The 133,929-nt window shown below is 41.2% G+C and overlaps 1 protein-coding gene across 5 annotated transcripts; it reads right to left on the bottom strand.

Annotated features, from left to right (window-relative positions):
• Positions 1-16,178: 16,178 nt before the first annotated feature.
• CDH6 (cadherin 6) lies at positions 16,179-127,754 on the bottom strand. Of its 5 annotated transcripts, XM_054816044.1 has the most exons (14): positions 127,169-127,754; positions 82,044-82,262; positions 80,051-80,154; positions 74,331-74,686; positions 49,368-49,662; positions 47,745-47,864; positions 45,535-45,702; positions 43,804-43,991; positions 42,086-42,339; positions 33,039-33,175; positions 28,339-28,460; positions 27,428-27,545; positions 27,089-27,340; positions 16,179-23,491 (listed from the first exon to the last, which is right to left on the bottom strand). In XM_054816044.1, exons 4-14 carry the CDS (start codon positions 74,556-74,558, stop codon positions 23,001-23,003), a joined length of 2,373 nt encoding a protein of 790 aa, XP_054672019.1. In that variant the 5' UTR covers positions 74,559-74,686; positions 80,051-80,154; positions 82,044-82,262; positions 127,169-127,754; the 3' UTR covers positions 16,179-23,000. The 5 variants fall into 5 exon arrangements, with proteins under 5 accessions (XP_054672019.1, XP_054672018.1, XP_054672020.1 ...); XM_054816043.1 differs by lacking the exon at positions 82,044-82,262; XM_054816045.1 differs by lacking the exon at positions 82,044-82,262 and having other exon boundaries at positions 80,051-80,115.
• Positions 127,755-133,929: the final 6,175 nt, after the last annotated feature.

Here is a 133,929-nt window from a genome sequence, read left to right as displayed (position 1 = left end):
CTGCCAACCTTATAAGCCCTCAAAACTTTCAGAGAACTCAATAGCTTTCCCAGCAACTCGTTTTCAAGACTTCACGTTCCTTTTGCTCCTGTTGCTATCAATTTTTTTTTTTTCATTTTTCAATGTTTTCATTGTTTAATTGGTTTTTAATGTGATCCATAGCACAACTGTCTCCTATTTCAAAGTTCCCTGATCCTTCCTTTCTGTTAGCAGATACAGCATTGATTCCTTGCCCACTGTGAGAAAAGAAAATAAATGACCTTGCAAGTCATACCTCAACATTGATATCAGAAATCAAGTGCCAACAGCAAGAACAAAAGCCTCACTGCGCACCCATGCAAATAAAATACTGAATCTTTCCAGTATAATTTGGGGGTGGGTGGGGGGGATTCTGTCGGACATTTTAGGAGAGGATGTGAAGTTTTCAGGCATGTAGTGATGTACTTTTTGCAGCTTACGTTGCAAATTTATGCAATTGGGTAAACTTTGGCATCTATTTCAGCTGGCAGTTTATAAATGGACATTTATACATGGAAGCGAGGAGAGGTAAAAAAAGCAGAATGGTTACCTAAAACACTAGAAAAAGGCCTATTTCAACAGTGACTGCTGAGAAGCAGATTGATTTGGATAGAAAAATATGTTAACCACTTTCAAATATCTACTGAAAAATATGGAATTTCATTGTAACATAAATACAATTCTGTGCCATGTGCTCAAGATAATGATGCCTTTAAAAAAAAAATCCACTAAGAGCTGAGTTTTATGCGAAGCTGGAGTGTAAATCCTAAAGATAGGGTATAGCAAATCAATACTTTTTATTAGAACTAGAAGTGAGGTGATAAAGCTTTAATATCTTAAGATACAGAGGTGGGAAATAATCCAGCAAAGCTGTAATACGTATCTGGAGTTTAATTCAGAATATATTTGAATAAATGTGTTTAGGGCAAATGCAGATATATATGCATAAATTTATTTATTTATTTATGAAACATCTGAAGTTGTCACTCATTGCAACATGATACTTTTTTACCAAGGGAGAAAAAAAAAGTCTCCTCTGTGTTCATTGTTTGTTTACCAGGTATTTAAATCTTGTTTGTATTGTAGTAGTATCCAAAGATCTTCAGTAGCACTGGGGCTTTTCATGCCCGCCACTATATGAACACAAAATGACAGGCAGTCCTTGACCCAGAAAGAAATGGAAAGAAAGCAAAGACTTACTCAAAGTCACCAAACAGGTCAAGGGTAGCAATAAGAACAAAACCTGAGTCTGTCAAGTCCCAGCTGAGATTCGTCCTCTCTTCATACCGCATAGCTACTTATTTATAGCATTTAGCTTTAGATAGAGCAGCTGTTTTATTTCTGCATTAATGTGGGCATTTTAAATTTCATGCACAGCAGACTAGAATGTGGTTTTATGTAATCTCGTTCATACCGAAAGCTTATAAAGGTAATTTAGAAAAGTGAAAGAAAATTCAAGTGGCTGGTGCTGCGTGGTGGGAGTCTTTCTCCGCAGCCAGCGTGTCCACATTTGCCCGCCTTTGCTGTTGAGCTCCTGCTGTGGCAGCTCGGGCTTGTAGCTCCAAGGTCCACTGCTCAGCACGTCGTGACGGTGCGTGTGACAAGTGTCACTCGGGTAGTAACAAGCAGCGTTGTCGTGCTGCGGCAGAGCTGGCGTTGGCTCCGTTGTGCACGCACAGGTCAAGGCAGGTCTCTCTTCTGTATTCACAGCCAGGCATTACGGCTGTTGTGGGGTTTTTTTATTGTATCCCCACCAAACCCATTAGAGGTTAGTATGGCTCCAAGCACATGTATTATACATCCAGCATGGTTACCAAAGAAAACAAGCATACGAACAGCTGCGTTCTGGTTTGTGCAAAGTACTTGATTTTGCAGTGCCCAAGCAATTTCCTCATCTCCTTGAAAAGAAATTGTCTGAGAACTGTTTGCCTTCCAGTAATGGCCACAGACAGGTAGGCAGGACCATGGGTTAACATCTTTAAAAGAGAAGAGCATCCCCTCTTTTTAGTCATGTGCTGCCATGGGTACGTGCTCCCGCAGGAGGATTAGCGGTTGCCAGCCCCCATGGCAGGAACAGGAGGTGGAGGAGGGGGAGGGCCCCTCGACACACGCTCGAGCAGAGTCTGCGGGCTGGCAGCATCGGGCGCCAGTGCTAGGGCAGGCTCGTGGGGATGCACCCGCTGCGTTCTCAGCCGGTAAGAAGGCAGGTGGAGGAAGAAGCATGGGGTTCAGGCCAGCTTTGACTGGCCAAAATTGGTGAGACAGGAGTGAGAGCTGAAGGCAGAAGCAGGACCTCTCTCTTCCCAAGCTGTGGTTGATCTCTGACCGAAGTAGTGCTTCCTGCGGGGAGGAAGACTGGGGGTCCGGAGGACAGCACACGTGCGGAAGAGTTCAGGTCGATCAGCTGTTGCTTCCGTACTGTTTGCTAACGGCTTATCCCTCAGCTTCCCACTTTTTGGGGGGATTTTTGCGTGGTCCCACGTGTGCGTGCATTGTACAGACATACATACACATGCATGCCTATGGAGTTAAACAGACAAGAACGTGTGTGTGTGTCTGTAAAGAAGTTTAGGAGTGTGCAAGGGTGGGAGTGAAGGAGGCCCAGAGAGACAGCTGCATGACTCCTTCGCCTCCCAGGCAGATCTGTCATCTCTGGCTACAGGATTGGTTTGTTCATTCCGTTTAATGATACTGACCTTTGTGTTGAATAGGTTGGCCTGTTGCAAAGCTAGGATTTGTGGCCTTTTGGGACTTTGGTTGTTTGGAAGACTGAGGATATTTTTTACTACATTGGGTCCAAGGAGAATGACTTCTGATGACCCAGCTGCCCTCATAACTCATTTGCCCTTTACCTTTTGACAGACAAAGTGACTTTAGATTTAGTCATATGTTAGAGACTTTAAACCTGAAGAACGTTCTGGTAATAAATGATGTTTTATGGCAATGAGAAATTAAAAGTGGTTTTGAAAATTCCTATTTTTATTATGTACTTCCTTGGGGGAAACGAATTTGTACTGTGAGTTTTAGAAAGGACTTACCTTGAAAAGTAGAAAAAAAATAATAATTTGGATACATCTGAGGGTGTACTGCCTTAAACTGTATTGTCTTCCCCAAAAGATCTTACACCAATGTTACTTTATGTGTCTCTGAAAGAGCAAATAGTTTCTCTCTTAAAATCTAAGAAATTGTCCCCAAATCTTATTTTATTTTTGGGATCCCCAATCTGATTCCACAATCTGTTTTAGCTCAGGATTGGCGCAGAAGGGTTCACACCTGAGATGTTTTGCAGCACATCAACAAATAGCCCCGTTTGGCTTTTAGTCCCTAGACTTGTAGTGGCCCTGATCCTGCAGCGCTTACGCCTAAGATTAATTTTAAGCACGTAACTGTTGAGTTGAGCACGTCAGCTAGGACTGGGAACTCGTGTTGTTTTGACTTGCACGTCATCAGCGGCAACACACTTTGCAAGCTCTGCTTGTACGTACAGCCCTCCGCTGTCCGCGGTGGGAGTGCAACGGTGGTCACCGGCCAGAGTGGCCCCGCGGTTCAGTTAACCATCCCGTAAATACATGAGCCCAAAATCCCGTCCTGTTTGCTTCCCCTCAGCTGTATTGGTTCTGCTGGGTGGAAAGCAAGGAAGGGGGAGAAAAAAAAAAAAAGAAAAAAAAAAAGTGGTACTTTTTATGGTAAGTTAAGCAGCACTCTTTCTGAGTTCACACAGGAAAGGAATCTGCTGAGTAAGAAAGTGCTAATTTCACATTGTTGTTTTTCGCAGTAGAGCTACACTGTAAGTACCAAGCCCGAGAGGAATGAGAGCATAGTCAAATTAATGAAAAATAGGTTATGATGATAAATTATTCAAGTGGATAAAATTACTTTGGATTCGGAAGACACTGAAACTTAAGGGCCAGATCTTTTTCGAGTATAAAAAGGTTCAGCTTCATCACGTTCAGGGAAACAGTGGGAACTTATATCATTCAGTTGAGAATCTGACTGTGATTGGCAGCATAAGCAATCATTTAAAACTCGGTGGCATATATTTCATCTACTTTGGGTGACAGCCATAAGGTGAATGTTTTAAATTCTGACACGGCATAGCCTTTCTTTTGAGATCTGTGGTGTGATTTTAAAGGAGATGAGATAAAAGCCGTGCCTCTCCAAAGGCACCTTTTCTCTGATGTTAAAGGAAACAATGTAAAAATATGCCCACTAAATAAATCATCAGGGACTTTCAGAATAGATCACATCCTTCTGTCTTAAAACTTGTAATACAACTCAAGATGTTCACCTTAACTCAGTTTCTTTTGTTCAGCAATTTTTCCGTACAAGGAGGCGTATGTAGAGAAGGCAAGTCTGGAGGACCCCATCAGAAGAGGTTCCAGTGAACAGAGATAGGAAGCTCCTCTTTTGGCTTCTGGCTCGGCACTTTCAGAAGTTTAATCCTCATTGATCCCTCTCACGTTGCCAAGGAGGGGATAGTGGAGGAAAGACTGAGGGCTGTTGTTACGTGAACATACCTGGCTCTGCAGAATAGCTTCTGTTTTTTGAAGTACCTTAGCCAACATAGTGGAGGAAGGATGCTGATTTGGCTTCTGCTGCTCTAGGATCAATTTTCGGTAACGTTTGTCTTCAGCTTGCACGCACGTAAGCACACAGAGTGGTGGAGGGAAGTGTAGACTGGTACAACAGGCTTTTAAGGACCATGTCTGAAGTTAGAGCTTGCAGCAAGTTGCATCTATAGAAAAAGAAAATACCACCAGCTCAAGAACTCCTGGCAAGTCGATTTAGCGTACTGAAGCCTAAGGTTGAAACGCATCCTACCAAATGGCTATGGCCCCTAGGCCCCTGCTGTGATAAGCGGAAAGAAAAAGCAACACCTCCAGAGACTAGTTCATGGCTTAGGCAGGATGCATCACCCACTCTTGTCTGAGAACTGAAGGGTGACAGCTCTTTTATATTTCTGATTAGTCCAATGCCCATAGTTAGATGAGTTGAATCTAGGCTTTAAATGTTTGTGGCATGTAGCTGTAATAAGACACAAGTGCTCAAATTGAGCCAGTATGGCATAGCCTCCTTAACACTTCGCAGAGCCACTGCTGCGAGGAGGACGCTTCTTTATCCCCAGATGACTCCTTCAACCATCCCCTTATGTGCAGATGTGAGGAGGAATGATGGTTTCTCCAAAGTGAGAGTATTTCCAAATGTCAAGAAGCTTTATTTTTTAATGTGTTAAACCATATAAAATCCCCGGATAATATACCTCATAAATGAAATGAGACTAATTAGTAGGAAAGTAATGAGAGAGCATTTACAGAGGTTACATCCCAAGGTCCGGTCACCGCTATGGAAAGCGTGGGAGAGGGGTAAAAACTGCAGTCTGCTTTGTTCCTCTAGCACTGGCATGCATAGTTGTTAATTAACCCCAGCAAGGGCAATTTTAGAGTGGCAAAATGAGGAGAAAAATATTAAGGGAGCATGAACTTTGTCTTTCCTATCTCTCCCCTTTGCCATCAGTGTCCCTGGGCTGGCATGAGCCAGTACTGCTACACCAGCCTGCCCTTGCATCCGCAGCAGTGCCGTGGCTCCATCCAGCTTTCCCTGCGTTACAGCCACACGCTGGGAAAGTCGCGTTCAAGTCCTCTTTCCAGGAAAAGCTTGAGGGCTACTGGGACACCACACAGAAGTCCTTTTGGCGTAGGTCATCAAGGTTGTGTAGGTGCCCAACTCCTTTGTAACTGAGAGTCAATTGCCCATCTGCAAAAGCAGAAAATAGCACTTCTGGACCTTATAGAATTAAAAGCGTAAGTCTATTATTGGTTTTTGAGCACTTGCATACAAAGGTATGGAGAGCTGTGTGAGGGCTTAAAAGAGACCGTTGGATTAGAATACCGTCTGTGATAGCAGGAGTGGAAGCTATTGTACTGACTGCACAGTAGAGGATCCAAATGGCAAATTTATGTTCTGGGTTACTTAAGCTTGAATAGAAGTATAAGGTCTCATTCTAAACTCATCTGAGTTGATAGGGTCCTTCCCTTGACTTTAATAAGCATCTGTATTGAGCTGAAAGTTGAACCTTGAAATGAAACATTGGCATGCGAATAACTGAGAATTTAAAAGCATGGATTTACAGTTTGTCAAAATATCAAGGAGATACTGCCGATGAAACAACATCTATGCTGTGTACTAAATCATAATGTACATAGTGAAACACAGATGTCTCTTGAAAGAAAAGACCTATTGAAAACCAGCCCCATGTTGAACAAAGGTCATCCATTTGCACAGCTTTTAACAGTCGCCACTTACACCTGAATAGCTACGGGCTCTCTTGGAACATGACAATCTAAAATGCTTGAGGCAAATGCAACTGAAGGAACATACAGTCAAATCAGTGCTCACTGCAAAAGAAGCATCTGTGTCTGTATACTGATTGAAGGAGCTGGATGGAAAGGGAACAAAATGATGAGCTGAGGAGATGCGGTGGCTGAAGTATAACTAATGAGAAGTCAAATAAAAAAAAAAAAGAATGGCACTGATGTCAGCTGTCACAAAAGAAAAAAAATGAACAAGCAGGTGTAATGAGAAAATAGGTATGTTGCAAGTAACAGAATTTGAACACTGTGCCAATCTGAAGTTGATCAGACCATTGTGGAGAAAAATCATAGACAGGGTGCCAGGGAAGACTTTCTTCTTTGTTTCCTCTCAAAACTTAAATTTTAAAGATCTGCTCTCTCTATCATTTTATTCTTGGTCCAGTGTTCTTAAATATGTGCATTAATTGGACCTAGCTACCTTTGAATTTTTCACTAGCCTAATTACTCTCAGATTTTTGCTCATGTTTAGCCTAAACTTTTCCTTCCTTTGCTTATGGCCATTACTTCTTTTTCTGTTTTCTTCTGAGACTTGGTGTAATTTCCTTCCTTCATTTACATTGTTACCTTGAAGGTATTTACAGGCTATGTTCATTTTCCTCCTGAGGTTTATCTTTTCCCCGGTGTTGCTCTTTACAGTTCCTTTCTTTTTTCTTCTCTTTCCCTAATTTGTATGCTCCCCATTTCTGTTTATCACCGGTCCAGCTAAGCATTTTAACTAATTTTACATGTGATCTTTTTCTCATGTTTAAGACTAATAGTTAAGTAGCAGAACTGGCCTTAAAATGCTGAGAGGGACATTTCCACAACAATGCTGCATAATATTCTCTCTTTTATCACACTGTTCCATGCTTTTAACGTCCATCAGCAGCAAACTTCTGCATTCCTAAGCCAGCTATGGCAGTTATGAAAAAAAAAAAAAAAAAAAAGAAAAAAAGAAGCCTTCATTTTTTTCAGGTAGGACTTTATATTCCCATTGCTCTAATTTCTCACTGGTGCATATCTTATTTGCAAGCTGCCCAGACTTGCATAGGTTCTGCATAACTTGCGGTACCTATGTGACTCTGGGCCATGCATTTGAACAAGCAGGCAGAGCCTGTGCTCCGCAATTAAAACGCAAGAGTGGCATTCAGGGTGCATGTCCTGTTTTGGATGCTTTTCCATTTAAGAAACACCAGGCCAGGTTTACAGCGACATTTAAGCACATTGACCTGCATTGTAGATGTCTAATGGGATTTTCACAAGTGACTAGGCAGACTGAGTTCCTAATCTTTAATTTCCTGATTTTACCGGTTTACACCTGAATCCCTTTGGATATCTGCTGCCTGTTCTTGGTAAGTTTGCTGGAGTGGGAGCTGCTATTTTCTCCACGCAGTGCTGAGAAGAGCAGAGCCCTGCCCTTGCCAGTTCCTCAGCAGTAACAACCTGAAAATGCCTAACAGCAGCAAAACAGAACCAGAGTGATGCCAAGAGGCCATGCAGTGGGATTTAATATGAAGTAGAAGGAGCCAAGCAAAAAGACACCATCAGTTCATCTGATGATGAGAGAGTGAAGAACTGATGATCAGAAACATCGTGCTTAGTAATTCAAGATGAGGCATTGTCTGTCTGTTCTTTGCAAACAGACTGATTAAAAATATCCCCAAATAAAGAAATAGGTTGGATGTATAAAAAGTGCAAGAACGTACTTTTCCTTGCAATCTCTGGCCTCATATTTGTTCATAAAGACTGTCTAATAGAGGCACAGCTGCGATCTGAGAATGTGCCTGCACTGGCAATGCAGTGCCGGGGAATGGGAATCTCAAGTCTGTCAGAAAAATGGTAGAGTGGTTTGGGTGGGAAGGGACCTCAAATATCACCTAGTTCCAACCCCCCTGCCATGGGCAGGCACACCCTCCACTAGACCAGGTTGCCCAAAGCCCCATCCAACCTGGCCTTGAACACTTCCAGGGAGGGGGCATCCACAGCTTCTCTGGGCAACCTGTTTCAGTGCCTCACCACCCTCACAGTAAAGAATTTCTTCCTTATATCTAATCTAAATCGACCCTCCTTCGGCTTAAGGCCATTACCCCTTGTCCTATCACTCCATGTCCTTGTAACCAGTCCCTCTCCAGCTTTCCTGTAGGCCCCTTCAGGTACTGGAAGGCTGCTGTAAGGTCTCCCTGGGCCTTCTCTTCTCCAGGCTGAACAACCCCAACTCTCTCAGCCTGTCCTCACGGGAGAGGTGCTTCTCTCCTCCTATGAAGAAATGGTATAGCAACCCACGAGCTCGAGAAGCTACAGCTCCTTTGTCAACCGGAGGGTTTGGTTTCAATGTTGTTAGAAACCTTAGGCAATCTCACACAATGCAAGTGAGAAAACGACAGCCTTCTGATGATGCAGCCAGTTTTCCTCATCAGCGTGATTGTATGAGAGCGCTGTACTTAGTTATATCGATTTGTCTCTGAGAGCTCTTTCTGCCACATAAATCTCATCGAAAATCTTTAAAGATCTTGCCCCAGAAGGCCACTATGTTTTCTTTCTCAGTAAAAAGAAGCAGAGCCAGGAATTCATTTCTCAAAGTTTTAACTAGAACGGTCCATTTATGAGGCAGGTCTGAATGCATCTCTGTTTTACATTTTGAAACATTTAAAAAGAGCGCTGCACTTTAAGATTAACCTTCATATCTAAGCAGTACTACAAAGAGCTGTATCTATCTCCTTTCCCTTTCTTTCTTAGTTCTAGAGGCTTGAATAAAGAAAATCACCTTTCTTTTAGATGGGGGAATTTGAAGGACCATTGTGCTTATTGTAGCTCAAGCCTTAAGTACAATAGGCACCACATTATAAAGATACTATTTGTGCAACTCTAGTTAAAAAGACTTGATAGTGGTTCCCCAATGAAATTTTTCTTTTAGAGTAACTAAAATTATTTAAAAAATAAATACATATTTTAAATTAAGAATCAAGTCTTTCAACGCAGCCGGAGCTAAGAAATCTCAAAATACAAATTCATACTAATTCTCCATAGAATTATCAGCAAGTCTGAGTCACAAAGTGTGTCTTTATGCCTGGCAGACTCATTTCTTTTAGCATATATAGAGGTAAATACAAGAAAACACAAGAAGTTTGACCTTTTTTTTTTCCCCTGACAAAAATACTTTTTTGAATAAAGTGATTATTGAGTCTGAATTATCTGTAACACAGAAAGAACCTCTCTGTGTGAGTTTTAGGCTTTTCAGGTACAGAATAGCTTGTATGATGGGGCTATAAATGTTTCAGTAACACTAAATGTTTTCCTCTGTAATGGCCTGGTAAACTGTTCCTTGGCTTGCTCTGTCACCCTGCACAGATGCAGTGGTCTGTCCACACACTGTAATAGGAGACTGGGGACTTCATTTCCTTCTCCTCTCTTTTTTTTTTTTCTTCTCAACAAACTAACTGCAGGACCTTTCACAGCGAATATATGCCAAAGTGTCATTTATTCATTTAAACTATGCAGCCCAGTGCAACTTAAATATAATTACCGTGCAGCAGAACAAAGCTAACTTCATAAAACCAGGACGTGGCAAGCAACATCTGATTAGACTAGCATCCTCCTACAGGTGCAGAACCATTGGCAACAAAGGAGGGCGTTGCATTAATCCAGGACGTAATAGGAAATTAAACAGACCATAATTTTGTCATTTACTGCAGAGGGATACACCAGTACATTTGTATGGAGCCAATTGCAAAGAAGTGAGCGCTGTAGCCATCCCCTCAAATGGAGCAAGTTTGTGAATATGGCATTAACTGTGCTAATGAACCTTGGCCTAGAGTACATTCACGTGTTTGTGAGTTCTCTCCAAAGCTTTGTCTAAGTATTCTTATTCCGACTTTATGGTAAATGACTTGAAGTTGCTACTGCAAATGGATGAGAAATCTAATGCAGAGTTTTCGAGGAATGGAACGGACAGTGCCTAACAGTACATGTAATAATTTTGTCACAAGTATAAACTCTCATACGTGCAGCATATCAGCATGTCTTCACAAGTGTGGAAGTGTTTTTTCAAATAACAGTTCAGAGTGATTGGAGTTTGAATCCTTGTCCCAGACTTGAAGATAGTAAGGCACCAATCTTGCCCAGATTTATGCGTATTTTTCATTTTGTGCACCAGGACTAGTTCTTTTAGTTTCAGTGAATTGGCAGACTAAGTAATAGTCTTTATTTCATAAATACCAGAAAAGTCAAAGTCAGTTTCTGAGCCTCCATCAGGTTCTAGAAACCAAATCCATTTTTTTTGGAGCAGTCTTTGAATTCCTGAGTTCCCCTTGATCGGTTCTTCTGTGCCTGCAATATTAATGGTTCAGGCTTATGGGAGAGATGTAAATTACTCTTTATGACAGTCCAAGCTATATTTCCGTTAGGAACAACATTTCTCCAGCAGACCCTCAGCACTCATTTACACTTCCTGCAGCGTCAAACCCTTTTGCCCTTAGGTGAGACAGACACAGACAGACTCTTGTCTCCCTTCTCCACGGCTGGAGTGGTAGGAAGACACTAGCTGGCCACTGTTTCCATAGGAAAAAGGGTTTCCCAAAGGTACTTTCTGGGTCTTCCTTTCAGTGTTGGTGGAATGATATTTGTGTCTCCCTTTCCTGTACTCAACATCCCTCACACCAAATAAAAAATGTGCCTTATTTGCTAAGGGAGCCTAGAAAGTGTTCTGGTGGCCTTTAACTCGCTGCTGTCCCGAAGAGACTGGGCAGTGGTAAGGCAGTCCAAGTGGAAAGTGTTTCCCCTTCAGTAATCAGAATGTCTTCTGGAGTTTGCATTTTCTCACTTTGTCACAACACTAGTCCCAGCGATGACAGGAATAACTCGTGTGCTGGCAGTAGTGCACATACAGAAAAGGTCTTTTGGACTTTACCAACGACTAAAGGTACCTAGTGAGTGCCCAGAGCTATGTGCATCAGTGACGTGTGAGTAGTCCATTTACACTTGTAGGGATAAACCAGAGGGTGGGCTACCTACCCGGCAGGGTTTCAAAAGGCAAGATGGACTGAGAAGATAAGACTGAGTAATCACTAGCATAACAGCTTTATATGTGTATAGTTCATTAGCATAACAGCTTTATATGTGTACAGTTAATATATAGCGTAAATGTTTATGAATGTATGGAGGCTATCCAGAGGATAAAAGAAAGAAGATGCAAGAACAAGGGCTGGATGAGACAAAAGTTTGCAGTTCAGCTTTGGTCCAGTTGGCCTAGAGGCTGGGTGTGCAGGGGGGTGGCCAGAGCTGGCACAAAGCAAGCGCTGCCTGCAGCAGGGACGTACGTGACCTTCCAGTGGAGACGGATTGAGAGAGAGAAGGGAGAGAGCTGATGAGATTTGATGGTGCCTCAGCTGACATTCAGTGAGGGGTGGTTTTTTTTGGTTTTGCAAGGTAATTGTTAATGGGCAATAAAATGAAATGCCGCAGTCTTGGCACAATGTTTTATATATTAAGATCCTCTTGGCAGAGGTCTTTGTTCGCATGTGGTTCTTTTATTTCACAGTCCTCAGGAGCGACATCTATCATCTGAGTCCCTTTGTCCTCTGCTGCACTTCATGCTGGTCATCAAGCAGTTAACCTGTATTGTCTTTCAGGAGTCCCATTTCACTCCTGCCAGAATCAATGATAAAATTCTGACTGTGCAAGCGAGCAAGCCCGTGGGCCAGATGGATATTTGGTATCAAAACCTTTGAATGGCTCTTTCTGCAATAAAGAGCTATATGAAGTATTTGCTCTGAAGACAAGTACCAATCTCTTGTCTCTAGGGCATTTGTAATCGATACTATATTACAGGTTGATTAAATACCAAGATATTAGAACGGTGAATCTCAAAGTGTAGTTTTCACTTTTCTTTGTTACTCAAAAACAACTGTAAAAATTGTTTAGAGAAATGTTGACAATAGCAGAAAACAACAAAATCAAAATAGCATCATAGGTACTATTTCTGAATGTTCAAATTTGGCAACAGGGAAACATTCATCACTGGATTGGTACCTGGCAGATGCTGAGGTAGGCAGAATATTATAACCTTGTGGGTTAAATATTTTGCCCGTTGTGCTGGTTTTGGCTGGGATAGGGTTAATTTTCTTCATAGCAGCTAGTATGAGACTATGTTTTGGATTTATGATGAAAACAGTGTTGATAATATAGAGATGTTTTCATTATTGCCGAGCAGTGCTTACACAGACCAAGGCCTTTTCTGCTCCTCACCCCACCCCACCAGTGAGGAGGCTGGGGGTGCACAAGAAGTTGGGAGGGGACACACCCGGGACAGCTGACCCCAACTGACCGCAGGGATATTCCATACCATATGATGTCATGCTCAGCATATAAAACTGGGGGAAGAAGAAGGAAGGGGGGGATGTTTGGAGTGATGCTGTTTGTCTTCCTGAGTCACCGTTACACGTGACGGAGCCCTGCTGTCCTGGAGATGGCTGAACACCTGCCTGCCCGTGGGAAGTGGTGAATGAACTCCTTGGTTTGCTTTGCTTGTGCGTGCGGCTTTTGCTTTACCTATTGAACTGCCTTTATCTCAACCCACGAGTTTTCTCACTTTTATTCTTCTGATTCTCTCCCCCATCCTGATGTGGGGGGAGTGAGCGAGTGGCTGCGGGGGGCTCAGCTGCCGGCTGGGGTTAAACCCACGACGGCTGTTTATCCTGTGCTCTGTGCAAGTGGATAGTAGAACATGTAGAATAACTACGACGCATAGCTTCCTAGAGTAGTATCGAGCGTGTGCACAAAAGGTGGGTGCCTCTCAAAAAGCTGGTGGCACCCACAGAAAACCAAATGGAAAGGTTGAAATCTGCTGTCTTCACAGGTGTGTAATAAGGGGTGTGTGTGAGCAGACTTGTAGGAATGCCGTGTCCGAGGCTGACCAGTTGGACCCCCACTTTCTCCTTCTGTCCCTATACCGTGTACCTCACTCTTTCACTTACCAGAGCTCTTTCGTTCAGTTCTCTTTTCAATGTCTTGTTACCAAAGTTTAGGTTTGATCTTTGGGGGCATTTTTGGTTTTATTTTATTAAAGGAGGTTTGAGAGTTTGCTTGTTCTAATAAGCTGGAACTGTAATTGGGAAATGGGTTCAGCTTGCTTCCAATTAAGATAATTGATGTGAAATACCCCATTGCATCCTGAGAGAGAGAGAGAAATAAGTTCCCCAGCTGAGTTGTAGAAGAGAGCAGCTTTGCCTAACAATGTAAGTAGAAGCAGATGTTTAGAAAAACATGTAAAAGCAATCAGGAGGGGATTTATTCATTTGTTTATTAATTAAGATGCATCCATGAACAGACAGCCAGCAAAGTTCCAAGTTAAGAAAAGCAAAGTTCCAGCAGGGGGTACAAGGAAAGCTGTATACAGGTGATTCTTGGTTTTTTGGTGGTTTGTTTTGTTTGGGGTTTGGTTTTTTTTTTTTTGGTGTATGTGTGTGTTTGGGTTTTTTTTGTTGTTTGTTTGTTTGTTTTCTTTTTATTAAAGGAGAAACCACCCCAAACCTTTTGGAAGATTCAGGTCAGCATGTTCCCTAGCATACAGTCTTCCTGACTCTGTTTCTAGTAAGTTTTTTCTCTTTTGCTTAAATAAAGATAGATAATATGGTCCTATCAGGCTATGGGTCTCTCCACAGCTAGTAAAAATATACATGGTTTTGTGCATTCTGTTGTTTGCTAAGGTTAAAAAATGCATAATGATTACCAGACTGATCCTGAAATAGTGAGCGGCTGAGGACTTCTGACACTGCTCATGCTTGCTTTCTAATTTGTGGGGAATAAGGAAAGTGGAATCAGCTTTTCTGATTAGAGGGACAGAGATGCTCAGGGATCTGATGTGGGGGCAGACAGCTGCTCAGAACCTGTTAGTTGGGGCGGTCAGTTTGGAGAATAGAAAATGTAGAGGGCAGGTGGTTGCTAGATAGCCAGCTGTGCTAAAACCAGGGAAAGATGTACTAGTGCTGATAAGAAAGAGGAAAGGCTTCAAAGGCTTTGGATAAGAACATGTACTTTTTTTTTTATGTCTGTCCATTATCCAACAAACTTGGATTTCATTTATAGTATTAAAAGTAACATTGAGATTAAAATTGGAAGGACCAACACTGAATTCACTTGGCTGGTCATGTAAGTGATCGTTCCAGCAATTTTTATGCAAGTATTAAAGCATCAGTGAAGTGTATTGCTCTTTTCTTTGGTTTCCTTGTTTGAACTGTCCTTGAAATTTAACAAGGACTGGTTAAACTTTTTTAAAGTAAGAGACTGCAGGCTTTAATTGCTTGTCTGGCTAACTTGTCTCTGTGTTGACTTTGGTAGTTTAAAGGAAAGATGAATATTAGGTGGTTTGTGTGTTGCTTGTTGGGGGAGAGATATTTTACATAGATAAACCTGGTAAATTAATGTCTTAGAACTTAATATGTTTTCTGGCTGAATTACTAGCCTGTAGTTGACTTTTTTTTGTGACTGAGATGCTCTTTGATATAGTAAATCAAATAAGAAGATAAGAAATATGGCAGATTCGTCTTTCATGTAAATAAAAGAGGTAAGGTCCTTCTGTTCTGCTCCTGGCACCCAGAGCCTCAGTACCCGCGGAGAGTTGCAGAGCCTGGCCCGCCGCTCAGCGGGCGGACAACTGGGATTCCTGCTGCTGCTCTCTTCTTGAGCTTTTCATCTTCTAAACGCTGATGTTTTGTGCAGTCTCGTAGGGCTGCTCTGACACAAACAGTGACGGGGCTGAGAGATGGCGTAACTGCTGCCTCTCTCCGCTTGCACCTGCAAGCGTGTCCTCACCGGAGCGTGTGGAGGGGCAGTGGAGATGTCCTCCATGGACAGTGCGGTGCTTAGGTTCTGTGATTTGGTGTTCAGATAATGAGATAGTAATTAAAAGTGTTTATTTTTAACTATGTAGACCTATGTATTTATAGGCTTATGATCTACTAATGAGGTCTAAAAAAGCTGATTGCTTGGGCTATTCATACAGAAGTTTTCTTCTGGAGGTCCACCAAGGGTTGCAGGTGGATGTTTAGGCTAATTCTTCTCATCGGTTACAAAAGTTACTCCTTTCATAAACCTCATATGGCTTTCAGCATTAAACTGGTTGCTTTTTGTGGCTCATTCTAATGCTTTTGATGAACTACTGGTTTGCTGTGACCTTTCCCACTCTTTTATTTGTCCTCGTATGTAGGAAGAAATTTAAACATGATGGAATTTCTGGAGATAGATCTTTTATTAAGGGAGTCTTGTTCTCCTTATGTAAAAAGATATTGCAAACAACAAGTCCACAAGTGAACCTAGCGTCTAAGTCTTTTTTTGGACCTCATTCAATGAAAGGCAGATAACTGAACAGTGCTATTATAAATTATATAATCTTTGTATGCTTCAAGGAAGGTATTCCACATGCTTTTTTTTTTTTTGACAAAGCTCCTGCTGACTTCCTGGGAAACCTTGGCTAGCCAAAATTTGGCTTGTGATTGTAGACTAATATCCTCCGCATAGTAAGCATCACTAAATGATGTCTTTTGAAATTCTGGCACTCTTTTGGGAGGCCGTACTGATCACAGAATAGCGATCCTACTGCTCTTACAGCATGTTGCAAACCAGACACTTACAAATGGCATTTGAAAGACTGTGTCGATTTACTCCTGTGTCTTAAAGTGATTGCAGAATCTTTTCGAAGGCTTATCTTTGTGATAGCGTTGTAAATACAAGCCATGAACTGAGAGAATTAAGAAGAAGAAAAACCAACCAAAGTTAGAAAAAACAATTTATTAAGTAGTATCATATAAATAACTTGTTACAAAAATCAATTTGCAAAAAGGCAAATTCACTCTGTCTGTGAGAAATTGTTGTTCAAATTGGTTTCTCATTAAATCCTTAAATTTAATTTCCCCCTGCCCCCCACCCCCAAAAGAGAAGCCAGTACAGTGAACAGGAAATATAAGGGAGAGAGTGCACACTTGCCATCTGACCATCACAAATTGCCCATCCACTCTGCAGAAGAGATAATCATTCCAGCATGGGTCCCTTTGCAAGACAGGGAAGCTTCTAGGTGTAAATCTCCTGGGTGACAAAAATCTTATCGCCCGCAAACATCCCTCTGTGCTGAGCAGGGACCGGATCCATCTGATGCTGAGGGTCCCTTGGCACAACCAGGGGATGTCATCGTGAGAGACTGCGTGGCTGGAGCATGCCAGCAAGTAAATCTTCCCAGGTGGTGGCATCAGTTTCAATTTATGCTTGGAAGTATTTTTAATTAAAAAAAAAAAAAAATCAATACCGAAAAGCATTTATTTTAAGGGTTCAGAAATCACAAATCGCAATAGGAGTTTGCCAGATTGATTTCGCTCAGTAACACAGTTAAGATGCACATAGCATTTATTATAAGGCCTTTCTTTTAAGTTTAATTTTTCAAAGCAATGAAAGTAATCACAGAATTAAAACAGTACAGTGATTCTGAAGAGTTTTATGTGTCAAAATCCAGAACAATTTTGTGTTTGTAGTGTAGTTTCTTTGTCATGTTCACCTGAATGCTTAATAATTCTATACATTTGTGTCTCTAATAAACACTAAAGTAATAGATCATAGAAAACTAAAAGCTTATAGAAAGTGTCTCCAGGTATATTTACATAAATAGTGCAGTCTCATAGGAAAGGTTAAAAGCCCATGGGAGTGGAAAGGATTTCTCTATATGCTGGACTTATGCCTTGTTTGTCAAATCGCCTTTGTGGAAAGAGAAATTTGAAGTTAGCAGCTCCTTTTTTTTTTTTCTTTTCTTTTTTTTTTTTAAAGAAAGCAAAAGACACATGCAGGAAAAAATATAAGAGCAGGTTCTGTAGAAACTCCTTTGAAATCCGGTAACTCTATGCATATAATATGACAGCTTTGTGGCTTTTAAGTGCCATGGGCCTGCCTTGCATATGACTGATTACCTCCCGCCCCGTGCAATTCACTTTCTGTTCTTCTTCCTGAAACTCCCAGTTCTCTGACTCTTGTACTCCCTGTGACCCCAGCCACGGCTTTTGGATACCTACCGCTGAATTTTATGATCTGTTCAGGAAAGTGTTTAGTGTATGACAAATGCAGGTCTGGTCTGAAAAGTATAATATTGCAAAATGATGGGCAGGATCAAGACTGTTTTAGCTGTGACTAAATAAAACTACTGAGGGGAGAGACTGGTATTAAAACACTATGCTGGCTGCTGTGGATTTTCCCCTCCTCCTGGAGCAATGCGTGAGGCTGTAGATGTTAAATATGCTTTTGTTCCTCTTCTTTAAGTACAGAAACAATCTCTAAGAAAACAAGTCTTTCTGAAGACTAAACTGAAAATAAAAAACATTGTGGCTTTAACATTTATTGGAGGAGGCTGCTGTTTCAGAGGTCTAGAGGGGTTGGAAAAAAATCCCTGCCTTTCTCAACTCACGACATAGTTCATACTCATTGGAAGTAGCGTAATGACTGTTAATTTGTCAGCTCTTATTTGACAAGGGAGCTCGGACTGCAGTGTTAATTGAAACACAATTGGGCAGGTGATGGCAGCATCCAGTTGGGACAGCGGTCTTTTGAAATGCTTCATGCTCCCTATAGCCAAAGGAAACGTGGAGAGGTTTAGAACAGATGGTGGCAGGAAGAGCTAACACGGTGGTGGTCACAAAGAGCTACCTGCTCAGGATAACTGTCTGTGATTCACCCTGCAGAATGCCATCAAGATAGATCTGCTGCAGAAATATAACACGTTTTGCTAATAATCACGACAAAGGGACTGACTTTCCTAGAGATCTGCATGGAAATGGCCTGAATTTAATTTGCTTGGTCTGAAAAAGAAGATATCTTTCTTCCTATCCATGCAAATCTCCCTCTGGCTGCTGTAGGAAACCCGGCAGTGTTAAAAGCGCAGGGCCAACAGTGCACAGTCACAACATGGGTAAATCTGCTTTTGAAACAAGGCCAGCTTCCAATGTCCATTATTTCCCCTCTTTTTATTCATACTGTACATGTGCAGACGTGCATTCCCAAAGCCATTTCTCCCTGCTCTGCTTCTTTATGACTGTTCTGCTTTTTATGGTGCTACAGATATTGAGTTAGTTGTTTTTTGTGGGATTGTTTGTTTGTTTTGTGACAGAGAAATGGAAATGTTGTGCCTTGTAACGTAGCCTGACACTTCCAAAACTGGATCATTTGAAAGTTGCCTCTCCCATTCATATTTAACAGCTAGGAAATACCTGTCTATGGAATAAAGTAAGACCTGACAACTAACAAAATAAAAAATGTCAGAAAAATATATCTTAGGACAAATTTAGAAAATATTGGTATTGGTACAAGTGGAGTGGTGTTCTTCTACTCCATCTTTCCTAGCAATTTTTTTACCACCAATAACTGAAAAAAACAGACAACTTGTTTTTCTCATGGTCAGATGCATCTCCGTCTATGTCAGGATTGGGAATGCATCCCAGTCCTGTGGTACTGTCAGTAGAGCCCTGTGGAAATCCCCAAATTCCCTTGTTCGGAGCTCGCTGCAAGTTTCTGCCTCAGCTCTCTTCCAAGCGCTTGTCTACGCAGAGAGGTGTCCTGGCACAGCTGCATTGCAGGCACGTGCTGTCGTGTCCCCCGTACTGGTGCTGCTCTGGGATAGAATTGGTTTTAACCTGAAGTAATCATTCTTCTGGAGGGAAGGGGGGAAAAAATAAAAATCTGGAATAAAGTGACTGTTTTGGCATCTGGGATGATATAGCTATACAAGAAACCTTATTCCATTTCAAGTGTAGAGATGTTATTGTTCTGCAGCAGCAAGGCTGGAAAAGTCTGCCATGTAAACACGCCCGTCTCATGTTAACTCCACTGAATTCCTTGGTATCTTTTAATAGGTTCCCTGTTGTTAGATCAGATGCTTTTCCAAATTAAAAGTCAACTTCATTGCTCATGTCTCTACCTTGCTTAGCTAAGCTTCCTAATAATATTTCTTCTCAAACAAGTGTGTAAGAAAACCAGGCTTAAAACAGCCTTGAAACCCACTTCATAGCCCATAGTCTAACACTTGTTTATCTATAAATGAGAATTCTAGCATTGTGTGACATCATTGTTAAATACTCGTTTCTATCATCTAGCACGCTGGCATGCAACAAAGTGCAAAGAAATACTACTGCAAAGTTTTGTATTCACTGCAATATGGCACTTTGAATATTTAATATGCAGTACTGATTTTATAAATTGCACTTTGTGGTACTGCCAAGCAAGAAGAAAAGACAGAATTAAACACTTCTTGCTGTGTGAGAGATGCTAAATCTGTCTAATTTGCAGGAAAAAATATACCTTAAAACCTAGATGCATAAATAATAATTTGGATGCAAGTTTGCCTTGAATTTTCTTAGAAGAATCCATTTGCTATTCAGGCACCATATTTGTGGTGACATAACATAATTTTATATATGATATATTTACACAACAGGCACGAGTAGCCATTCTCTATTATTTACTGTGTCACTCAATGTACAAGATAAAACCAGCTTTCAATTAAAAGAAAAAAGAAAAAAAAAAAAAAAACGAAACAAAACCCAAACCTCAAATCTTGCGCTTGGACTGCTACTAACAATCACTAAATCGGACAAAATATCTGTACAAACATAGGGAAGTAGTTACAAGGAGTTGAGTGACCCTGTCGTGTTGCTCCACCCCAACGAGTGACTAAGGCAAGGTGACCTGCAGGGTGGCCCGGCCCTTTCAGGGTGCAAGGTCTGTCTTCCGTCCAGCGACGTGACTCTCTCTTCCCTGTGAGCTGGGGGTGGCTTGCAGGGCCAAACACGTGTGCGGTTCCACAGCCGCCTCTGCCGTCCTCTCCGCACACAAACGTGTTTCCTCGGGGCCCGAGGAGGGGAAGGGACGGTTCACTGGCTCCCTCTGGGCGTCCAGCTGGACTCTGAGCTTGAGGAGATTTGCTGGAGGCAGCTCCACGCAGTGAAGGGTGAGACACAGGTGGGTGTTAGGGAGCCATTTGGGGGAGCCCGCCGAGGGGTATGCTGCCTCCACTGACCGTATGAGGAGAGCAGCCCCAAGTGAGGGACCTGCGGCAGGTGGTGCTGAGCATCTGCTGCTCCTCCACGGATCTGAAATCCAGATAGTCCCTCCTGTGTGCCAGAGCTAGGTTTCGGACAGGTTGCCTCCTGAATGCTCTGATTTCAAGGAAGCCGTGAAGGGCTAGACTTTCAAAGGCTTTTGTCATCTCGAATTACTGACGAGGCCCTCCGGAGAACATAATAAGGGTCTAGTCATGCCATTGCCGTTGTGATGGGCGCGACAGGCTCAGCGATGGAGTTGGGTGCCTTGCTCTACTGGACTGAAGCACCGTGAGAAGCTTCCATCAGGGAGACCAGGGGCTCAGCTCCCTTTGGAACTCTGGGTTCCTCTACTCTGAAAACCCATCTAATCTACCATGCCGGGCATCTGAAAGCCACGAGCTGCCTTGCCCTAAACTTGTAACTGTGCAAAGGTTTCCTTCCCAGTCCCAGCCAGGCACCGCAGCGTGGGTGGCTTGTCCTCTTCACCATTTCGCACCTGAAATTATGTCATCATGCTTGTAAAAGTCCAATACTCAGGAATCTTACTGCTCTCTTTATTTAGTCTCTAGGAGTGATGAATTCCAGGGATTAATTTTTAATCCCTTTTAATTTTCTGTTTATTAACTTTTTTCCCTTCTCTCTCTATTTTTAGAGTAAATTGGAGCTGCTGTTTAGCTTTCAGACTGATTCACTTAAGATTCGGGGGAGGGGGAAAATAGATCCATGCCTGTAATTCTGGTATTAAATACTGTTTCAAAATGAAATAAATGAGATTAGTAATGTATGAGGTATATTTAAAAAAAAAAATTCCATCTTTCCTTGGCACAATGCCATGGGCTCTGTCCCTACTTTGGGATGAAGGGTGGCTTTTTGCTCCTGTAATGGGATGTGTCCCATGGCAGCCCCTTCAGGGTTTTTTCCAGATAGCGTCTCCTAGATGGCTTGATTTAAAGAGCAGGAACTGCATGCATTTGACAAACCAACAGACATATTGAGTGGTGCACAAGCTGTAAAGAAAATTGTTTTGGCCTGAGACTATGGCATCTTCTCCCACCTCTGGACAAAAATTACTTAGCTTGGCAAAGCAGATAAGCACACGCACCCAGAGACTTGTCATTAAAATTTTACCTTTTGGTGATGTCTTTAACAACCCTGGCCGAGTAGTTTATTTAAAAAAAAAAAAAAAAAAAAAAAAAAGAGTTATAGTTATAAACCCTACTTTTCAGGCCACTGGAATGACAATTGATTCTTGCTTACTTGTGCATTCAGGGCTTGAATTGGGGAAAAAACCCAAACAACCCAACCATCCAAAAGCATGAGAAATTACTTCCTCTGACAGAATGCCAGCATCTTCCATCTCTAAAGCATTTTCCAAATGACTTAAATAATTCTTGCAACATCCTGATGAGGTAGGCATTATTTCCACACTTTACAGGTATCAAAACTGGGCAGCGAGTCAGTCAGGAAGCCACCCTGGGCATCCAGGCAGGGAAGGTCAGGATAAAAAAACCACTTTCCTCCTTTGCAGTTGCTCCTTTTGCTCTAATGGGCGGCAGTCACCTTGAGGCTACTACTCCCCTCCTGCCCATGAGAACAGGCAGAAGTAGATGGACGTGAAAAGCCCGACTCCCACCTCCCCAGCGCAGTGGCCATCACTGAACTGATGAGCAGGTGGAGGCCGACCATAGCACGGTTATGATCTGCTGCTTCCTCCATGATCTAATGATCTAATCTGGAGTTGGGTTAGATGATTTTCCCCATATCACAAGGCAAGTCTGGGTTAGAACTGGGAAACCATCTAAGAATTAGATATTGGGGCTACTGACCACACACACATGCACGCACACACATGTCTCCAGCAATGCTAGGTCAGAAGAATATATACATAGCAGTCAATGAACTATATATATGTGTGTGTTAGTATGATTCAGTGCATTGGGGGCAATGGTGTGTTCTAGAAAAACACTTGGGTTTAAATGACCACTAGGCCTTTCTACCCTCCTCATGAGTAAAATGCATGTTTGATGTTTTTTCTCAGCTTACTCTACTTGTATAATAAACCTTCATTCCACCACCACTACTTTTGACTATAATACATAGGGTAAACTAGGGTACCTCATTACATTGGGATGTGCAATACACAATCGACAGAGCAATCGTCTGAGCTGAATAGTCTGAATACAAGTAAAAAGAGCAAGTGAGCTTAAACAGTAATATACTCCAATTTACAATATAAGCAGAACAAGTAAAAATATTGCTCCCCATCTCATCCTTTTTTTTTTTTTCCCCTCCACTACTGCCGTGCCTGTAAGATTGGCTTGGTAAACTGGATGCACTAAAAAATAAGAATTTTGCCTCTTGGAAGCTCATAAAATGATACTAGAAAAAGTTTTCTGACGGCTGATCCACACAGACTGCAGTCATTAGACAATTAGAAGGGGTAGAACAGAGAACCCTTTCACACAGCTGTGGAGAAATAGAAAGAAATAGCCACTTCACATATCTCAATGCTGTTTCTGAAAATGAGGAAGGGAAACAAAAATGAACCAAAAAAAAAGGCAACATATTAAGAGTCTTTGTCACTGTCCATAGTGCCATACATATCTGCCAGCTTTTTAAACCGAGGCCCCCAGTCACTGAGGTAATCGTAGTCCTGATCTCCGTCCGTAGTCACCGACTCCAAGGAGCTGAGGGACTCGGCCACAGAACCATTACCTTCGTACGCGTAGGTTGCTAACGAGTCATACGGGGGTGCCGTTGGATCTGTATCATTTTCCTTTAACCTTTGGTTAATGAAATCTCTGACATCCGTGTTATCTCGCGCTGTTGCAGTCCGCCGTGGCATAAAAAGTGTTTCCGGCACGATATCTCTGCGTAATTTATTATCGTCTATGGCTTCGGGATTCCTCAGTGTGCCGATATCAAACGCCTGGGTGTCTTCCTCTCCACCACCTTCATCATTATAACTGACAATGTTGTCTCTGATGTCTTCTTTGGAAATAATCAAAGGCTCTTTTTTCCGCTGCCGTCTCAGTGCTGCAAACAGCACCACTGTAACTGGAAACAAAAATAACAGGGAGAGAGAAAGGGAAAGGTTAATCCCTAACTCCATTAAAACCCAGAAGAAATGCTGCGCCTCTGCTCGAATTCAAAGTTTTAAAAGATGTTTTGCAAAACTGCACACCTGCACGTCGGGTTTTCAGACTGTGCTTGCTCTGCCTGTGAGTACCTTGGGAGATGAAATGGCGTGGATGTGCACTAGAAGAAAGGAGGTGTTGAGCTTGTAAGAAGCCAAGTGGAGTGTCTTTTTGTCAGTAGGCACATTTTTACCCAGAGTCATACAGCAATTTGGTTGCCTTAAGAACAGAACTAGTTTCCTGAGAGTTGGGAAGGAAGAAACACTTTCTCTAAACTAAGTAACATCAGATGTTATTTACCTTGAACCCCTGGGACAAGATGCAACTTGTGCTATGGACAAGGCCAGGATCTACTGGGCTACGGTAAAAGGCTAGCAGAGATGCATTTCAAGATAAGGAAATCTATCCTCTTCCAGAAAAAAGCTTGGAATATGGAGTGGATTTTCAGCCAGCACAAAGTCCAAGTTTATTAACTTCTCTAGCACGTTTTTACAATGCACATGACCTTAAAAAAGTACATGGCTTAAATCTTAGACAGTTGAGATATGATAATGGTATTATTTAATCTGCCAAAGGCATGAAATTTCTCAAACAGATAATTTTATGGCTTTCATTCTAAAGTGTGTGTATATGTACATATATATTTCATTTTCTTACCAAGGCCCTGATCCAAATTTAAATGTGTTTACTCAATAATCATTCCTGGTACTTTTGGAAAAGTGGGCACAGAGTGTGGGAGGAGATATGTTCAACATGTTATTTCCTTTAGAAGCTAATTTCAGATTTCTAAGCAGGATTCTACCTTAAGGTGGTAAATGGCTGAATATTTACATATGAACAGCAGCAAGGAACCAGGATGTATTGCTACTATCACTGTCGCTTTCATAGTCTGAGGTCCACAGTGTCCAGTATTTCAGTGCTGCTGTGCAAACTCTGAGAAAAGACACATCTTGCTGTCTTTAGAGTTCTTTCATAGCAAAGAAAATCAGAAAATGCCTAAACTCATTGATATGAAATGATAAGGTGGTTCAAAATTATTTTTCATTTCAGCTGTGTTTTGAAAATGGTGTGTGAGTTAAAGCACAGTAACTGTTAAAGACGTTTTTTGGCAGTCCCTTCCTCATTTGTCTGAGGACTAAGGGCATCCCCAAAACAAAATTGTAGCCCATTGAAATGTCTTTCTTAGCTTCCTTTGACAAACAAAAAGCTGATTTTTATTTTTATTTTTAAATTTTAAATTTAAATTATGTGCTGCCCTGCAGGATCGCTTAGGGCAAGATGTTATCTGTAGGTGTGCTCAAGCATGTTGTGGAAGAGTTTCGTACTCTTTCTCTCCATTGACTATAGAGGGATCCCGAGAAGACAGGATACAGTAGGAAAACGCTCTAATTCCTGCTGTGTCTTCCTAGATACCATAGGAGTAGTGTGAGTAAGGGAGAACATCTGTTAATATGAGTTGAAAGGAGATAAGTGAGGTGATGAAACTGAAGGAATTAGGAGGAGGGCTGGTTCAGACGATGAAAGCTTCAGGCTCTCACCCTAATGATGAGGATTTACTTACGGTGTCACATAAGGGTCCTAATCTGAGTGCTGCTGTGCAAAAATGCAGTAAGAGTGAATCCTCTTCCTTTACAGCATAAAGCTGTGACACCGTGTGAGAGGGCTGGGGAAAGGTCTATGTGAGAGAACAGAGATAACTGGAGAAAATTTTGGAGAACTTGAAAAACACAGTGTCGATTTTGAATGGGCTTCTGGAATAGCGACCTGTAGAACGATCTGAGAAAGTGTAGGAATGATAGTTTTTACATGGAAGGGTTGCTGAAGTATCTCATTAACAAAACAGTTGTTACACAGAATATGCAAGGATGAGACTTCAGTAATTATGTCACACCTCTGATACTTGGGTTTTCTTATTTTATGCTGAACTTGCAGCCAAAAAAAACCCCATTAGAAGTTATACGTTAAAGTACATCACCTTTAGTTGCATGTCAGTGTTTAGCAGCATCTGAGGCCTCCTGATAAGCCACTAGACTTACTCAAACTGCATATAAACCTAGCAATTTACAGGCACTTTTTGTTGCTGCTAAATTTTAAGTTGTGGTTCAGGTCTGCCCAGAGTATTGTTTTTCACTCAGTAGTGGTTGCACATACAAACCCTGCAACCAGCCTGAAAATAGAAAATTATATAGCTGAGTTAATTGAAAATCTGCTTATGGTGCATGGTGGCGTGAGCAGTAATTGACATAAAGTGCTGCTTAGCACACAGAATCAATTATTTTCGATTGACATAAAACAGGAAATCGTTTAATGTCAGATTGATATTAATGAGCACAGTTGTACTAACGAGTGCAAGACAATCTGCAGCATTTGATTTCTTTTTCTGGTAAGGAACTTGATACAAAGTGAGCTTGGTCCTTAGAGGCAAGGATACCATGTTTTGAAAAATGAATTTAATGGTGAATTAAGGGTAAGATTGTTATTGTAGGAATCATTTCTGAAAATGGGATAGTGCTTATTTGGGCAAGCCATGACTATATTGTTAAAGTCTGAGAATCGCAACGCAGTCTTTGACTCATCACTGGAGAGGGAAATTTTGTTAATAGTGAAGATCAGGATGATTTTGCAGTGGTGATGAGCATGTCCAAGGAAGTACGATTATGGTAGAAAGAAATGGAATCACTGAGGAAACTTTTTCTCCCTGGCTTGACCCAACAGCTGTAAAATTGGTCTGACTCTCTTCTTTCCTGGCCAGATACTAAAAGTGACTAATAATGTCTCCCTGAGAACTGCCTGTACAGTATTGTACAGTTCTCCCCAGACAAATAGCCTATGGCTAGTGGCCGAGGGACCAGTCATCTCTGCTGTACAAGAGAGGTGGAACCTGAGTGAGAAGAATGTGAGAGATGTTACAAAATGTCCTTATTTTTATAAAAAAAAAAATGTTGACTACCTGTAAGTGCTGTGGCCAGAGATCTGTACATTCTCCACACTCAGAATCCAACCTCTTCATATTCACGGGTGCCTGAAAGGGGCGACTTTGCAGCTTTTGAGAGAGTGCTTTAGTAGCCACCCCATTTCAGTATCCTTTTCCAGCAGAACAGAAGCACTGAGACTTCTTACTCCTCAGTTTAGACATGGGAAGTTAATTGTTTAAAACTAACTTATCTGGCTTCCTTCTGTGGTCAACAGAAAGAGACAGACACCTGCAGAGGGAGATTAGTATGGTCCACCTCAGATACCAATAAGGGGATGGGATGAATGTCTCTTCCATTTACAAGAGGGTGGAGCCCAGCTGTCTCCTCTTGCTTGAACATTACTAACTTTTAGATAACTAAGATTAGATAGGATGTGTTCTATACACCATATCTGTAGCAGCCCTCAGAGGAGGAAATACAATAATATAAATGCAGGATAAGACAAGGATGCCTTTGCTTTGCTCTTGTCCTAGCCTTGGTATAATCACTTGTAGCAATGCAAAATAACCATGAAAGGAACAAAATGCCTCTGAGCTACTTACCAAGTAATATAATGATACAGAGAAGAATGGCAATAAGAGCCCCAGTGCTAAGACCAGTGGGATGAACCAAGGCTTCTGCATTACAGGACAGCATCTTTCCTCGGTGGTCACAAGCACACACTCGAATAGTCACCGTTTCAGTGCTACTCTGGATAGGGTAGTCGTTGTCTGATATTACCACTGGCAAGAAGTAGGTACTCATTTCATGCCGGTTATATCTGGTTTTTCGGGTGAAAATCCCTGCTGTGTTGTCTGGAAACACAAAGCACACATTAAATCTTCATCCGAAGACTGAAAGCAGGGATGAGATAATAAAGAAAAGTCTTGCTAGAAATTCACCTCTGTTGTCCTGTAGTGTAAAGTTTGAGCTGCTGGCTGCCTCGGGAGCTAAGGAGAATGAAAACTGATGTCCACTGTAAGAGTCATCTTTATCAACAGCACTTAATGTTTGTATCAGCTGAAACAATAAGAACAAAATTATCTTCAAAGTCAGTGGACCTTATGCTTATTTATGTACTCTAGGATTGTAAAGGAATCTTATTGTGTTAATTTTTTTCTTCTGCTTTAAGGAAGCTGATGCTGCTATGTTGAGCTTAAGAATAGTGATCCATGTGCTTGCTGTTTAGGATCACCATGCTATTGTATCCCATTCCATCAGCCAGTAACATAATGAATTTGAAAGCTGGCAGGAAAATCATGTTGAATTCAAGAGCAGGCTTGGGTTGATGCCCCTCCAGATGCGTACAAAACCTTTGCACGTGACAAGCAATAGAGATGAAAGGTGAGACAGTCCAAGCTGACTGTGTATTTATCTACTGAAATCTCATGTCACAGGAATTGTTTGGCTGAATCTTCCAAATTATCTGCTACTTTGAACCATTTAGTAATAGGACTGGTAGAGTGAGAATTATCTGGCAGGAAATAGTTCTGTCAGACAGGACCTGTGACAGTTACGGACCTGAAACTGTTTTTAAAGGAGACAGTGGAGATGCCTGAATAAGGCAGAGAATCATAGAATGAAAATGAATCAGGGATAACAAGGTGCAGTACAGAAAACAACAGCGTAAAACATACTGTCACGTTAGCTGCAAGAATACTAAGTGTAATCAGATACTGTGCAGCCACTGTTCAGCTTAATTTTGCAAAACCAACAGTTTGATGCAATGCAAAGTGTACCTCTTGATGAGGTGTTGCAAGTAGCAAAACTCAATTAATTTGGAATGTTTTCGTAGTACAAGCAGACAACACACCTGTTCTGCCTTTGCATTTTCACAGACGAAAGTCTCGTAAAACATGGCAAACTCTGGAGCATTGTCATTTACATCCAAAACCTTAATGAACACTGGGACACGGCTGCTTTGTTTTGGGTTGTCTGAAATGATAAAATCAGAAAGAATAGAGATTTTATTTAGCCCAGTTACTGACTCAGTGCAGGGGAAGAAAAGAACAGGCTTAGGGGCTCATGGCCTTAATTCTTCTCACTCACAACACTCCACTTACATTCTGTTGATTTCTGGGGAATGCATTGTGGGGTGAATTCCACAAAATCGTGCTCTGTTATCATTACTTTGATTCTATGTAAGCTATACAGTTAAGGTTGGATAGGAGTCCAAGATGTACAAATTCTTTTGAACACTCCAAGTATGATTATGAATGTTAGATACATATAGAAATATAATACTGGAATTAAATTAAATCAAATCTATTTATTAAACTCAATGATACAGTATGGTAGCAACAAAGTTTCTAGAACATATTCCCTTCCCTAAGTCTGAAACAGGACAACGGGAGAGTCATGAAGACGGGATTGAGTGGGTTTTTTCCTCCCTTCTGTTATATTTGATATTCTGTGCCCTACAAATCTCATGACACAGTTCCTTAAGCTACCATGATTACCATTATGTTATATAAATAGTAACTGCGGCTGTGATCACAAATACATTCTAATCTGTCATGAATTGATTTGGCTGACATTCTAGAGTTAACACTAAAATGTATCAGCTGAAGAACATAAGCACTATATAGAATCTGCAGATCCCCATATGTAAACCTGTTTTTATCCCTATAAGGACTGTATAGTGCCAAGAGAATGAATTTGACAAGGATATTCCTGAGCATTAAATACTGATGAAAATATTGTCATCTTTCTAGATAAAAATTAAAACATTTGGAAATGCACCACATTGTATAGAACATTCCTTTTCCTGGTGGGAGGAGACAGACTTTAGTCATGAAGACATGCAAAATAAGGAAGAAAGGTAACAGGCAGCAACCTTGCCTAGGAGCCATGAGTGATGAAATAGGCAAGATTCTGAGGCAAAAAGTCACATCATAACAACCATCAACTCCTAAAAGGTACAAGACCTGCCCAGAAACCAACTTGTCATCACCGGTCAAAACAAAACCAAGAGAGATTGATCTGTGTCCTTTGTGCTCCATATCACACACAGCTCACCCAGACATGCCCACCTCAGTGCCTGGGACTCTGTGGGTGTGGGAATGTGCGACAGTGAAATCTATGAAGGAAGGAACGTGACTGAAATTAGTTTCTTTTAAAATAAACACCTTTCCCCTCCCTTTCATGAGGGCTCATACAGAGTTTTGCTACATTAATTTCCTACGTGTGTTAATATAGTTTATTAATGCATTTTAACCTATGATTCAAGTGAAAAAAATAGTGCAATAAAATATAGCAGATCTAAGACTCTGTATGCTTCTACAAGCATTCATTATGGTAGCTTGTTGAGTTAGGCTTTAATACAAGTCCTATTACTGTGTTTATCATACTTTTATAAATTCAAAAATGCCTTCTCCAACATTGGCACTGTATATTTTTATTACAGAGCTCAGTCACTTGGACAAAATATTGTGCTTTAAAGCTCCACAGTCGAATTGAAGTTAATATGATTCCATTAGGCATAAACCGCTTTCTAATATGAATCATTGGGCTAAATTCATTCAGTGTATAAAATAACAGTTTAGGTATAATATAGACTAGGCTGAATTCTGTGCTAAAATACATCAATACAAATGTTGAATTTTTATAATAGGCAGAAATAAAAGGTACTTATTTGAAGTCGCAGGACTATTGGCAAGACTATTTTATAAGGGCATACTTTTCTAACCAATACATGCTAATATATTGGCAAATGTGTTTCTTTTCCTCTCAACGATTGTAATTGTTTTCTTTCCTGTTTTTTGAACCATGAACTACATATTTTCATTTTACTTCTAGGTGCTTAAGAGTCTCACAATTTCAAATGAAACTGTAATAAATAGGAACTTCGCAAAAACTCTATGCTTTATGGACATGGGCCTTTTTTCTGATTTAATGGAAATGTAAGTTGAAATATATGTATACATCTTAAAGTCTTTTTTAATCATCTTTCAAATTATTTTTGCAGATTAATTGGTGCAGGTTAATTTGTTTGCATTTACCCCTCAATTACTGCTGGGCTCCATCTCCAAAAAAAGCTCCACAGACTCAATGAAGTGCTTAAATCTATTCATCTCTGTAGTGGTATGTTCTCTGTTGAGCCAGCAACCAAACTGTTAAAGTTTTGGGGTTTGTTTTTGGGTTTGGTTTGTTGGGTTTTTTTTCTGAATACAGTCTCAAAGTCCTGCCAATGTTTGATTTACCCTTAAGTGTTAAGTAAAGAACATTTTAAAATACTCTGGGAATTCTCTTCGGTAAATCATCTGTAATTCTGCAGCTGTGATTCAGTAGCCCTGTGTACTGAGTTTTATTGCCACTTTGTCTTCTGACCATGGCATATTACTGACCCAGTGTTTCACCAACTATTTGCCTGAAACATTCACAGCATGATTCTCTGGGCTGCTGAGCAACTGCAGCTCATACTGGTGAAAAAGAACAACATTCAAAAATAGAGCTACCTAAACTTACTGACAATTTTAGATGAAGGCAAAACAAATTCCGTATTTTAATTTTTTTTTCTACTGTAAAATGAAATTAAGAACAGTCATCACTGAAAGGTGTTTCTCTTTATGACTTTATCTTTTTTTGTTATTTATTTACCTTTTTTTATATCAAAGGGAGCACCCATCAATCTGAATGAGCATCCTGCCTGTGACTTGATTCAATATTTCTTTTAGATTACTTCAGTGAAATATACCTGGAGTTTGATGTGATGCAATGCCACTGATAGCAATCAGTGATTAGCTGGAATTTAGTGGAATGGGACTTTAGCTAGCCTTGCTAGAAATTACTGGGTTTAACTAGGAGCATTAAGGGGTGCTTTCCAGTCTACTCACTTGAGATTAAAATTAGTGAGGTAGCCTGGATCAGACCAGGGCTTGTTTCAACAGTAGCTGCATTTCAGCCAAGCAAATTGCCTTTGGAAGGCATGGAGCCCAGTTATGCCAAATTTGGTGTAGGCTCAGTGAAGCACAGCCTGAGAAGTGGCTTGTTGCAGCCTGGAAGGACTCAGACTAAAGAGGAATGGTAATTAAGACAGAAGCCTTTGTCAGACACAAAAGGTTTAGTTGAGAGTGTTTGGGCCAGTAGAAGGTCTGTCCTTAGGGGAGGAGGCAAAGAATTAAATGAGTATTTCATATAGATGCTAAGTTGGTTTTCACTTAGTGTACTGTTTTCTATACTGTATATTATTTCATCTCCTCTGGGATCAATACAAGTGTTATTCCTAAATGCTATTGCTATTCTTTACTTTTCAGGTGTTTATTTTTCCCCTCCTCCTCTACCCAGGAGCTCAGTCTGTAGTGTACAACTCTTGACCCTAGATTGCTCCTTCAAGACTTAACAGGAACACAAACACCTGACTAACCGGCAGCCAGAAGTCAGTGTTTGGTATGCTGAAACCACATACCTAGCATTGAAAGGTGAAAGCTTTCACGAGAAGGACAAAACTATTAAGAAACATCATTCCTGTAAGCTTTAGCCCAGTACTCTTTTACATAACCCCACCTGCTTGCCTCAATAGCATTGTTTCACATCAGTTTTAAGCTTTAAAAAGACCTACAGAATAGAGAAAGCTGGAGTCAAGTACTCCTTAGTTATACTCTCCTCACCATTCAGCAGCTGACTGAGCTGTATACACGTACACACAACATAAGAAAGTAGAACTTATATTGTCTCAGATTGTTTAAAAAAAATAAAATAGCCATTTAGCCTTTATGTTGCACAAAGACTTTGTGATGGTCATAGAAGTGGTGTTTATATTAGATCTATCTACCATCCTACCGTGTTTCACAATTGTAGGCACTGTGATGCTGCAAAAGTGAATAGAATTTCATTTGCTGTTACTTGACCATGTCACATGCTTATAGTTAATGTATTAAAATAAAGATGATTGTTTATTAAGGTCACCGTGCATACATGTCCTTATCTAGATCCCTGGCATTTCAGCTCCTAAAATGATCACAACTGGTATCACAAGATTACATCTTCTGAGCAATTCTAAACTAAGTGACAGACTGATTTGTAACTATGGCTCGTAATTTCAAAGGATGGTAAAGAAGTTAAAAATGGAAATCCTTAAACCAGATTAAGATCTGGGTACCTCACTCAGCTCAGCCACCTTAGTCTTACTTGAAAACATCCAGCCTGTGCTATATTCAGTCTGGATCAGACTGAATTCAGCCACGGAATGCAGTTTGGCTTTAAACCATCTTTCTTGCTGCATACCAATTTCAGAATTCAATAATCATGTTCAAAATTAAAAATGGCTATTACTGATTAGAAAACGCAGAGTTGTTACCTTTCCTCCCTGCTCAGCTAAGTTACCTCTTCATGAACTGTGTTCCTAGTAAACATAAAACTGCAGACCACCTCTCACAGAGTTTCCGCTTCTTCATTAGTATTGAGTGGACTATCCATATAACCTGACATCTGTCCAGCCGTGCTTTCCACACGCTCGGCTAGAAGCTAAATTCATTACATCAGGGACAGCAGTGGTATTTAGCTTTGACTTACTGATCTCTGCTGCTATTACTGTAATGTTGTGCCATAGCAGTGTTTCCCGGTCAAGGGTTTTTGAAGTAAATATCGAACCATTTCCTGAATTGATGTTGAATACTCTGTCCATATCAGTGTGTCGATCTACAGAATACCTGCAAATACAGAGACATGGGTTAGGAGAATGCTTTCCTTTTAATTCCTATGTTCTTAAACCATTTTCTAAGAGTAGACATCAAACAGTGGGTAAATGGGGTTGACTTTTGTTTTCAGCACAGGCTTCAGAGTCTTTATACATTCACACAAAGAGCTAGTTCTGAGCTACTGGATAATGACGCATTGGAGGTTTGATTTAGAAGGTGGAGCATTGTCACTGAATAAATGAATTACTGCAGAATTTACATACCTCTGAGAATCATCAAAGCTTTGTTTTTAGTGAGAAATGTGAAGTCTGTGTCCTGAAAGATATGAAGTTTATTTTAAGGCTGAGTTGGCTTTCCCATTACAAACCCCTCTTTTTATGGTTTGATATCTCAACTGTTCCAAATAATTTCTGATATAAAATTTGACAGCTGGGGTGTATGTCTGCCTTTCATTTCCCAGCATTTGAAAAGACTGCCCCCCAAAACCAAGTCATCACGGAACCGAGATTCATTATTCCACGGTAGATATCACATAAAGGTTTGCTGTAATTCATTAAAGCTAACATGCTCAGCTCTGCTTGATGGTATCTAGATGTGAAAATGAACGCTAACAAGCTCTGGAGGAGCTCAGAGTCTAAATAAGGATTCAAATTTTCAGTCTGATCTTTCACCACTTCTGCTGAACTGAATCCAACTTTAAAAGCAGAACTCTCCAGTTCACAGGAGAGGGTGCTACCACCCTGACACAAATGCTGTGACTTGGTTTCATCTCTCATGAAGAGAAAATTCTCGCATAAATTATGGAGGTTTTGATGGAAATATGTGTCTGATGAGCAAGAATACAGTTGCATTATTCTGCTCTTATTTCAAGCCTGAAAGGGTGCTGATGTACAGTGCAGGACAGAGCCTTAGGAAACCCAGCGTGCTCCCTTGGTCCCCTTGCAGGTCACGTCGATGGAGACAAGGCAGCTCCTGCTGTCCCTTGTGTCCAGGCAAGGACAAAGATACGGCTGAGCTGGTATGCAGTCAGATGAAAACTGGGCCAGGAGAATGACTGGCAGAGTTTGCTGCTGCTACAGAACTGAGGGACTTGCAGAGGCTGAAGAAAAATTTCCGTTCCTTGCTCTGCCCTAGGAGCAGCTGTGTGACAAGTCCCTTATTCCGCACAGATTTCCCAGTGCCTGTGCAGTGTCCCTTAACTTCTGAGAAACATCATGCGTGGAAGGAGGAGGGGATAGAAGAGTCCAGTTGAAACATGTGATTCTGACAAAGGTTTAAAACGAACTAATTTGCAACTATCTTGTAACTGCTTTTTTTTTTTTCTTGTTTGCAAGTAAAAAGATGGGATATAATATCCACAGCAAATTAGGCTGCTTTTATTCTAAAATGGGAATTGTAGTGTAGCCTACGTTCCTAAACAAAACTATAGCAAGTACTAATTATTTTCAATATATTGTTTTTCTTTTTCCACATTAAATTCCTCTGGAAACAACCACATGAGATTCAAAGGTACTCGCACAGCTAACTTTTTTTTGGTGGGACTTGCATAGACACACTTTGCTAGTTTTTCAGGAGTTGATTTAGTTTTTATTTGTTGCTGTCATTTGACTAATAGTACCGCAATTTCAGCTGCATGCAGTCAGCTGTGGTGTCACTAGCCTAGTTCCTTTATGCAGCAGCATAACGTTACCATCAGCTTGAAAAGAGTACGTGAGAAGGTATGTAACAGGCAGCGCCGACTGATGGGACAGCTCCAGCAAGCCGTGGTGTTTTGTCCAAATCTAAATAGTACATGTGAATTTGTTGACTTAGCTGAAATGTTTGATGGAAACAAGTTTATACAAACCGGTCTGACTCTCTTATATTTTGACAAAGTAAGTACTTGATATGGTAAACATTTCATTTTAACTTTCATTCATTCAGGCTTTTATATGATATCATGGTGGTATTTTGTGAATTCAATTATTTTTCAGGTATTTTGTAGCTCATTTCCATATCTTTCAGCTGAAATACTTTGGTATTTCCATTTCACAGTAAATCTAGATTCTGCATTCCTATTTGAAATGAAATATCAGGATTTGCCATAGATTAGCTGTTCCAGCCAACTGTGATACTATGTTTCAGGCTCTTATTCAGCAAAATATTTAAGTAAGCAACTAGCTTTAGGCATGAGTTGTCCGATTGTTGGGCTCTTTTTCTTCAATTATGCTTTTACTCATGCTTCACATTATGAATGGACTCAAAATATCTTGCTGCCTTAGCACATTTTAATGCCTTGGCATTAAAATAATCACTATAATTAATTTGTAAGATTTCCCAAATTCAATCTGTGGTACAGTATCTGGAAGAAAAAAAAAAAAGTTCTCACTTTTTCTAATGTTACCAGAGCTGTAACACTGAGGACTTCTTCAAGATATTACGAATTTTAAAATATAAGTCCTTGTAAAACCATATGTATATTCAGTCATTTGTACAGTGGAACGTTAAACTCACAAAAAAAACCCCCAAAAACCAAAAACCAAACCTGAGAACAGCTTCTTAATGAAATGTTAATTTTATTTCTTCATATTCAAAAGAAAATACATACAAGGTCAATACAGTTAAAGTATATTCTGATTATACCATTAACCCCGGTCTAGAAGGATGATTTTAATAAGCTAGACTGTCACTTCTGTTTCTCAGTTTGTATAATTCAGTTTCTTTTGATCAAGGACTGTTAATTATGTTGAACTGGTGGTGATTCTAATTTATGGATCATAACCTAGTAAGAATTAAGCAGACATCATCAAACTCATTTTTGCATTTATTTAATGAAATTACTGGTGCGTATTTGTCAGATTTCAGGACTTCATCCCTTTCAAACCTTGAGGAACTGACAAGCCAGAAAGTTAAAAGGTATCTATGTAGATTCCAGTCTCTCCTTGCACGTAACAGGAAAAAGGGGAGGGTGAAAGAGAGAATCTAACACATGCAAATATGTTGTCAGTAAAATACACAAACAAAATTAAGCCTTACATTTGTTTGCAGATCATTTTCATCTGGGATACTTTAGTAAATCAAATCACAGCAGGGAGACAGTTCCAGTGACTGATGAACTTCATTATGCCTCTGAGGAGTTACTATAGCAAAAAAACTCAACTAGCAATTTAAAAAGATCTGATGTACAATACAGCAGTGCCAGTTGCAGCATTATTTTTTTCAGTATGCAGCGGTTCATATTTCTGTTTAGATCAAGCACAAGCAGACCGCAAAACTTTTTTTTTAAAGCACAGCTGGACAATGGAGTATTACTCAGGAGTTTATTAATGTTGCTACACATGGATGCATATTCAAATACAGCCAAACATCTTTTTGTGTATTTTTATATTTTCTTAATGTCATGTCACAGCAAAGCTTATCTATAAGGGCTGGACTGACGAAATGTAGCTCTACCTACACACAGGTCGTGCACGATTATGCACTCTTACAACCAGGGCAGATATCCACTTCATAGTTTGCTATTGCTTCATTGTCTTCTGACGTTCAGCAGCTTGCTGTCTAATGTAACTGCAAGTCAGGAAGATTTGTGGGTCAGGAAGGGATGTGTGCGTGCATCTTTCATAATGCATTTTCATAATGATATTGTGAAGGTTTCCTTTAATGGAAGATCAAAGGGGCTTTCATCTAACAGAGTTAGGGCTCAGTTTGTTTAAAAAGAGAAATCTTTGCTCAAGTAGAGGAGAAAATGGAAGGTTTTCATTGTAATATCAAGTGTCTAAAAATTTTATTTTTAACCATCAAGAAAAATTGACAAGCAAGTGACAAGTCATATATATACAGTCTAATTGCATCTTCCCCGAAGCTCAGAGTGAAAATTGGATTTAGCATCTCTATTGCACGATGGAAAAAAAAAAAATCACCCTGTCAAAAAGATGCAGACTCAACCCATGCCCCTAAATTCTAGGAGATATTCAAGATATTAGCACCATAAAATTACATTTATTACAAGCTAACATCTCTCAGGCTACTGCTCTCCGCTGAGTTCCTTCCCCTCTTGCTGATTTCATGTTTCTTCTTGCTGTGCTTATTTCTGTTACTCTAACCTCTTCCTCATTTTTCTTTTCCTTCTCCTTTCACCTTGATTGTTTCATGCTATTAGAATCTAAAGGAGACAAGTTTTCTGCTGCACTGCATTCATTTTGACACGTCTGCTAAATTTTGCTCAATAATTTTCTGATACTTCAATATGCAAAGTATACTGTATTAAAGAACTGCCCTTTGAAAGATAGGTAAGTTTTAGCACACACATTCAATTAATAGAAAAGAGTCAGTAGGCAGTACTCAACAATGAACAGCATAATCCCTATCCACTGTAAATCACTTATAATTAGAAGCTGGTGCTGGTGTGAAATGCAAATGGTTGTAGTTATCACCATAGGGAAGCAGAGGGAAGCAGGGAAGCACTCCCCCCACTCTCCAGTGCCATTAGATACAAAAAAGTGAGTTCATATGAAGACTGGAAGGGGCCTGGGTATCACCCCAACCAATTGTGCATCTTCATGCTAGCACACCCATGAAGACAGGCTATAGAAGGGGTTTATTCTGTCCCTGCAGTTCACCGAAGTCAGCAAAACATTATGTTGCTCTTTACATTACTATGCTCTGCTAGTCCAGAATTCCATATAATTGTTGTATATCATGATAGAAATTAAAAAGAAGAGCATCTTCAGTCATAGGCTTGTCAAGCTGGTGAAGAGGGCTTTAAACTAAAGTTGCTGGGGGAGGGGAACCTCAATCCATCCCACTCCTACCAGTTGGATGCCGGTGCCAGCAATAGATGCCCAGAGCCCGGAAGAGGATCACAGGTCAGCAGGAGAGCACCTGAAGTGCCACACAAAGGAATTCCAGCCACTCCAGCCAGTCAGTCACCTTCATCGGGGGCCCAGCTGAAATGCCTCTATGCAAACACACATAGCATGGGGAATAAACAAGAGGAGTTGGAGATGTGTGCATGCCTGCAGGGCTGTGATCTTATTGGCATCATGGACACGTGGTGGGATGGCTCCTATGACTGGAGTGTTGGGATGGAAGGATGCAGGCTCTTTAGGAAGGACAGGCAGGGGAGATGAGGAGGGGGTGTCACCCTCTTGGTCAATGACCAGCTGGAGTGCATGGAGCTCCACCTGGGGATAGGTGAGGAGTTGACCAAAAGCTTATGGGTCAGGATTAAAGGGAGGGCAGAGGCAAGGGACACTATAGTGGGGGTCTGCTACAGGCCACCTAACCAAGAAGACTAAGCGGATGAGGCCCTCTGTAGACGATTAGGAGTAGCCTCACATTCACAGGCCCTGGTCATCATGAGGGGACTTCAATCACCCCGATATCTGTTGGAGGGACAACACAGCAGGGCAGAAGCAATCCAGGAGGTTCCTGGAATGCATGGATGATAACTTCCTTCTCCAAGTGACAGAGGAGCCAATGAGGAGAGGTGCCATGCTGGACCTTGTTCTCACCAACAAGGAGGGGCTGGTGGGGAATGTGAAGGTCAAGGGCAGCCTTGGCTGCAGTGACCATGAAATGGTGGAGTTCAAGATCCTCAGGGCAGCGAGAAGGGTGCACAGCAAGCTCACTGCTCTGGACTTCAGGAGAGCAGACTTTGGTTCTTCGGGGATCTGCTAGGTAGAGTACCATGGGAGAAAGCCCTGGAGGGAAGAGGGGCCCAAGACAGCTGGTTAGTATTCAAGGGATGACCTCCTCCAAGCTCAGGAGCAATGCATCCCAACAAAGAGGAAGTCAGGCAAAAATGCCAGGAGGCCTGCATAGATGAACAAGGAGATCTTGGACAAACTCAAACACAAAAAGGAAGCCTACAGGGGCTGGAAGTAAGGGCAGGTAGCCTGGGAGGAATGCAGAGAACTGGGATCACATCAGGAAAGCTAAAGCCCTGATAGAATTAAATCTGGCCAGGGATGTCAAGGGCAACAAGAAAAGCTTCTGTAGGTATGTCAGTGATAAAAGGAAGATTAGGGAAAATGTGGGCCCTCTTCAGGGGAAAACAGGAGACCTGGTTACCCAGGATACAGAGAAGGCTGAGGTACTCAACAACTTTTTTGCCTCAGTCTTCACCAGCAAGTGCTCTAGCCAGACTGACCAAGTCGCAGAAGGCAAAGGCAGGGACTGGGAGGATGAAGAACCACCCACTGTAGCAGAAGATGAGGTTCGAGAATACCTAAAGAACCCAAAGGTGCCACTGAAGGGACCTGATGGGATGCATCTGTGTGTCCTGAGGGAACTGGCAGATGAAGTTGCTAAGCCACTGTCCATCCTATTTGAGAAGTTGTGGCATTCTGAAGTTCCCCTTAACTGGAAAAGGGGAAACATAACCCCCATTTTTAAAAAGTAAAAAAAAGGAAGACCCAGGGAACTACAGGCTGGTCAGTCTCACCTCTGTGTCCAGCAAGATCATGGAGCAGATCCTCCTGGAGACTATGCTCAGGCACATGGAAAATAAGGAGGTGATTGGTGACAGCCAACATGGCTTCGCTAAGGGCAAATCATGCCTGACAAATTTGGTGGCCTTCTGTGATGGGGTTACAGCATTGGTAGATAAGGGAAGAGTGACTGACATCATCTACCTGGACTTGTGCAAAGCATTTGACACTGTCGTGCACGACATCCTTCTCTCTAAATTGGAGAGACATGGATTTGATGGATGGACCACTTGGTGGATAAGGAATTGGCTGGATGGTCGCACTCAAAGAGTTATGGTCAATGGCTCAATGTGCAAGTGGAGAACAGTGATGAGTGGTGTTCCTCAGGGGTCGGTACTGGGACCGGCACTGTTCAACATCTTTGTTGGCAACATGGACAGTGGGATTGAGTGCACCCTCAGCAAGTTTGCTGATGATGCCAGGCTGTGTGGTGCGGTCAACGTGCTGGAGGGAAGGGATGCCATCCAGAGGGACCTTGGCAGACTTGAGAGGTGGGCCTGTGCAAACTGCATGAAGTTTGACAAGGTCAAGTGCAAGGTCCAGCACATGGGTCAGGGCAATCCCAAGCACAACTACAGGCTGGGCAGAAAATGGATTAAGAGCAGCCCTGAGGAGAAGGACCTGGGGGTGTTGGTTGATGAGAAGCTCAATCTGACGCAGCAAAGTGTGCTTGCAGCCCAGAAAGCCAACCATATCCTGGGCTGCATCAAAAGAGGTGTGACCAGCAGGTCCAGGGAGGTGACTCTCCCCCTCTACTCCGCTCTTGTGAGACCGCACCTGGAGTGCTGTGTTCAGCTCTGGGCCCTCCAACATAAGAAGGACATGGAGCTGTTGGAGTGAGTCCAGAGGAGGGCCACGAAGCTGATCAGAGGGCTGGAGCACCTCTCCTATGAGGACAGGCTGAGAGAGTTGGGGTTGTTCAGCCTGGAGAAGAGAAGGCTCTGAGGAGACCTTATAGCAGCCTTCCAGTACCTGAAGGGACCTACAGGAAAGATGGAGGGGGACTTCTTAGACTGGTTACAAGGGCGTGTAGTGACAGGACAAGGGGTAATGTTTTTAAACTGTGAGAGAGTAGATTTAGACTAGATATAAGGAAGAAATTCTTTCCTGTGAGAGTAGTGAGGCACTGAAACAGGTTGCCCAGAGAAGCTGCGGAGGCCCCCTCCCTGGAAGTGTTCAAGGCCAGGTTGGATGGGGCTTTGGGCAACCTGGTCTAGTGGAAGGTGTTCCTGCCCATGGTAGGGGGGGGTTGGAACTAGGTGATATTTGAGGTCTTTTCCAACCCAAACCATTCTATGATTCTATGGAAGCAAACATTAATTAAAATTAGTCTTGAACAAGAATTCATGTGCAGGACATTGCATGTAAACTGAAGGCAGAGAGGGTTTCTGCCCGAAAAGGTTTTAGATTTAGTTTCTTCATCTAGGAAATTAAGACGATAATATTTACTCCTCTCACAAGATGAGCCGAGAGCTTAAAACTTACTCATGCTTCATAAACATTGTAAGATATCTTGATGAAAGATAGTTGTTTGCAGAAGTGCAAAGTATTGATGGATTGGTTTTTTATTAAACCTGCATTGTTCTATTTTGATCTTAAGACTGCTATTGCATTTCCAAGGTGCCCAACCCAGAGACATGCTGAAAATCGACCTCGATTTAATATTGCTGTATTTTTCATTTCCTCCTCCTACTGCCTTGTCAGTAGCAATGAACTTTAATTAAAGCACACAACTATTTAGAAGTTCTTTTATACTCTATCCAGTATGAGTTAAGTACTCCAGTATGTTTTCAAATGTATTGAAACAATATACCTGTTAACTTACAAAAAAATGAAAGCTTAGGTTTAGTTACTCCGACCTTAACATCTCCTCCACTTCTTCTAAGACTAGTTTATTGATTCACAGCAAGTGTAATTTATGAAGTCCATGAGACCGCTTCTTATTTTACACTGATACAAGTGAGATCAGAGTCTGTGTGTGCACATGAGCTGCTTTTAAGGCATTTCTGCTTGCAGTGTAGAGAAGGTAAATGTGACCTCTGTTAAGCAGGTCTGGATGGATGGGAGAAGAAAGGGCTGCTGAATCATGCCCCTGTCATATAGCCTAGAGAATGTGCCACACTGCACTGGAAAATGTTAAAGGTGGAAGGAGAACACTAAGAACTTCTTAGTGCTCTTTTTCCAGTAAATTCTTCTATGGTAGAAATAACCACAAACATTAGTTACTGAATAGGATAGCATGTAATTCAAGATGCGAGGGCCATGCAAACACGATTACACATACATAGATATGCTCAACTGTGAGTGATCATTTACCATCTACAATACTCCATATTTAAGCATACGTGAACAATTTCATTGTTAAAAGTGATTTGTTTTGTGTGCTGACATGAAAAAAGCAAAATTAAAGCTGTAAAAACTTTATGCACAAGCTGAAATAGTCTATGCTTACTTGACAGGGTTCTTGGCAGCATCTGGATCCTGAGCAGTTACTGTTCCTATTACACTGTTTATTGGAACATCTTCTTTCACTTCCATTATGTATGCTGGTCTGCTGAACACAGGGGGTTCATCTACATCCTCCACCTGAATTCTGACTGTAGCTGAATCCTTGAATGGCCCCAGGTAGAGGAATCGAGGGTCCACGTGAGTATTGCTGGCTTCCACTTTCAGAATATACAGGTTTTTATTTTCAAAATCCAGTGCCTGGGAAGAGAAAAAAAAAAAATTGAGAGGTCTGTGGGGATTGCTGTGGCTTGCAGCCAGATGAGCCAAATGAATGGGGGATGTCATGAAGAGGCTTGTGCTAGCTAACAGGAGACTGAACTGGAATTAAAATGCCAGCAGAAAGGAGAGAGACAGGGCTCTATGTCACCGATGATACAGTATAGGAACCCCCCCACACACTTTTTTGGGGAATTCTATGCCTGGAATTCCAAAACATCAATTAATCTTTCCTTCTCAACGAGTCTTAACTCTTCATGCCTTTTATTCTGTCATTTTTTGCATTTTGATGTTTTCTTGTCTATTCTTTGCCCCTAAGCACCACACACTAAATGGGGGAAGATTTTCTATGAGCTGCTTGTTTAAAGATTGGTATTCCATCACTGAAATGAAACACTGTGACATCTAGTGTCTGGACATCCAGGACCACCCATCAAGGAAAACATGATTTTATGATAGGCTGTGACTATATCACACTCTATTAAAAGCAAGAAGCAGCAGCATTTAGTGACTCTTTGTTACAGTACTTAGAGAAATGTGGGGAAAGAGTAGTCACCCCTTTTTTCCATTATGTTGTAGAAAATTCACAGCTCTGTCAGCAATGGACAGAAATGCAAACAGAGTTAGACTGATATCATAATCAGCCACTGGAAGGCATATCCTAAAAAACAAGTAATGACAGGTGTCGTACTGATATCAATAAGCAAGTGCATATTTGGAAAATCTACACAATGTCTATCTAGTGGTGACTGAACTTGAACTGATGGAGGATGATATCTGTAACCTTATCAAGCTTGCCTGATAACCCACTGTAAACAATATTTCTCAAACCTCTTCTGACAGCCAATGTGCAACCTAGTAGATGATGTCTATTGTGATCCAGCAAGGCGCTGTGATTTTTTTTCTAGAGCAAAAGCATGCTGATGGATTCATTAATTACATTTTTACAAACTGTGAGTCAAAAGAAATTTGTCTATTTACTTAGATACTTTATAGGTATACAATTGAACACCTTCTGATCGTGCAGTATAGGCAAAGTGATACTAATTATTTCTGTGGTCTTAATACAGCACCTTCTAGTAAGTCAGCAAATCCTGTAAGCATCCAGGGATAAAATCACAGTTGGAGGGTGGTGCCTCCTTGAGTTATTCTGTGTATATGTTCAGACTGTAGAATTTTTATTCTCAGTCCTATCCCATTCCCTAGATTATTTACTCTCTCAGGTTCTTCAAAGTATGTGCACTGGTTTAGTAAAGGAGGATATGAGGAAGGACCCCAATTGCTTGTATAAAAGAAATTTTATATAGGTAATGTAGAGATTCCTAATAGATAGCATTCAAATTAATCAACAACACATGTTGCACTAAAAACGGAAAACAAGTATGTGCTAGATAAAGTTTTGATTGATATTTCAGAGGCTGGGATTGAGTATGTTAAGATGTGTACCTTTTTGACAGTTATAATTCCTTCCTGTGTGTCCTTGTCTGTGGTAATTCCAAACATGTCATATCCATCCCCCTCAGTGATGCTGTATTCAATCTCTGCATTTTCATCCACATCAGCATCATTCGCTTTTATCCTGCCAACTGGTGAGTCAGGTGGCGTAGACTCAGGAGCTTTGAATTGGTATGTGCCTGCAGCAGACAGAGAAGGAAATTTTGTCAGTCAGTCTCATGGTACTTTGGACACCACCTCTCAGCCCGCTGTCCATGCTGGGCACGCCCAGATGAATTAGCGAGTCGCTGTATCTTCAGGACTTCAAGGGGCAACAGCCTTCAGCTTCTGCCTTACTTTCATGTGGACAAAAGTAACTTATTTTTCTGTTTTCTAGTACGAAGGATAGGCATTTTGTTTTCCTACACACGTATATCTTTAGCAACATATGTCCCTTTCTAGACATTATCAGGGTCTCTGTTGGCCATATCAAAATTGTATATGAAAAATGTCTTGAGGCCAAAAGACAAATATTAAGAACCGCCCGAGGCCAATGCAGCTTAGTAACAATAAAACCAAATCCAGTCCAAATGCCTATTAATAACGTGCTACATTGAATTCTCCTCTGAAAAAAACTCTATTCGGGGAATGTTGGCATTATGAAGCTGTATCTTTGGCTTTTATATTGAAGACACTTATGTCCAGAGATGTATAATTAACTCATTGGAGGCAGAGTGCTATATTTTCTCTTAAGTTGCTCTAATTTAAATGGAAATGCTTTGCCCACAGCTAAGAACAGACTTTGAACTTAAATGACAAGTTGCTTCCAATAACTTTCCCAGTGACTTAACTGCCAAAGCTTGCTGATTTGTCTGATAGTATCTGCAATTATTTTCTCTAACAGCTGCTCTTGACTTTGACACACACTGACACTGTGATACACACACATCACACACAGAGCAGTGGTTAGACAAAGCAAAAAAGAAGAAAAAGAGGGAGAGAAGGAAGGAAGAAAAGAAAGAAAGAGAGAAGGAAGTAAAGAGAGGGAAAGAGAAGTGGATGAAAGCTGAATTGCTTTGAATCACTTATAGCCATGAATGGTCATTAATAGAAATTACTTTCTAAGAGATCTGGCTCACATGATTCCCTTAAATATCACAGAGATATCTATCAAATGATCTGAGACAGGGGAAGGAGAATCGGCAGAAATATCTGGTAAATTTATGTACATGCTTTTGTTTCTGTATGCAAACAATATAGGAAAATCCATTGAGGCAAATGCTTTCTGGGTGTCAGTATTCATTTTGATAGAATTGCTCTTGGGATCATTTTACATACTTAAATAAATATGTTTCAGAACTTAAATATGTTAGATTAGAACTGATATCTTAAAATGCAGTTAATCACAAAGTCTAATAGAAATAATATTGATCAAGCTATATAGATTATATCAAAGCTATTTAACGGGTAGGAAAAATAATGTTTCTCTACATCAATTCACCTCTCAGACTATCTACTGCAACTAGAGTAAAAATATTAAAGATATGTTTCCCAGTTATTGCAATTAACTTTAGAATGATCCTATTGCTTGCTTGTGTGTTGTCTTTTTCTTTCTTAAAGGAATCTGATACTCAGTAAGTACACAACAGAATAAACAATATCGCAGGTGAAAAAAACCCAAAACAAACCCTATCAATTTCCGTCCATTTTACTGTAAAGACATAGAACATAAATATTCCATACTCTGGGGGAAGCGAGGTGGATTGTCATTTACGTCAGTCAATGTGATGTTCACGGTGGTGGTTCCTGATAATCCGCCCATTTGGCCTCCCATGTCCTTAGCCTGGATGACCACTTGGTATTGCTCCCTGTTTTCACGGTCCATGTTTAGCAAAGCAGTTTTAATAATGCCTGAAAACATGAAAATTGAAGAGGGTGAATTCACAAGTAAGGTACTCACTATGATGGAAATTCTTATTAAAAAAACCCCACAGCCTAAAGAACAAAACAACCTCTGTGTAATAAGTAAACTTTGCCCAGTACAAATATTTACTGTTATGAGATGGCACATTAAATTACAGACTTGTCATATCGTATCTCAGGCTGCTGCCTACGTGACAGACACAGTATTAGTGGCATCCCCAGAAAGATGTTCTACCTATTTGTGAGCAGTGTTATTTTACATAACTATTTACCCCTTTTCAGTTCCATGCTAAAGTCTCTCACTGAACTGGAAAAAGGGTCTTTGTTCATTATAAAGTGCTCCATCTTTTTTCTCCTGTTCAGTCAATATTTTTATTTTGACAGATGTGGTTAAAAAAAAAAAAGAAAAAAGCTAACTTCAGCAAGACATCATTGAAGAGGCAGTACAACAACATTAAATGGGAGAAGAGAAATTAATTAAGAAAATTGTGAGCATCCAAGCATGCCCAAGTATATATATTTCTGTTTATACATTGATTGAAATGATTTTGCCAGTCACTTCCTTCTTCAAAGGCACAAATATCAGTTATGAGGCCAACTCCTATTGAAATTCAATCATTCATATTTACCATGAAGCAAAATGTTTGCATTCTCACTGGGTCTCTTAAGGCTAAGAACTGACTCTTTTGTAGGCAAAAGGGGTGAAATTCAAGTACTGAAATCCATGGCAAAATTCACAGCAGCTTTGACAGAGACTTATTTCACTCTAGGAGTTTTGCAATTGATTTCCATGGCAGGAAGATCAAGCCTGTGGTTTACCTTGCTTCTCCTCTGTGCCCCATACAACCCTCTTGCTAAAAGATTATTACTGGTGAACTCCCAGCTACACTATCCTTATTATAACTCTAGGTAGAAGAGCACACAGTGTACTGTCCAAGTCAGAATGAGTGCATCAGTGCAAAAATCCTTGCTTGTATTATCTAATACCTTATGCTTGAAGGGAATCCCTTTGATTTTGGCTCTTTTCAGAATTCTATACATTTTTTCACTTTAGGATTTTCTTTGAGACATCTAATGCCTCCCTCCTTTTCCCTTCCTGAGTCTCTAAGATTTATTTAAGAAACAATCCTAAAACCTGATTAATTCTCTGGGATAATCCATTCCTTTCCTGTGAGGGTGCTGAGGAGAAACGATTTCTTTAGCTTCCAGCAACCTATCACAGGGGATGTTCCCATTTAAGGAGTTTCTTGAGATCCTTTCTTTCTTGTTGGAGAAGTTTGTTATCAATCTTGAGAAGAGATGATCTATGTAGTCGGATAGTCAATGGTGCAGCAGATTCAGCCAGCGAGAATTCATATATTTTACATGCACAGGTTCTAAAGCTGTCTGTTACTTAGCCCATAAAAAATTCCAGTCACTGTGTATAATTTAAACATCTTCCAAAAACAGAACTCAGAAGTTTGGAATTCTATTTGTGATCTTCTAGTGTGGCGCCACAGACAATTTTACCTCTTCTATCATTATTCTTAATTAAGATTTCTTTCATAAAATTATCATTAAAGTGATATGTTGCAGATGTACAGAAATTATAATTACTTTAAACAAGTTTTGAAGAAGCAGAAGGAGAAAAAACCTCCACCTGAACAAACTCTCAGTCTTAATTTAGCCATTATGAAGATCTATGAGGATTAAGCACTTTTTTCCACACCCACCTGTTTCCTGTTTTCTTCTAAAACCCAACCTATTTGGTTTAATTTAAGCATCCACAGCAGTCTCTACCCACTGCTTGTTAAAAATGATTGAAAACTGGTTCACATCCAGTACTAATTGTATTTATTAGACTTTGCTGATAAGATTAAAATAATGTAGGTGTCATGTTTACAGATGTATTGCCCTATTAAGTTTGTCAGATTTTGCACTGAGTAAGATGTAATCTCTTTGATGTTTTTGTCTAATATGTCCTAGCTTGGCATAGCATGTCATTTTGAATTACAGACATTGGCATAGAATGACAGATAAGGTCCCCCGACCTGTCTCAGATTCAACGGAGAAATATGGTTGTCCCTGCAGAATGCTGTAGACAACTTTAGCACTGTTCCCATACGTAGGATCATCGGCATCAGTTGCGGTGACTTGCACAACAAAGGTACCTGCAATGATTAATTAAAGAAAACAAAAATCCACGGGGTTTTTTCATGACCAAGACAGTTTATGATGTAGAAAAAGCATAGTTCAGGTTCAGGTCAAACTTGTGGCAAAAATTTAGAGATATTCTTATTTTGTGGAAGTTTCTCTCTTCATAAAGGACATAGATACAAACCCAAAATTATAGTTGGCTTATTCTCAGTTCATTAAAATACACAGTTATTGATTGGATATGTAGATCCTTCATCATATTTCTTATGAAGAAACCAGAAATGCACCCTTCCCCAGATATTGAAGGCATTCAGAATTTGAATCTAGGCCAAGAATATACTTTTGCAAATTTACTCAGTCTTGTAAGGTGTTTGACACAGGAATGTAAATCTGGTTTTTCATGTGTCTTCTAGAGAAAGAAATGATGTTGAATCCTAGGCAAAGTGTTAACAAATATAAAAAATGATCTTAGGTTTTGGCATTTAAAACAGATTTGTGAATAAAGTATTCACCTCACATATTAAAATGTGAATATTAGGTTCTCTCTTCACCTGATGAGGTTTCATCCATGTGACAAGTCCCATGAATGATAGGAGAGAGTATGCCCCAAAGTCTTTATTTTTGTATTACTTGAGCTTTATTTTAATCTCATTCTTGATTATGATTAATTAATGCTTTTCTCCCTGGATATTAGTTCAGATTAGAAATGTGCTTCTTGCAGTTCAACTATCCATCGATCTCTGAGAAAGAAATCAAAATAACCTCCCTAAGAATGAGACAAAGAATCAAAACCTGTCAACTTCTCTGGAAAAGATCCAATCTTAAAATCATATTTCAAGGAAGTTCTTTTCTTTTATTGATTGATTCTTACAGCTTGATACATCTTAAATCAATAGAAAGATTTCAGTGGACTTCAATGGACTTTGGACCTCTTTTCTTTTGCATGAAATGAACAACAAAGGTCACAGGAAGTTAATGGCACATCTCCAAATCAGTGATGAGTTGACTCGGGTGACAGCGTTTGCTCCTGAAGTGTGTACAACTACTTCTGAACCTGCCCCCCTTTTTTTTTTTTTTTTTTTACCTTCCTGGACTAAACAGGGGTTGCTGAACAGATCTAAGGGTGATATGGACACGCTTAGGTGACCATGGATTATCATATTACACTACTAATAACTGCGTGTTAACAAAGCATATTAAACACTTTACAGATGTCATGTAACACAGCTTAGCTCGGCTCACTTTCACTGTGAACTAAACTAGATTGTATTAACTTGTATGTTTTTTGTGGTACAACAGCAGGAGTGGGTTTCTCTCAGCTGACACCTCTGATTCCAGCAAAATGTTGTCGCTATTGTTGTGGAATTAGATTTTTTTTTTTTTTTAAACAGCTGAGATGCTTTTACTCCAGACTCAGTGGATGTCTGTATTCAGTGCCTGTAAACTTTGGGCCCCTCAGTAACTCCATGGAAAGAAGTCAGACCAGACACTGAAATCAATTATTAGTTATCACCTACCAACATCTGACATTTCGGGAATGCTGGCATTGTAAACATCCTTTGTAAACATTGGCTCATTGTCATTGATATCATGGATCTTAATGATGAACTCAGATTCTGGTTCCACTGGTCTTCCAGTCCTTCTGTTTATAGCCTGGGCACGGAGTATGTATACAGGCTTTTCTTCCCTGTCTAGTCTCTTTGTGGCCTGGATGTCACCAGTGTTTTCATTGATAATGAAGAGATCTCCCGCTCCATCTCCAGAAAGGATGTACTTAAGTGATCCATCTCCTTTATCCTGGTCTGAATGCAGCTGGTGGTGAAATGGGAATAAAAAAAAGAAAGCAAAATAAATAAATTGGGACACAATTCTAGATACTTTAACTGATATCATGATACATGCTTTACTATTAATAATACCCAGCCCAAAGGCTGTACATTGCTGTTGGGAAATGAGATGATACCACAGTAGAAGCAGTGAATTGATAGAGTTGTGCCTTGATGTCCGAACTGAAATGGTCTGCACTACTGTAAGAAATTGCCTGAGGAAACCCATGAATTGAAGCTGCAGATTGCTTTCCCAAGTGATCAATCAGATCTAAATGCTAGTGGATTAGGTGGGATCCTAGGAATATGTAGGACAGTGAGATCCTACAGTGGAAAAACAGTAGATTCAGAAATTGCAGAAAGCAAAAAAATTAAAAAGTGGCCAGGCCAGCCACTTCTTGAGTTTAAATTCTGGGTGCTCAGTTCTTAAGCCCCTGGACACTATGTAATATACCACACAGTGCACAACATAATAACATACTAGATACATATACAGATAGCAGATAAATACATGCATTCACAGATGTGGCAAACTAAGAGCAGAGGCAGGCAGGCATACTAGACCATTACAACACTGACAATGAAGAGATCAGTTGCCTTATCCAGAGAGACATGGACCAAGCTGAAACATGATGGGGGCAGGGGAAAGAAAAGAATGATGGTAATTAGCATACAAAGCATGAGCTGCCCAAATCATCATCTTTTTTGCCCCAGAGATTTCCACATCTCTTGAAATGCTGCTTAGCACACACACAAGGTATGACTGATTAAACCATACTCTCATGGCTGTTCCTTTGATAAAGGCTTTTTTAACCCCCTGGCCTTAAAATCAAGGCTACTCAACTACAATTTATTTTGTTGTTACATTAGAGAAAATAAAAATAAAAAAACCTGGAACATTAAAATGGCTTCTAAAGTCAGGGCATAGGTGATGAAATTCATGGAAAAAAAAGAATCTATTAGGTAGCAGATTCCTGGAAAATGTTGATTTCATAAAAAAAAGACATGTCTATGAGTCAGGAGAGCTGAACTTGCTCAACCAGCTCTTTGCTTTTCTATTCCTGCATACAAGTTAGAAAAAAAATACCTAGTTGACTGTGTGGCAAAGTATTTAGCATTGCTGGATGGCATGCTTTGTAGAAGAGAAAGATTTGTAGATTGAAAGAATACAGAAAATCTTTGCATAAACTTTACCAATGCCTGGCTATGCCCCTACCATGCTGGAAGGGCATCCTCCAGCATGACCATATGGTCAATATTTTGGGCTTCCTTCAACTTTCTGCCCAGATCAGTGCTATGCTGGCAGCCTACTGACAACCCACTTGGTGGCACAGTGCTCCACCTATGTATGCGCTCATGCCTATGGTCCCTATAGACAGCATGCTCCATGCAACAAGTCTGCCTTTAAGGGCAAAACTCTTTGTCACCATGCATTCCAAAAGTGTCCAATAATACAAAATATCAGAACTGTAGCATGGTTAATCATTAGCAGATGTGCTGAGGCACTCCTTAATTTTTCTTCTTCAGGGAGAAAATGGGCATTCCATGTAATTTTGCACAGAGCCCTTTCTCTTGATAATAAGAATACCAGTAAGAAGCTTGTATGCAGCATTTTTCATAAGCAGATTTCAAAACCCTTCACCAAAGCAGTCAATACCATTTGCTCTGATTTTTTGGATAACAAAGTACAGCAACTTGAAGTTTCCTAGAAGGCTAGTCTTAGAGCCCAGAATAGAGTTCAGGTCTCCTGAGTCCCATTCAGCTGGCCAATACACACGGCCACAGGGCCAAGAGGAATTATATAATTTACTAGATATAACCTCAGCCTCTGATGAATATCTGTTAGACCTGCTTGTTAAGAAATCAGACTAGACGTCAACTGCAGGAAGTAATTTCAATAGGTTATTTGAGTATAATTTTCCTCTAAGGCAACCTGCAACAGAAAAGGCATGAAAAGAATTTTGTCTTTAAAACTGTGTATTTTTTTATGATTATTTCACATCAAAAATTCAACTTTTGTTTGCCTTGAAAGCCTCTTTAACTTTGTATCATATTGGGACAAAAACAGCCCTCAATAACAGACTATCATTAATTCATATGAATCATGGAATAGTGTTGTGAGATTTGTTACAGGCTGAACTCCCAAATGAATTTTTATCATCATTTTAATTAAACCTGGTTTCAATGAACAAGGTAGCAAAAAAGGTCAAGCTAGAAAAGGTGTTGGAACCACTGGGAATCGTCTTCTATAATATTCTTTATCTAGCCCAGACCACCTAAAGAGCTAAAAATGGAAACTTGTGTGTTTTTTTCAAGTCAATTATTTATGAAATTTCCACTCCTCTTCCACAATTAATCCATCTGTGTAAGACTGACAGTGACTTTGCATATCAAGACAAAGTATATCTCAGTGTAATGACTCATCAATATTGACAATGAGATCTTCATCAAAAGTTCAATCTCTAGCCCTTCAGCAAAAGCCCTAACTTTTGAAAATAAACATTCCCTCTGACAACATCCTTTCCAACTTTAATACCTTCAGTTTTACAACTGTCCTAAGACATGCTAGAACAAACTAAGTGCTCAGTTGGCCAGGCATTAAGTGGATTATTTCCTGTAAGAGCAAGACCTGGGGGAGGTCGTGTCCCATGTGCCAGTGTATATTACTTAGAGCTAAGGCTGGCTGAATGCTTGCTCTTCAAACCAACAGTGACCTTACAGCATGTCACCATGTGTGGCCTCAAGACTGTGGTTCACAAAGACTCTCGAAAGGTATGATTACAATCTGTCCGATTTCAGTAAATTAAGACAGTTCTCCATCTGCTTGTCATCAGGGTTTCTATGGGATAAGCCTATATCACAACACCAGCATCAACTGCTTAATAGCTGTGCCAAAAGAGTTTGCATTTTGTCCCCTTCTTTTCAGAAAAAAAATTTGGTTTTATGTATTAGAAAAAATGAGCAGATCTCTAGAAAAGCTTCTCATAGATGACAAATTTGTAGCTTTCACTTGTGACGAAAATATCTGAAAAAACAATTTATTATTTTAGATTACATTATCTGTCATTGACTGTTTGCTTGGTAGAAAAGTTTTATCCAGACAAAGACAATCATCTGTTTTATTTTTTCTTTAAGTGTCAGTTTATCTTAGAAGCAATATTTTGTCTGTGTGACCGATACCAAGGGGGAAATTGCTACTGTAACCAGGTTAAAAAATAAATTGGGAATAAAATTAAAGGAGAAATAAATGGTGCAAGTTGAGGCCAAAAGAAGGTCCGGGAGGCGAGATGCATTTAAAAATACGGTTGATGGTGTTGTATATAAAACTTACCACCATTGTTAGGCTATGAGGATGAAATTAATAGTAATAACCACCCTCCCTTTCCTTCTCAGTTGAAGTTATTTTTCACTACCCAGATACCTCTTGGCAAAGGACATTTGCTGTGATGAGATATGTGTATAAATTATACTGAAGATTCATTTAGCAGGACCAGTCCCAGCCAATACAAGATATTATAGTTTCACTCTGTGTGCTAACCCATGCTGCAAAAGACTGTCCTTTATCCTCTGCATAACGCTGGTGATGGGACAGATAAATGGGCCATGGCAGATAGTCATGGCATAGAATAAAATGTCGTGGGACATAGTGCTCATGTCAGCTGGGCTGTATCGTATCACCACTCCTCAATACAAAGTTACTTCAGCCACAGGTTTTTATGGCTCCACTTAAAGGTAGATTTTTTTTTTATTATTATTTCCTGAGGAATTCAGCATTACTCAATGGCACTAATTTCAGTTGGTGACTGAACTGAGCAATACCCCAAAGGTAAGCAAAATTATGAAGAAGTAAATCTATGCAATAAAAAGTAAATGCATCAGCAATTGCACTATATTAATATTATAGTAAATTGATTCATTCAGAATCTAATCTAGACACTTTTGTGAAATCGTCCATCAATCACTGGCTAAGGCTGAGGACAAATGACAGATTAAAGATTTTTACTATGCCCTAGGCATACTTTTACTCGTTTTACTTTAATACCACTGTTAAGTGAACCATCTGGTTTGCTTTTAATGACTTACAGTCAGATAAAAACTATCCGGCCTTTGTCTTTTTTCTCCCCGAATGTCCTGGCCTGGAAACAGGGAAGGCTTCATGCCTCTGGGAAGAGGCATTTAAAATGCATGTAGGACTGCAGCATTAGCTACCAGTGTTTGACATTCTGCTTGTTGTCACATACATAATTAGTTTAAAAGGAGAGTTTGGGGTTGTTTTTTTTTTTTTTTTTAAATTGTCACAATCTGGAGTAGCCTCGTTCTCTGCAGCATTGCTGGCAGAGCCCTCCAAAGGCACCAAGGGCTGTGGCAATGGGATGTCTTCAGCATGACGAAAAGGAAAAGGCAAGTGAAAACTCTGCTCAAAGTATTTGTACCATGAGCTTTTTTCCTGCCCCCCACCCCGAGTGAATATATTTCCAGCATTTGTGTTCATCTCCAATAGATAGTATTGCTTCACTTTAAAACAACAGTCCAGGAGAATTTTACCAGGACTTTAAAAATTGAATTGGACCCATGCTACACACAGAGGAATTATTTCAGCAAAGGACATGGGAGGAATTTAAGGGCATCTTTCATGTGCTTTTGCAATAAAACTATAAACTGATATGGCATGAAAACTGCAGTTCCAATTGGCATTAAGTTGTACAATTCATTATTGGCTGTTGCTGATATTATAAAGTCATGAACTATAGTCCAAAATGCTGGCAGCACTTAAAAAAGAAGTAGTGTTAGTGTGTTTGAAACGAGCTGAGGGACTGTGGCTCCCTGGGTGCATGATGGCAGGGCCCAGAAGCCATGGCCCGTCCCACCCCCCCAGCCAGGAGCAGGGCAGCTGGGGGCACTGGGGCAGCCCCAGCTCCAGGCATTGGGCACCTCCCTGGGGACGAGGCCAGGCTGAGGCCAGGCCTGGACATGGGTCTGCTGGTGGGCCCAGCTTGGGGGCCCATGGCTGCGCAGGGAAATGCTGTGGGGAACCGAAGACTGGCTCTGCTGTGGTGTTGTTGGGGCAGGGGCTGATGGGCCTTGGGGGCTGACGTGGAATCCCTGGCCATGGGCAGCTGAGGGAAGCCCTGGGGCTGACATGGGGTCCTGGGCCGTGGGCAGGTGGGGGGAGCCATGGGGGGCTGACAGGGACAGTCAGGGCTGGTGGTGCCTCAGGGCCTTCTTCTAACTAACCATGCTAAATTCCCCTTGATACAAAACTGTATGAAACAGCAGTAGCGAAACTGTATTAATGAAAGTGAGATCCCATATATATTAATAGGTTAAGGCTAAGCTCTAACTTTTTTGTGTGTTTAAATGGAATACATTAGAGAGAAGCGGTTTTCTAGCATGCATATTTGTAGCAAGGTTGTACTGAAATGTACTTTTATAGCTGTGGTAATTAAATTAAAAAAAAAATGAAATTGCAGGCTGTGGATATTCTCTAGAATGGAATAACATCCCTCCTCTACCTCACTCTATAACACTGACTTAAACAGCATAGTTAACCTAATTTATGAAGTGGCTTTAGGTTATGCAAGACAGCTGTAACTTGCAGTTTAACTCCCACTAATGTAATTTTGCTGGTTATGATACCTGGCAATTTGGTGGGTAAGATGGTTTTCCATTCACCCTGCAGACCAAGTTCTGTTTCCTGTTGTGAATACAACACCCTACTCACTGAATTGCAGAGCGGTTCCTGAACCTCAGCAAAGATCAAAGTCAATTGACCTTGGGATGTACGCACTGAACCATCAACCTACAATTATCCAGAAATAAGCTGCCTGTTGCATCTTGTTATTTGTTTGTATTTAGAATAGGAACTTGCTATTCTGGGATTGTTGTAGTCACATTTTAGTCTCCCAACACAATTTTGTCTCCTAACACAATAATGAAATAGAGACTAATTATTAAACTAGTAAGTAGACAGTTAGTAGGTAGCTAACAAAGAGAATCATGAGTTTACTCTTGGCAGTATTCATAGTACATGATTTCTCTCCCAATTGAATAGATCCAAACAGCAGAGTCCTCTCTAGTAATGAACAAATTCAACCACATGTATTGCTTGAGGTTACACAGTGCAATGCTACAGCATTCAGAAAAACTAAAGCACTCAAAATGAAATTGCTAATACTATAACATTGCACACAGTTTCTATTTCAGAATAATAACAACCTTGCACTCTTCTGTGTCTCTTCTGGTGCTCTGTACCCCTATAGCATCAACTAACCTCCTCAATTAATATCATAATCAACACCATTAATATCATCAAATAATAAGCACCAAAGTTTTTGCTCCACATGGTGACTCTGTGTTAAAATGCAAATGGCATTGGTTTTGCACATTAGGTAATAGGTATTTATGTATATTTTGCTTAAGTTTAAGTATAGTCTCCTTCCTAATGCACAAAAAATACCCCCAAAACACTATATATGTGTTCCATATACGTACATATGCACATACTGTATCATGTATCATCAGGGCAAATACCTACACAAATAATTTATTTCAAGCCATAAAAGATCCTTTTTTTCTAAAAAGCTATGCCACAAGATCCACAGTGAGATCCAGCATCAGCAGAAATGACAGATTTCCTATAGACATGTGTGCCATGTTCTTATGGTCTCAATTACGCTAAGCTCTGGTTCCTTTCATGGTCCACATAACCTCTCTATCATCTGACTCACCCCTCAGGCAAAGCATCCTGCTCTCTCTCATATCACTTAGCCTACTGCATGGTATTTTCTACTTCCTGCTCCAGCCTGTGTCCTCAAAAGCTCTTGACTGCAAAATGCTGCTACTTCTTCTGGTCCCTAAATACTGGGTGGAGAAGAGACAGCATGGGTTGCCGTTGGTGGTGGCTCATATGTGTATCTATGAAACAGCCAGCTGACCAAACAGGCAGGACATAATGTAGGTTTATTTGCCTTATGCAGCTACGGTTCTTCCAAACTGTATATGAAATTAATGGTTTTGACACCTTTATTCCTCTATATAATTTAACTGAAAGCAGTTAATGGATTTAAAAATTATTTAGAGGTGGCCAATAGAGAGAGAGAGAAGCTAGAGTGCTGAAGCTAGTTATCTGCTTAGGTCAGATATCTGGAAAGTTATGTCAAGACTTAGATACTTACCCTTAGGGACCACTATTTCAAAACTGAAGCTTAAATTTCTGTTAAGAATGGGAGGATAGATGCTAAAAAATAATTTGGAAGACAATGGGAGAAAGATGCTACGGTGCTTCCAACTTTTCTTGGTGTTTAGAGAAACTAGAAGAGGTGATTCCTTTCTATTCTAATATAAAGAATTTTGAAGATTATATGAAGATTTATACTCTACATCCTCAAAAGGGCTGGAGAGACAGAGTTTGAAGTAAGAGTCAAGCACTGTCATTTTCAAAGAATATAAAACAACAACAAAAACATTTTACAAGATTAAAAAAGAAATGCAAACAGACCCAGCCTTACCAAACCACAGCACCATAGAATCATAGAATCTTAAGGTTAGAAAAGACCTCTAAGATCATCAAGTCCAACTGCGACCCACCACCACCATGTCTACTAAACCATGTCCTGAAGTGCCATGTCAACACGTTTTTTGAACACCTCCGGGAATGGTGACTCCACCACTTCCCAGGGCAGCCTGTTCCAATGCCTGACCACTCTTTCGGGGAAGAATTTTTTCCTAATATCTAATCTAAACCTCTCCTGACACAACTTGAGACCACTTCCTCTTGTCCTTTCGCTAGTTACTTGGGAGAAGAGACCAACACCCACCTCACTACAACCTCCTTTTGGGTAGTTGTAGCGATAAGGTCTCCCCTCAGCCTCCTCTTCTCCAGGCTAAACAACCCCAGTTCCCCCAGCCGCTCCTCAGAAGAACTGTGCTCCAGTCCCTTTACCAGCTTCGTTGCCCTTCTCTGGACATGCTCAGATCACCATGATTCCAGATGTACAGTTGTCAAACGCAGCACTTCCACACAAGGGCTGTTAGACTGCTACAACAGGCACCTGAAGTAGATTCTCACTTTTTTGTATCTCCTCACTAACCCAAGATCTGCTGTCCTAAACAATCAGCAGCCTTCATCGTTCATCACTTTCTTGAACTTACAAATGTCACAGTTTATAGAATACTTAGTTAACTATAGAAAGTGATAAGTTTACTATAGTAAGTATATTTACTATGCCATAGTTAATACAGTAAACCTGAATATGGCTCAGTTTGCCTGATTCCTGAGTGTTTCAGTTTGTTAATGCAGTTTCAACTTGCTTGCTTCCCACTATGCCTAGTGAAGAAAAAGGTGCAACAGGTACACAGTTCCTATTTGAAGAAATCACCACTCTGGTGATTAGAAAGAAACTTGTTTTCCACATTAGATGTGCTGTTCTTGTGCCAGCATTGTTTTTCTGTTTTAAGAACCTCTTCCCACATACATACATTCTTCCTCATCCAACATTTATAGATAATAATCCCATATGCTCTCATTATTTTTCTTTGCTAGGCTACCAGCCTATATACAGTCTTTGCTTGCAAAATAGGCACTTCTGAGTCCTCAGCTGGAATGCTGTTTACAACCCAATCTCTCATTTTCAAGTCAAGTGGATTCCAAAAAGAGCCAGTGAAGAAAAGGCCAGATATGAAGGGCTGATGATCCTAGTCATTTTTCTGTAATTGCTGCCTTTCAATTGGCCTTCCTTCTCTATGAATGGACACAGGTCTTTGAACAATGATGTTAATGTTTTCCTATCTCTATTAGAAATGAGTACAAACATTTGCCATTTTCATTGCCATATCAAACTAGCTTCTTCCTGCTGTCCCATGACTAAAACAGTTAAAGTTTTTCTCCTTTTGCTCTTTCTGATTTATGGCCATTCATTGTGTATTGGATTTATTTTTAATAACTCCTATTTCAAGAACATTGTGTTTTTATCCTTTTTCTACTCCTTCCATTTTGAAGAGCATCCTTTTCTTCCTCTGTGGTACTCTGGTCAGCAATTAAGGATAAAATTCAGTACTAAAATCAGGCATGCAACTATTAAATATGTAGTAAATTAATGAAATAGAGCACTGAAGAATTACTGAGGTTATATGAGACTTCCGCATTTTGGGGTGTTGGTTTCTTTGGAGTTACTGGAAAATATACTGTGACCTATTTGCATTGTGCTTACTTTTTTTGGTTTTGTTTATAAGAGGTTGTATAGTAGAACCAGAAATACTTTAAATCCTGGCTTATTCAGCTGTAGAATCCTATTAATATAATAGTACATAACAGACTATGTTTTTATATAAAGTTCATATCAGCAAGCTACTTTTTTTAAGGAAGCCATATCAGACCTGATTGCATGGTATCAGGTATATTAGAAGAAAACCTCAGTAAAAAATAAAAAACGCATTTGTAAATGATACAGGGATCCAACACTTGGACTATTAAAATGCAAATTAAATATTTTATTAGGATAACCACCTCAGAGTACATCAGGGAAAGGGTAAAACAATAATGTCCCCTAAGGGCCTCTTTTAACCTAAGAACTGGTTCTTAGCTCTAACCCTGAGGTTTTTATAAAAAAAAATAAAATCCATGAGATTCAAAACAATGAAAAAAATGCTAAAATTGCACCCACTGCAAATGGGCAAAAAAAGCTACATGTCAGACAGAAGTGTTCAGTAACAGCAGTATCATCTGCAGAAAAGATTGTCCTGATATCAAGAACTATAGGAGGAATAAAAAAAAAAAAAAAAAACAAACAAGAAAAAATACCCACCAGGGTGATGCTATCTTTCTGTTTCTTGAGAATATCAAAATGTCAGTGATCATTCTCATTCACTCTTAAAAGTAGGAGTGCCAGTCTATTCCCTGTAAATGAATGACACTAAGGGAAGCTAAAAAAAGAGTTTTGTGCTGCTGAACAACTTCAGGAAATGAATGGACCAAAAAGCACTAAGAACATTTCAAGATTTAGAAGCAACCAGGTACTCAAAAGGCAAACTGAGAATAAAAGATGGTGGCATCTGATTTCAAAACAAGCAAACAAGACATAGAAAAGGCACTGTAATAAGAGTAAAGGGTACTGGAAAGAAAAAAAAAAAAAAAAAAAAAAGGGAGTCAGAAATAGAGTATGAAGAGCCCTGGAATAAGAATTTGCTGTTTGACCAAGGACAAGAGGCAAAGCACACTCAATTTGGACCTTCCAGTCAGGCTGGAAGGCTCCTGTCATTCTCTTTTTGTGCGGGCTATATGTGAGGCTGCATGGCCCAAGATAGACAGGGACAGCAGTTTGGCAGATGTTGTGATCCTTGGTTTATGGAATAGGCTGCCCAAACAGTAGTTGGGAATCTATTGTTCCATTTTAAACGTATGAAGATAAGAATAAACATCCATACTCTGGTGACTCACACCTTTATTACAAACCCTTCAAAATCACAAATGGGTTTTCTAACCTGAAGTGCAAACATGCAGCCACAGCTAATCAGCTTTGCAAAAAATCAATTGGAAAGTGTCAATCCTTTCAACACTGCCTAGGGCCTATCAACTCTTTTCCCTCTTGGGTTGCCCAACTGCTGCTGCTCTTCATTGTGATTAAATGGGGACAATGCCACAAGAACTTTTGTCCTGCACTGCAATACCTCAGACTAGAAAGGTCCCTTATTCTGTTGGCCCTTCTCTCTAGGGGCAACTCATTATCAGATCTTAATGAATATTTAGCAAAGCCACAAACTAGGTAAAGGTGTCTCCATGTTCTCCTGAGCTGTGTGCTGCTCAGCTCTTCTGTGCTAATGCAGTTTTATTTGTTCCTTTTCTTATTATCTCTAAGCACAATTATAGTAGGAATTTACAAAGTTTGCCTTTACAAAGACAAACAGGTCTTTAATTTATAAGGCATAAGAGACTGTGGTGCCAAGTCTGATCTCCATACATATGGGCCCTTGAATTTCATGTTCTTTTATCAAAGTTCTTGCTTTTCTTTGAACTACTGTATAACAGTAAGAAAGATAGCCAATCTTCCTTTTAGACTCTAAGAAACTCGAACCAATTCTTCCTCTGAGTAATAACCTACCTCTCACTTAAAAAAAAAAAAAATCCTTGTTTGTAAACTAAATTTTCCCCGGTTTTACTTACAGCAGTTGCATTTCATTTTGTCTGAAAGATTAAAGAGCCCTGTCCAGCTAAACAGTAGTGATGGTAACCAAAGACCATTATACAGACTTCTGCAGTTACCCTCACAAAAGCATGGAGATCTGGTTGCTCTCTTAAAGAAGGCCAAGGCAGTTTAAAAAATACTGTTTTCTTTGTCATACTGACCATCATCCCTTTTTGCCAGTCTTTTTAAACTCTGTGGTAGCAACAGTACCTGGTAGACATGAGGAATGGTTTTAGTTGAGGCATCAGCATTCACTTACTCAAAAGCATAAAGGACTTAACCACCCCCAGACTTGTCATACCCTAGCTCAGGTACTAGTAAAACTCCCTTACATGAATATCTGAGCAGAAGATTAGGAGAGAGTAAAAATTATTTTCTTACCTAGTATATACAGTTCAGTGATCAGGAATGAGAATTCAAGCCTTTGAATCCTTGAAAGCCATAAATAGCTGTACAAGTCAGTTTGTTTTGGGAGACAGACTTTCTCATCACTGCAAATTTACCAACATAACTGAATAGTCACTTATTGGATTCAAGTGTGAGTCTTAAATAGTAAATGGGAAAATTAGTTTGAGGCATTACTGATGATTTCCTTGGTATAAAAAAAAAATACAACCAAGGAGTGAAGCAAATTTAAGTGCGCCTCTGACAAAACACAAGATATGCAAGGGAGATAGATAGGCTTGTAGCCACAAATACAGGACTGGCAGGTTTTAATATTGTCTCTGTCACAGTCTTCCTGTCTGATCTTAGACAGATCACTATTTGATGCTTCTACATTCTCCCTGCAGTAAAATGTGGGTTGTTAACAACGTCCAGTTCTGTATGTAATGATTGTAACATGATTTGAGAGCCTTGGGTGTAATTTGCTCTGTGTTAGTTTGTGGAAAGAGTGAGGATTGTTTAACTGGCGTAAAGATTAGCAAGACTGTACCTTTGCCACAGCCTGCTGCATTTAGAGGATGGGGGGGATATCCTATTCCTAATCCAGCTGCAAAGCTAGAAAATCTAATTCCTCTCAGGTGTTTTGTTATTATCCACCAGCCGAAGGTTACACACAGTTTAGCTAAGGGATGGGGTAGATGTCAGAGTTTCTGCACTCTGGGGCTGGCTCTATTAGCTCAAAAAATATTTGAAGGTATCTTAAGACTAAAGACTTGGTGGTAAAGTGAAAAGAAATACATGTGCTTTCACTTCTACCGAGTGAGCTGTGGGGTTAAGGAAAATTAGGTGCCTAACTTGTAATGACTTTCAACGGCAATACAATGAGTCCCCAAAGGGATGCATACCTCCCTGGGAAACCTCTCCCCTAAACCCCCATTTTTCAATAAGAACTGTGCATACAATTCAAAAGCACCTACTTTTGTTATAGCTTTTTTTCCAATCAGAGCAAAATAGTTCCAGTATCCTGCTATCTCTGTGTATCTAAAAGACGGTTATGTGCACAGGAAAAGGTACCTACTGCATAGTTAATGTAGCTCCACTGTTTAAGCTTACTAATTAACATATAAAATATGTCCCGTTTTCCTTTTTGCAAGAAAAGACACTCAGTGAGCCAAAAGTCCCAGATATATATCTCATCTTTTAAAAATTACACAGGGGAAAAAAAAAATCGTATGAGTTTTCTTGTGTACCCAGCCATTTTATGGCAGAATGCTTTTGTGGGTTTGTTCTAAATATTTTTCAGTTAATTTGAAGATCTCCAACTGACTGTAATGGGACTTCTGTCCTGTAGTGCATTACTCAATCAAAAAGGGAACTCACATAGTAGTAGACAGCAGGTATTCTACTGAAATTATGAGAAAATATTTTTTTCAGAAAAAAGTGCATTCAACAAACATGCACTTCTATAATTAATAATTTGTTTTACTATATGTCCCTTAATCTCTAAATTATGTAATGTGTATATTTAGTGAAGTCATTCTGTATTATATGCCCAGCTTTGATTGCCTTTGATTTTTCAGAGAATTTACCCAGGGACAGTTGCTTACTGTTTATCAGTGGTCAGAACTATCCATTTCATCACTGAGAAAATGCTTTCTTTGGACTCATGAACTTTCAAAAATGCTTCAAAATTATACGGTGGGCAAATATAGCACCATAATTAAGGTATATAAACAACTATATTTCTAATTCTGTGAAAACCTCTATTCTCCTGTGGATATAGGGGAGAATATATTTTAAAGATAAACTCAGAAAAAACCAAACCAAACCAAAAAAACCCTTGACCTAATATCCAGAAATGTTTTTACTGGCATATAGTTGAATAAAACATCAGGCTTCTTCAGCAAGAAACAGCTTCTGACTACTCCCTGATGGATGCGCTTGAAAGCAAATGCTCATCCTTTGCTTACTGACAAAGGTGACCCTTTGATATTCTGAGCACTTGATGCTGACAATCAAATCCTGAAATATGTGTATGAATTTTATATGCTATATAAAAGTGTGTGTGGCAGGGAGGAAAGTGGGGGAATGGAGAAGGGAGGATATAGACAAACACTAAAACAAATGAGAACCTACATTCAAATTTAAATGAAGACTTAACAAGAAGGAAATTAATTCATATCCACAGGTTTAGTTGAGTCTTTAATCTGTTGGCATGCCTGGATCATCTAGTTCTACAGTTCAGAAGATGAGGAAAGGAAAAAATATCTCCATGCTCTCATGTTCCCCAACTTTGTTTCTAAACAAAAGTTTGTGTCCTGTAAACAGATAATTAAGGATTTGTGTGAGATAGCAGGTACAGTCTAAAAGGCTGCACATTTAAATCTCAACAGGACTGTCTTGAGGAAGGCTGCCCAACTAGGAATGTGTTTATGGGAAACCTTAGTCAAGGCTGCCATTGAGTAGATTATTCTTTCAAATGAGTATTCCTCAACGTACATTACTCAGGATGTGAACCACATGGCTTGAAAGCTGCAGGAGAAGGATGTAGGCCCTTTAGAAAGGCCAGGCCAGGAAGGCAATGAGGTGGATTAGCAAAAGATCAACTTAGGTAGATGGAGTTTTGCTTTGGAACAGGTGACAAATCAGTCAAGAGCTTGCGGATAAGAGGACAGACCAACACAAGGCATCACAGTAGGCATCAGCTACAGAGTTGAAGAAGATGAAGCCCTCTTTAGACAGATGGAGGAAACCTGATGATTGCAGGCCATAGTACTCATGGGGAACTTTCATCATTCTGGTGTCTGCTGGAGGGGCAATATGTCTGTGTGCAAGCAACCCAGGTTTCTGCAGAATGCCGTAAGACAATTTCTTGACACAGATGATTGATGAGTTCACCAGAGGATGCATTATGTTGGACCCATTACTCATGAATAAAGAACTGCTCAGGGATGTGAAAGTGCAATTTGCCCATAGGCCCCAAAGATCCTTGAGCCTAGCAGAAAATTGTGGTCGAGTATAGCATTATCCACAGCAGATAAAACCAATAAATTAGGAACCTTTTAAGTAAATTGGACAAGCTCAGTTTTGAAGGACAACATTGGATGCATTCAGGGATGGTGACGGAATGTTTTCTTTCTATAATGTCTGAAAAGTCATAGTCATTGGGGAAGGTTCTTAAATTCTGAAAATAGGGAAAGTCACACCCATTCTAAAGAAGAGCAAGAAGAAGGATCTGGGAACTAGACACTGGCCAGCTACACTTCAGTTCCAGGGAAGGTTATGAAGCAAAGCTGCTTGGAAGCTAAATCCAGGCACATGAAGAAGCTGATTTGGAACAACCAACATGGATTTAGTAGTGGAAAATCATGCTTAACTAACCTGATTGCCTTCCATGACAGCATGGATGGCACTGTGGATAAGTAGAGAACAGTGGATATTGCATGACTTTAGTAAGGCCTTTGACACAGTCTCCCATAGTATCCTGACAGTGAGATATGGCCTGGATAAATGTCCAATAAGGTGGGAGGAAAATTGGCTGGATAGCCAAGCTCAGAGGTTGTGATCTGTCGTATGAAGTCTGATTACTAATGATGTTCCTCAGGGGTTGATACCGAGGGTCAATGCTGCTTCATGTCTTTATTAATGACTCAAATGATGGAATGCATCCTCAGCAGTTCTGCAAATCATAAAAAAAATGGAGGTTGGGTAGGTGAAACGCTCTCAATATTGAGAAAGTAGAGCTTCTGTCTGGAGGGACCTCAACAGCCTGGAGAAATGGATTGATGGAAACCTCATGAAGTTCAGCACAGGCAAATGCAAAAAGTCCTGCATCTATGCTGGAATGATCCCTTGCAGCAGTATAGGCTGCATCGATAGCAGTTTTGCAGCGAAGGATCTCGGCATTCTGGTAGACAAAAAGTTGAACATGAATCAGCAGTGTGTCCTTGCCAAAAAGAAAGCCAACTGTTTGCTTTAGCAAAAGCATAGCCCGTTGATTGAAGGCTCCTCCATTCAGAGCTTGTGAGAATACAACTGGAATACTGCATCTAGTTTTGACCCACGTCTATTCAAGAAAGACATTAACATATTGCGGTGAGTTTACACAAGGGTCACCAAGAGGGTTAGGGGGGGCTGGAGCATATGATTAATGAGGAGAGGAGAGAGAAATGGTTTTGTTTAGCTTTAAGAAGAGAAAGCTTGTTGTTGTTTACAGCTACCTAACGTGAGGGTGTAGAGAAGGCAAAGCTAGTGAAGACAGTGATAGGATGGGAGGCAACAGGCACAAGTTGCAATGAGCGAAATTCTGATTAGATATTAGGAGAAAAAGAAGCAAAAGGAGAGCTGGTTAAGCACTGAGAGAAGTGCCCAGAGAAGCTGTGGAATCTCCATCCGTGAAGATACACAAAACTTGACTGGACACAGCCCTGAGCAACCTGCTCTAATTGGACTGACTTTGAGCAGATAGCTTCTAGAGATTTCTTCCAACCTTAATTATTCTCTGATTCTATCTGGCAGGAGTGATATTCAGTCCCAGGCTTCAGGTAATAGTTCAAGATCCAACATTTCCTGTCTAGAAATGTCTAGGGCTCATTTTGACTGGAAAGCCTGGAATTCTTTTGGTGAGAATATTTGTGCTTATGCTATCCAAATTATTTAATACCTAGCATTTGTGGAATAAAAGAATTCTTTCTGAAGCACATATAATTGGTGTGATCCAATCAGTCTAAATAATCTAAAAGGAATCTTTCACAAAATATTTTCTGTAGGTAAAATAATAGGTATTTGCATAAGGTGGGTTTATCAGGGTGAATGATGTAGATTCTGACAGGCTTTATTACTTGGAAGTAGCATGAGGCTAAAGCTAACACCAGTTTACAATTACCATGAATATACATGCAAGAGTTTTCATGCACAGGGCATTAACTCTTGGCCTGCAACCCCCTTGGCAGTTGTTTTTCCCTGTGTACAGGATATTCTGTGAGGAATTTTAGCAGTTGTAAGCAGCATTAACTCTGCTTTAAGCAACTGACCTGAAATGTGTAAAACCACAGAAAGAGCATGGAGTGGAAAGAACCTATGAATGCTCTGACACGTCTGTTTGCATGCCCTTTAAATCCTCTGCCAGTGCCCTGATCAGCCTGATTGCAAGAACTGCTAGGTAGGAGGAAGCATGTCATAGAGCCAAAGGTACAGTTATACCGTTTGGTTCTGTCTTGTAGGGAAATCTTCCATTAATGCTAGCATGATGCTAAACACAGAAGTTATACAAATGACTTGACTTAACTTGATGTTGCCTTCCAACATGAAGATATAGTATGGGCAAAGCTGACAAACATGCTAAAGACAACTACATGATCATTATTTGAGCCTGTGCGGGACAGTAGAACCTTCTTTGTTCCAATAGACACCTAATGGTGATATATCACTTGATGTTTCACAAAGAGACAAAGTAAGAAATAATGCCAGATAGTCAATACCCCTATACAGAGAGGCCATTCCAGATGAACTCATCTGGAGTCCTGCTCTGTATAACATGATATATGCAAGCTGGGGATAGAAGGGCTGCAGTCGTCTTTGGATGATATGACTCCAAAATAAACAACTGTGAAAAGAAAACAGTGGGAAAGATAGTTCCAGCATAAACATTTGCTGATCTTTTTTTCCTCTTCTCCTTTAATGTACATTTTTAACTCCCAGCTCACTGTTTTATTTCTTTACAACCTTTATTGTTCTGAGTTCTTTTGTGGAATTAGAAGAGAGAAAGGATTGATATTTTTCATTTCTCCTTTCCTTCCAGAGGGCGATTCTTCCCTTTCCTTCATCCGCCACCTCAGACTTTCATGATAACGACAAGCTTCACTGAACCCTGAAGTACTTGTAAGTGCACGCTGAGGCTTGTTTCACCCCGTTAATGGTGAAAGCAAGCCACAGTCTGCATTAGCGCATACCGATCAACAGTAGCTATTCACATCACAACACATTTTGAGTTTGTGTTTTGAAATGTTACACTGACTGGCCACAGCTCCCAATCTGCTGCTGCCCCACTGTGAACCTGTGTTCACCAGTGAGGGAAATGGCAGCAAAAGAAAAGGGAGTCACAGACAATATGAGTTTAATTTAATAAGGAGATTTCTCTAAGCTTTATGGTTTAATATTTTAGTGACCAACTGTAAACAACAAATGATGGGATAACAATGGTTCTTTGCCTTGAGCCTGAAAGAGGGATTTTTTTTTTTTTTTGCTGTTGCTAGCCTGCAAGTTCTATATTTATGACATTGCAGCTTTATAGTGAGGACTTTACTGTGGTATACAAACAGATAAGAAAACAGTAATCACAGCTCCAAAGACCAGTGATGTAAGTAACACAAAATAAAGCATGAACTTCGCCTGCAGTCTCTCCTTGGGGAGGAAGATTAATGTGTTCAGCTATTTTAATATAGCCAGAAGGCTAAGGGCACACAATTTTAAAAGACATGCAGATTGCTGACAAAGATGATCTGTGAAAAGATGTGGCCCAAAATCTAAGCACTGGTCTGAGCAGGTCATTAGCATATGGAAAACAAAATTGTTTAGTTCGGGGCACAAAAAAATGAAAAAATAAGAATTAATACAAATATTGGCTTGAGGATCCCAGGATTTGCTTTCTTCTCTGGGTAGAACGGGAAGAAGGGGAGGAGGTTATGTACCGTTACACTGTAAGTACTATCATGTGCCATAATGTAGGAAATGTGCTATGTTTGAAACAGATGGTTGTAAGGCTCTTATATTGTGTAATATATTTGGGTACAAGGATGATGCCAAGTAGATTCACAATTATGATGATCGTCAACATTAACCATGCTATATTTCCTGCCTTTTCATTTTCTGAATAACATTCTTGCCCATCCCACCCATTTCTCATTATCTCCTTTCTTAGCCCCCATATGACAGTTTAAAATCTGCAAGCTGTTTCTGGATTGTCATCCTGGGCCTCTAACCTCTCAACTGTCCCTCATTTCAGAGTTATCTGTATTCCACAGAGACCGACAGTACAGAGAACTTCTATCAGTGCCAGTAAATCTTTCAAAGAGGAATATAAGACAAGTGTGTGTATGTGTGTGCAATTCAATATAGGAATGAAGGGCAGTTGGGAAAGTCAAGTGGTGGAACATAAAATATGAATGATGGATGAGGAATAAAGGAAGTGCAGATGCGCCATGGCATTTGTTCTACCTTTTAAGAGAATGACAAGTATTCAGCCTATTGAAGCGGGAGGCAGGTGACCTAATCATTTAAACAGGGGGGGAGAGAGGGGCTAAGAACTCTGGCTTTTATTTTTTTTTTAAATATCAGTTTAGAAATTTCTGACTTTTAGCTGTGCATAAGGTCATTTAACCTTCCTGTACATCAGTCTCCTCATGTGCAAAAGGCTGGTCTTAATGCTTCTTTCACCACAGAATTAAAAATATCATTGCAATTAACTAATATTGGTACACATAAAGGACCTTGCAACTTTCTTGTCATGAGCAAGGGCAGGAGTGCCATAAATGGCCCACAAAAGCCCTATGCCCTGCTAAGAGAGAAGTTCCTCTGCAGAGAGTGGTGCAGACAGCTGGTAGTGCTCCCCAAGGACTACAACACCCTCACACAGACGGCATGCTGGAGGGAGTGTAAATCTGGAGAGGTGAAAAACTTTAGTCCTCCTCCTTCTGCATGGTAAAGGGTGTGGAGATCCTCTGAGAGGCACAGTGGAAAGTCAAATTTCACGCGCACATTTAGCTGTGAAAGAAGACCATTGAGGGACAAGGGTCCAGCCCAGAGCCTTGTGCACACAACCCTCAGAGCACCTCAGATTGATGGATGCAACCTAGAGACGACTGATAGCTGCCTTCAGTTTTGCTGCGAGCAGCTTCAAGCCCAGGAATTGTTCAGGACTGAGAGGTCATTCAGACACTTAAAGGCTGGCTCTTGGGCTGTGAGTTCTCCGGGAAGCAGAGTGCAGAATCTAGACCTGGAGAAAAGATACTCTGAGCATCAAAATAAATTGAAAACTGTTTTGAGTAGACTCCCTGAATAAATAGAAGTCACAAGTGGAACTGTTAATTTTAGACCTCATAAAGATAACAAATAATCACTGTGTTTGGAACAGGAAACTGAAGGCATCAGGTGTATATCATAGTTCAAGCTACAAGGTAAGGAAAACAAATACTGAGCAAGTGTTTGTCAATAGAACTGCATAAAGGATGTTAAAAGTGCAGTGCAGACGGGAAGAGTCATTTTAGTTTGACTTTTCACATCTTGCTTTTTTGAGGGAATTAAAGTTTTGATGATAAGTACAGAATGCTAGTGTACTAAAGATCTAAAACAAAGCAAAGGTTTCCCTTGCTAGTTATCGTCATCCAACTAAGATATAATACCTTTTAACCATTGGAGTAACATGGTTAAAACATGGTTACCATGGAGTAACATGGTTACCATTACTGCCTCAAATACTGAAAATGCACGGACTGTATTACATGACAATAATTTCCTTGTTTAAATAGCCCCTTTCATGTGCTCATAGCCAGATATTTTTGTCTCAGTTTGTGACTTAGTCCCACTACTTGCAATGGTTTGGAGAGATTCTACCTTTTGTTTGATTTGCTCCTGGTGAAATACACTGCAAGGACAGTTCTGCTTGTCTTCAGAATAGTTGTAGCCAGAAGTAAAATCAGGCAAAAGAAAGGAAAATGGTACTGAGTCTATACTGTGATATCATTAGTTCATCTGCTCCTCCTCCAACATAGGATCAACGGTACCTTTAACCATTCCTGACAGAGGGGAACTTATCTTTCCCAGTGGTTCTTTCAACACCAAACAAAAGGATTCTGGTTTTGCCTAGAGTAATGCAGTATCATTTCTGCTTTGCCTAGCCACATAGCAGCAGGACTTTGACTTTATCTTCCTTGAAAAATGGAGTTGTCAGCAGAGGATGATTGTTCATGATGGGTTGTACAGGTAGTAACATCAGATAGCTTCCAGGCAAGCATACTGCTTGAACTATATGAACATCAATAAGACTCAGCAAAAATGAAAAGTATGTCTGGAAGTTTTCTTTTAGTGCCAGACAGAGAGAGTGTGACAAAACTGTTGTGCCTGTTGTTATCAGGAAAGCTAGTTTCTCCTTTCCACTGCAAGCTGCCAGAAGCTGTTTCTGGGTTAATGAGTAAGATTTAAGACTTGTTCACATCTTTCTTTAGTCTAAAATAAAGAGGCATCCTACCCTTTTATGTAACAATGATTTGTAGGTTTGTGCTCTGACAAGACCACGTAGTGATGGATGCCAGTACTTGAATTTTACGTAGCCAATGGGAGAGCTGTGCAAAGACACCAAGTGCATACAAATGGTAACTATACCTTTGAGTATAATCTTGGAACAGGGCAGGTCTTTTTCACTCATTTGCCCAGGAATACCTGAAGACCTCTAGGGAACGTAGCATATATTTCTATATACAGCTGTACTACCACTTCATCGTTTACCTGTGATTTAGAGATGCATTCACCTCAGCCCTTTAACGTTGTAGTAAGCAGACACATGTACAACTCGATCTCTTTTAAAATCCAACTCAAATGTTGCAGATTTAGTCTAGGTAGTAGTGCTGGCACTTCTCTACTTTGATGCTCATGTAATCCCTTTATTTTATTTTGGGATTGAGTCCCTGCCAAGTGCCATAATTTCTGAACCAGAAGAAAAGATATCTTCAGGTTAAAATGTCACTGTGCCCATCAATCACACTTCAATGAATAGCTGTAGTTCACAAGTTATTCAGCAGTGCAATGAATAATTCCAGTCTAGAACTTTTCTGCAAGTTCCTTATATTATTGTGTCTGAGACTAACCAAGATTGGAGGTGTGAATTCTAGTCTTTTTAAAAGGCTTTATTTCATGAATATACAGGAATGGAATTCAAGAATACAGGAACTGGATAATAAAATGGTGGATCTGTTGTCAGAGCTACAGCATACAATCAACTTGTATTGATAATACTGGGAGCTTCTTGTTGGCAGCAGCGTATTCTTGTTCAGCGTGATACGGCAGCATATTTAGGCTGACAGTAAAGCACACAAAACTGGGAAGCACTTTTTAATAGCTGACAGTACCCATGGGTACCAAAAAAGGGCTGCTTTGTTTTGTATATGCTTATGTAATTATCTCCTAAAAGATGGAAAGTATTTGGGGTCATTGGATATAGAGTATACAGGGTATGGAGCACAGTAGTGCTCTGGTCCAGGATTTGGATGATGCTTCAACATTGTATTCAGTGCTGCCTTGAGCTCTATCTTCAGAGAGATTATCCTTCTTTTTTATTATCTCAAACCTGAATGCATTCCCCTTCACTTTTCTTCCCCTTCTCTCTAAAAAGCTATTATGACATAAATGTGGTTTTTGTAGTATAAACAGTTACAGGATTTTATGACTGTAATTTGGGCAGCTTATAGAAATAATGCTTTTTGTTAGAATCTTTCACAACAGATTTCTTATATCTCAAATTTTGATGCAGATGTTTGAATTAAACAAATGAAAAGACAAAACTAAAACCAGCCTGAGTAATTTTTTTTTTTCTTGTAGCTTACATGGAATATTTTTTTCATAGTTGCGATGTTAGTGCCCACCAGTTTTAACCACTAAACAGAAAAAAAAAACCCCAAAACCAGAAGATCCAGGTCTGACTGCTTATACAGTAAGACATAAACACAATTCCCTGTGACATACATATATTGCTATTGTTTTAAAAGATTTTCCTGTTCACATTTGTTTATGATATAAGAGAATAAAAAGACTATAACCAAATATTCTTACTATTTTTGGTTTATGTTTAAGGTTAATGTTTAGTCCTCTGAGAAAAAATATGCTTCATAAACATGTTCATTATCCTCATTTGCCCACAGAATTGAGTTTAATTGCTCAGTTAAATTGCCTGGTTACCTCAATTTGGAGACATTCAACTGTTTCTATCATTTATCCTCACACTAATACTCAACTTTCTCTAATCATAAATGGCTGCTCTTCCATGCCCCTTGGCTAATTGTTCAATTACAAGGGTGTGAGCAGTTCTGGCATTTGAAAGACGTGTGAAAGGCCACTTGTGAACAGCCCAGGGACACAGAATCAATGACATTTATACATTACGTGTTGTTTCTATGCTTTGTAATAGTGAGTGTGTTAAAATACCAATAGGCAGAAGAACAACTTTTTAAAATAACATCAAATTTTTTTCTCTCTCAATGACTCCAGTTCAAACTTTCTTCATTTTCTGGTCCAACTAGATAATTTTTTAACTGTCTCTCAGCAAACTTGTCCTGCAGGAATATTCGCTCCCCCATCAGTCCCTCTGAAGCCAAGAGCTTCTACTCAAATTCTGCAGTGGAGAGAATGGGGGACTTGGGGCTGAGCAGGCTTAATGTCAAAATTCACAGTGAAAATGACAGGCTGTAGGACCCATCTCAGCATCACATGATTTGTCTTTGGAGAAGGAGATCCCCATTACCCTGACCACCCCGAGCAGACTGTGAAACAAGACAGTTTGTGGAGGACTGCTGTCTTTTGTTTTCTTTTTTTTTTTCCCCTTGACTCCACATTTCTCACCTGCTGGGGTTTTTTTCCTTCACTGTCTCATCTTCTGTTTTTATTTGTGCTCTCTTTAGGTAACCTTTTTCTCCCCACTCCTATCCTCTACCCCCATGTGATGTCCCTCTCCTCTCCTCTATCTTGATTTAACTTTGTAAAGTTTCCCCTCCATCCACCTCTGTCTTTCTAGTTCTTGCCTCTTACTCTCTTCTGGCTTTTCTTCTTACCCTCTTATCTTCCCTTTCTACTTCTCCTGTCTGAAGACTCTCTGCCTTTGGCTTTTTCCTGTAGATTGAGCTCAATGGTACCCTTCATGAATGCTGATTATCCTGGTCAGAGCTCTATGAGTATTACACCAGCTGAGTAGCTCTTCATTTGAATCATGCCTTGCAGCCATTTAGCAGGAAAGGAGAGTCACATCCAACTTCGATTGACAGCTGATTGGCAGGCAAGAAAAGCAGCCACCATCTCTCATGGGAATGCTCAGAAGCTTGCAGAGGGAGATAAAATGTCAAACCACTGTGATCTGCAGCCTTTGCTAAGAGGCTTGAGAGATCAGACTAGATCAGACACAATCCCATTTCAGTTTGGAAAACTAAGCTGTATTGTTTCTACTTTGAATGTCATCATCAATAGCATAATTTCTGCAAGAGAGACTCCTACAGACTATGGCACCTTGGGCAGTGTAGGCTCGCTCTAGACTTACCACAGGTGCATTAGCTCTACAATTCACATAAAGGTTGTTACCTACATGGGGGTATGCTGCTCAGGGAGGTGGAAATTCTCACAGTTAAACTGTGATTATTTTTTTTAAGTTATTATTTTTTACAGACCCTTTTCTAACTGTCAGCATGCTTTGAGCTTAGAAAATTTCAGCTGCCTGTTGCTTCTTATTGTATAAGCACAGTATGCTTCAGCTCTTTGTAATAGCATGGCTTGTGGTATTATGGTCATGTCACAGAGGCCTCAAGTGCCACCACAAAACCTCATCAGAAAATGGCTGCAACATTGTTGTGTGCAGTGGGGAATAAAAAGGGAAATGGTTACCTTTTGCTAGGTAGAGAGAATCCTCACCAAAATAGGGGTACTGTGAATCCTAAATATCTTGGACCAAAACCTCTTCTGGTTTATATAGTTTGACTGTAGCAAAATTAATGAGCATGAGTGAAAATGCAGATTACATTTTAAAGCTAAAAAACTGGCCTAGACAACCCTATAATTAAGCTGCATTATTTCCAGACAAAAATTAAAAGGAAAATCTTTAACATAATTGTGCATGATTGGCCATGGCACTTACTGGTTATACGAGGAACTTCCTGTTGTTGATTACAATTTGAAGCTGACGTGTACTAACCTTTCCGCTGAATTACTCCTCAGCGGAAGCTGGGCAGACAGGAAGGTGAACTACAAGTTGTAGCAGGTATTGTTCTTACCTACTTGCTTTTGCAGGCTCTCTAGTGCTTCTAAAATCAAACCAGAGATGCGTATGAAAGGATCTTACCTTGCCAACATATTGGTAGTCAGTTCCTGTGTATTCCTCCAATAAAAAGAACTGATTCCACATCCAGCTCCTTTTGGAACGATGGAGGTCTCGCCTGCTGTTTCCAGACAATACCAAAACCTTTTCCTTTTCTGGAAAGCCACTAGTCCTTTTGGATAACGGAGTTAAGAAACTTTGGTGGGGCTGACCAGCCCAAAACAGCAGCCAGAAGCAATGGTAAGTTCTCATCACGGCAATGCAAGAAGATCTAAATAATGACTTTTTTTCTTGTCCTCAAACTAACCTACTTTACTGCACTGAATCCAATCTCATGCTGTCTTCCTTCTTTAAATAGTCTTTGCAGTCTCAAAGGATCTCTGAAAAGAAAAATAACAACATTTTAAGCATTTTCAGAGGTACTTAACATTCATCACTACAGCAAATAAGTCCAAAAAAGTAGGAGAGTAATAGTGATTGTTGAAAAGCTGGGCAGTTTCTGGTTAAAAATGTTGCAAGTGGTCCTTCAAATAACCTGAATGAATCTATATTGAGTAGGAGGAAGGAGTTCTGATGTTTGGGGTTGTGGGGGATTTTTTCCCCCTTTAACTCCTTTTACTTTCATTCATTGACTAAGGCAAACCAGGCTTTTCTCTTTTTACTGCCTGGACTTTGGGATGTAACTCATTAGTTTCTGACTGGGGATCCTGATGAGGTTACCTTATTACATCGAAGAAGGGCTAGCAAGAGTGCACGCCGTCTTCCCAGGAGGCGTTCTGTTGCTATAGTTATGGGCTGAAGAGCCTGGACTTAGATAACTCCAGGATTTTTCCCTCACATTTAAGGAGTGTTGCCTTTGACTTCGTTTAGGAAGGGTCAGGTAAACAGATTAGTGAAATAAATGTGCATATTTGTCAATATCTCCCACATACTAGACCTGTTTGATACTGTGTAGGAAGTTAAGTGGACATTTTAATTTCCTCAGTTACCTCCTGCCAGAGTTTTGTACTGAGTTTTGGATCTTTAAATACATAGTTATATACGTAAATGCTTTCATTAATGACTTCTAAAAATAATAAAAAAAAATCAGCTAGTTCATTTCTACCTGTGCATTTGTACTAGCTACTTCCTACTAATATTAAATATCAATGGACCTACAAAATAATTATGAAAATGATCCCTATCTCTGAAGATTACATAAAAAAGGCTATAGATACAGAACCACAGTTTAGTGTGGACAGTTCTTCTGTTTTTAAAAAAGTTGAAAGCTTCTGTTCAGGAAGAAGAAATGATACAATGTGTCTCAGGTAACCAATCATGCAAAATGCCTAATGAATAGCTTTGGAACATTTTATAATCAAAATTAGTTGTTAGAAACATTCCACAACATATATTTTTCATAAACACTTTGTTAAATTTTTAGTCCAAATAGATCTATACTCTTAGAAAAGGATCATTTGATTAATTTTCATTTGGTTTCGCACAGATGCTCTTTGGAAGTTGTTTTTTTCAATATCCTGATCAAAAAACCATAACTTATTCTGAACCAGCTCAAAATTCAACATCGCAGCTCTCAATATTTGTAAATAAAGACTGTGGCATGACGGTCTGACTATACCAAATTGAAAAGAGAATTTGCTGTTTGTTTTATTTTGTAAGCATTTCACACAACACTACTTGGATCATATTTTATATCAAAGGCCAATTTTTTCCCTAAATTATTTGTGTTCATTTTTTTTAAAAGGTGTAAATCAGGCAGAATTTAGCCTTTGAGCTACACTGATGGAGTTAAAGCATTCACAACGCCTCGGGTTAGCCACTCTTCTGGTTGCCATTGCTCTTAGTAATAAATTGTATAAAATAACCTCAAGTCTCTTACAGTTCCTCTTAGCAAAAAAGAAATACCACTTAGCTTTTAGATGGATAGTAGGTAATGGAACAGGGCTGTTCAAACAATATTGTTTTACTGCTTCACAAGGTAAAATACCGTAAAAAGGTAACTTCTGGGTGAGGAGGAGTCAGTTTTTTAGCATTTAGGGGAAGAATGGAAAAGGTACAATTAATTCTGAAGCGCTGTAGTTTCCTCCAGAAAAGAGGGAAGGTTTCTAGTTAGCTCTCGTTAATGCCAGTGAATTTTCTGTAAGTAAAACCAAGTCTGTTCTGCAGGTCATGGGAGCTGTGTCCACGTAAGGCTTTGAGTGTTGCGAGACAGACACAGACACGCAGGCGTATGCGTACTCACACGCACGTAAACATGCAGTCACACACAGGTGTAACAGCAAGAACAGACCCGCTGCCCACCACAAGGACCTTCACGGAGGAGGAACAGAACAGAGCAAGGCAGTGTGACTAAGCTTATGGATGTGCTCTGCAATGGCCTGCAGCGCAGGTCACTACAGGGGGACACGGGCAGATTCAGGCACCAGGCTAGGGAGGGCTGAGGTGGCTTTGACTCTCTCCCGGTTTTTATAGTCTCTCTTCTCCTCTGCCTGTACCCTCCCGACCTGTGTAGGGTCTTGTCCCGTGCGGCTCTGCCAACATCCACTCCTCTAACCCCTGGCTCTGTGTGGAGTCCGTTCTGGCGGGCATCTTCCCTGATGTGATATGAAAGAGGAGATTATGTCTCTCGCAGTATTTTTTTACTTCCATTTTCTTGCCAGGTTGCTTCCCAGGGAGGCTGGGGCCTGCCCAGGTGAGTTAATTAGTGCCCTGGGGCAGCGGCAGCCCTGGCCAGCTGCCATGTAACAGCACGCCCGTCGTGAGTGCAGATGGGAAAAGATGGATGAGACGGCAGCTCTGGCTGCGCGCGCGTGGCTTGCCTTATCGCAGAGGCAGGGTCTGAGGTAGGGAGCGCAGCATATGAGCAAAACAATTATTCTGCTATTAGTGAAGTCTGCATGGATTGCTGAGGCGTGAGGGAGTGAAAATCATCACACGACACCCCCCCCCCTCCAGTGCTCGTCTCATCACCCTCACGGCCAAATCCCACAGTGGGGCTCCATACCTCTGCTCCTGCACATAATGTTTCCTGAGCAATGCTGCCTGAAGCGGCATTACCTGGACAGGATTTGTGCCAGCCTTTTAAAGGATCAGTCCTTCAAATGCCAATTGCCAGGAAACAATTATTCCTGTGGGGGAATTTTCTGCACTCAAAGTCAGCTATATTTCACAGCTCTGATGTCATGGGAGAGGTTTTATAGGGGCTCATGCTGAAATATAGCTCACGAGAATGATATCATTGCTGTGAAATACAGCCTTTTACTCTTCTCTGCAGAGATGTGTCCAAAATGCTGAAATAAGGGCATGATCCCGTAATGTCCTTCTTGACAGCGTAGTCTTCACGAAGCAGCAGAGCAGCTAAGCCCCAGCAGCTTCCCTGTGAGAGGCAAGAAAGGAGACACGCCTTTACAGACCTCAGCTTAAGCGTGCAATCGGGGAAAGTACCAACTAAAGTCCAGGGTGTCTTTGCCCTATAGGTCCTGATAGCTGTTTTATGGGTCATAGTGATAAATTCAGTTGAGTGAATACAAAGGACAGGAGCGCCATACTCTGAGCTGAGCCTTTAGTAAAGAGTGAGCTCCTGTGGCTCTTAAATGCCATTTTGTGCTCCAGTCCCAATGTCTCACGCTCCAGAGAGGTCTCTGCAATGTAATTTCTCGTGCAATCTCCTTTCTTTATTTTGAAAACAAGTCATTCACCAGGGATATTTTATTTTCTTTAAATGGAGATGTGCAAATATAACTGCTGGGACCTTGGGATGGGCGCTGAATTTTCTTTGTTTCCTTTACATCGCACAAAGACAGGCAGTAAGACAAAAGGGGCACTTTAAACATGGCATTTCTCTCAACCATCAGATGGTCAGCTGGTTGGGGAACTCGCTGTGTTAATCAACTGTCAAGAGTTAAAAATGATTTTACTGTACAACAGCCTCAGACAACTGACTTAGCTCTGTCAGCTCAAATATATAGCAAATCTGGGCTTTTTATGGGAGAAGGAATCTGCATACCCAGGCTTAAAAAAAATCCATGTCTAACTTTAGGTATGATGATTGTTAACATAAAAGCAATGTCACTTGCAGTCACAGAACTGTCTTTGGTGTGACAAGTTGCAGATTTAAAGTTTATGTTCATGCCTCTTTGAAGGATCAAAATCTCAGACAATTGCTTAATCACTATAAATATCAACTTACTTCAAAATTATTTCCCCTAGGTGATGATACGCATAGTCAACCTTTCTATTCGCCCTCTCCCCCAGTATCTCATTAATGTAGGTAATGTCTTAATGCCACCAGTGTGAGAATTCAGTACAAATTTACACCTTTCCAGAGAAATACTTAATTATTTCAACTAAAAATCAAAGAGGAAATGGATCCGTTGGAGTCACTCCTATCACTCAGGGACCTCTGCCCTGGAGAAGCCTTTCTGGCACAACGACAGGCATCAGGTGCAGGTTCTTGACATGAGGAACCCCAAAGAGGTGCCACCTCCACTCCTACTTAGCACTGTAGGTTGTGCTGCTCTTCCCAGTTGGTGGTTAAATAAACCAGACCAGCAAAGAGCCTTCCCATGAGAGGCATTAGAAAGGAGAGGGAAAACATTCTTTCTTCATTCCTTTCTGTTCAGCCCCATATTACTCCCCCCTCAATAGACTCTCAAAGGAATATGCTTTATAAAGTGTTCTAGACTCTGGACTTGAGCATAATTTCTTTTCAGGTCCTATGCATTCAATTACATTTCTGTATGTATTTATACAACTTAGACATTATGGGCTGCTGATTATTAGATTTTAAATAGCCTCTAAATATGCCAACAACCATCAGTGTCTCTAAAGTTTCTGACATAACCTTTATTCAAACAGAAGTGCCAGTATAATAGATCTTTTATTCCCTAGTCATCTAGGTACAGTTTCATTGTTTGAGGGTTGGATACAAAGCTTCATACATTAGGATTAAGGTCCATTAGTACACTGGAATGAACGTTAATTGTATTTTCAAGAATTGATAATGTACTGTTATTCTCACACTGAGACTGAATGAGGTGAAAGTTAATGGATGATGTGGCATAGTAATTTAGGAAACTGAGCATGGGAAATGATATCAATATACCCCGGGTGAGTGTAATATGGATCTGAAAATTCAGCTAACAGGAATAGTTAGGTTTAGGTTTGGGGTTTTTTTGTGTGTGTTTTGTTTACTTTTTTTTTTTTCATTTATGTGACACAATAAACTGTATCCATCCTCATGGAGATTGCTTAGGTTCTTGGGGATAAATACACAGAGGCAGAGAATAGACCCTGCTCTTTCATCCTAGCAGATTGCACTATAAATGCACCAGTGTATGTGCCTTTACTGCCCTCAAATCAGGTCTGATTTATGGTTGTTGTTGGAAAGATGTAGACTAGTCCCTGGCTTCATCAACAGCTGTATTATATGAAGTGTCTACCACTGCCTTTGGAAGAAAAGGAGGATTCTGCCCTGGAAGCTTTAATTTATATTTAATTTTGTAGAAGATGTGGGGATGCACTAAAAATACTCTGATGCCATATCTTCTAGATGCTTACCTAGCCAGCGCCAATTGAGTTTTTCAGGCACACCGACCCTGCTTAAATCCCAAACAATTCTATAGAGCAAACTGCCAGCCACAGTAACTGGACTGCAGGCTTCAGCTTCACAGTTTCTCTGTGCAGGAGAGTCAGTTGCTAGTCCCCTGCAAGACCATCCATTGAGAGATACTCTCCATACTCACATGGTCCTGCTGGAAGGACTTTCCACTGGCTCAAACATCAGGTGCAAGTGTTTAACTCATCAAGCCTGAGAGAGAGGAAGACATCAACACTTCGTTGTCAAAGCCTGAGGAGCCAAAGGTGGGGAAAGCATTAATGGGGGAGGATTGTATTGGCAAAGTAATGAGTCCTGTGTTTGCTGTGTAAGGTATGATAGTCTGTGGTATGGAATGAGGCATGCTAGGTAAGGATCTGGTGATTATTTGCTTGGGTTTTACCTTGTTGCAAAGCCATGCCAAATACGCAATGTCCAAGTCCCTAAGAGAATTTGAATGACCCAGAGGAGCCGGGACCCTAGGATGTCGTTGGGGATCTCCTTACAAATGTGAAGTATGTGGTTCTGCTACCCTGCAGGCAGGGCTCCAAGGAAAGGATTAAGGCTGTAAGGAAAATCTGCAGAAAAATTGCTTTCTCATCAGGGGGAAAGGTTAAAACAGCAATAGCTGCACAAAGAAAAGAAAGTATTCCAGTTAACTTCAAAAAATAGAGGCTTCCAAATGTATCATATTCACTTCTTTTCAGTGTCATATTCATATATTTTAATATATTGATAAATTTTCATATATAGCAAAGAATTCTTTGCTATATATGATTTTCAGTAATAGCTAAGTTTCATGTGCTCAGAAGCTGTAACACTGCAGACTTGTCCATAATTGACTTGGACTTAAAAAGCAGTTGTTGAGTTTGAGCTTACTGTACAATTATGTCTCTCTTATGACCAGTCAGATCTGAAAGTCTCCATCTAATAATTTTCTCAAGTATGAATTAGCTTTTACAGCTCTAAAATCCAAATGCCCTTTTTCCTTCATTGTCCATGAGGCATTCATTTGTAAATATCAGTCACAAACAGAAAAAAACTGTCAAATTTTCAGTGTAAAGATAGCTGGTGAAATTTTAATCTTCTGATGTTTGCTTTTTTTGATATCTTTGTTATATAAACCCATATGCTTTAGTGATCATTCCTGTAAATACACCTCTGAAATAACAAAACAGAACAGAGCCAAGAATTCAAACTGAAAGATTTGTGGTTTTAAACTAGAGGTACTTTCTGAAGACAAGTACACAATGTAATCACAGCCAGCAGTGGTTGATTATAGTGTCTTTCAAAGTCATTTTTTTATTCAGTGCTCTCAGCAGGAAAAAAGGTCCAGAACTATAAAAATAACTAAATGCAGCAGAAATGTTAAGATAACTACTACCTCCATCCAGCACTGGGATCTATTAACATGGCCCTTTTGAGCAATGCAACTGCTTTAACCCTCAAGGATCTGAATGCACACGAACACCAGCCTTCACAAAAGCACACACTCACAAAAGAGGGAAAGTGAGAAGTATATCTTCTTCTTTAGTTCATGAATGGTGGTGGCAAAAGATGACTGTATGACCTTATTCAGTAGCTGGTGAGTGAATTGATGTTGTTTGTCTGCTCTCAGATATTTTGATTTTTTTTTTTCACCTGGCATTTGAAAAGAGCCTCAGGGTGATCTTGTTTCAGAGATGCCCACTCTAAATCTCTGTATTTAGCCACACTGGGAGCGTATCTTTTATCCACTGTGCATAAACAGTCTCAACACACAAGATAGATAGAGGAATGGCACAGAAAAGGAAATCTTGTTTCCATTGTATGGTTGCGTTAAGTGACTTTTCTGTGGTTGTTCAAGAATATCTGTGTTGGGGCTGGAACCTGGACTTAGATTTCCTGAGGCATACAGCAGCTTTTTAATCACAAGGTTGTTATTCTTCCTTTCTGACGGTGTGCCAGTCTAAGGCATAATATCTGTGCCTTAAGCACCACGTGCACATTTGTTGCACACGCCGGCTGGATGTTGGTGTATGCTGGAGGGTGTGTGGACACTGTAGCACCTGGAAAAGGACCTGACGTTCCCTGGGTGTGCAGGCAAGAGCAGTAACTGCTGCAAGAGCAGCAACCCTATGTAGGTGTCACGGGCTAGTCACCTCTGCAAGCAGCTATTTGGAGGAGGACGGATGGACCCAGCTCTGGCGATCCTGTCCTCCTTGAAAGCCACCTCTGCGAGGCATTAACAGGAGCAGGAGCCGGTCTTGCGAAAGGCTTCTAGCTTCTTCTGCCTTTTGCAGGTGATGTTGGGACAGGCCTCCATGGTATTTCATTGTCCCCCTGCAGTGGGAAGCATTTTGCTAATGCTGCGTTGTCATCTAAAATGGAGGACAGGTATGTGACTAGCAGGTAATACAGACTAATACTGTAAAATATATTAAGTTTTTCCTCGATGGAGAGAAGACTAAAATAGTTAAGCAATCGACTACATTTAGTAAGAGAACAGATCGGTAGCACTCCTACTGCTGTGCATATCCGGTACATGGGTCTTTTATTCCTGATCAATACCTTAATGGCAGAGAGTAGCAGATGTGCATGGAATCATAGCCAAAGGGTTTTCAGCAGTACCAAAAGTACCCTTGAAGCCATGAAAATGCTGTAGGAAAACCTTATTCCTTGTTGCAGTACCTGATGGAAGTCTGCAGTGTTGTCATCCTGTTGTGAAAGTTACTGTTGTTTTCAGACATGCAATAAGCTACAATCAAACTTGCAGTTGCTTTTACAAAGTTGGGTTTTTCCCTAACCCTTTTTATTTATTTATTTGTTTTATAAATAGGGAACCAGGAGGTTCTTCAAAGCAGGAGTGTCATCAAAAAGAAATTCAGTCTACCTTATGTATTGAAATTTGATGTCTGAAAGGGAGCCTAGCCTCCCTACCCAGTTAATAGAAAGTGAAAGGCTCTTGGGTGACTTGAAGTGCCTAAGTTAAAGCATTTTGTCTGTCCACTGAAAAAGCTATATGGTTTGAATACCTTTTCTTCTGTTTCTTTTTAGACTCCGGTACTTGAAAGTCTCCTAGACAGGCTCTTAGAAGCGTTCAGTGACATTTTAGGCTTTTCATTGTAAAGCAAAAATAGAGCCATTTTAAATAAAACTCCATTCTGAGAAAGGTATGAGATGCCACCACCCAAAAATCTCTAGTGAGGGAACTATTCCAAATCTTTAGACAGATTAAAAAAAAAAAAAAAACAACCCCAAAACAACTGGTCAGCTTCTCCTGAAAATTGTTTTTCTTAATGTAGGTGAGATACCCTGTTTTGCTTTTTCCATGCATGCTCAGCCTACCATTTATTAGGCACCTACCTCCATGCCATCAGAGGAAAATTACCCACAAGCTCCTATAAATGAGACAGAACCATAGACAACACATCCTTTCTGTGCTGATCAGCAATTACTCAAAGCTAAGGTGTCAGCGATACTCTCCAAACACAAGAGAAAAATCTGGGCTTGCAGCTGTTTTAGTGGCATTGCAGTTCTCCCTCAAGTATTGTAGCGTGATAATGAAGGAAGAGGCTATACTGCCACATGCATAGCCAGGAATAAAAGAAAGGAGGAGGTAAGGGGTTTTTTTCAACAGGAACCAGCATATCTTCCTATCAAAGCCTGACTATTTTTGACAGTAGTAATTAGGCAGTTCAATAACAGACACAAGTAAAAGAAAATTCTTTGACAGGAATGTTTTGGTTGTGCTTTGGGCAGTGCGTGTTGTTGTCAAACATGATATTAATTGCTAAAATCCTGATTTATTTCCAACAGAAGAAACCCAGAGACTGAGATAACAGAATTATTATAGCAAATGGTACAACTGAGGGCTAACAGATAAGCAGAGTTCACCTGATTCTAATTTAGGCATATTAGAACTTATGCACTTTTCATATGTACAAAAGAGATTGTTCTTTTCTATTTTTTATTTACAACTGTCTGTAACTTCATATTTCCAGGAGAGCCACAACCCTACATGTCATTGCTACTGATTGGTGGGGTTTTTTTGGTTTTGTTTTTGGGGTTTTTTTGGGGTGAGGTGGGTGTTGGGTTTTTTTAGTGACCCTACTCTCTTCTGCATGTCTTTTGCAGTTCCCCCTGACAGGGACTCTCCTCGCTACCCCCATTCCCAGCGTGCCCCGTTTCATCTGTGGTAGAGCAAAGCAGTTGTCTCTCTTACGCAGTTTTCCATTCACCAGCTGCTGTTTGCTTCTTTCTCTCTTTGCTAGAGGCTCAGTGCTCACTATATTTTTCTTTACTTCTTGACAGAAACATATGCTAATTTCCCACTCTGAAGTTAGGCGAAAACAATCGCTAGGTGGGACATAAGGTACTGGACCTGGGGAGGATAGAAATAGCTAAACTCTGGCTTTGTATTTGATTGTTAAGGGCTTTCTTATTTCTCATAGACTTTCATGGTCATTTACCACTGTGAAATGGATGCACAGTGCTACCAAATCAGAAATGCCTGCAATGCTCAGCTTGTTGTGGGCAAGTGAACTCCATTTGTGCAAATACGCTCCAACAGGAGCAATCAGCTGGAAAATAGAGAGATGCCCATTAAGACTCATTTCATTACGAATGTGCTATTAAAAGAACTGTAGATTAGTAGGTCATGTCTCTTTTTTGATGAAAGAGTCTGTTATTTCTTTGATCGTGATAGTAACAGGCTATACTAAAATGCTATAGCTTCTTTAAAAGCCTCTTAATGCTACCCCTATTAACTGCACAGCTTAAGAAGCAAAAGCTACAGGAGAGCTAATGCAGATCTGCTGCCTCCCTTCTCAGATCTCTTGATCTGATTTGGGATCCTATTAATATCTAGAAGATCTTCTCAAGCAGGGCTAGACTGGATGGTAGAGAGTGGAAATACCCGTGGCGAGTCCTCCTGGGCTATCTCCATGGCTAGCATTAAAAAAAGCTGCAGCAGCGAGAGGGACTGAGCCATTTCTGAGTGACTTCAGACTCACTAGGACTGGATAATGACTATTAAAATGGGAATAAGGCATGCTTGCGGTTCATCCAGGGTGAATAAATACCACACCACGATGGCAGGGAGGTTCTAGCAGTCTGACCACTGGGACATTCTTGTCCAGGCAGGATGTTATTTATTCATTGAACAACTGCACGCCCAAAGCATCTACACTCTGCCTGTGACTTCAGGTGAGGCAATAAACTTTACCACTTCAGTGTGTATTTCCAGCCACGATGACTCATTACTTAACTGAGGTTTTGTGAACAGTGAGTGATGTTTCTGAAACTCTTGAAGTTTCTTGAATAGGAAACATGCATACTTTCTTTTCAAATCACTAATCTGTGAGGTGGCTTTCTTCTTTGAAAAGGGCCTTTTAATATGTTTTTTGGTAGTAATTTTATGTTTCTCAGAATATGGAAATGTATAAAAGAATAATGTTACTTGTGACTGAATAGCTTCTGAAGTATTTAATAATGCCACTTATGTCACTAGTTCTTTGAAAAACCTTAATGAGTTGTTTAATTAGGAATATTGAGGAAATTTGAATCACACAATTTTTATTTTTTTTCCTCTCTTCGTTCACACAACTCTGCATACATACACTGCAAACATCAAATACTACACAGATGACTAACCCCTTTTCTTGTATTATTAAAGCATACTCCTCTGGCCGTTGAAACCAGTAAGAAAGTTCCTTTCAGTGGTATGTGATCAGATCCCTCTAAACATGTTGTTTCTTAGGGGTAAAAAAAAAATCCAGGAGGGGTTCCGATCTGACTTAAATCAATCAGTGTTCATAGTGTTGTTAAATTCTTTGCAATTTTATGTGGAATCTCTTTGGGATATAAACAGAGTTTCTATTTTTTGGAAGTGAGATCTCTAATGGAATTACTGAAATCTTCCCCTTGTGTAATGCAGACTTGAATATGGTGCTTTATTTTTAAAATCTGTTCCAGGCAGACTCTTTGCTATTGCTTTCCATGGAAGGGAACGGAAATCATGCTGCAACTCTTAACTATATTGTTAATACTAAATAACTATGTGATAATCATATGCAACAAATTGGGGATTGGAGACTTCTAGGACAGGTCTGCCCTTATGTTTTAGACAACTGAAGGAGCTAATCCTAAAAATACAAAACCTGTGGTGCAAGTAGTTGTTCCTGGTCCAGGATTCAGTGGAACATCACTCTGTACAAACCACTGAAGACAGCAAAATTGGCCGTCTTTGCTCAGTGGAGTTTTGGTTTTGATTCTGAATTAATTCCATGGAGTTGCCAGGATTGATAGCCAAGATCAAAAACACTGCATAAGTGGTTTGGGAGGAGCAGAATTAAAAGAAACTATTTCTGCATAATTTGTGCTTTCATGCCTGTAAACAGATGTCTCTGATTAAAAAAACAAAGAGATACTAATCTGGACAAGAGAGACTTGCTTCTTATTTCAGAAAATCCTTTTCATCTGAAAGGTATTCCCCGATCAGTTAATGCTCAAGAACAGTATTTTTGGTAAGAAATGAAACTTGATCAACTGAGGTGTTAGTACAATCTCTGACACTGCTCTTTACATCGGAGAAGGGTAAATCTGCTATTCTTCCATTACTAGAAAGACTACTCTATATGTCTTAAGTATTTTCTTGATCCAAACCTAAACTTCTCTGATGCTTTTATAGAAAGCAGCAAACAGAAACAACCAGCCTTGGTCCTGTTGAAAGTGATGAGAACTTCATGTCATTAGAGCCAGAGTGTCACTCCGATTTTTTTTTTTTTAATATTTCTTAGTTCTACTATTGCTTCTTTCAATTGTTGCTATTCTTTTTATTGGCAAAATTTCTGTTAGCTTGATTTTAATGACTACAGCTGAAGACATTGGGGTTTAAATACCACATGAAGTGATCAAACGTTTACTGACTGCACCTAGAGAAATCCATGCTTTTGCAACAAAGGATGCATTTAATTACATCTCAAACATTCCTAAAAATTGCATTTATTTGCACTCATATGTTCCACCCCAGTATCTTAAATATTGCATGCACTTCTAGTGCATTGTGACTGTCGTCAGCTTAGGCTGCTTCCTTCTGGAGAGATAAAAGCCTCCTTCCTGTCAAGGTCACTTAGTTTTGATCCTGAAGTCCTCCCACTTTCTGCTTTCCTGTTTCTTTCTCACCTCTAATTATGGGCCAACTGATGTAAGCTGAAAATTGACAAATTGCCCTGAACGCAAACATGAGTGTTTATTCACCTGTCTAAGGTACCTGCATAGTCTCCATTACCAAGGAGTTTGATCACTTAATAATCTTTATTGTATTTATCCTCAGAGTCCTTTTATGAGAATTGCAAAGCTACCATTTCTGCATGTGAAAAAAGAGTGAATGTAAAGACCAGACCTTCAAAGGCATTTAGAAACCTAACTCTTACTTCAGTCAGGTCAACGGCATTTAAGCCTCTTATCCTGTGATGTTTTAGCACTGATTCAAAACCAGAAGACAATATGGACACTGAAAAATCTGAGGAATCATTAAAAACTGAACATGGGTAAATTCATAAATACGTACACGTGTATCCTTCTCATTACTCTGTAAGATTTCATGTATTTCTACTCAAGGCTTGACAACTTTGTTTTTAATGATCTTAATAAGCTGTAAGACGTTTACAGTTATATGATATTTCTCACCTGCTGGATGAAGACAGTTTCAAAACAAAATCAAAATTACACCAGCGATTTATTAGCTCCATCTACACATTATCTGTTGAATTGATTGTCTTGTAATGAAATGTTGGGTTTTTTCAGTTACCTAACCCATCCATAATTTATCTGTTTTAAACCAGAAACTGGATTCTCTCTCCTATTTAAACCCCTTGCAACCTAGCAACAATGCAGGTGTTGGGTACATGCAGGTAATATGAGGGGAAGTCTGCCCTGGAGTTATCTGCCTCTGCTCCTTCCCCATAATCTCTAACTAATACCCCTTTCTTCTGAATTACTGCAGGTTATTTTACACTGTAGGTTGTAAGAGGACTTATTTTCAAGTATGGGCACTTATAAAGCAGTAGGGATTATCCAAGATTCAGGCTGTCTATGAAAAAATATGGTATTTCATTAAATGGGCAATCTAAGATTTATGGTTTTAGATTTTCATTCCTTTCTGTTTATAAATGCCTGAAGTTTGTTAAAAGTGTGATATACGGTCACTTAGTACCATGTTCCGAGTGTTGAGCTTACATGTATATATATAAATATATATATATATTTATATATATATATTTATGCCCATATCTGTGTGCTATACACTACTACCTATACTAGTAATGGCTATAGTAATACTACTATTGCCAGCGGGAACTGAACTTTGATTTCAGTGCTGAAGGGCTAAAGCATTTCCTTGATGTTAGTATCCAGAATAGGATGGAGGCTTAAAACCACAAGCCGCTGTTCCTTGAAATGAAAGTGTGACTCTATCAGATGTGAATGGAGCTGAGTGACTTCAGCTTGAAAGAAAACCTCAGGTGTTTGAGGGAATAACATCTAACACTTTGACTGCAGTACCTTTGACTGTAACTGGAAAAACATCAGGTAAGCAGACTTTTACTGACAAAAGTGTTGACGTAATTGGTGTGTACGCTTGTTTGAAGGAGAGCGCGTATGCATCAGCAGTACTAGTGTGAACACAGCTTTTGTAGTTCTGCATCTTAGGAAATAAGACATTGCCATTGCTACCAACAGATTGCAGATTTTGTTTCACAGGCAACTTCAGGCCTTGTCTAGTCCCGAGCTTAAGTTAGCTTGTTTTAGTTGAACCAGCAGTTGCCCAGCAGGTGACTAATGTCCAACTTATTTTTTGTCTTAGCTTAAGTCTGTGAAATTGCATTATACTGTGTATGTTGTTTCAGCAACTCCTAAGTGAATATTCTGTAACTGAAGTTGGGCACCAATTAAAAAAGCAATAGCAGCAGACTGTTCAAAGCCCAAGCAGACCCAGGACCAAGGAGGAAGAAACTCTGACCATCCTCAGCGTATTCCTCCCAGCGAGGAACTTAGGATGCTAATGACTCGCTGTTGCTACTCTAAGAAAAGTGAGCATAACATGACAAAAAGAGGTAGATACCAGGAAGTTGGTGACTAACAAATTGGATTCTGCTATTAATGGGAATTAGCAATAATTAGATAATATGGACTATAAATGTTAGCATCATCATGACTGGACTTAGAATAACTGTTTGATTCATTTTGATTTTACTGTTGAAACATTAATTAGACTAACAATAAACTCTAATTGTTGGCTCTGTATATAAGGTGTGTTCCCCTGTGCCCATAATGAGATTTTGACTGTAACATTCTTTGTCAGATGGGCAATTTTTATGCAGCAGAAGTGTGGAAAAAGGGAAAATAATGAGAAGTAGCAGCAAGGAGAAAGAGAAAGAGTGGCAGCAGAGAGGCTCCTAGCTTGGCAGCGCTTCAGAGCTGGGATGCAGCTGGTTATCCAGCTGTGAGCCTGGGATGGAGCCAGACAAGGAAGACTGAGGGCACACCCCCCAGATGTACCTTTTCACTGCATTTATATTAAGCTTATGCCAGCGGCACTCTGACATATCAACTGGCATCGCAGGGGTCAGGTATTTTCTTAGGCTTCAGCCCCGCAAGGAATTTGAGTGGCTGTCCCTCCCCTGTGCTGTCCACTGGGAGCAGCATCAAAGGCAGGGGACTGCACGCAGAACCAAGGGCTGCGATCGCCCTCTCGGGCACAGCATCAGTTTTGCTCTTGAAGCAGTCCCCTATTCTCAGCAGTTTCACACTGCAGGGATGAGCTCCATGCCAAAACAGACAGCATCAATTCATTAGTCAAGGCTGACTGAAATTCGGAGCTGCATCTCAGAGGTGCAGCCCATAATTTGGAGGCCTGAGAGAAAGGTGGATGAAGGTGACTTTAAGCAGCCTCGCTTTCTGGCACGCTCAGGGGCCAGAAGTGGCCCCTGACAAAGCCTGGGCAGTCCTGGGGAGCTCTGTAGTCACACCACCAGCCTGTGCTGTGCTGCTTAGTCTCTACCTCCCCTAATCTCTGCATCTAGAAACTGTAGTCCAAGACCATCCTGGACATGGTCCCTGTGCTGATATATATGTGAGCAGAGTCGCTAGAGTTCAGTTTCTGTGCAAATGATGAAGTCTGGGGGAACGTGTCCTTCCTGGTGGTGTCTGGGGCTTTTAAGGCTCCTTTAACGGCTCCTTAAACAGACCCCTTAGTAAACACAGGGAATCTGGGAGAGTGATGGATGGCTCCCTGTTTGTGTCCAGTGCGTGATGTGACACACGAGTTGGTTTTCTCAATCATAAAAGAAAAAAAACCAACATGCCTCACTGCTCTTGAAAGCTAAACAGGGAAAGGGAGCATTTCACTTCAGTGGATTGCATACCGGTTGAAATGACATGGTGGGGAAAGAGCCGGAACACGGTTCCTGTGGGGCCTCCCAGTTTAAAGGCACCCGAGCCACACGTCCTGAATAAGCATATGAAGGCAAATGAGTTGTCTTCAAGGAAAAATGACAATGCCTGGCCTGCCTTGCCATTCCTTCTCAAATGGGGGAGTACAATATATCATCCCTGCCTAAACTCTGCATATGGAGTTAAGCCTAACATTTGGATTTATTAATAGTACAGCTTCCCTCCTCCATTCCCCCAGGATAAGAATTCAATCTTTTTTCCCAGGAGCTGCATTTTTATGCATACTTATGGGGAGGCAAGGTTCGCAGAATGTGACTCCCTACAGAAAAATGTGTGGCTTCTTAATGTCAATTTGTTTCTGCATTTGCTGGAGGACCCTGTAGTAATCTGGATGAATACTTGCTGTAAATTGATAACAAAATATGATGTCCTAGAAAGTATACGCTAGCATGAAACATGAGGGAAAAAGAATCCCCATTCCATTTAAAATTAGCAAAGTTGTTAGAAAATGGAGATTTCCCTTTGTGTTTTGGAGTAATTTATAAGGTTTTGGGGTTTTTATTACAGCCGTTTGGTGAGTGGGATGGGAAAGAGACAGATAATTGATGAATGTGCTTTTGCTGACGTGGGGGGATGTAAGCACAGCTTGTGGCTGGGGGGAGAAAGGAAGATTAATTGTCAGTTGGTCTATTGTGCAAACTTTGACAAACTTCTACAGTGTGGAATCTACACTTATTAAATGTCTGTCTTTTCCTTTCCCTGGATATATATGAACGTAATACTCGTAGTTCTAAGTGTGGCAGGAAGGATGTTAAAATGCAAAACTGCAGGAAGAAAATCAGAAGTAGGATGGGTCACCATTTTATTTCTGAACATTTCAGAGCCTGGGAGGGATGGGAAAGGAGCAGCAGACAACTTTGGCTTGGTCAAACAGAATTTCCCCTTGGGTTTAAAAGGGAGCACGTACTGCCGTCACATCTCTTTCAGCCACTGTGAGGGGATAGTACCCCGTGAGCACTCTAACACTATTCCTTATACTTTTGGCTGGGTAGGTAACATCAACCTTGAGCTGTGGGTCCTCTTCTGCCTGCAGCTGCACTTGTTTTAGTCATGATTAGGGGTTTTTTCCCTGAATTGCTTCTGATTGCACTTTAAGGCTGTTATATCCTACTTTATTTTCATCCTTATAGCAGAAGGGTAAAATCTATAAATTCTTTTTTAGACAAGGAAAAAAGATCTGAACATTTTTTTAAGCTGTTTTTCTTACATGCTGTTATTTATAGGCTTGATCTCCAACCCCATGCCCCAGCTCACCTATGTACCAAACCACATTAAGTCTTAACGAGAAAATCTTTAGGGTGAGATCATAACAAATAAATAGCTGTTTACCCATGACTCCTTTCTGTTGTTTCTCTTTTTGTGTGTTTGTGTTGTAGTATTTCTGTGGTTTGATAGGATCAAAGTAGTCTGGCTTTTGTATTCCCATAGCTGGTCACAAGCTGTATGAACATTTTTCAAATTCAACCTTTCACCCAGGACATGTACTAGCTCTCAAGGAGGCATAAAGGAAACATCCCAATCCAATGACTGCTGCAGATGTGTTCAATAAGAGAAGAGCTGTAACTACACAAATTACCTTTGCTGAGCTGCAGGGTGCTGCAGAACTCCTGGAATGAGTTTCTCCCTGCCACACTTTTCATTCTCTCTGCTGGTTGTGAAGGAATACAAATTAAGAAAAAATCCCTGAAAGAGGTTATAGGTCTATACAAATATCTTGGAAGAGAATTGGGCTGCTCACGCAGCTTATTTTTTACATTGCAGAAAGTTTTAGGAAGAAAGGGATGCTACCTCTTTAGAAGCATGCATGAGTAGGGCAGGAATGTGAGACGTTCAGCACAGCCAAGTGGCAATTTCATTACAAGTCTTGCAATAATTGATATTTTAATTAAAGCCCCAGCTCCTGGAGACGGGTGATTGTCAGAGAATCTTTATTTTCATTTAGGAAAGCATGTTTCTAGTCTGATGTTTGCCAAATAATATTTGGAAATAAAACCTGTGTCCTAGCCACCCCAGAGCTGGAATGCAATGAAAGCCAATCTGTACTTACAATGCGTTTTCATTGTTCGAGACAAAACACCTCCTGAGTGGAAAGCCAAACAAATACATGTTGGGGCCGGGCCCCAGACTTTCAAATGTGGCATGGTTAATTCTAGACATTTAAATTCAAGATCTGAAATGTGCTGAGACTGAGAACAGCAGATGGAAGGGGCCACGGCAGCCTGTCGTAGGGAGGAGAGTGGAGCGGGGTGCGAAATACCTGATGGGACCAGGAGGAACAGAATAGTCGTAGCAAACTCTATCTGCTAGCTGCATCCCCAGGAGGAGCAAAAGCATGCTCTCTGCCAGGAATGAAAAGCTAACAGAGAAAAATTGCTGTGTTACCTTCTACTGAGGAAAACAGTTTCCTACAGAGATTGATTTACTTCATCTTTTGGCTCCGAAATGCCATTAAACAGTGTATTCAAAACCGTGTGATAAAACCTGGGCTCTGGTTTCAGTCCATCAACAACCCAGCCTCTCTCCAGACCTCTATACCTGGCTAAGGCTCAGCCCAGTTCCACCAGTGGCATCCTCAGCTCTGTAGTGTTTTAAGAAAACTGCCCGCTCCTCCTTCTCTGGCAGAGGTGCAAAGAGGAACTGACTGTATTTTGGCTTTGTAGGTGTAAAAGCAGGATTTTAACTGTTCTTCCATACTTACAGGTCTGTTTTATTTCTCCTAGCAACTACTTTGTAGAGTCCCTTCCTCCCTGGGAAATGAGACCAGGAGTTTACCTACACAAGAGATATGTGCTGCCATAGTTTTTTTGCTGTTTGTGAATTTGTTATGCACAATCAATTTCAAAATGCTATAAAAAGAGCCAACATGAAAGAAACTCAAAACCCTTAGTGAAGTGTTGCCTTTAAAAATAACAACATTTTGGCTTCAGGCCAACCATGCTGAGAACAAATGGAAGAAAAATTCTCTTAAAATATTTAACATTACACAGTGGATTATACTGGATTACAAATAATCAAACATGTCTGTTTATTTTAAAAAAGACATTCATGTCAAGTGCAGTTTTGTAGCTTTCATGTTTGTTTGTTACTACTCAATAATATTTCAGTAAAAGCCTCTTACTGGCCAGACAATAATATTTTATTCTTTATTGGTTTCTGCCTTTGTCTTATATCTACTTAAATTCAGAGGATTTCTTGCATGGACTTTGAGAAGAGTAGGGTGGAATCCATTTCTAATTAAAAAATGGTACTTTCTTCCTTCCCTGTCTCATGAAACCTGTCACGTTACACATACAAGGATGGCCATGGAGTAACCTATTTTGTTTCACCGAATCATTGGTGTGAATATAACCAGTTTTACATATAATCTGCTCTGGCATTAGCTGCCAGCATAGGTAATTTGATGCCTCTTTTCTCCCAAACGTGGCTGATAACGGCCTCCACTTAGATAATTGGCAGAGTTTGGGGAACAAGCTTTATTAATTTGTCCTCTTTTAAAAACATGAGTACATCAAGAAGGAAAAAAATGGAAGAAAGGAATGGAGTAAGAGTGGTTATTATGTGGTATTTTTAATGGATTAATGACATTTGAGGGAAAAAAACAGGTTGAGAACTGTGATATTTCTCCAGCCATTGAAATAAAATAGTGAATAGGGTCAATTCAGGAGCAGTCAATAGGATCAATTCCCCTGTCCTGTGTCCTGGACCGAGAACTTGGGCCCCGAACTCAGATTTTAGAGCCTTTGAACCTTTCCTCAGCTGCCAGCTGACCCTGGCGGTGCCAGAATTCCCCAGGCACTCGTGCTTCTGCCATCAAAGCCCTCCAGGTGCGTGCACTTCTGCTATTGAGGAAGGGCAAAATTATGCAAATCTGATGCAGGCAGGCAGGCAATGTGGCAGCTAACACTTGGCACGGTTCACAAGCTAGACCCTCCTTTTCCTATTTCCCCTCAGGAGCCTCAGCTGGGACATCAAAATGTGTCCACCAAATTGGAACAGCATTCAAGCCCGTTTCCCACCTCCAGCCACTGTGCTCTGGTGGGGCTCTCTGAGCTGGATCCTTTTCAATTTGCTGTGATAAGGCTACGTAACATACTCTAATATTTATAGCACCCAGGCCATCCATCTGACTGCGCTAATCACCACATCTAAGCCTGCTCTCCAGCCTTTCTTTGGCCCAGTAGCAAAGGGAAAGTTTTGGCTCAAGTGTTTTCTCCTGATTGTTTTCCTTGGCCTGCTCCTGCCTAAATGGCTAGAGCATAAACTGCACCGCAGCTCTACCTTACACAACCAATGGGCTCACATGGGGAAGCGAAGTCTTGTCCACATGTTCTCTCAGCTGCAGCTGTCTTGGCTTAAGAGCCTTTTTGTCATCAGACACTCATCTGTACACCCTGCCAGGAGAGGAGATTGTTAGCTGTACTACGCCTTAACCCATTTCAGTCAAGACAAGCTCATTGTAGCTTGCAGATCGCTAGCGAAACTATACAGTCTTGACACAAAGAAAGTGGTGAGAGCTCCCAGGAGAAGGTCTAGGTGAACAGCTCCAGGAAGGTGGCCTGCAGGTGGAGGAGTGGTGTCTCCTTCACCAGCGCAGCGCAGCCAGAAGAGGATGTAGGAACAAGACTTCAGCAACATCATAAAATGGGGGCTGCTGCAGCTTCTGTGCAGAATAGATGAAGGGACTGAATTGTGGCTGAAGCCCTTTGCTTGCTTGTTATTTCCTGGCCCGGTCTGCAAGATGCCAGTTTAGCTATTAAGGCCTAATAACAAAATGGAAAGCTCAACTATAAGAGATTAAATGTAGCATTCGAGGTTAATAGAATGGTCTGATAAACAAATCAGTTGTTGTATTTCATCTCCCTGTTACCAAATTACTGGTTTGTCAGTTGCATGCTTCCACCCTTCCCTACTCTCTATGTGTTTTTTTTGTTTGTAATGCAGTTGCTTTATATATTATGTGTCTTCTCTTTGAAGATAACAAAGTATAACTAAGACTTAGCTACGTTGCTTTAGCTAAAATGTCTCCTGTTCTTTTATCCCTCAAACCACATCTTTTGCTTCAGTCATGCAGAAATGGATGAAATGGGAATCAGATTTGGGGGATTTAATTGCAGTGCCAAAAGGCACAGAGAGCACTGGGGATTCGGCACCCTCTTTTAGCTGTATGATGTTGACACCAGGGAAATTTGAGATGAATGTATCTGATAGAACAGAGCTTGCACATCATCTCCATAAAAATCCCCACTGTTTCCAGCTTCACTGAATACTGTACACTTAGGCACTTCTGCCAGCGTTGAAAACCACTTTATAGGCACTGAGTAGAGCCTTGCAACACATCTTTATGCTAAGTGCTATCTTTATTTAAAAGATTGAAGGGGGGAAGGAGAAGAGGGAAGGGAAGCCAAGAGGGATTAGTGCCAAGAGGGACTTAGAAAAATACTTGCGTGAGTTAACTTAATGGGAATTAGGCACCCAGCTGACTTCTGTGCATCCCGTGAAGGCATCTAACTCCCATGGACGAACTCCCTCAGGGACTTTTGCAAGTCTCTTGAAGTAACATTAAACCTTTGTAAATCTCATACAGAAGAGTGTGTCAAGCCTGAGCCAACTGTGGTTAGGGCTGAACGTTTCTACCTCTTACTGAAGTAAATGGGACTAGGGGCTATTCAGGAAGTCAGCCTATTCAACTCTAAGGGGATGACAGTGAGCCTGAATAATCCAGGAGCCCGCCAAACTGGTGCACTAGTCGGCCAAGCATGCTCAGACACGAGAAGCTCCACATGCTCTGTCTGTGCGTCCAGGATCAGTATTTACCTGGTACTGAGAGTGGGCCTGGGTAGCCCCCAAAAGGCTAACGCCTCCATGGTGACTTGCACGTGCTGCTCTGTAATGGAGCAGGAAAGAGAATCTAGCTCATCTTACACCAGCCATGGAGATAGCGCTGCTTCTTCGTGTAGGCAGTGGCAGGGTAGGGAAGGAGCTGAGGCAATAAAGACTACAGGGAGGCAACCTGTTTCCCCTAAAATAGTGAGATATCTGGTGGCTCTTTTGTGGCAGAGAGTTCAGAAATGCTTCATATTTGCACTGTTATGTTTTTTTCCTAGTTCTGATCCTCTGATCTCTATGATTACACACAGCCTCCACAAGCCTTTTGAATTAGAGGATATGTTTTAAAATCTCGTTGTCTTTTTCAAAAAATAAACAATAGCTCCCTCCCCCCAAAATCTCAGCAAGACAACTGACAAATCCATGCTTACAGGCAAAAGGTAGAGAAACTCAAAAAGTACACGGACAACACCAAATAAGGTAGGAATTCAATGATATGTAGCACACTGCACTCCCTGAACACAACTATAATGTTAGTTCAGTATAGATGAGACACTGTCAGAGCTTTTGAAACCTCTTCATACATTTTACAGCGTGCTGCAAAACTAGCAGGCTTGGCCCCAGCGCTTCTCTGATCACGAAGCAAAGAGAAAAGCAATAGCAGAAATGAGAGCTACGTCTGCTGATACAGTGAATGCTATATAACCTGCTGGAGCATTGCTGATACAGGGCTGCGTGTAAAAGCGCGTGTGTTTGCTCAGGTGTGAATATATGTATTGCCTCGCTTTGTTTACATGGATGCTTTTGTTTCCCGTGTTTATACAAGCTTGTTTTGAAGGCTGGCACATCTCATCTTTGAAGCTGCGAATCCCTCAAATGCCATCCAAGCACACTGCCAGCAATCCACAGCTGTACGCAGCAAGAGCAAGTGAATAAAACAAGTGTGACTGGAAGGAAAGCAATGCTGCTTTGCTCTTGTGTGAGCTTTCCCTTTAGTCCTGTGAAGGACCCAATTTAGCAGAGCACTTTACTTTCAAACTGTATGCTTTTACTGAAGGCTGCTAGCGGACCTAACGATAAAGATGTACCTGAATGCTTTGCTGAATCGAGGCCTAAGAAGCAGAGCATAACAGAGAAAATGTTGATCATTATCTAAGAAATGATGGGCTGGCATCATGCTGATAGAAGTACTTTTTCAGTGCACATAAAAACAGTAGGGATTACAGGTGAGGAATGGATTTCTGCATCTTATCTCTCACTCATTGAAATAAATGGGTTTATGTTTCCAGCATGTTTATTTAACTTATTCCTTCCAAACAGGCATTTTGTGTTTGAGTTGGGTAGGGAAGAAGGTGAATGAACTCTTCTGATACTGTTCTGAAAGTTCAGGGCACTTTAGTTTTTCTCCAGTGACACACCTGTAAGCGTGGTGGAGGGCTCCGCGTGGGAAGAAGCTTTGTACTGAGACTTTCCCTTTGCCAAACAGCAAAGAACATTCTGTCTTACAATGGGTTGGCAGACCAGGAGCGAAGTGACTCTGTTTATCATCTATACTGGAGACCACCACACCTTGTCATTCCCAAAGTACAATAGCGTTTCTGAAACTGCGAAAAGCAAACAATGGTCTGGTAACATAAATGTCTTCCCTGAGTTAACAATTTCCCTTGCAGGGAAAAAGAAGGCAGAGGAGAATTTGAATTTGAATTTGAATGTGCCCCCCTCCACACACACGCATATATACCTCCTGCCAAAAGATGCATCTGGTTCTATAAAAATCCCAGATCCTCTTGCGTGGATGCAATCTGAAGTCATAGGTTTGCATAAGAACCAAATCCTCAGCCAGAGGGCTGTGAAGTATCTGTCAGCTCGTCAGCTGGATACATACAGAGCGAGCTATTTAGAGCTGATGTTGCTACTTGGAAGACAGGGAGTTGGTTATCTTTTTACTTCTGTGCACCTGTGGCCTATCTTGCTTATTTCATAATGCCTCTGCTTCTTTTACCTTGCCTCGTTTGAGCTGAGGGCAACTTCAAAGTAAGCGGCTGACACCCTTGCGTGTGGCAAACCTTTACGCAGGGGGAGTGAGGCAACGCAGTGCCGAGGTGCTGTCTTGTGAGCAGGGGAGGACAGCCCCACGAGGAAGGAGGAGAGCCCCACGAGGAAGGAGAGCCCGATGAGTGTCAGGGAGAGAGGTAGTCAGCAAAGCCAAGGGGAGTGCATCTGACCCATCAGATCTGCAGGGAGGTAGCTTGGGAAGGGTCTGCTTTTATGAAAGAAGCAACTGCAGCACAAGAGCCATATGAAATAATACTAGGTGAGATTCACCAGAAACTCCCACCCCCGTCTCAGGTGATGTATGCTCTGCTTTAATTTCTGATTCCAGCAAACTACGGGGTTTGAACAAAAATTCAGCAAAAACAATGCAGGTTAAGCAAATAGGCTTTCAGAAAATCATAGTGCATGGTCGCCCATGTCATTCTGCAAATAACCACCTTCGTAACAGAGGGCAATGACACCACCGATTCTCTACTCTTTAAAAAAATAAAAGGAAGAAAATAAACTATGCTTTCGGTCCTGTTGTCTCTAGATCAGCTACAGGTTGTCTACAAGCTGTCAGGAAGTTACTCGGAGGAGATGCTGCAATGCCTGTAATGCTGGTGCCGGCAGACTCTTTTCCTAGATGCAGGTGCTGACCAGCAAACTCGAAATTAAATCCCACTGTGATGTTCTTTTTCCTATTCCACTGAAACAAATGGGGTAGTGGTTCACTGCTGACTTCTTCTTAAAGTGTGGTCAGTGGCAGCGGTCTTGGAAACGGGTCTGCGAGGCGAGCTGTCCCATTCCTGCTCTGAAGTGCTCTAGCAGATTAAAAACAGTGGGATAGAGAAGGAGAGGTTGCTGAGCAGTTAATGGCACTAGAATGGGGAGATTGCATGTTGTGATGAACATTGCCATAGTTTGTGACCTTGCCTGGTGCATGCGGTGCTGATTATACCGAAGGATCAAGCAGATGTGAAGGAAAATTGAGTTTCATCTCCTCCCAGCGATCACAGGCCCTCTTTGGTTAGTGGAGGATTATGATGCTTTAGGAAAATAATGTATATATCTGTGAGTGGCTGCAATAATGATGGATTTTTTCCCTGACCAAAGTAACTGTGATTGATGCAGCTGGCTGCAACCTATAAGAAACACTAAGGTTAATTGGAGCCAAGGGCACAGCAGTCCTTAAGTAGCATTATTCTGTGGTGCACTCATGTGCTGTCATTAATTTTCCTATTTGTTTGACTTTACAAAAACACATAGAAAAAAGATCTGAAAAGAACAGAAAAAAGAGCTCAGTTATACCTCTTACAAGGTAGTACTGAGGATGGGGAGGAGCTGAATCACCCAAGTGCTTGACGACGTTATGCTTTTGTACAGCATAACGCCTCCAGGTACCTGGCGAGCGTACTGTGCAGTGGCATTTGCTACCTCTGTGCTCTTCTGTCTCTTCTAGCTGGGGCATTAAAAGATTGGGCATCATAACCCTTCCAGGCCACAGCTATTTCATTACAGCAGAGTTCAACCTGAGTCAGAATTTGAACTCCTGAAGCACTGAAAAAATATATGGAACATAGAACTAGAGCCATTGTGCTGTTTGAGAACGAACACATGGCAGATCTAGTCCGGTATCTCTTCTCGGAAGGTGGCCAGCATCTGGTGGATGGTCAACATCTAGAGGAATGGTCAAAGATCCCAGCAACAGGCTGATACAGGGATAATCTGCTTTCCATGTGGGGATCCCCATCTGGTAGAGTTAGAGACTGCTTTGAACTCTGAAAATCAGAGGCATTATGGACGTTCCAAAAGCAGTCATGGGGACGCTGGGGCATTCTGACGCAGAGTCTGCTGTTTGTGTCCGCACACATGTCCCATTCCCTTTTGGACATTAGTGAAGTTGGGTTTAGCAGGATTATGTGTTGCAGTGGTTCCTGCAGTACATATTCCTTTTACACAAAAAACCCCAAACATTTCCTATTCTCTATATTTCTACATTTAGGGATGCGGCCACAAAGCTTAGAGTTGTGGGGTGTACTGCAAAGCAGCCGTAAGAGTGGAAGGTAGCAGGAATTACAACAGTGACGTGAATGAGAACCGATAAAACACAGATATCTGACAAATGATGTTTGTCTCTGCTGATCCCACAGTGTTGCACAAATATGCAAGACGAGTCAAGCCCATAAAAGATGTGAAACATTATATACTTGTCAGAATACTCCAAACAAAACCCTACCAGCCTACTCCCTCCCCTCCCAACAAACAATGCGGTATAAGATCTTTTGCTTTATTATAGAAGTCAACAAGTCAGAAATTATTCATATTCTTATATAAAATAGATTTTTACAAGTTTTTGTTTGAATGAATGGTGACTGTCAGTATATGACTATATTAGGATATGTATAAGGAGAGCTTTCCATGTAATGTAGGATCAAGGACATAAACTAAATTCAGATTACAGGGAAAATTAGGTCCCTATCATCAACATGAAGTGATACCCTAACATCTAATACCTTTGCAGGATTTCAAGGCAAACAATAACATGCCAGGTGCAAAACCTACTGCCCAATTCATTCCATGATAATAGCCAAGTTATGATGTTTGGCAATCAAAAACAAATACACACACCAAGAAAAATGATAAGTGCCTCTGTACTGCCTACGAGTAACTCTGTATGTGTAATTTTTCACGCTTGCACCCTTACAACATATTGCAAGCGCGTGAGGGAGAGGAGGAAATGGGAGCGGGGGCAGGATTCCTGTATGTTACAGATACTGCTAACAGCTTTTTTTTTAGTCTTTCCCTAAGACCTTCCGGGTTGCTGTATTTTATGCATGAGAAAATGTCAAGATCCTTCCCTTGTTATCACTTACTCTAACAGCTATGTGTGCCCTGATGAGACTATTTTCTCGGACATGTTCTTATTAGTGCACTTAAAGATGTATTTACATACGCCTCTTTTGGCTCAACTGCAGCACAAAACTGTAGACATACTGGAAAGTAAGGGCATAAACTTTTCCAGACTTTTGCAAACAGCTAGACTTCTGAAGAAGAGGAATTATTATTGCTTTTGGACTGCTCCTTTCTTGGGAAACATGAAGCTCTGCCACTGTGTCCAGTATTGCATAGAAGTTTATTGGATGAGCAATAATGTGTCATTGTCAATCTAACTAATAAGCAATGGAAAAGCTGGCAAGTAAAATTCAAGCTCCTGAAAATAATTTCTGAATATATTTCACATTCATAATTTTAATTATTCATTAAAAGGAATCAGAATGACTGACAGGATCGTAATCCTTTTCAGTGGGCCCTAAAAAGTAATCAAGATATTAACTCTGCCCGTGGTAGGTTTTTTTAGTGGAAATGTAGCAAGAAAGTAGGAAAAGCATAGGTACAATTTGAGGCAATGCATTCCTTAGTCATTACTGTCATGTATTACAGAGTTGAACAGTGTTCACGTGTAATGCGAGCCTGTAATTCATATGGGGATATATTGACAGGGACATAAGACTTGGAGCAGTACATTACCACAGTGAGCAGGATCTTGCTTTTGGCCAGTAACAAAACTATTTTATTATGCATTTTTCAGCTCATCAGTATGACGTTACGTGATCCAGCAGAAACCATATGGTACAAACTCCTACACAGTTGCAAAGCACTCGGGCTTTAAAATGAGTGGCACAAATCTTTTTGCCAATGCTTCGTACTTGTAGACAGGATTACAAAGTTAGTATTGCACAAAAGCAGCACAGGGGAGCCTGACTCACTCCAAGCTGTGACTTAAGAGCAGCTTGGGGAGCAAAGGTAAGGTTAAAGGTGGCTTTAAGCCATCCTTATATACTACTAGTCCTCCGTCAGTTTCTGCCAGATCATACCCTTGATCTCTTCCTCTCCTTTATTGGAATGTTTTGCCATTTTTAAGCTGCTTCTGCATCTTGTACTTCAGGTTTCAGATGGGTTACAGGATGTACTGAAGGGTGAAGTGTGCAGTGCACTCCTGCAAACTAGATGTCCATTATGTGGAGACTTGTGATTATAGGAGAGCTGGACTCAATGTCCCAAATGATTCCTCCTAGTGCTACGTTCCCGGGAAATTCAGCAATATTTAGAGTAGCCTGAAGGCTATTTTAAGTTGCACCAGCTGCTAAACACAGCAGGGATTCAACAGGGTGATAAAGGACATTTTAGATCAAGTTCTGACTTATACTCTCTGCAGGGCATGTAATACAAAAACTGCTAGAAAAGCTCTGCTTGGTCTGAGAATTCACCTATTTCGGGATAAGCCTTCCAGGGCTGAGTGAGGGCAGATTTATACTAGAGGAATGGTGCCAATCTGCAGTAATGCAAACAGGGTCTGACTGTGGAAAGGGAATAACAATAGTAGAATTATCTAAGGCCAAAGATTGATATTTGAGACCTAGCTGGCTGGAGGCCGGGCTTTTTGGTTTTTGATTTTTTTCATTCATTAAACTGGTAACTTAACCCATTTTCAGTCCCTGTTAATGCAACTCAATTGCATGAGTGCTTTACCAAGCCATTAAAGGATCCACCTTGTAGGAATAGATGGACAAAATTGTGTCCGTATTACTGCACTATGACTATGATCACAGGCATAATGTACTGAGCATGATATAGTGCTCCTTCAGTACTCTCACTGGGGCTAGTAAAAAGTAAAGAAAGGATGGGATGTTCAAGGGAAAAATCTCTACGATCTGTGCTTTCACATGTGATTCAAAAGCCGGGATTTTGAAATGGCACTAGCCGGGTATAAATTGAAGCATCAAAAAAGCAGCAATGTGTCCAGATAAAAGCATGCTGCCTTGTTATATGTATGGAAAAAAGGATACTGACAAACTTGGGGAAACAGTTGATGCCATCAGCCCTTGTGATTTCTTATTCTTGCTGCCTTGGTGAATGCTTTCCAGAAAAAAATATTCATGTTCCGTGGCCTGCGTGTTGCTAGCGTAAGTGGTGGAGAGGGGCCAAAGACACCCTCTCGCTCCTCACGGAGGGCGCAGGCTGACCAGGTACATCGGCTCTGGAGCTCACTGAGGCAAGGGCTGTATCAGATGATGCAGGCAGGTATCTCTGCAGGGCTTAGACCAAAAGGTCAGCCACAGCACCGCAGTGGGAAGTCGTTGCCTCCACACCTAAACACAGAGAGGTCTACATGGGTGCAGTCCTCAGCCACTCTGGTACAAAGCACGCACACTTAATTTATACATCAGAGTAGACCGGTTTGAGTAAGTCCAGGTGATTTTACACTGAATTTAATATTACACTTTATCAATACTATCTGCTAGTAGTGGAATGGCAACATATGGCCGGTGGCAAAAACCTTTTAAACCGTTTCCACAATGCCGTTCTGTCCCACGGCCAAATGCCTCCACTTTAAATGCTCAGTGGAAAGGGACGGTATTTTTAGCCCCCCACTCCCCGCCTGTGCTTACAGCCTTCGCTGTGTTTACCCCGTCTGTCTGGCAGGACAACACTGCCCTCCTTCACGCAGCCCCTCTTCTTCTGTGAAGGGCCATGACCTGCCCTTACAATTGCCACAGCATCCACAGCCCCACCGGGTCACCCCAAAGGTCTGTGGCAGCTGGGGTGGAAATGAGCCACAACCCAAGGGGACAACTCTGGCCACCAAAGTCTTAGCCACTCTCTGGAGGAATTTGTTCCCCCTTCTTCATTGCTCTAGGAGAAAACCTTGCAGCAAAACTCAGTGAAAACAGTGAAACAAAGGTTGGGCTTTTTAAAAAATAATTAAAAGCGGTGCTGCAGTGTCAATTTTAACGACGCATGTTTGTATCTGATGGCCGGGATGACTTCTTGTGCAAAAATTCCTAGGCGGGAGGTGCAGGGAAGCCCGCCCCGGCGGTGGGCGCAGTCCCCGGCCCAACCCCGGCCCCGCTGCCTGCCCGGCCCCGCTCCCGGCTCCGGCCCCGCTGCCTGCCCGTCCCCGCTCCCTGCCCGGCCCCGCTGCCTGCCCGGCCCCGCTCCCGGCTCCGGCCCCGCTCCCTGCCCGGCCCCGCTCCCGGCTCCGGCCCCGCTCCCTGCCCGTCCCCGCTCCCTGCCCGGCCCCGCTCCCGGCTCCGGCGCCGTCCGCCACATGGGGGAGCTCCAGGCTTTGCGTACGGCCGCCGGCCCGGGACTAAACTTCACCTCAGACTCGGTCCGCTGATACTTCAAAAAAAAAAAAAATTAAAAAAATTAAATCGGTGCTTTGATGGGCTATGTAGCTCGGCAAATAATTTAAGGGTAGAAGGGAAAGGACTGCTAGCTTTTTTTTTTTTTTTTTTTTAAAAAAAGTATCTCCTTCACTGATGCACATTTTAAAACAGAACTGGCTAATCCTTTCACTGTTTCCTAGTAAAGTATTTAACTGACAAAAAAAAAAAAAAGGGGGTTTTTTTGAGCACTTTAAACAGCTCAGCTGGAAGCACAGAAATTAGCATGAAGTGAAATATTTATGGGAGCTTAAGACGGTTTAAGATCAATATTTTCTCTGCTGTAAGACACCAGGGCCAATTAACTATTTCCAATTAAGTAGCCTAAAACAAAATAGAGCAAGAAATAGCGGCCAAATAGTTACGATCAGACTGTGGAATGAAGAGAGATTGACTCTGAATGCCAGGTAAATAATTTTCTGATACCAAAACATAAAACTGCTATAGCATGAAAAGGCAACAACTGGATGAATGAGAAGGGAAAATCATGTTCAGCATTGACGTTATTAAATACTGTTCTCTTCAAATCCTATCCGTTAAACGTGCAGCCTTTTGTTTCTCTAGATGTACGTCATATTGCATTGCAAAAGTCTGCTACACAAATGTGTAGTGGAATGCATTCCTCTCTACTCATCTGCCAGATTTCAATGTTTGGTCAATTTCTTTGTGAGATTTCTATGTAGGACAAAATTAAACATATATGGGGAGAGAAATGTATTTAGTTTTGTCTTTGAATGACTCAGAAATCATTTAATCAGCATGTCACCAGGCTGCAGTTATGTATGTTTTATTACTCCGGATTTTTTAAAAATATTTTTTTATCACGTTTAATGTTTTTAGCATATAAACAGTTGACATTGGAGTTGGCAGTTTGTATCTCATTGTATGAATGGGGAAGAGAGTTAAAATTTCTCTGAAATGGATGAGGTAATGTTTACAGATTCATAACCAGACTGTTGCTTGTGCTGTTGTTTGCTCTTCAAGGTTGGATTAACAGTCTAACTGCCATGGTGACTCTCTGGAAACCTAGAAATGCAGAACGGCACTTTAGGAACTGAAAAAGACAGAAAACTAGTGTTAGATTACAGGATACTTCGTAGCAAGGCACAAATTTTTGGAAGAAATCCTGCAATCCCAGAGGTTGTGTTTATTTTCACATTGATGATTTATGATGACAATTTTCTCACACTTTGTAATGACACCTCAGGTAAACTGTCTTGCTCACAACATAGAGCTTGGCCACAATGGGGAGAAAAAGTACACTGCAGCCTCACAGGTAAAGCCTGACAAAAAAATCTTAAAATGCTCTGATACTTTGGGTGCTAAAAAAACAAGTTCAGAGTGGCTTTCCAAATGACAAATGTTTTCCTCTGAGCCCAGGATGAATATATACATCAGCAGTTATTTTTCAACTGTCATTTTTCACAGTTCAGACAACTCTGAGTTATTTGCTTTGGAACAGAATCTTAAAGAGACCTAAAAAGATGTGGGTTTAAGCTACATTGTAATAATGATCTTCCTTAAGATCATTGCATGTAATGATTAGATCTTCCTTAAACCTCTGAATGATAAGCAAGCGGCTACACATGTAAGTGCTTGAGACTATTAGTGTATCTAAAAATATATATCCGTGCATAAGTATTTGCAAGATTGGGCTCATCTGGTCTAACCTGCAACCACCAGAGCTAATTTTCATTTTAGCTTAGACTAATTTATTTTCTTTTGCACTCGTAACTGTCCTTTGTCCATTACCCTGATAGCTTTGTCTTGCCATTACAAAAAGAAGCAGCGACTTTAATTGCAATTCAGTGTGAAAAATTTTCCAAATTCCAGAGATGAAAGAGTTTTGCGTTGACCTCGCATCCACCATTCACAGCGCTGGGGAGCTCTCTCTCACGTGCTCCCGTTCTGGCCCAAACCTGGGATAAAGTGCTGCGCAGCGCTTGCTGCCATCCCGCGGAGTCAGGCTCTTCGCAGCCCTTGTAAGGGCATGCAGGGCTGTGCAGCAAACGGAGTGCGATGGATGCGGAGAGCCCCCAGCCCTGCCAGCAGCCCCGCCGTACCAGCACCGCGCTGCACCTTGCCGCATCCGTCCTGCTGGCGGGCAGAGTTAGCCAGCCCGGACGCAGCACAGGGCTGGTACAGCTCGGCTGCTGTTTGTGGGATCTCTGCCTGGTGCTGGACTCGACCCTTGCGCGGGTACCAGCGAGCTCAGGGACCTGCAGCACAGCGCCGAACCCCTCCATAAAGATGTTCTTATCACCTCGGTATCGACATCAACAGTACCGCTATCAAACGCAGCCCGGGAGAGACATCTGCTATTTAAATGCGTTACAGCGGATGAAAGGAATTGAAACACAAAAAACAAACACGTCCCTTTTTCCTAATATAATCAGTATTTTTAAGCAGTTTATCTGCTTAATAGGAAGGTTTTAAAACATTTTGCTTGAGCTGACATTCTTTAATTATAATATTCACACTGCTGAATATGCAGTCACACCAGCAGAAGTTCCATTGTGAAAGAAAGCACAGATTCAATCTGTTTCTTTCTCTGAATTTTTCTGACTTGGTTGTATTTTTCCATTCATCATTATATTTTTGTTTGCTACTCACATTTCTTCTTAAATGTGTGGGTTTTTTCCTCTTACTCTGTTGTTCCACTTGAAAACACCAGGATTAGCATGCAGATGTTTTTTTGATCTGAGATTTTTTTTTTAATCATTCCCATTTTCCACAGTCTATTTGGGTAGCTGGGGATTTTTTTTCTTTGTTTGTTTTCAACTCCATCTTGTTTATTTTTTTTTCCATTAAATACATTACCCTAGTCTTCTGAGTGTAAACACCTTCTGTTTGCTATTGTTTCCTTAGAACAGCATTTTAGAAAATTAACTATTTTTTCTAGTCAAATAAATCATGGGCTATGCTAACTACGCCAGTACTCTAATATCTTCTATGTTTTTAGTGCTTTGCTAACCATGAAAGCTTAAGTCAAAGAGATACTGGTTTAGGAAGTTTTTGGGGAAAAAAAGAAAAAGGATAAGTTTTCAGCATGTCTGTTATCTGTTGTAAAATTGTGCTGCAGCACCTTTAAAAATTGGCTTTAGAATTCACCCAGGTTATAGGATTTACTGAACACAGAGTAGGTGGAGGAGAAAAGTAATCATACTTCTTGCCAGTAAGAAAGGACCAACTTTTTCCTTTTTTTTTTAGTTATTTGAAAAGAATAATGACCTCTCTAAATGAGCACCAAATGGAATTTTAGCTGTTTTGTAATCTGCAGGCTAACGTTCACAGGAGTTGAATTACACTTAATTTTTAGAAAGCTCAGAGGAGAAAAAGACGTTCAGCAGCTTAGCCCAGGGAAGCTGCCATCAACTGTCACTTACGTGATGACCAGCAGAAAGAACAAAACCCGAGTTGTTACCATCCACGAAACTGGCAACATCCACTTTCATTAAATCTATATTATAAACACTGAAGAGGTTCAGAAATGCCTTCTCTCTTGCATTAGAACAAGTAATCAATGGACTTTACAGGACTGGTATTTCAATATAAATGTTTAACGTCACGAAACTAAAGTTGAGGGGAGGGGGGATGCTCTTCCATAACCCTGAGCATTGCCAGTAACTAGGGTACCCACCACTGCCATTTAGTGGCAATATATTTTTTTAAGAAATTCTATGCCCAGAGCACCCATGGAGAGGGAAGCTCAACTACACACCATCCCTTACAAGGAAAAGCAACGTTGCCTTCAATGATGTGTGCTGGGCTAGCTCAGAAATGCCATATCCTTCAGTTGTTCGGGAGCTTGGCCAAGTCAACAGAACATCCAGCTCGTTTCCAAAGTTCATTTAATGCCTAAAACTCAGTTGGTTAATAGTTCCCCCTCATCCAGAATGACCTCGTCGTTCCCTGGTGGGCAACGGCAATTCCGTCACCATGTCCTGGCACCCCTGAGGAGCAGCTCAGGGCAGCCCCATGGAGCCTGGAGAGAGGTCAGCTCAGCAGAGAGAAAGCCCAACCCACACAATTTAGTTGCCTCTGAGGAAGCATCTGCCACAACCTCTTCCATGTGGCGGACGTAATTCCTGAAAAGGGTTATCAGCTGAAGTTAAAAAACAAGACAACAGTGCAATGTGAATTATCCCTTGAAAGTTTTTCTACAAATAAGTAAATGCAAAAATCCATGGATGATGCTTTTTCCTTTTCTTTGTTGCTAGACACCTCATAAAAAAAGGGAAACTATTTTTTAGCAAATTTTTAAAACAAGCTCTCTTTTCTCCCACAAGAGAAAGCAGGAGATTATCTATTACCTGTAGCTATAATCAGGTTAATATTACAAATCTGTTTTTTCCCTGCAATCCTACTTCTTTTTGCTCAAGTAATTAATTTTTTGTGACAACACATACTTCAAGGAGAAAACACAAGATGACTCTGCTACAGCGGTACGAGCAGAGCAGCAAATAGGTTTGGGGTTTTTTTTTTCTCTCTTGCTCTGCAGCATGTAACTGAAAATGCTTTGGGGGTTAGTCAGCTTTCTTTAAACCTGTGGCAGTTAAAAAGTGTTTTCCCAACCCTTCTTCTGCGTCCTATCAGGAATAGACACAGGCAGAAGCTCCTGTACCCCTGCAGCCCCTTCGCGCCGGTACAGCTGAAGCAAAGGCAACGTAAGCGAGGTACAAACCTCTCCCGAAAAAGAGAGTAGGTGTTTGTGTGGAAGTCTAGATGTGTTCCATCGGCAGTGAGGGACCTGGGTGCGTGAGGTTACAGAGGCATTATCCTAAAGCTGCCTCCTTCAGTCTTGTAATCTAGTGATTTCCTATCCCAGCACAGCAGTTTATTACAGTAAGGACACAATTTAGCATCTCTCTGAACGTACCATTATTACTGAACGTATCATAATTAGTTCCTGCTTGCAAAGCACTTGGACACGGAGGAACGTGTAAGTGTTAAGTGTTACAGTCATTATCATTCACCTTTACTTGATACATTTCCGTTCTGTTTAGCCGCTTGTGACCAAGGCATCTGCGTGTCTTTGGCCAGACTGTACACAGGTGAGCCAGCGAGACCGCAGGAACAGAGAGCTGGAGTCCTGAAATCTGCCTGGCTCCAGAAAGCTGAGAGACAGCTTTGCTGGTAAGGTAATAAGCCTCTAGTTAGTAAGGAAGTAATAAATTATTGCAATTAAATTAACTGTATTGCCAACCCAGAGTCTCCAAATAAACTGTAAGTTGGACTGACTTAAAAATAACTTAAGATTGTTCTTGTATATTTTTTCCCCTTGGTAGCCTTCATGTTTTCAAGGCTTTCTTTATATGGAAGAGCTAGAAATTTTACTTTTTTAGTGATAAATAAAACCCTGTATAACATCATCTTTACCTTAACAGGTCAGAGCTTTAAGGAAAATGAATGATAAGAGTGCACAAGAAGGAAGGATGTATGCAATGGATTTTGAGATGAAATAAATACCACCAAAACCCTAAAAATCTAAGGCGCTGATTCATTGCTACTAGTCACATAAACTGAGAATAATTTCACTAAAATCTATGAGTAAAATCTCAACCTCCCAAACTCATAGATGTCCCTTGAAAATGTTGCCAGAATTTCCAGTGGAGAAGGAAGACCAATAATCCAATGTAAACAAGAGCGAACGTAGGTCCAGACAGTCTAAATGACAGAAAACAGGATCATGTCCTCAGCTGTTAGAAATTTCATTTGGTTTTGCTTTGCTTTTCCCTTGAAAGAATACTGATTTGCCTGTCTGATGAACTGAAACTTAAGGCTGAGCTTTAGGTCTGACTTAAATCTAAGTGGAAGAAAAATGTGTCTGCATGGGATGAACAGCTTTATGCATTTTAGATGCATATACATCTATTTGTGTGAGGGCAAAATCCATTCTATTTACGAATGCATGCCATATGGTCTCTTCTTGCATGCCTGTGCTTCTGTTAAGGTGCATGTCTACAAATCATGAATACTCAGAGGATCTTCAAACCCCAGTGTCCAGGTCTGCAAACTCCTATTGAAGTGAGTCACCACTGGCTTCATGAAATAATTTTTCCATTGTAAATTTGCAAATTATCTGCTCTGGGGTATAAAGACCTTAAAAGGTAGTGATAAAACACACTTTATAAAAAAATTTGAACTCAGCATGACTAAGGATTACTCATGAAAGGAAGGGCACTAACACTTAAACCTTGAGTTATTGAATTCCTTTTTAAAAACTGGTGTCTAATGGGTGGTTGCAAAACTGTGAGTGTCTTTTGTCCCTCCTCCATCGCAGGAGATATTACAAGTCAAAGTTTGAAGATTTAAAAGTGTAGCCTAAATGCATCAGGTATATTCACTGCAGGTCTTTCACTACATGACTAGAGTGTGAGAAAAGTGAATTCCACCCTGAGATAAGAGAGTTCCCTGTCTGTAGTTCTCCGCAGATATGAGAAAACACAGGCTACAGGCTCTTCGAGTAACTCAGGGGCTCAAAAGTTCAGGAATCCTTCCCGTGCCTGTCTCTGCGGCAAGTCAGCTACTTTGGAATGAGCTTGGGTTTTGGTGGTTTTTTTGTTTTATTTTTTTTCTTTTAAATGTCTCTACTGATGCAATGCTTCTGCAGTGTAGATGCTGGCAGCTGCAGAGGCTGAAGGCTTTTATTTGTCCACAGAACAGATAACGGATAAACAATTTCTTCAGCCCACCTCGCCAAGGAGCCTAGAGCTCATTTTGCAGTGCCGTCCTCCATGCCACTTCTGCTACTGGTTCACGGGCCAGTGCCACAGAAGTTCTCAGCAGATGATGCTATTAACACAATCCCCTACCTTTTTTTTTTTTTTTTTCTTCCTTCTGTATGAAAGGGAATGGAAATACTTGGTTTTGCTTACACAGTCCTCTGAAGAGCCATTAGATGGTACTAATGGTGCTTTCGACGGCTGGCATCTGTTCTAGCTGGGGTTTGAGTAGGGGCCTTGAAGGTAGAGGGCTTTTTGCTTGCCAGTCCCCTGAGGGATACCAGCTATGTTGGTATCCACATACCGAGAGATGTGTGATACCAGCCAGCAAGCCAGGTGCTCTCAATGGCAGAGCAATAGTTTATTGAAAGAGACAGGCATGTGAGGGTGAGCCGTGAAGTCAAGCTGCAAAGTTTCTCTTGTGAGGCCTTTTAAACACTCTTCTGAACTACCTTGTCCAAGTAGCGTTAGTTAAAAGCTTTTGGAGAGCGTTCTGTTCCCAGCTATCACTCCCCCAGAGGCATTTACTAGTCAGCATACTGTGAGGAAAAGATAAATGCTAAAAGTCTTTCTTTTTCTTTTTGAAAATAAAGAATTTTAGAAATAAAATGTAATCATATTCTTTATAAATTCTCACCGTTCTACATTTCTTTCCTTGACAGTCCTGTATTTTTTCCCCAGTGCCAGTGGCCTGAATAGTAATGGTGTAGCACGAGCCAGGCTGTCACACGCTGCTTGTCCTGAGCAGGACTCAGCCTAAAATGCTCACTCCTGTGTCCAAAAGAACTGGGGCTGTTACTTTAATCTGTTAAGTTTTGTTGTTGTTTTTTTTTTTCTAATAGAGGAAAAATCCCACAGACAACCAAAATATCCTTTCTGGTGTGAGATGGTCCCGAATCCTTCTCCCTCTTTGCTAATGGCTTTTAAAGAGACCATTTCTGGAGTAGCTAGTGTCCACACTTCTGACTTTGCATGGGAAGGGTGAGGGCTGAGAAAGCAAAGCCGAGTGTTCGCATCACAAGGTACGCGAGTTGTGCCTAGAGCCAAGCAGCCAGAGGTGCAGAAGGCTTGCCGTGGGTAGGTGTACGCCCCGTTATGCACAGCGGACAACAACCAGAAGGCTGCCTCCATGAAAACGTTATCTCTCCCTTTGGCATCCCTTCAGTTGGGCAGAAACAATGTATAGCCCAAATGCTTTGAAACATCCTCTGCTTTGCAGTCGCAGAGGCCCGGTCATCAGCTGGTAAAGGCAATTCTTTAAAGTTACTAGAGTTACACATGGATTTACTCCAATTAAGGACTTGGCCCAGATTCTTTTTTTTTTCTCCTTTTTTTCAATGCATTAGCAGATGGCAAATATGCACTGAGCACAGACAAACTACTGGTTTTTGAGGGCAATGGCTGCTTGCAATGCTAATTTGGGGCTTTATGTTTATGCAAGCTAACCTGGAGGGACACATTTCAGAGCTGGGTTGAAGCAGCAGAAAGACTTCAGCCGCAAAGTGCAGAGCTGGGTACCAGTAACCCATTTAAAGCTGGGGTGTGTGGATGCTGGGCTGGGTGTCTGCTCGTTCTGAAGAAATTCAGAAAATAAGGCAGGAGCAGATGTTAAGAGATCACAACTTCATGCATTTCCCTCATTCAGTCATGTCAAGATGAGGCCACCTGTACAACGTGGACCTGAGTTCAGTCTCCAAACGCCTTCATCGTGTGAGGGTATTTGGCTTTATGGTTTGGATTCAGGCCAGCTGACACACCACTGCAAGCTGCTATCCACATGTTCTCCTGGAAATGACGTCCACATGAGGCAATTTTAGTGCATTGGTGCGTGGTGGAACTCAATTAGTAACAAGCATCCAAAAGTAGACATTGAGAGATGTGTACAAAACAGGTGTTGACAGATTTTTTTCATCTAGCAGTTCTTTTGACGCATACACCACGTCCGTTTCTGCAAACCATCGCGTGCTGTTGCAGACTCATGTGGAACAAAGCCAACATTTCCCACAAAACTCTGTTATCCTTGCTGCAGAAGGCAACCCGGGATAACCAGAAAATACCTATCGACCAAGGTTGATCCGCTTATATATAACTAGGTGCTAGTAAGTGCCTGCTTCAGACTGTGCAGTCACAGAATAGGAATAAAACAAAAAAAAAAATCAAAGCAGAGGCCATTTTTCCCGGCAACAATCCTACCCACAGATACAGTGGAAAGATGTGTGACACTGAGGGCAGAATTTATCCTGAAGACTACTGAAGGCACATATTATGGTCTCCACTGACCTCCAGGAGCTCCCAGTGAATTCTTTGTACCTCACTTTTTATTTCCTAGTTCTTTCTCTTACTTTCCTCAAAGAATTGTGATATCCTTATGCTAGGCCTGATACCATGTTGTTCCTCCACATAAGATATTCTTGTGCATTGTCGTCAGACCTACTTTTTTTCCTTTCTTTCTGATTCATTTAAGGGAATGAAGAAGTCATTGTTGTGAGTGAAAATCACATTGACCTCACCTGAAGATTCTGTACACAGAAGACTTTAAAATCATTCCAGTGGTTACAGAATGAATCATAATATAGTAGGCATTCAGCTATTCTTTTTTTAATAAGTGTGTTTTAATTGGACATAGCTGACATGCTTAAGTCACACATCTATTACAGGGTAGAACTCACTTAACCACTCTGTTATAATATGATTTCCTGTGAAGTTAGCCACATTTTGGTCAAATAATCTTGCAGCCAAGACTGATTTCTCTGAACATATTTGCCAGCTGGAACTCTATTAGGTTATAGCACTGCTTCATGCAATTAGGACCTGTGGGCACTAATGTCGTACAAATAAATAATAATATGTTGCTGTAGAATAGTTTGGATAAATAATTAATCACACAGATTAAATATGAACTATTTGCTCGCGCTGTTGTTTGCTGTGTCACTGGCCACAGAAGTCCCGTGACATCGCTCCTGCTCTCTGGCTACATGGCTGAGGATTTTTTAACGGGAGAGTGAGGAGAGAGTGGTGGGGAGCTGACTGTTCTCAGTTCCTGGGCATGTCCACTGTTGATAATTTATTCATGCGTTTTCTTATGCTTGCCTGGTCCGGTTTTTCAGCTCGTGTTTATCATTACAGCTCTCTGGAAGTCAATGGAATACTATTCATTTGTCCTCTTTTGACTGAGAATGTGACTAGATAAAATTTCAGTCAGAACTGAAGAATAAGAAGGAAACCTCGAGTGTTGCTAATCCTGAGTCTAAGGGCCTTATTCCTCACAGGTACTGCTGAGGCCCTGATTCAGCACAATCTTTTTGAGCGTTTGCTTAGATCCCGCTGACAGTAATGGCCCACAAGCACATGCCGAACGCAAGAACCACAAGAAAATATTCTAATTGCGGTTCTCAGAGTCCTTCCAACAGCAGATCCTTTAAATGTGAACACAGCCCTAAAACTAAAATTCAGTTTATCACATCCTGAAAAGCCAGGAAAATGAGAAATCTTCCTCTGAATGTGTTAATGCTCGTTTTTGCTTTGAAGAACCAGCAGTTTTCAGATTATGACTCTAGTATTTTAAAACTTAAAGCCCTCGAGTCCAAGACAAAAACTAAGCAATTGATTAAAAGAAAAGCCATGGAGATGCTGAGAGTTCAAATAAAGCAATGAAGATGCTTAAATATCAGCATTTCTTTTGAGTCTTTTAGTGTCGTACTGACTAGAGAAGCTCAAGAAGACAAAAATAAGGTCTCCCTTGCTGTGAGCCAGTGGAGTTCATAGCCCCTAGCTGACAAATCTTTTCCCTTCGCTCTACAGGCTACAACCACCACATCCAGCCCTTGGTGAAACGAGTGTTAAATCCACTGAAGAGTATCAGAAATGGATATACACAGGGGAAAAAAAAGAAAATATCCCATGTAATTTTCTGAAGCAGCTGAACTTGGAGAAGACAAAGTCAAGAGGGAAGCATTAGGTCAATCTGAAAATAGATAACAGAATAGACCACTGTTGTTATTTTCTATCGGAATATTAAAAATTTTTAAAAAATCAAAAATAGGTTTTCCAGAGGTGGAATAAATTCCACTCTGTTCCACTAAGCTGCACATCTTTGGCCTGATTTTATACTCAGGAGAGTGAGCAAAGTTTGGCTAGCAGATTTACTGGTATCTATTCCCCACCGCCTTCCCACCTGGTAGCATGCTCCTTCCTGGGCTGCCAATAATAATTTTTAATAGCAAAAGCAACAGCTCCTGCTCCGTTGCTTCCCAGAGCATAGCAGCAGGATCACCCCCTGCCTCCTCTCCTAGCAGGGGCTGCCCAGCAGTACCTCAATAAGCACGGCTGGGAGGCTTATAGAAAAGCATCACTGAGACAGCGATGCGACCAGTTGCACAAAGTAAACGTCAAAAAGGAAGAATCCTTTCTGGGAAGGTACGTTAGGCAAGCCTGGGTCACGTACATCTGGTTTGGATTCTCTAAAGTAACCTTAGCTGGACAACGTTCAGCTCCTGGGCTTGCAGATCTCACTCGGCCTGACTCTGCCATGGGCCCATCACCCTCCATCCCAACGGACTTCAGGGACAGTGAAAAGCAACTGAGCTCAGCAAGGGACAAATGCCGTCGTTTTGCAGGATCAAGCCCATCGCGTGACGCAAGAGGCCAGTTTTCCCTCTGACACGCGTGAGGGGATGAGGTACTTAAAGATCAGTGCAACAAACAGGTGCCTGCAATGTTCACATAAGCAATGTTTCGGAGGCAGAAATAGTAATAATAAAACTAAAAAATAAAAATATAAACCTGGGTATGGTTTCTCTTAAATGCAAATTAAGATTTAAATATAAAAATGATAGGCTTCTGCTAATCCTTCTTAGGAAATCATAAATTGTTAATCAGACCTTAGGCGGTGTTGTTTAATACCAACTTTAATAAAATAGCTGCCTGAAGCAGAAAGACAGTTGGGATCCTGACTCTAAAACTTTGGTAGCCTCATCCACATTTTTGTAGCCTGAGGCTCTTACTCTACCATTGATACCAACTCCTTTGAAATATGCTCATTTTTTAGGCTGCTAAATTATTAAACAGCTTATTAGTAGAAAGATTAGATGGAAGAAAAGTCATCTCTGTATGACGGGAAATGGATTGGAAGAGGAAGGAAAAGTTGAGGGAATATTTACATAAAAGATACAGCTCTGTTGTTGATATACAGAGGTAATCCATAATCCATAATTCATTTAAGAAATGAACCCATCAAATTACATCACAATGCATGACAAATTGCTACTGTTGAGCTATCCTACAATAAATTACATAGAATCATTCCTGTCAAGAGTAAAACTCGTTGGAGACTAAAAAAGCAATGTCGCTACAAGGTTGTTTTCCCTGTTGTTCCATAGGATTTGTCTATCACACACAATGTCTCACATTTCCACCACATACTTTGACGGGCATAGCCAAAGTTCCCTTGTACAGGGTAACCACAAAGTCTGGCAAATTAAAACTGCTTTGGAAATTGCAAGAAAAGGGGGAAGGAAGAAAAGGGAGAAATGTTTCTTCCTTATTATGCCTTAATAATATTTGTCAGTCAGGTGAGCAGATCTTTAGACTAAAAAAATAAGAAGCGGTCATTTCCTTAAGTGCAATGTCTTTTCACTGTATGTCCAGAGCAGCTTGTTAGCATGCTAATTGTTTAGTTTAATATGCAATACAGAGCACACTTACTACTTTGAAGTGCTTATTCATGATGTCATGGATATTAGTGTATATTTCTTAATTACACAACAGGACAATCTTTCCCCCCTTCAACCTACACTTTCTGTTGCTCTGATTGGTTTCTCTAACTAGCCAGAATAATCATTTTGCCACACAGAAGCAGATAAGAAAAAAAAAAGTAAACAATTTTAAAAGCCATTTTAATTTAATAACAAATTGGGAGCTGTACTTTGTGTTAAATTAGCACTGCAAGCCTCATACCAATTCAAGGCAAGGTTCCTTGTTAGTTACTGCTTAATTAATCAGTCCTGTTTCCATCTAAATGAAAAGTTTTCTCTCTCTTCCCTATCATCTCTAATATCTCATTTCAGGCAACACATCAAGTTAATCTTGCTTACATTAGCAACTTATTTCTAATGGCTCAGCTCAGTTATTTACAATAATTCATCCTATCCCAGCTTGCAGCTGAATCCTGCTTGGTCTCTTTGCTCTGTTCGGACGGTCAGAGTCGATGGTAAAACAGCAAGTGCAGAGCGAGCTCATCCAGCCCCGTGATGCACCGTGAGGTCAAAGACCTACTTCGAACACACTGATGTCTACTGAACTTTTGGCTTCCTGGCGTGTCTCGTCTTCCCAAAGGCAACATGGTGCCTAGGGACATGGTTTAGTGGTGGACTTGGCAGTGTTAGGGTAACAGTTGGACTCGGTGATCTTAAAGGTCTTTTCCAACCTAAACAATTCTATGATTCTAACATGCACAGAGCTGGGCAAAGGATTCTTATCTTATAAAACAACAAATGAGCATGAAACAGTCCAATGGAAGAAGAGAAATATGTAAGGAAAGGAGAACACAGAAAGTTGGGTGGTGCCTGAAAACCTGTCCTCGTTACCCTTTATATAGCACATCCTGTAAACAAAGCTGGGATAACCATGAGTCCTGCGCTACCATCAGTAGTGTATATGAAAAACATCAAGCCTGTCACCACGTCACCTTTGAAGGGAGTGAAGAACGGGACTTGAAGCACCGGCTGATCAAGTACCTCCTCCTTGTGCTCCACCATTCCCAGAGCAGGAAACTGCTGTCACTGCCATAATCTGGTACTTTCTATCACCGTGGTAGCCAAGCACACTAAATTTGGGACTTGACGAAAGACATCTGGAATTTTGGATTGCACCAACCTGGCCCGTGTCAAACACTTACTGAAGCTGTGGTTGCTGGTAGCCATCTATTCTATGTGCTCACCGTTGCTGGGTTCAGCCTCCAGAAGTAAGTTTTTCAGCTGCCTCTGGGGACTGGGGTGCCTGCCCATGTCAGGATGCCTGCTGCTATCCCCCCACACCCAACCCCCCCCCAGCGGCACTGCTGCTCCAGCAGCTCCGTCCGACGGGGACCCACAGCCTCTGAGATGTAACAGATACTTGCTCGGGTCAGGGCTCGAAACTAAATCTGCACCTGAGGTGCCTGCATCACATGAAGGCTGGTTTTAATGCCAGTTTGAGCAAACATAAATACCTCTGTAATAAACACAAAATTCACTTAATATTAAACGAGCCATTCCAAAAGGGCAAAACCTCTTTGTTCCTGAGTAACCCTGGTATTTAATTTCGCTCATCCAAGATTCAGGATGGTATTGCAACAGGAAACAAGGCTGTGCAGTGTATTTTAACCTCCTAGATTTGTGGCAGCCAGCTTCTGACCTCACATTTACCAGCCTGGTTGAAATTACAACCTGTTGCTAAGGAAAACTCTGTCATACCTTAAAGTAACTGTGATATCAAGTAGCTTTGAGATATCTGACAAATGAATTACCGTAGATTAATGAGGAGCCGCTTCAGAAATCCTGCAAAAGACACCCTAACATGTTACAATATGATAATACATTTCATTTAGTAACAATATAAATTCCATGCTGAGAAAAGTGGGAGCCTGTTTTTGTGTTGCTTTGTGGGGTTTTTTTCCAAGAGGAAGAGAAATCCTTTCTACAAATCGGAATGCACATTTCTGTTTCCGATGGGAAATGCTGCTCTGAAAAGCACTGAATTTCAAAGCTGCTTGAGATTAGATTGTCTGCAGAATTGTGCTGATGGCTGTAAATATTAATAAATAAGATACACTAGGCCAGCTTTTTTCCTCAGATGCTTATGCACTCCTTCCTCTTAAGTGCAGATGACCTGAAGACACAGGCACCAGAAGGAAGAATCTGAGCTAAGAATCGGCTTCAGTGATGTAATGCACAGAGACACTTGCACAAAGGAAAGATGCTCCTGCTATGTTCCAGCAGACCCAGCCAGCAAGTGACAATCTCAGTCCAGTCTTCTGCATCCCCGCTGCAACTGCCCCCAGCTGCTGATGCAAGCAGAAGGACAGCAGCGAATCCATCGCCGTGCTGTACAAATGAGCCAGGGCTATATTGCTGAAGGGGCTTCAATGGGAAATGATGATCATTCCTTACACAGGTTTGGGGTTTTTTTTTTTTTTTTTCCATCCCCACTTTTCCTAGTCTACTAGGGAGACCAAGTATACAGATCTTTGGAGGTCACAGTTTGGTCACCATGGAAATAATTGCAAAGTTGTAAACACTTCATTACAAGACCCTGACATCTTGATCCAGGAAGGCACTTAAGTATTCAAACAGTCTTGTGGACTTCAGTGCAGTTTATTGGTATGTTTAAAAGTAAACTGCTCTGGGACCAGGTATGATAAGGCAGAGAGATCAGAACACCGCTTTGTTTATAGCAGAAATAACTTGGTAATTATCAGCAGTGAGAAAGGAAATACCATAGCAGGGCATTCATATTATTTAGACTTAAATGGAGTTTAGATGAAATACAGAGTTTTATAAAAGTGGTTGGCACAGCATGAATTGCTTAAAGGGATGTGACTGGTGGACTTAAAAGTTGCTTCAGCATCTTTTTCCCTTTCAGTAGTGACAGCTAAATTGAGCACCAATTTCACAAAAGGAATTTGCTCCCTGAAAGGGATTCTAACTCTATATATTGCTGCTCTGTGATCTGCCAGAGCACTCTTCGCACTGTGAAAACGAGGAAATAGGCTCTCTTGAATTCTTGCAGTGGTCGATCAGTTTGCGAGGCCAGCTCCAAAAGCATTAGGGCGTAGTAGGTGGTATGCAGCTCGGAACCTGGTATTATTTGGACCTAACCCTGCCAATTAACTTGTAAATTTAATGTGTCTTTTTTATGTGTCTTTTTCTACTCTCCCTCTACTTATTTATACTAGGATCAATACCCATGCCAGGAGTATTGGTATATATTCAACTTATTCAACTAACTTCCCTTTGACTCACCTTCGTATCTATGCACTAGGAATACCACTCCTTAGGTGTTCACAAAGCAAGGGCGCTTTGAAATGAATTCATACAGGCGTGGACGTGAACAAGAGAGAGCGTGGTGTGACCTCTGGCTGCCCCAAACCACGGGCAGCGGCATGCAGAAAAGGCAGCCTTTTATGAGACTTTTTTATCCCCTTCTCTCCCACAGGCATAAGTAGGTGGGAATGGACGAGGCAGAGAATGGTAAAGAAACTCTGCGGCCAGTCCAACTGGGCCAATGCAGAGAGGAAGGTCATCGCCACCTCGCTTGGGGACAGCTCAGACTACTTTCTCCCGGGAATAAGATATTCAGTCTTGTCCCAGACGGCTCTGGAGCTACCCAGCCTCCCCCTTCCCCTCCACGCAGAACACGGCTGAACAAACAAGCAAAAAACATCCAGAAAATCCTTTGGGGAGAAAGTGTCAAAGCGGCTGCAAGGAGTCCTTGAGAAAAATAATTGGCTTTCTTTTGGATGAAAAAAAGAGACCCAAATCTGATTTTTTTTCCCCCATTCATTCTTTGATCAGCTCCAACAACTCGAGTGAGCAGCAGAGAGGCAGGAGGGCTGACTGCAAGCTGTACTTGCTGTAAGATCCTGGTTCAGCATCCCTGCTGTGCTACGGCCTCCTCGTGCGACCTTGGGCAAGTCACTCATCTCCGTTGCGATTCGCTTCTCCCTGCTGTAAAATAAGGCCAGTTATACAGGCCAGTCTCACAGGGCAGGGGGGTGGAGTGGGTGTGTGGTGAAGACGCATTTTTTAGACATTGTGGAATACTTGAACAGCTTTTGAGTGAAGGTCCCACGTTGATCAACTATGCCTTGTCCCTTACTTGAAGCAAGGCTCCCAGATGTCCACAGAGCATCTCACGATGATAGTGGTTTGTGGGTTGAGGTTTTTTTGGCAGGATACTATAAGCTATTTTGTTTTCTTTTTGTCCATGAAGATGCTTTTGTCACATAATGATTGCCAGACTAATGACACCCTAAAGTTACAAACCACCAGGCACTCAAAGAGAATCAATTCAGTGAGGAAACAGAATGCTTAGGGCAAATCTAAGAGTAACCGTGCTTTTAATTTTTGTTAGTCTATTGGAACTGAGGGGGACGAGAGAGGAGGACACACGGATATCTTTCTACCCAAGAGGGCTTTCCCTCAGGTGAGAGTGTCAGTACGGAGGTTGGCCCCCACGCTGCTTGGCGTCAGCACCTGGGTTGGGACCCACAGGCACATGTGGTTGTCCCACCACCCCACACACGGGACAGGTCTGGATCCCCATGATCTTCGAGAACGCAAAGCAGAGTTACTGTCAGAGGCAAGTATTTTCTTTGAGTTTGGTCTTACCCTTCACACCAAAGCAGAGCTACATGCTAATGATCGTGTTGATTAAGCAGCCTTTGTGCTTATAGAAGCTATTAACTGACAATTGAAATGCAGCAGTTAGGGAGTAGGCGGCTCTGCCTTACACCCAGACGAGCACACACCTGCAGTACCTGGGGAAACTCGACTAGCGTTTAATTTCTTTGCTAATTTTCAATTCCTGCTGACCCTTCTCCTAGGTTCTCCTGCTCTGGCACTGCGATTAGATGCAGAAGTGGGAATGCTGGAAAGATACACTACCTATTATCTCGCAGGCAGCTGTAAACATTACAGCAAGATAATGGAATTAGTTTAGCTGAGAGGAATTAAGGTACCCAGATAGTACCGGACTGATCTCATTCATAAAGTGCTCTCTTCTGTGCATTGCGGTGTGTCACTAGGGAAGAGCTGAGGGGTTACGATGGGTATTTATGTTACAAATCAAATCTAATAGTCACATTCTGGCTAGAACTAAGCACTTTCTGACTATATATAAATACTTATGTATATCCTGACCAGATAAGCTATTTAATCCATAAAATATTTGCCCACAATGCCAGAATAAAGCCATTATTGAACAGGTTACTTAAAACATAGCAAGGTTGGCACTGTTCCTGAGTGCGACCAGATGGAAGTGTATATGCTGTTTTGTCTGTGCGCTTGGCGAAGAGGAGAGTATGGAGAGGGTGTCTTGTGGCTGGGTGTGAAGAAAGATAATGCAGTATCAGTGTAATCTTGGATGTTTCAGCACAGTGCTATCAAGTGCTTTGGCACCGTCACAGTTAAGCAATCACTTCCTCGCTTAAAGCTTCTTTTTGGAGGTCCAACACCATAACTCATGAAGGACACCATGCCAGACGTGCTTTTTCCATCCTGGCAGGGCTCACAGTCTCCCCTCACCAGAAAGATGCAGTTTCCCTTCGCCGTCAGCATTGCTCCTTGCTGCTGCTAAGGGGGTTGCAGCTGCAGGAAAAAAAATGTCTTTTCTGGTTTGTTTTGAAAGAGGAAAATGCTCGAGGAGTGGGTAGCTCCACGAGACTGGATGTACCAACCAGTAACATTAATTCACACCACTCTAAACAGTCCTGAACTACAGTTATCCTAATTTCTTCTGGGAATGCTCCTGTTAACAAACAAACAAAAGCATAAATACAAATATTCACAGTATTTGTTTGGGCCTTTCAGTGCCAAGTGCACAACCGGGAAAACAAAGTGGAAGACAATGTTGGCAACCAGCCACACCTGGAGTAAGTACAGGAGATGGTCACAGGCGCAAGAAGGGATAACGCTGCCTGAAACAGGGAGGCGAAGCCGCTGACGGGTGGTCAGGATTAGGACATTCAGCAGTGCCCTGGAGAAGCTTAGGAACCTGAGGCTGGATGGTCCCCCAACAGATATCGGCCAGTCATTGGGGAAGAATGAGAGAGAAGCTCTTAGGCTGAGATTTACAGCGAGAAAAAAAAAAACAAATGGATGTGAAGTTCTCAAACTCAAACTTTAAAAATGCTTTTATCCAGCACTTTCTCCACCTAGTTCCACTGCAGTGTCGCTCACAACACAGCCCAGAGAGGATGACTTTTTCTGTTGATGTTTTGCATTATTTATGCGTTCTTCAAGGGTATTTTTAAAACTCAGACAGGGACTAATAATCTGCCCCGAACCTTTTGTTAAGCAATAAAGACAGATAACAGCCCAGTTTAATTGCAGTAAACATTCCCTCTATATCTCATCTCTCCCCATCCCAAATGAAAAACGGGAAGATGTCTTAACACTTCTCTGCTCAGAGCCCAGTTTCTCCAGACCCCTCAGAAAGGACTCCCATGACTAAACAAGCAGCATGAGCAAACCAGCTGCTATTGGATTTTTATCTCAGCCAGCGCACATTTAAACTTGAGAACTGAGCTTATACTGCAGGTTGAATCCTGCACAGAGTCAGAAGAGATCGGGTTTGGTGGCACGCAGAGCTGTTCGCTTCATGCACAGAATGGGGGACTCACTTTAAAGGTTTATGTTGAAAAGGTCCTGAATTTGGCCCCACATGGCAGTCAGGATAATCACAACTAAGTTTGTCAGCCCTGTTTCTGAGAGTTGTGAACCCAAGTAATTATTCAGAAAAAAAGAAAAGGATAAAGAACCAAATCCCAAATGACGGAAAGCCTTTGAAGAAATCGGAACAGTTGCTGCAGCTAACTAGGTCTTTCAGGGGTTAATGAAGAAGTCTCCCTAACACCCAGCATCCAAGGCACAGCCCCTCCATGGTATTTCCCGCACGCTTACGATAATCAAAAGATACTGAAAACCAATTCTGCTATATTCGGGTATAATTGCAGCAGAGCCACTAGAGGAATTGCAACCATTATGCAAGATGAGGCACCATCACAGTGGGGCCTGCTGCTTCCAACGAATTCTACCCCTCGTTTTTATAGATTTCAGCTACCTTTCATTTTAGTAATTAGCCACCATTTCCAAGGAGATCCATAAGCAATTTCCTGCCAATCTTGAGCCATAATGCTACAAGATTGCACTAGAAAGGGAACATAGTTTAAAAGTAGTCAACAAAGGGCAGGCAGCGCACTTCAAAGTTCAGTTAAGCAAGAGATGGAGACCACCATTTCGCTTAACAACGCCCTCTAGATCTGCTTGACCTGCACTACACAGTGCACAGGCATCCACTGGAAAACCCAACAGCGATTCCTTCCACACCCCAAAATACTGCAGGAGTCTATTAACAAGCAGCAGATAGGTGTGCTGAAATCTTCAGTCAAAGCAAAAATGATGTGGCAGACCTGAGGGGAGAGCGGACTGGAGGGAGGATCCTGCCCCGAGGAAGCCAGTGTGCCCTTGAGTAGAGGGCTGCTCGCAGAGAGAAGGTGCTCTGGCAGGATCTCAGCTGGGGAAAGCACAAGCGTGTTCATAACTTCTATGAAGTTTGCATTAGTTTTGAGATCTTCAGCAGAAAGGAGGGGGGAAAAAAAACCCCACAACATTTTTTTAACATGTGTGTTTTGCTTTCAAGGAAGTCTCTCAACTAAATATTATTGAAACAGCAGATGGCAAAATGCAAACTTTATGAAAGGGAAGGCTGCCTTGAGCGGCAGGTTACTGTTTGCATGGGAGAGCTGTGCAAGGAAGGGAGGGAGGGAGGGAAGAGTCAGAAGTTAAGACGCATATTTCTAGCTGAACAACTTGGTTAGAAAATGATGACCATGTCTATAAATGTAATCTTTGGAGTGCTGGCATGGAGATATGCAAGAGCTGTGAACTGGTGTGAAAACTAAAATACCTAGAGGGACTAATAAGTCCCTACGGGGACCCCAGTTTCTTAAATGGCTGCAAAGGATAATTGCAGAGAACAGGATTGAATCAATGCCATTTTCCCTGGGAAGAAAAAAAAAAAAAAAAGTATTGCTTCCTCTGATTACGTTATTCTGAAAAGACTGGCTGCTTTCCCCCTCCCTCCCTCAGCTCAAAAGTCAACTGCAAGCCACTAGAAATATGTCCAGAAAGATTATGGTGCAGCTGAAAGCCAGAAGCATATGAGATTATATATTTACCGGTGCTGTGTCAGATAACATCTGAGAGGAGAGGAAAAAGGGATTCAGCCCTGCAGTCTTTATTAGCATGTTTGGGCTGTTTAAAGGAGCTATCCAATTGTGTCATTGCTGCCAGGCCTTTAAAACTGTATATATCCATGATAAAGGAATCTACTTGATCTTGATCACAAGCCTCCAAGCCCTACCCGACTCTCCTGTGACATGCAAACTTACTGCCTTTAAACAGGAATTAGAAAAAAAGAAATTAATAGGGATGCACCATTACCCATAGCATTATATTGCTCAGGAACAGATGTTAATCAATTTTATGGAATGCTTTAAGTAATATGCAAGCACTTTTGCACAGAACTGACTGCATAATAGAGATTTCAACCCAGCAAATACATGAGATAAGCCTTTATCTTGACTGGGAGAGTTACGTCTATTTTGATTAAAACCAAAGAGGTCTGCACATTCAAGCAATTTTATTCCCTTGGAATTATGTTATTTCCAGGATGCTATCACATATGGTCCTATGACAAAAGGGAATGGAAATAACCTTGCTCTTGATTGTAGTGTTCTCCTTGCACATATGTTCATGCACATAGCTCATGAAGTACACATGTGGGATGTATGTACCGTCCTCACAGGTTTCTGAATAGACAGGAACAACTGTACTCTCTCTATTCCAGCTGTGCTAGAAGAATAGTAAATTTGGAGAAAGGACTGACGTTACACTCTAAGTAATTTTTGCTACAGAATCTCCCATGCAGTGCTAACAGAACTTTAAAATCCCACATCGTACACAAGTACAAGGAAAAAGGTGCCCCATCTTCTCGATTTGTATAGAAGTAGCAGCTGTGCCATCATGCTGGGAGTAATTTCAGTCATTAAACTTCTTGATCCTTGAATGTCATCAGGAGTTACTTAGGTGACCATCCACTTGCACTTACAAAGTACTGCATTTAACTCTCCATAAAATATGGATTTTATTGCAGCAGTGACAAGACTTCTTTCCACAGCCACTGACCTCTACTGCTATTGCTTATCTCTTGACTCAACCTTTTGCATAAGAATACACATATATAGTACGCATACTGTGTATTGATTTCCCTCTGTGTGCATGTAAGTGCTATATACATGTGAATATATAAATAGTTCAATCTATCTGACATACAAAGTATGTTACCAGCTCCTTAGAAACATTTACAACATAACCAAATTCAGCACTTTCTTTCTGCAATTATCCAACTTCTCTCCTGTAAAATGCCTGTACGCCTACCCCCTTTCTTCCACCACCTCCATCACTCCCCAACCTGTTCTTTTATCAAATAAAAAAGATTTCACATTTGTCAATTCCTGTAACGTCCCCAGATCTGCCCCCTCTGCCCCCTTCTTTTCACTGAGGGAGCGCCGTACTTCAACTGTGCTCTACATTCAGCTCTGCACTTTGCCTCGGATTTTGCTCATGATCCGAAAGGTTTTGCCCTGTATCCATTTCACAGCAACTAGGCAGTGTCAAGAAACCGAGACAGATTTATTTTTTTAATGATTATTATTACGTTCTAGCTATTCACCACCCTTCTCCTTTTGTTGTTGTTATTATTATTGTTATTATTATTATTCCCTTCCAAACACACACGACCCTCCTCCCGCTCTCACCACCTCCCCTCGACCGAAGCGTCTCGCTGGCGATAACAATTCCCAGGAAAACGCCGCATCCCTTCGCCTGACTTAAAATGACAGCAAACGTGGTCCCCACACGCCCCTGAGCCGCCGGGCACACCGCGGAGCCCCGAGGGGGGGACACCCCGGCGCGGCGGTGGGGTGCAGAGCCCTCCGTAAGACAGCTGCCAACTTTGCAAAACAAGTGCTTGCCCCCCCCCCCCGCCTCCGCCCAGCCCCCCCCCCTTAATTAGCATTCCCAATAAGCACAGCAAAAAGAAAAAAAGAAAAAAAAAAAAAAGAAAAAGGGAAGAAGGCAGCTGCCTGCTGGCAGTTGAAACTTGCTCCTCGAGAAGTGCCAAGCCGCATCTCCTTACCGGCAAGCAGGGACGACGGGGCCGAGCCTCGCCCGGGTCGGCGGCGCGGCGGCAGCGCGGCTCCCCTGCCCCTTCTCCCCGCCGCTCAGCCTCCCCGCCTCTCACTGGGGCTCCCGCTCGGCCAGCAGCACTTTTTAACTCCAGCATGCAGGCAGCCCAAGCCGAGGGGGCTCTCTATCTGATTGGTTTCCATTCAGTGCTCCTGATTAATAAAAAAAAAAAAAAAAAAAAAAGAGGAGGGGGAGGGAAAGGGAAAAAAAAAAAAAAAGCCAAACTCCTCCCTCCCTGCTTGTCTCCCTGGCAGGCGCACACACACACTCAGACACACGCGAGCATGCACACACGCACTCGCACACACACTCGCACACACACGCACTCCTGGCGCCGGCGCTGCGGATGCCGGAGCCGCCGGAGCTGCCGCACTGGGGACGGGGAGGCGCGGAGCGGGCGCGGAGCGGGCGCGGGAGCGGAGAGGGCTCCTCCGGGCGGGCAGAGATTTGCAAGTGAATGCGGTGGGAGGGCAGAGGGGGAGGGCTGTGCTAGGGAGCCCCCCTTCCCCCCGAGAGCCGCTCCGTGCTTGAGGTGGAGAGCAGCCAGCTTCTTCCTAATCGTTTGGTAGTGATAGTAAAAGCAGAATAAAATCGGGGGAGGGGGGGATAAAGAGGAGGGAGAGGCACGCTCCTCTGTTGTGAACTGTGTTTGTGCTGTGCGGCTTCTCATCCTCGGAGCCGTTTTTAAGTCCTTCTCTTGGCACCAGAGATGCCCGAGTTGTCTTTTCCCACACTTCCCGGGAACTTCCAGGACTTGATGAATCAAGAATTTCGGTGAATTATTAATGGAGATGACACTTTGTGGGGGTGATCACATGTGGCGGTTTCTATGTGAATGGGAAGCAGCGGAGGAGGATTTTCCAGGTGCCTGCCTTTGCTCAGGCCCCCTCTTCCCAGAGGGCTCCCCACTCACGAGGTTATGACTAATCTTAACGCAGAATGAACTGAAATCTCGGCTTTTGCCGTGGGACTCGCGAAGCCCCTCTGCACACATGCATATTGGACAGCCTCCTTCCCTCCAAGTCTAGCCTGAAATAAAGCTTTAGGTGTTTTAATCTAAATACTAAATGACAAGAAATTACCTGGCAGTATATTATTTACCTGACGAGAGTCCAGTCCAATTCAGCTGCACGGTGTCCCCTTAAGATTCATGGCAAATCTTGCAAGAAGTGAAGCTTTCTGTCATTTGCCTCTCACATCTCCACAGTCTTAGGTTTGACCTTTATGATGTATTTCTTTTTCCCCTGCTAATCTTAAGTAGTACTTTTTTTTTTTCTTTTTTCCTTTTTCTTCCCTTCCTCCTACCCACCTCTCACAATTTCTGCTTGCTGTGTGTCCTAAGGATGGGTCTGTGCTGGCTCTAAGCCACCTTTGTGTCCTGCTTCTGGACCATTTCAAGGCTTTTAGTATAATTTAAATACTCTCAGCACCAGAAGTTCAGGTAACAATCTTGCTGCTCGTGCTGTAATTTCTACGGTGCTGCAGCACCATCTCCACAGCACGGCTGTTATCCCTGGCACTGGGCTCCTTAAGGAATCCTTCCAGCTATTCCCTACAGTCACTGTGTTGGCAGAGTCCTTCTTCAGCACAACATTGGGCTTATAAGGACTCTGTACGATACCTGCAAAAGCCAGAGGAGTGTAATGAGGCTGGATTCTGCTTTCCATATGTTAGTGAACTCTACTTAAGCAAATCACCCAGAAAAGCCGCTTAGATACCACTTCCATTACCTAGACATTTTAGTCTTTCCACACAGCTGAGTTTTTCCAGCCTGTAGATCACTCTGGTTGCTCTTCTTTGAACTCCCTCTACTTCCCTCATTATTTTGGGTTTTGGTTTTTTTTTATTTTTTGGCAATGACAGGTCAGGAGCTCAGTGAGTATTTGCAGAGTATTCCCACGAGAGCCTTCTGGACACAGTCTATCTCTCCTTTATGACAGACCACATTTGCAGGCTTTCTTTTTCCCTGCCATATTGCATTGTCAATGTCTGATTCACTGCCCACTCTGACCCTGAGGTCTCCTTGGGCATTATTCATTCCTGGATGTGTCTCATTCTGGTTAGCTTTAATAAGGCTGTGCTTTTTTTTTTTTCTTTTCCTTTTTTTTTCTTTTCCTTTTGCATTATTTCCTCAGACAGGACAGAGTTATTTATGTCCAAGCTAGACTTCTGTATTTTTGTCTGTTGTGTTCTCCAGAGCATGTGCATGAGATTTTTATCTTCTCATTAATTATATGAATTTGTGGTTGACAATTTTAAGTCCATAGCTGTGTGAAGAAGACTTTTTTTTTTTTTTTTACGCATGTTGTCAAGATGGTGCTCTTCCTCCTCAACCCTCCTCTGCTGACAGCTATAATGATATTAGAATTCCCAGACTAGATCAGGTCATCAGCCCATGAAGTGTCCTGTACCTGACACATTAGCTGAGTGAAAGACTCATCTAGGATTGTGAAAATTAATCAAGATCAGCATTGGTTGAAATCAACTTGCCTCTCATGAGGTGGAGAATGTAAGAAGACTCAAAGAAGGACTGAATATTTATGAGTCTAGCTAAGACTGGAAAGGAGATAAAACTCCTTTTTCAGCTCTTGAACCAATTTAATATTTGGAAATCAGGATGAGTACTCCATGTAAAAACGTACTGTCTCACACCTATCTTGTCTGTGGTTCTTCTCTGAAGTAAGTATTCCTGCCCATCGGCAGACACAGCACTGAACTAGCCAGAACGAAGATCCAAAGTGGCAACTTCTGCCTCTGAGGTCTCTGTGGAATGCCCAAATCCTGCAGACTGCGACCCAAATGTCCATGAATCTCAGCCACCAGCGCAAAACCAAAATACAGCATGAGTTAGGAATATGTGATGGTTTTCTTTAAGTTATTCATGAGAAATGCCATTTCCAGACAATGGAAGGTGTCTATGTGGGTTTTAAGGACTAAGAAGAAAAATTCTGAAGCTGGTGAAATGCCACCTATGGTTGACAACAAGGTGCAGTATCTACGAAACAATCTGAAGGTCTCACTTTGTAACTCCTCACATGAATCAGGCACTTCAGAGTTTTCCCAGCCCTGCTTATTTTCCAAAAATGTGGAGGGACCTTATTCTGAATTTATAAAGGGGAAACCTCAGTCTAAGAGAATTTCTTGTTACTCTTTTCTGCTTTTTTTTTTTTTTTTTTGAGAGAGGAGGCACGGGGAGACAGAAAACATTTCAAAAAAGAGTATAACTACATTTTTGCATCAGTGTGGTAGAAGGGAAAAAATGTGCATTGAACCTGGTAGGCAATCAGATGATGCCAAAATTTTTGAGGTAGAATAAATTATTAACTACCTGTCACATCATTATGGATGCTACACATGGTCACTATCCAGATCTTTAAAAATCCACAGTTTAACACTTCTGACCTTCTGTGATAATGAATTCCACAGATGAACCACATACAGCATAAATGTGTCTTTGTTTCTTTGTTTGCTTTATAGCCTTTTAATTTCAGTGTCAGATTTATATTAAGTATCAAGAAAGTAATGAGCTCTTGGATAGTTTTAACCATATTTTTCATTTATTCTTGCTAACAGAATTAATTTTTTTAATTTTTGCTTTCCCAAACTTGAATGCCATGTCATCTAAGTCTCTAAACCCAGTCTTGTAGATCTATGTGCAGTGCTTAAGGATTAGCCAGGCAATGGTAAGGGGCTGAAATAATGTGTCGCAATTTACCATTCCTCCAGTGAGACATGCTTCTCATAGCACTGAAACTGACCCCTTGTGGGTTTCTAGTCCTAATCTGTTGCAAATACAGAAAGAAACAGGTTAGCTCCAAACACTTTCCTGTCTTCTATCTGTACCCCTGGTCTGCAGGACCACTGGAGGAGTGATGGTTTGCTAGATGGATCCCAGTGATTGCATGCAACCCTGCATTGCATATTTGTTCCCCTTCTCTAAATCATTTTGATCTTTGTTGATGTTCTTCTTCCAATGAGGCCCCCAAAATTGGAGAAAGAGGTCACTCCAGGAAATCTGAATGCCTTATTCTAATTTGAGTTTGTTAGATGTTTTAGCCCCTTCTAGAAGCAATGAAGAAAAGTAGGTGGTGGCTTGATTGGTTGTTTCATAAGCCACAAGAGGAACTACTCCATTTATGCCTATTCCATAGATATTTTAAAGTGAAAGAGATTCCCATTGTGAGGTGCAAAAGAACAAAGAAGCAAAATTTGCATCAGAGCTTGCTGATTTTGTGGAAACATTATGAAACCTGCCTGTTTCTTAGCTTGCTGTCTGAACCTCTCAGCTGTCTCCCAAGTAGGGAACCTGGAACTGCAAATTCTTGCAGTTTCATGACTTCTTGAGTGTCTGTCTTTCCTCCTTTCAGTGGTGAAAGTCAGGAAAAGAAGGTAATTAGAAAATAGTAATAACAGTTTTAGTTTATACTTGAAATAGTTGTATTTATTCATTAATAGTGTAGCTCCTTTTAAAAATCTGGAACATCTGTCTTCTTGTCCTAGTTGAAGACGATAATTTATTTTAAAAATTGTTCTATTTTCCAGTCAACTACCATGCTATCTATTCCTCTGCTGCTCTGTGTCCATCTGAACTGTTCCAAACAGCACCTTTTTTTTTTTTTTTTTTAAGAATTAGCTACTACTTCTAAATTGAATAATCCTGACCATCATGGCTTCCCCAAATTTTTCCTCTGGTGTCTAGTCCATGTCTTTTTTGCCTAGGGGTGGGAAAAACAATCTCATTTTGAGTTAAACTCGTACTGAAACAGATATTTTCAAAGCTGTCATACACCTCTGAATTTCTTACCTAATTCCAGTGGTATTGAAATATCACAAGAACAGCTGTTGTTATGTCACTTCTGCAGTCAGTAATTACAGAATTGTGTTGTGAAGGTAACAAGCTAAAGGGTGGCAGATCAGTTTCACATACATCTAGTTTAGGTATGTTCAGCTGCACTGAACCTTTGCACTTCGAGGTTCACCCCTCACTCACTGAGAACTGCAAGGAAACTCTGCTGTTAGGAATGACAGTAAGGGAGTCTTTCACCTCTGCATTGCCAATATGCCTGATTGATCATTCCTGACAGAAGCATAAAAGTGTGAGCGTAACAAATAAGACATGTAAATAGCAGCTAATGCCTCGGGAGCTTCATTGCCTCAACAGGTACATGAAGTTATAATTGCTCTAATCAGCACTCCCACAAGCAGTTAGCACTTCTACTTGCCATAGAAGAGGCCTGAAAGGACAGAAACATCTTCCTTTTAAAACGCTGTAGAGATCAAATAAATCACAACCAGTATGGTCTTTAAAACCAGAAGTTTGCATCATTAGGATAAGTGGGGAGCCAACACACATCTGCATGCATAGGACAGCAGCAAATGGAAAATCAGATTCTATCCCTCTAGCTGAATAATCATTACACAATAAAACCAGTTCATGACCAAATTTCACTGTAAGTCATTTGGCTACAGTCAGAATCTCGATAGCTTCCCTGTAACCGATAAGAAATGTTATCAGTGATCCTCCGATGCTGCTGTTGTGGGAGTTGTTAGTCACAGGCACTAGTCAGAATCTGTAGACGTTATTCCTTTCCATGTGCAATGTTATTGCAGTAGGATTAGAAGGCAATGCCATTTTGCCAGCTTTGTCAATGTTTTGGGTGCTTTGGGAATATTTTACAAAATGCACGTATTTCAAGAAACGCTTCCTTTTCTGAAAAAAAAAAAACAAAACCCAAAACCAACAACCCCTCCCTTTAATTTATTGCGGAACCCATAGAACTCTTCTGCAGGGTCACATTTGCTATCAAAATGCCCCACTTTGGCCACGAAGCCTATTGTTTGTTTGTGTGAAGCTAACATTCCTACCAGTCCCCTGTCTGTTTGTATCCACCGGTTCTCTCTTCTCTTAGGGCTCAAACTTGCTGTGTAAGTTACTACGGTTTAACCAGTTCCTCCTCTCTGCCTGAGCCACAGTAACTGCCTGTGTGTACTCTCAGATGGTAGAGAACACCACGTAATTTGACTTTATCAATCCCTTTTCACTGTGGACTGGGCTAAAAAAGAATTACCTTCCATTTGTTCCTGGCTAAGAGCGCCTATACGAACAGTTACTATGGTTCAGCTGATGTAGGCTACTCGCTGTGCAGTAATAACTTGCTTGTGAGTCTGATATGAACATACTTTATATTTTAATAACCTCTGGAGAATTGACTGTCTTTTCTGCCTCTGCTTGCACAGCACCTAGCACAATGGGAGAAAAAGCACTAAAAAAGTCATGCAAATAATTAATACATCAAAATCACAGTGTATTTTTCAGTAGTACACACACGCACACATTCACTCGCAGACTCCCTGGCCCAGAGGGTTTGTCACCTAAATAGAGCTGAAAGGCAAATGCTGAAAAGGAAAATGAAGAGATGAAGTGAGTTAAGCTTCACGCAGCAGGTCGGTTTAGATCTGGGGATAAAATTCAGACCTGATTCCTGCTCCACTCTAGCTCACACCAGTGTCTTATCCTCTTATTCACAGTGCCTGCCACGTCTGGTTCCTACCAAAGGTTTCGATCCAGGCATATCTTCCTCATTTCTCAGATAAGTATTGCTGAACACCACAGGTCACTCCTTCCCCCCCAGCTGATCACTTCCTCCTTCTCAGGATTATGATTTAGTCCAAATCTTCATCTCTCCTGATAGCACTATTGATGCATACACC

This window comes from Grus americana, chromosome 2 (genome assembly GCF_028858705.1).
Source record: "Grus americana isolate bGruAme1 chromosome 2, bGruAme1.mat, whole genome shotgun sequence".
In the NCBI taxonomy this organism is placed as follows: domain Eukaryota; kingdom Metazoa; phylum Chordata; class Aves; order Gruiformes; family Gruidae; genus Grus; species Grus americana.
Note: the sequence above shows the minus strand (reverse complement) of the source record. Positions and strands in the feature narration are given on the sequence as shown.

Bases quoted from the DNA above. Each gene is read 5' to 3' on its own strand.
- CDH6 (XM_054816044.1), bottom strand. From the start codon at position 74,558: ATGAGAACTTACCATTGCTTCTGGCTGCTGTTTTGGGCTGGTCAGCCC. The intron at 33,176-42,085 runs GTAAGCATAGAC...CTGTATTTGCAG, and splicing joins GCTGCCAAGAACCCTGTCAA to GTATTCTGTAGATCGACACA. The intron at 27,546-28,338 runs GTGTGTTGTCTG...TTATTGTTTCAG, and splicing joins AAAATGCAAAGGCAGAACAG to CTGATACAAACATTAAGTGC.